The sequence below is a fragment of the Ixodes scapularis genome, unplaced genomic scaffold, assembly GCF_016920785.2.
Source record: "Ixodes scapularis isolate PalLabHiFi unplaced genomic scaffold, ASM1692078v2 PGA_scaffold8__174_contigs__length_109621045, whole genome shotgun sequence".
Lineage (NCBI taxonomy): Eukaryota > Metazoa > Arthropoda > Arachnida > Ixodida > Ixodidae > Ixodes > Ixodes scapularis.
This window is the reverse complement of record NW_024609883.1, coordinates 17,017,194-17,161,372: the sequence shown is the minus strand read 5'-3', so window position 1 is coordinate 17,161,372 and position 144,179 is coordinate 17,017,194. Positions and strand designations below refer to the sequence as shown.

Below are 144,179 nucleotides of genomic sequence, written 5' to 3'. Positions count from 1 at the left end.
CCTTTCGTGCTGAGTTCAGTTCTGTTCTCCGATGCCGAGTGCCAACCGACAATCGGCGCGGTTCTGTATTTCTGCGTGTCAGCAACATAGCAGCAACATCGTGATGGCAGTGGTGTGCGTTGTGAAAAGAAGACTTGAATTATCGCCGGTATGACTTTCTTCGCGCATCAGCGGTGTAGCAACACGATGAGATGACGTAAACTGTCGGGCATTGGTGCCGCTAGACGGGCCGTGATCGGAGGCGGGGTGTCGCAGTTTGACATTCCGCTTTACATCAGAGAGTTCAAGACCACTTGAGGGATTAGGTGCAATCGATCGACGAGCAGAGAGTCATGTTGGAACGCTGGTCTGAACCGTAAGCTCCTATCGTACCGGGGCCACTATGACTGTCGGTTGTCTCCTCCCCGAGAGAAATCTCGCTCTGGGGTAAGGACTGAACAGCATGAAAATATTACAAAAAGTCCGTATATTTATTGTTTAGAATTTTAGTATTAAGAAAAAATGGTAGTAAACCCCCAAAAATGTGTCCTTCATTTTGTTGTTTAAATATACTACGGTTCCTGGAGAAACTGCTCTCCAAGTGGCGCGCTCGGATGAACGCAAGAAGTTTTCGAGCTCGCCACGGCGTAGCTCCGTACACATAACACCTACCGCAAGTCGCGGCTTTCACTGCATTCAAGTATATCGAACGGCGATTTCTCTGCCCGTGAAGCAGCTCTTCCAGCTGAGTGAATATCCGCTCTACAGAGAATAATTGAAGACGACAATTGTAGCCGTGCGCGAACAGCACAGGTGGAAAATGAAACATTACAGTAGAAAATTGGCTACGACGTGCCGTGCGGGGAGGCAAACATATGACCGCTTGGAACCGCATTGAGTGGCTTGATTTATGGGTTTTAAAATAATTACGGCACGATCGAACGTTTCTTTTTTTTTTTTTTACTAAGAGATTCATTTCCTGAGCTATTCGAAATACTTTCAGATATACTGCCAGCCCAACTTTCAAGATACCACGATCGTGGGGAGGACTCGTGAAAAAGCTGCGAGGGAAATGCTTGAAGCGCATGATATAAAGAAGGAGGGCACTGAAGGCTGCGTTAGCCAGCCGTCAATTTTTCTGCACCAAAAAGTGAGTGATTTTATTGACACGTGGTGATGACTGACGCCACTGAGTGATTCAGTGTATTTTTTTTTTGTCGGAGGTTGTTTGCTTTAGCTGTTTTTAAGTAAATGTTTAGTTGAGAGCAAGCGCTCGTCCTGTTCGCCTTCCTTTTTGTCCTCGTCTTTGTTAGCGCTTTTAAATTTTATACTTTCAGAGGTATAACATTGTTGCAAAAATATCAACATGCTGGGAATAATTTTTATTGCTCAGGCAGTTACCGAGAAAATCCGTAGGGTCAAAATAACCTGTATAAAAGACGGAAATGTAGAGCTCGGGTGTAGTGATCGGGTTAGTGTGCAGTTGTATTGATGTCTGTATGTGCCACGTATGTGTATGCGCTTTATGGATGTTGAGCTGATTCTTGTGGTATGCGTAATGTGTCTACCTTTTTGTATAACAAAAGGTTCCCGAAAACCCCGAAGGAGGCGTTTGTATAACATGAATTGGGCGGCACCTAGCGCCACCTAGCGTAGCAACTTGCAAATGCTCTGCTTGATCTGGTGGCAAGCGATTTAACGTTTTTTCACGCTACGCGATAAACAGCAGCTTTGAGTTAGTTATTTTAAGAGCGGCTTTTTGTTTTGCCCTTGAAATTACACTACAACAAAGGAGTTTCTTGGCCAGTGGCGTTGCGTGCGAATATCCGTGAGTCCCATTAATGCCAGTAAGTATGTGTAAAGTGAAAAACATTCCAATTGAATATCGTTGCAGGGTCATTCCACGTGAAACGTCTCAGACGTTGCGCTCGACCACCTCCGATTTCTAAGAAAAAAACTTCATGGGATTCGGCCACAATGTCCGTAGCCATACGCTAAAATAGTTTTGACGAAAAAAAATTGTGATGACGTGAGCGCGATTTTAAATTTTAAAAACAGCGTGAAACTAGGCATCACTCAATAATTTACGAAAAATCAGCTTTTTTTTTGTGAAATATTCAACAATACGTTTTTCTTATATTTGCACGGTCGTCGGCTTCCAATGTGACTGAGTTTGTGAAATTTTGTTTACTTTAAATTTTGTTTTTAAATACATTATTTTATTAAAAAATAAACAAATTTGTCATTTTATTAAAAAAATATCTAATTTCTCCCGGGACATAATATAACTTTTTACTGTTTTTTCTCTAGGTATATAACCTATAAAAATATTTTAAACTGCTCAAATAAATATCTCGCAGTAAAAAAAAACATCCTGAATTTGCCAAAAAGTGCGTATTGATGCATAAACAGCCGTTTATTAGACCCTGAGCTGGTCCAAGTAAAAATACAAAATATAGTGGATTTGGAAGAACAATTGATCGTCTTTTGAGTCTGAAAGTTTGATCAGAGTGATTTTTGTTTAAACCAAGAAAACATTTTTTGAAGTTGAACTCTAGCACCACTACCCGGCGTCGCTCCTGAACGCCTCTTCGCCGCACAGCACGCCACCTGCGACAATAGCCGAAGCAATTAGGTCCAAAGAAACAACGGAGTTTTCTGCCCGCTTCCCCTCGACCCTCTTTTCTGGCTGTAAGAGCAGAAACGGCGGGTTTCGTGTACTAATCGGGGGTGCCGCCATTTCGTCGCAATAGCAGGCCCGTTGTGTCCTTTATGCCCGAGGGCTGCTCCTCACACTCCGAAACGCGATGCCTAATCGACGGGCGGCATCAGCTGACGTGGAGTTCTTCATGCCTTGCCAAAGGTCCCACGGTGACCTCCGATTAATAAAATAAAATTAATGGTTCTTCACCGTAATGTTTCTGGTGCTTCTCTAAAATATTTTTGAAGAGAAAATATTTCAGTGTGTGATGGCGGTTTGAACTCGTAAAAAAGGAGGGAAACTAGGAGTCATTTATTAATGAATGAAAATTAAGATATTTTTATAAAACAGTGGACTATTTTTCCTAAAAACCACATGGTATTTTGATTGTTGTGTAATAAGGATCATGGATATTCGCTTGAAGCAATTAAAAAAAAATAATTTATGAGAATTTTAGCCTTTTTGATAGCAGGTGATTAAAACTTCTTATTGGCAACCCTCTGAATATACTGAACAAAAAAAGTTCGGGCCGTACAACTTAATATCTTGCAGAAAAAGCAATTTAATTTGTGCAAAATTTCGTTCTGCCTTTTAAAGAGCCGTCAATTCTGCCTTGAGGTGGTCGAACGAAAATTGCGGAACATGGTGACTTTTACAGAAGAGTTTATTGACTTTTGCCCTTGAAAGTTTAATTAAAATAATTTTGTTCTAAATACAAAAAAAAAACAATTTGAAGTTGAGCTTTTACGTCGCAACCTAGCGTCGTTTCTTGTGCCTCTTTTCTGCACAGCACGGCACCGTCGAGCCCGGCGAACCTTGCGACGGAGTAGCGGTGTGCCCACGCAGGTAGGGAGCAGGACCTTGAGTTGTCGGGTACATCTTGGTTAAAAGGGGCTGTTTTTCACACTTGTTGCTTTATGGCTTTTCCCATTTCGACCTTTTTACGGGGCGATGTCCTCCTGTGATGTTCCAGTGTCTTGATGCCAGGAGATGCTTAGCGCTGCCCGTTCAGAGCATCCATTAGTAAGCTTGCTTTTTCCTACATATACAAGGCGATCACTCTCTCATGTTAACGTCAGGACAGATGTAAACAGCAGCAAAAGAGACCCGTGAACGGGCAATCTCAAACGACGAGACGATGTGGTGTTGACGAATGCGCGCCGTTAAGGGCTCACGTGTGGTTTGTGTTCAAATCGGCTTCGAAATGACAAATTCTTGCGTTGCTGAATAGGACGTAAGTCCAGCAAGTAGCGTAGATGGTGACGCAGGCTTAAAGTGAAGGTAACTTCTTGTCCCTTTGACAAGGACCGCTGAACCAAATCTTGGAGTGAGGCGAGCTCGTTTTTTTTCAACCATTTCTTTCGGCACCCAAAGTATTGTTATTCCCCGATGTTATTTTTGGCCCAGGTAAACAGCTGCTGGGGGGTCATGATTTGGTTCTCGAAGGGACTTCGAAGACTGGCCCATGCTGCCAGACGATTCACTGTACCCTTGACTCCGTCACAAGCACTCTTCCCGTGGGACGTTGCGAAAAAATTCCATTCAATGGAAATGCCGAAATCATTTTCGTGTTGGCAGATGTTTGCAAAGTTTTTTTTTTGTTCTTGTACTGAGAGGACGCACCATCTGAAAAGTAGTGAATTTTTCTAATTTGCGGAAGATCTTGCTTCAATATATTAATTACTTCACTCTGAAATACAGCAACTGCCAAGGTGTCGTATTCTAGGCAGTCAGAAATAAAACTGAATGATTTTATAGAATTTTATAGATTTTATAGTGGTGGCTTCTTGTTTGCGAAAGTAAATAACAACGGTGTGTACTGATGCCTGAGTATTCACCCAGTGATAGGATTGCGGGGCGTCCTGCACGATGAAACTATAATTTTCAGCGAAGTTCATGAGTACTATTGATCGTGTTTGCCTATGTTTGCTTCGCGCTCCCGCAAGTATCGTGCCTGTTGTTTGCTCACAAAGTGGTGAGACTTCAGCGCCTTAAGCATATCTAAGAATTTTTCGCGGAACTCGTCTGGTGTGAGAACAACGGTTTCCAGTTGGCAACGCACCCCGCTAACCCACCGTTGCACATGGACGTAATCTGTTTCTTCCGGGTCAAGAAGTGGAGTGCTGCGGAGAAAAGTATCAGCAAAATCGGTACTTGGGCGTTTGGCACACCTGTCAAGCATGCACTCTTCTTTGTGTAGATCACATACTGTAGTGGATAGAAGTTCTCCGGTGCTTTCGTCTAATCCTTTAGCATAAAGCATGAGCTTAAACTTTTGGTGTTGCATGCACACGCAAACTGTGTGAGTGCCGCTCCCCCCTGCTTGGACACAATGTGAAAGCCGCAGACTTGCGAATGTTGAAACGCTGCACCTGAAATCGCAACTTTTTTCCCACTCCTCCTACATTTATTTCAAGTTGAGCAACAGCAGACGCTTTTGGCGACCACGTAGCACGTCCTTTATTCCCGGTAGGCAGTACGAGACAGCGTCGTCCTGATAGAACTTCATGATGGAGGCCTTAACTTCTTCGCTGATCGGGCGGCCTCTTCTTTTTGGCTCGGTGCCCAATATTCCTGATTCTGACCTGACCTTTACGGCTTGACGCGCTTGCCGATCCGAGGCTCCAAAGAAGTTCATAATCTTTTCGCAAGACCAAAAGGGTGGGGCCAATGTTAGAAGTTGTAATTTTTCTCTCTATTTTTCCCCAGGTCGAACTTGTTTTTTGCATCTTGCATGAGCGACACGTAGTCACTCAAAAAGAAAATCTTCATCCTGGTTCGGCTGAGAAGTTGGTTTCTGCTGTACACCCAAAGATGTATATATTCTTCATTCGGGAGAGATTTTAAGTTGTCTAACCTTCTTTTGGGCATATGTCTCGCGGCTTGTTCGCCCTCGTTTTCGTTGGAGAGGGTTCTGTCCAACGGCTGCGAGGGCCTCGTTGGCGCTCTCAAGTATTACCTCGGGGCCATCATGCTCAGGAGGGGCATCACGAACCAGAGGTGGTGCTGGTGCTTGAAAAGTAGGCCTCTTCTTCTATTCGAAACAATTTCGCCGGCATGCTTGACAAAGTCGGTTCCCAGGAATAAGGTTTAAATTGGGGTACGCATCTGCCAAGACTATTGTAATTACAGCTGATCCACGGCGGTTGTTTACGTGTTCATAGAAAGGGTTAGAACACCACTTGGATGCTATCAGTGATGTGTACCTTTTAAGGTATACTTGAGAATGATGTGAACACACTGTACGGATGTCACCTTGTGGGCGCCCGGAACGGAGCGAAAGGAGCCGCCGATCCGTGTGCGTCAGGTCTTGAGCGTTGATGAGGGACCGCGTCTTGGTCTGTGTGGTCACATGGCAACCCCTTGCACCCAGGGAGCACGGAGGAAGTTCGGCTTCTGCAATGAAAAAGAAATTTAAATGCAACATGACTGCTCCTTCATTATTGTGAGCCATATATGCGTGCTGCGCATAAATGACATGGGCACATATGCGCCTTACGTGCAGAAGCGAGCTTTGTACGCAAAACGCCATTCGGCTTTGAATTTTTACAACGCTAATTGGTTTGCGACAGGTATAAGGCGAACCATGTGTACTTAGTATAAGCCAACGCATCCTTCCCTACAGCTTGGGCTTATACATGTCTAACGTAACACATACTACATGTACGACGAACGGCCAGCTTTAAAAAAAAAATGTAGCCAGTAAATTTGGTTTGAAAATGTTCTGATATTGAGCGGTCGCAACTATACAGATACCGTGACAGGGTAGGCACGAGTAAACACGACACAACTATCATTGTATTGAACAAAATAAAGCCGGCTTTCCTACGTACCCTGATCAGCATCCACAGGAACCGTAGATTGACTTCTTTCTCCAGAGGGACCAGCTTTATCCATCGTTACACCACCGTGCAACGTGCTTGACGAAAAATGAAGTCCTTTCTTCGAGAGATTTCCGATCTCAAATGGTCGTTCAAAAGCCAACTTCTCGCTTGTCAGCCCTTTCTTAGCTTACTACCGCAGAAGCGGGTTCCACAAAAGGCAAGGAATGAGTCTCGATGCCCAGTGTTAATAGTGCGGACGCCTTTGATTATTCATTATTTCCAATGGGTCATGTAAAGATTCCCGAACTGACAATATGGGCCGAAAATAATGCTAGAAGCGCAATCTTGGCTTGTGACGATGCTTCAAGCGTCCGAGTTAACACACTGAATGGGCGCGTTTCAGAGCTTTGATCCCGCGCCTGTAGCCTTCACTGCGCTCCAACTAAGCGCGAACCGGATCATAGTTCCGCTTTTCACCGCAGCATGCGTGACGGCTAGATTTCGCGGCGATATTATCGTGTTTCAGACGTCCACGTCAGCCGATGCCGCCCGTCGATTAGGCATCGCGTTTCGGAGTGTGAGGAGCCGCCCTCGGGTACAAAGGGCACAACGGGCCTGCTATGGCGACGCACTGGCGGCACCCCCGATTAGTACACGATACCCGCCGGTTCTTCTTTACAGCCAGAAAAGAGGGACGAGGGGAAGCGGGCAGCAAACTCCGTTGTTTCTTTGGACCTAATCACTTCGGCTATCGTCCCAGGTGGCGTGCTGTGCGGCGAAGAGGCGTTAAGAAGCGACGCCGGATAGTAGTGTGAGAGTTCAAATTCAAAAATTGTTGTCTCGCTTTAAACAAAAAATTACTCTAATTAAACTTCCAGACTCAAAAGACGATCAATCGTTCTTTCAAACCCACTATATTTTGTATTTTTACTTGGACCACTTCAGGGTGGAAAAAACGGCTGTTTATGCTTCAAAACGCACTTTTTGGCAACTTCAGGTTTTTGTTTTTTACTGGAAGATGTTTAATTGAGCGGTTTAAAATATTTCTTATAGCTTAATTACCTAGAGGGCAGCCAGTAAAAAGTTTATTAGGTTCCGGGAGCAATTATATATTTTTTATTAAAATGACAAAAAAATGTTTATTCTTGAATAAAATTATGTATATTTTTTTAGTATTTAAATTAAACAAAACTGCTCAAACTCAACTATATGTAAGTCGACAACCGTGCAAATTTAAGAAAAAAATATTGTTGGGTGTCTTATATAAAAGCTGATTTTTTTCGTAAATTACTGAGTGATGCCTAGTTTCCCGCTGTTTTCAAAAATTAAAATCGCGCTCACGTCATCACAATTGTTTTTTCGTCAAAACTATTTGAGGGTATGGCTACGGAAATTGTGGCCGAAGCCCATGAATTTTTTTTTAGAAATCGGAGGTGGTCGAGCGCAACGTCTGGGACGTTTCACATAAAATGACCCTGCACCGCTCCTTTAAGGACATGTCGCTCCAGAGTATTGCGGAATATTGTAAAATGCCAGGAGCGGAGTCGTTTAAGCTTTTTTGTTGTACGGTTACACTTGCGGATCCGGTAGCGAATCCGTCCAGCTTTCGCCGCTGGGGCGAAACGCTGGGCGTAAAACGCGGCGGCGAGCCGTATAGGCCCAATGGTACGTTCACACCTGAGAAGAAATCCGCTGCCGCGGGAGCGGATTCGCTCCCGGCGGCGACGGCGACGAGCGGATTGTGTTTACATCTTTTTTTCTTCGAGCGGCGGCGGTGGCGCCGGCTGCGGCAGCTATTCTCGTAACATCCAGTCAAATATTACGAGAAGGCGCGAAAGTTCCCACTTCGGCTGTCTCTCCCGGGCGCTGCTGCTCCCGGAAGTCGTGACGTAAGCAGCGTCGCGCAGCGCAAAAATGTCACTTCCGGTCTGCGAAACGCCTCGTTCGGCGGCAGAAATAGGTCCCGGACATATACGGCTCGCCGCCGCGTTTTCCGCCCAGCGTTTCGCCCCAGCGGCAAAAGCTGGGCGGATTCGCTACCGGATCCGCAAGTGTAAACGTACCATAAGGCTTGTTTCTGCCGCCGAACGAGGCGTTTCGTTGACCGGAAGTGACACTCTTGCGCAGCGTGACGCTGCCTACGTCACGAGTACGCGTTCTTCCGGGAGCAGTAACGCCTGAGAGAGCCAGCCTAGGTGGGAACTCTCGTGCCTTCGCTTCATATTTGACTGGATGTTTCGAGAACTGCTGCCCCAGCCGGCGCCGCCGCCGCCGCTCGAAGGGAATAGATGTAAGCACAACCCGCTCGTCGCCGCCGCCTCCGGGAGCGAATCCGCTCCCGCGGCAGCGGATTCTTTCTCACGTGTAAACGTATCATTAGCCGGAATAATCGTTTTTTCTGATCTTTGCGAGAGAGCGAGAGCTGGATATTATACTTAACGAAGGAAAAGTGGTTCGTCGGTGATTGAAAGGCATTCTTGAGCACAAAAGGCCGGTAGCACGGACGAAGGTCCTTGGGTGGGATTAATGCCACAGTCGCATTCGTGTTTGAACCGCATTGCGAGGAGGCGGCTGACGTAGCTTTGGTGAAAAAAGGCCAATTTTTCTGCGAAATGTAGCACCGAAAGTGAACTTGTTCATGTGTGACGTGACACCAAGACTTGTGCCGTCATATTTCCCGCTCGATTTAGCGCGGAAACTGAATTGGTGTTGAGGTCACGTGACATTGATGTTCCCGCTAAATTTAGGGGGAGTTGAATTGCTGCTGAGTTCACTTTACGTCAATATTCCCGCTGAATCTAGCGCAGAAAGTGCATTTGTTCACAGGTGACGTTACACCAAGACTTGTGACGTCATTTTCCCCGCTAAAGACAGCGGGAAAATTTAGTTAGTGTTGAGGTCATGTGATGTCAATTTTTCCGCTAAACCTAACGGAGAATCTAAGTTTGTTCATAGGTGAAGTGACACCAAGTCAAGTGACGTAATTTTTCCCGGAAACGTTTAGTGGAGAAACGGAATCGGTGTCGAGGTGACGTGACGACAATTTTCGCGCTAACTGTAGCATGGTGGCGCTCCCATAAAAAGGTACAAAACAAAAAAATATCAATAACAAGAAAGTTGTGAGTGAGAATAAGCATCGAAGCATCGAAAAGAAATGCAAGAGTAAAAAAGCAATACGCACTGAAAAATATATACATTGTAAACTCACTTCGCCTTGGGGTTAGCAGAAGAATAAAGCAGTGAACAGTGTTTATCGTGAGAGAAATTTGTTTATAAGATTCTGTAATATTGTGAATGCTATATCAATATATCTTTGCAAGAATGTGTTTGATAATGAACGCAAAGTTTTTTTGTTTTGTTTTTTTCAATTATTTGAGATTCATAATCTGTACGAACGTATTCACTCTCCAGAAGTCAGACTGACGCGTCGAATATCTTGATATGGTTTTGTTCTGAAACAAAACCACACTTGTTAGCGAAAAAACTATTTCTTTTGAGTATTCCGCGTTTAAATTTTACCTAAACTTGTATTCGTAATGCTCGCGTATTTTTATTTCTCCCAGTGTTTTAAAGATACATTCTGTGTGAAAATCATAGGGCACGTTGCACACTTCTTATTGCTCTTTTCGCGATAAAAAATATTGTCTTTATTTATCTTAGTTATCGTACCCCGTACAAGATGGCAATAATGCAGATGAGGAACAAACGAGTTTTATACAAAAGCATGCTTGATGAAAGTATGAGGCGATATCAGTGAAGTAAGCCAGTCATGCAGGCGAGTTTTGAAATGATATGATCTATCTGCTTTTTCCAAAACATATGATTTGTATAAAAACACACTTGAAATTTTGAACGTTTTAACAATTTCAGTAGGAGTTAAGTATTAAATTATATCGCCCGAAAGAGAAGGTTCTTATTTTGAGAACAAAAATATTATACATTTTATTTTGTTTTTATTTACCAATGTATTATTTGCAGTCGACCAATTTTCTAGATTTCGAAAGACGTAATTTTCTCTCTGTATAATATCGTTGGAATTCAAACCCGATAGAAAGATGCTGATGACATCTGCAAAAGTTACTAATCTTCCCGTATTGTGATATTAAAGATGTTGATGTATATGTTAAAAAGCAGTGGTCCGTGTATGCTGTCTTGGGGTACTCCCGGTTTTATTGATTTGATATAAGTGACGTGAATGCCAATATTAATACACAGACACCGGTTTTATAAATACGTTTTAGTAAGTCGCGCCGTGTGTCCTAAAGCCATAAGTACAATGTTAGTTTAATGTAAATAGTGGTTACTAAGATCAAAAGCCATTAGTAAAGTCTATGAAAATACCAAGCTCTATATTTTTATATGAGTTGAAAGCGGCGTGTTTTGAATTTCTGCTATTATAATTTAGTTGAAATGTGTTTTAATTGTGAAATGGCGTGGCAACGATATAACTGAAATAAAAGAAAATCTTTGCTTGGCTTCACCTTTTGAGTGAATTATACTCATAACATTTAGCCAGCATTGTGCTGAGGCTTGGACCACTTAAGACCGAAAGTAGCAGGGGAATCCATTGGTGGATTCTTAGGGAATGCGTTATAGTTTCGTCGCAGCAGAGCGACAAACACCGATCGGCGACACAACAAAATTTTGTGTCGCTAATGCTGTCTCACTGTAAAGGCAAACCGCTCCAACCAACGAGGACAAAGCGCCGACAAACGGTAGACGAGGAACCATTTGTTGTCGTCCTACTTGAAGCACCGCGAGCAGTCCCACCAGGAAAGATCTCTGGGAGATGAGCTTATCTTTCTAGCCCACCTTGCACCCTCCTATGCCTCTTTCCAACCTTCCTGCCATTCGTCCTCTGGTTTGTTCGACTGGTCCGCCTTGGCAGGAGGCCTCGGCGGCCACCTGGTCCTCCCTTTCGGTCCCTGCACAGCTCCTGGAGCACGTTGCTTGCTCGCTGGCGGTCGTGTTGCGAAATGGAATTTGCCATGGATAGTTTTGCTCTTGGATACCTGGTGCGCGAGGTGGTATTTCAAACACGCCGAGGTATACGCCCCTACGTCAAAATGGATACGCAGAGTAAAGGACCGCTCACCACAAAGTAGGACACGACGCTCTGGCAAACCATTCCAGCAGGCAGAAAGACTTGTCATTACATTCTTCGATAGTCAGGATGCCATATGTCACGCGCAAAACGCGTGTCGTGTCTTCAATCACTTGCGTATAAACATCCTCGAAATCGGGTGAAATTACGTTGCGCGTACCTCGGATGCCCCTAACGATCCAAACAAGGAACGATTCGGAAATTGTGGTTCGGAATAAGTTTGGTGTCGATAGTCACGACTTTTTTCGGAAAGTCGTCGAACGCTACTGAAGACTAAGCGGACGCTTTAATTAAGAAATAAAACTATCGTCACTACTTTCACCGTGTTTGTCGGCGAGTTTTCCGCCCAAAAATTGGAGCACGAGAACCGCGTCGGCAAATTACCTTTGTCTGAGCATTTTGAAGTGTTTCGTTGATAACTCCAGTCACTCTAGAAAGCAAGTTTCCTTGTCCCCGTATTCTGCATTCTGATCGCGAGGTGGGATGGCGGATTCCGACAAACAGGATTTGTGTGGGTATTGTTTGTCGCTTGTTCTCGTGTGTGGCTACGTCACACACGTTCCCCTTTGGGAAACGCTAACCGTGGCTTTTAGAGCGCAGCTCTTAGGGGCCCGTTTCCGGCTTGAGCGGCGTCGCCGTCGGCGTCGGCGTCGCCGTCGCCGTCGCCGTCGCCGTCGCCGTCGGCGTCGGCGTAACCGCGCGGTGCATCATGGGAAATGTCCCATAATGCACCGCGCTAGCCCCCCACCAAGGTCACGTGACCTCGTAGGGGGTCACGTGACCCCCCGAAGTCACGTGACTCCCCTGAGGTCACGTGGCCCCCTCCTCGAGGTCACGTGACCCCCGCCGATGTCGCGTGACCCCCCGATGACGTCATCGTCACTGATGACGTCACCGGCATCCACATCGTCATCGTCATCATCACTGATAACGTCACCGGCATCCACATCGTCATCGTCATCACTGATGACGTCACCGGCATCCACATCGTCATCGTCATCACTGATGACGTCACCGGCACCCGCATCGTCATCGTCATCATCACTGATGACGTCACCGGCATCCACATCGTCATCGTCATCATCACTGATGACGTCACCGGCATCCACATCGTCATCGTCATCATCACTGATGACGTCACCGGCATCCGCATCGTCATCGTCATCATCACTGATGACGTCACCGGCATCCACATCGTCATCGTCATCATCACTGATGACGTCACCGGCATCCACATCGTCATCGTCATCATCACTGATGACGTCACCGGCATCCACATCGTCATCGTCATCATCACTGATGACGTCACCGACATCCGCATTGTCATCGTCATCATCACTGATGACGTCATCAGTGACGTCACTGATGTCGTCACCGGCATCCGCATCGTCATCGTCATCATCACTGATGACGTCATCAGCGACGTCACTGATGACGTCACCGACATTCGCATCGTCATCGTCATCATCACTGGTGAAGTCATTAGTGACGTCACTAATGACGTCATCGGTACCCGCATCGTCATCGTCACTGATGACGTCATCAGTGACGTCAGTGATGACATCATCGGCATTGGGGGTCACGTGACCCCCAAGGTAACGTGACCCCCCCCCCCTGGTTAGTTTAACCCCCCCCCCCAGTGCCCTTCCCTCCTCCTCCTCAAGAGCTGCGCTCTAATTCGGCGTTACAGGGAGTTGTAAGCGGCTTTCATTTTTTCACAGTTTTGTTTTGGCTTTCTCTTTTGTTTCCTCTATTTTTACTGCCTATTTTGGCATCGTTACTGGCGCAGTGTTAGTTTTCCAAAAGGCGGACGTGTGTGGTCTTTTCCAAGGATCATGCTAACGCATCTCCTAAGTATCCACGACTGGATCTTCCTTTACCTATTTCAATCCTTTTCCTTACTCTGCCTTATAGACTATGTCGTCGCCCTTGGATATGGTCATTCATATTACCTGCGGAAAGAAACACACGCATAACACTCGTGGAAGTAACGGCATAAATATTACTCCTGAAGGCAACCGAATCTATTGTTTTAGCTACACACGCATCACAGCTCACGCACCGCTGCTACGGAAACCCAGAGCAAAGAACAGCCGGCGAAGAGGGAAGCGGCAACTGAGCCTGCAGGGATTCAACCGCGCCGTGGCGCCTCCTCCTCTCTGGCTTCGCGCCAACTATGCGAGGCTCTTCTGACGAAAACGAAATGCCTGTTTTTGCGAAAACCCGGCAGTGTCTTTCAGTTTGTCAGCGCCGGGGGAGAGGGAGAGTTTGACGCTCGCTAACGCCAGCGCTTCGGGACAATGAAAGCGTCGCACACGTCACACTCTCCCCTCCTTATTTCTCTCTCCCAGGTGTTGAAAAATTTAAGACGCCGCCAGGTTTTCTTCTAAACGACCTTTTCAATGCTTTAAAAAAATGGTAGGGCTAAAGTTAAAATCAGCCGAATGTTTCTAGGTATATAGTCGCTTTCAGGCAGCTGTGCAAAGACGCCGCCATAACCGACTTTAATTTTTTTTTTCACTTATTACGTTCGCTTCACTTCATCCATACCGCAGTAGGACAGGCCATGGCAACTTTAGGTGTGACTGCGTTCTTTTCCCTAGCATAGACCTTTGGGGGGGCTCGCAAACGCCCGCTTTAGTAGCTCAACATCTCGGTAAAACAAGAGAGGTCGGCCATGGTGGCTCAATCTGTGGAGTTTTTAATGCGCCTATAGAAGATAGCAAGGAAACGCTGGGAATTTGTTTCCTTGCCTGTACCGCAATTCATGTGCAAACGTTCAGCAGGTTCCATTACTATGCAATACCCAGCTAGCTTAACTCCAACCAGATTTAAGATGGGTATTTGGCTGATTCAAAAATTACGGGAACTACAGTGCTGGAACACTGGTTGAATGAACACCTAAGCTTCGGTTTGCTATCGGAGCGCATCTCAGAACCGGCGGCACCACGCCCCGTGGAGAGATGGTGCAACCAGCCTCTGGTCCGTCGCGCTATGACAGCGCAGCAGAAGTTGGTTGCACTATTTCTCCACGGGGCGCGCTGCCGCCGTTTCTGAGATGCGCTCCGATAGCAAACCGAAACTTAAAAACCCGTCGATTTTTATGCGGTTTTTCAGAAAGCCGTAAAATGCTTCCCGTGCCTTCTATCGTTCTGCAAATTGTTGATTCAGTGTTTTTCGATGAGGGTGAGCAATTTTCTAATTTGAACGATGCGCTTAAACACAATATTTAAAAAGTTAATTACGCAAAATTAATTAAAAACTAATTAAAAAAACTAATTAAAAATTTAATTAAAAATTTAAAAAAAAATTAAAAAAAACTTTAAAAACTTCCTAAATAGGCCCCTGGTCCAGGACCAAAACACCACAAGCCTTTTTTTTGCTGCGATGAGTAGTTTTCGCAGGAGCAATTTGGCCTGCGTTCTCTGAAACAGCCTGTATAATGTGTTAGATATTAAGAGATGTACATGAACTGGCAGGAAGAGACGAAAATAAGCACCGGAATTCGCTTATCTGCCAACTCAGATTCTCCACGCATATTGCCGTTCGGGAAACAATGTAGCTTCGTATATATCTGCATCTGTATTCCGGTATACGTTTTGCCTTTTTCGCAGAAGCACACACGGACATTTTGTTACCTAAATGGCAAATATTTCTCAGTACGTGTGCTGTGGACGTAAAAAAGAAAACATGTATTGCTGTACTTGTATACTAAAATACTTCTTAAGTATCCCTGCCTAGCCCTGGCCAGGGCACACCAAGGCAGCAGATAAGCGTCTGAATTTTCGCTCTAGTGTACACGTAAAAATACCAGACGCGGTTACGGAAAAAAAAAGGAAAACACTAGCACGCCACCAGTGTCTGAATTTTTACTCTCGTATAAAGTTATGAAAACAACTGTCCCGTTTAAGTCGATTTTTTATTCAGTCCGAAACTTGCAAAGAAGAAAAACTTGTGTTCACAGCGCCATATTCGACTAGAAAAAAAACAAAAACAAAAAGACATAAGCATTCCAAAATCCTCAAGAGTGAAGTCCAAGAAAACTACGCTAGTAATGGGCAGATTAGTTCATTGACTGAAGGGAAGTGAGAATAAAATAATACATTTCGAGAGATGGGTATTTAAAATTAACGAAGGTTAGATATTTACCGAAAGCTGATGTGCTATGAAGAAATAATCGATCATGATGAAGTTCTGAATTATGACATAGGGGATTAGAAGATTAAAAGTTTACACAAGCGATATTTGTTTTGAATATTTATACTTCAAGCCTCAAAGTGAAAGACTATCCAGTATAAATTGGCAAAGGCAACACCGGCCTCTGCAGCCGTTACTACGTGCGTACTGCCCTTCTATTCCCCCCTTCACTTTGAGTGCATAGCCTCCATAACCTCACACTTTTCTTTGCCTTTTATCTAATGATCTGAAATTAAAAAAAAAAAATACTGTTACGAATCTAATTTATTTTCCTGTTCCCTGGTTTGCTTCCAGTACGTGTGGCAGTGACGGAAGATCAAATTGCTTTTACGTAAGTCGACTCTTAAATCCGGCACACCCAAATATCTACAATGTTAGACCTAAACATGTCACTTACTCTCCCACGACACTTGTATAGTGGGGTCCTGCCTGGATCTTTTTGGGCATATATTTCCGAAATCATGATTCTGAAACAAAAAGCATCATGCAAGGTATTGTAGCCTTCCATAAAATTTTGTTTCTTATCCTGCACAAGACGAACATGAGAGAACAACTAGAGGCGAAGAACATTTACCTGAATCAAACGAAACACCTACAGGAGCAGATAAAATTCTTAGTCAGGCAGTAAGGGCGTATCAGGCTTCGGAAAAAGGGCTGTCGAGCCCATCTATTATGTTACGAAGTGGGTCGACGCCGGTATGTCTTCGGAAACCTAGCTTTTAAAAGTGTAAACTTACCACTAGCGCCGATTACAATTCCCACGTTTGGGTATTGGAATACTGTTGCAGATAATATTAAAACAAAAAAATTACTTTCGAGCCTTTTATTTATTGGAACAAAATTAGTTAATCAGCTACATTTAGGCAAAAAGTTTAACGCGCAAGAGCGACCAATACGCTTTACACATGCGACAAGGCAACATGAAGAATGCATAGCCCATAGAAAGTAGAGCATACTCTTCGAAAGCATATATAAGGCTTAGTCAGTTCTTATCTTTCACGCATAATCCTAACTAGCTTCAATAAAAAGATAATTATAACTAGGCATAAGGACTTCAGGAGGAATCGATCCCCGAACCATGCGATACGCAGTCTGGAGTCTAATCTCGGTGCCATAAGAAGTTTTTTCTTCTTTTTTTATAGTACATAAGTTTTATATCGAATATTAAACACAGCGTCCTCCGTTTAAAGCCATTTTGAACATTACATTTTTTTTTAAATTTCTGGTCGCTCTTTTAACATATTAACCCTAGTCGCACGGGCTTTCAAAATATTCGACAATGCTCTTTTCTTGCACGACGAATTCGCCAAAATGTAGGAGCGCAGACTTAGGACGCGTTTCTGCGTGGCGTACAGCCATACAAAACGTCCAAAGGCTACGAAGTCCTAACACCATAAACATGTCGTACGACACGTTTTTTCTGTTTTTTCTACCGGGAGGTAAAGCATTGAAAAAGGGTTCGCTTTATACTAATCGAAGTTCCTTGCAAAATGTTCCAGAAGTGCACTGGGTCCCAGCTAAACAAGAAAATCTCCTCAATTATCTTAGCCCTTAATTTCTCTATCTTTCACTTTTGCATTAAATTTGTTTTTAGTGATATATTGTGTAGTTTGAAGTCTTCCGAAAGCTGTTAAGGAACACTTTCTGTATTTTCGCTGGTTACTTCTGTGTTTCAGGTGTGTGCCTTGGAAATGACAGTGGTCACTTGAGGTCTTCCAAGTATTTATTAGCAATATGCCTATGACACATTGATACACCAGGCCAAAATTACATCCGTGCCTAAACTTATGATGTTTAAGCGCGAAACTTATAAAAAGAGTTTGCAGAGGCCATGAAACAGAGGTTCACATTACACTTCTTGAAAACAAGTTTTGTAATTATTTTGGAACATAGCAGTTTGCAACGCCTCTTCTTGCGTACGCGGGCCAATGGGATGTTTGGTCAGCCTGAACATTTTGTGTAGGAATCTGGGCCGCTGGTCCCCATTTGAACTTCTCTTTAGGAAAGTCCTCGATGTTTCGGTTCTGTGCCGATGGCCGTTCTCTGGAACTTTCGCCACGTCCTGCTTCATCATCCTTATACAAAAGAAATGAATAAGTTTCATTAGTAAGAGTAATCGCAGCCATTTAGAATCAACTCACATCTTGAGAGTGTATGCCACATTGGTCTTGAAGTCGGAGTTTCAGGACGTTCTTTTGCGGCACAGATGGCTTGCGGCGGTGCAGTTTCTAGAGAAACCATCCATTGATAACAATGAGGTCGATAAGGGGAAAAAATATTTGCAAGTACCACTTCCTCGACTTTCACTTAGTCCTTGTGCAGGCCGTCATATGGTCGACCAAATGCACTCCGCCCATGAATTTGTTATAGTCTGCAACACAGGCAGCTGTTGGCGCATCAATGTACTGCCTGAGTTTCCTGTCCCACTTGCGGTTATTGTCAACGGGACAAGAGGAAACGTAGGTGCTGAGAAACGAAGACCGAACGACTGTCATGCATTTGATGACTTAGAGGTCAACATTCTTGCTCACAGCCGTCTTGCCTTCGAAGGATTCCCGTCCTTGAATCCGAAGGGTTTTGTCGTCACACAAGCCATATCCAGGCAGGCGATTCTGGCGGACGGTTCCCAGTGGCCAGATCTGTCACTTGGCAAGTTCAACGAACAGAGGGATGCCCGTGATCCAGTTGTCGCAGTAGAGCTAGTAGTTTTTTACCAAAGGGAATAACTGCTGCCAATCTGAGAACACTATTTCCACTTCCTCCAATATCAGGATGTGCATCTGTTGGCCCGATTTTCTCAATGTACATCTCGAAGTTGTCATAAAGTCCTGTGGAATCACAAAGCAGGAATAACTTAAACCCATACTTTTTTGGCTTATTCGGAAAGTGATTCTTGCGGCGACTGCTCCTTTTGTAAGGTATAATCTGCTCATCCACACAGACCATTTCTTCAGACATTAGGATCAATATTAACTTTTGGCCTATGTGCTCAAAAATAGCACGGATCATGAACAGGCAGTCTTCGTCATCGTCTCCAGTTGGCGCTTGCTAGGTATTGTCATTGAAGTGCAGGTTCTGCTTGATTTTCTCGAACCAGGTCCTTGAAATTGTGTCTGCGACCTGTGAGACTCTTATCTCTGTCGACCAATACTTACTGGTGCCGGAAAGACGAAGCGTGGACATGTACTATCGTGGACAATATGAGCTGAAACAGCGCTCCGGCCGGCGCGCGGTACTACCTGCGCCGCCTGTCGCCGTGCTCCGCACACACGGCGCACCCTGAGGCCGAGACAAATTATCACTTGCGCTCGCTGCGCCACTGCGCTCTTCCGGCCGTCTGCTAAAGAAAGTATTGTTTGACGGAACGACTATAGGGATGCGTGTGCCCTGCAGCCCAATGCTCACGTTTTCAGTGCTACATTTCAGCACTACATCCGTCCGTCCTTCTCTTCCTCCCCTCCCCTCCTTCCCCCCCCCCCCCCTCTCTTACCACGCACACGCCCGCTGTCGCACAGGCTGTCTCGCTAGCAGACGGCCGGAAGGGCGTGGTGGCGCAGCGAGCGCAAGTGATAATTTATCTCGGCCTCAGGGTGCGCCGGCAAGCCGACAGGCGGCGCAAGTAGTACCGGGCGCCGGCCGGAGCGCTGCTTTAGCTGATATTGTCCACGATAGTACATGCAAATAGAAATGAAGTCCTGCAATTCCTTTCTTGTCAGCCGCAGTTGCTGGTACGGGTACTTTTGTACAGCGTATAGGCTGGACTACGATTTTTTCGAGAATGTCGTCATCGACAATATCTGTAAAATACTCGTATGGAGATTTAGTTTTGTCGACATCAATTTCTTGGGGTTTTATCCAAACAGGATAGTTACAAAGAGCAACGATACGGTGGCTCCACCATTTTATCGGCGGCTTAAGCGTTCGCAGCGAGCCCTCTCGTTCAGCCGACCCTGTGCTGGTTGAAGGAGTAGATGCATGAGGAACTTCTTCATCGGTGTCTTGTTCATTCTCCTCATCTTCGGATGCCGAATTTTCCGATAAACGTACCGTCTCCTCAGCCCATGTCTTAGCCCGCTTTCGTGGAGGAACCCACTCGTCGTCGGAGTCACTCGTCGCGGTCATCACTTCGTTGTGGAATGCAAGCGGTCCTATCTGTTGGAACATGTCGACGCAAACTGTGCAACATTCTGGGATCCATTCCTGAATAAGACCTGACAAAAGGAGAGTGAAAAGGGGCTGTGATTTATCACATCATTATTTGATACATCCATAAAAGTTTGCAAAAGTTGTGCTCAGTGTTGCGTAGGAATCACATACCTGATTTTGGCTCGTGTCTTGTAACGACTTGAAAGGACGACTCACATCTCGGTCACACATCCCAGGTGTGTAAAGATAACGCACACATTCTAGCAATGCGAACTGGAATGATGCTGCTACGAAAATAAGAAAAATGAGACCTCCGGACACTTTAGCCGCAGCAAAACACGAGGCGCGTCAGGATGGATGGATGGATGGATGAATCCGGCTGAGCCCTTTGGATCGGGTGGTAGCTTACGCCACGCAGCCATTTTGTTTTACCATTTAAGCTTAAAATATTTAAATGTCAAAACTATATTCACTCCGCGCTGAAAAGGAAGGGAGGCTACACTCTAAGAAAAGATGGAGGAAAAAAGTAGCAACGGCGCGTCTTCCTCTTTTCTACCGACGCGCCCCCAAGCGGACACGAAAAAAGGGGAGGAACGAAACGTTTTTCTCCTTCTCCAGGCAGACGGGAGAAAGCTTTCGCACTCCCGACTCATCGTCTTTCGGTTTCGTTTTACGAGCAGGTCGCGCACGTTGTTTAATAAATAGCTGTTGAGGTGATTGAGCTTCAGAGGCAGCGAAGGCCGCCTGTAATTCCGTCTTCTAGTCTAAACGTGCAGAACATTTCGGTTGCATTGACGTTTTTATCACTAATTTTATGAAACGAGCAAACGAAGCCGCTAGAAACAGCGAAGTTCCAGAGCAGTGCCAGCAGCGCGCCACGTACACTGGGCGATGGCCGTCTCCGGATTGCGGGACTCGCGCGGTACGGAACTACAGCACTGCAGTCACTACAGTAGCGAAACCACGCGGAACTGTGTCGACGTTTTCGACGTTATGGAAACCCCAGGAACTGCGTCCAAGACAGACAGGTTCTGCTGCCGGCTGCCTGGGTGCCTTCCCCCCTGAGTTCGGTTCTGTTTTCCGATGCCGAGTGCAACCGGCGTTCAACGTGGTTCTGTGTTCGTGCGTGTCAGCGACATAGCTGCAACATCGTGATGGCAGTGTTGTGGGTTGTGAACAGAAGACTGGAATTATCGCCGATGTGACCGTGTGTTCGCGTATCAGTGGTGTAACAAGAAGATGAGATCGTAAACTGTTGGGCATTGATGCCGCTGGTCGGGCCGTGATCGGAGGGGGCGGGGTGTCGCAGGTTGACATTCCGCTTTACACTAAAAAGTTTAATACCACTTCAGGGATTACGTGCAATCCATCAACGTGCGGATAGTCATGTTGGAACGCTGGTCTGAACAGTGGCCAATGTGACTGTCGGAATTGTCTCGTCCCCGAGAGCGATTACGCTCTGGGGCAAGGACTGAAGAGTACGAAATCGTGACAGAAAGTACGTATATTTGCAGTATGGAATTTCGGCATTAAAAAAAAAAAATAGTAGGTAAAATCGAAAAACAAAAAAGCTACCCTTTATTTTGCTGTTTAAATATACTACGGTTCCTGGGTAAATTGCCCTCCGTGGCGCGCTGGGATGAGCGCTAGAAGTTTTCGGGCTCGCCACGGCGTAGCTCCGTACACTTAACACCTGCCGCAAGTCGCGGCTTTGGCTGCATTCAATTTGATCGAAAAGCGATTTCTTAGCCCGTGAAGCATCACTTCCAGATGAGGGAATGTCCGCTCTACAGATATTAATTCAAGACGGCAATTGCAGCTTTGCGCGAACAGCACAAATAGAAAAACCAATAGAAATCAGGCTACGACGTGCCGTGAGGGGAAACAAACTCATGGCTTCGAACCGCATTGGAGCGGTTGGATTTATTAGCTGTCAAATAATTACGGCACGATCGAGCGTTTACTTTTTAATAAGAGATTCATCCCCTGGGCCATTCAAAATAGTCTCAGAGGTATGACATTGCTGGGAAAAGATTAACATGCTGGGTATATTTTTTATTGCTTAGGGAGTCACCGAAAAGTTCCGTACGTTCAAAACGACCACTATAAAAGACGGAAATGCAGAGCACGGTGTAGTGTTCGGGTTAGTGTGGTGTTCCGTTGTATTGATATTTGTGTGCGCTGTGTATGTGCTCAATGTATGTTCAACTGATGCTTCTATTAAGCGTAATGTGTGTAAAGTAGAGGATCCCCAAGCGCAGTATGCCCTAAGAGAAGCAAATTATTTTCTTGTAAAACATGAATTGGGCGGTACCTAGCGCCATCTAGCCTAGCTACTTGCAATTACTCTGCTTTACCCCGCCATCTGGTGGCTAGCGATTTAACCTTCTTTCACGCTACGCGATAAACAGCGGCTTCGAGTTTGTTCTTTCGAGGGCGGCTTTTGGTTTCGCGGATTGAGTTTGCCCTTCTCCGTGATGTGCGGTTGACGAAGGAATTGTGACTCGAGGAACACCAAAGGTAAGACGCAAAGTGCGCGAAGTAACTGGGTATCGGTTGTCTCCGTTTAACATCACAGTGCTGTCGACGAGAAGACTGAGTAAATGCTTTCGAAACGCAAGTTTCTGTACCTGTGGGGGGAATCTGGCTTCGGAAATAAACACAGTTCGCGGAAAGCCCGTGTTATGCTTTTATTAGCTGCTTCTCACGTCCCGTACAAGAGACGTAGCGTCCTCGTCAAGCCTTATTGGGCTCGATTTGCTCGATTCGGGGCCGCCATATTGAGATGCAAGCGACGGAGGAACTTTGCTCCCCTGCTTCGGGGACGAAAGTTTCTCCCTTTCTAAAGGAACATAGGTTACAAGACCGTTCCTCCCCTAAGGGAGGACTATCCATACCCTTTTTTCTAAGAGTGTATAAAACCCCCTTGCCATTAGTAAAGAAGAAAATCCCTAGTTTTCTCTCGCTTTGTGCCACCATTCACTTAATTTTTGCTTGGTAATCTCTACTGTCTTGACATCGACTCTTTCTTCGCCGTCTCTGAAACCCAATGACTTTATTAAATCTATACTGTCTTCGGTAGGCATAGGGTGAAGCCCTTTACAGTAGAGTATCAAGTGCTCAGCCGTTTCGTCCTCTTCCCAACAAGCAGCGCACACTGTATCTATCTCCAGGTACCTCGCTCTGTATGTTCTTGTTCACAAAACACCCGTCTCGCCTGAAACAACAATGAGCTTCCCCTAGAATTGTCATAAAAGCTTTCCTTGGCAATAACTGTTTTGTTTAATCTAGAGCTTTCTAGAGCACTCTTTATCTGCGTTTCCTCTAGGCTCCGATTTCTTTCTGTGGCCTTTCTTCTTGACTAAGACCGGCTCTTCCGTAACTCTACTATAGCCTAAAAACTTTCCTATTAATTTCCTAGTGCGCTGCCTCCACTTTGCGTCTATACTCCTCATGTGTAAATATCTGAAAAACTTTCGTGCCCATTGCTCCCGATCCATTTGCCTCAGCCGATCCTCAAATTATATATTGCTCACAGCTTCACTGCCCTCAAACGACGCCCATCCCATGTCTTCTTGTACTTCCTGGTTTGGCGTTTCGCAATGTGCCCCCAAAGCCAGCCTACCTAATCCGCGCTGTTTCAATTCTACTCTTGCATGCGCTTCGAATTTCATGCATAGCACTGCGTTTCTAAAAGTCAAACCAGGCACTATGACCCCTTTCCAAATCTCTCTCACCCCCTCATACCTGTTGTAATTTAAAAGTGCTTTATTTTTTTTTATTACGGCTTCATTTCTGTTGTCCTTACCTATTATGCAGGTGCTTTTTTTTAGCTGCATCAAATTTTCAAAAAAAGAGAACGTGAGATAGAGTAATTTGAACCCTAGGGAAGTGTTAGTGGCCATAGCGGCCTCTAGAAAAAAGGTGAAATTAGGTAATTTGTTAGCTAATTAACAAAATTGTTTTAATTAATTTTCTTTTTATTTTTCACTTGAGGGCACATAATGTATTTAGACGATTGAAGGTCGGCCACAGTATGGTCTAGCCATGTCGTCAAATATGGATAAAAAAATTCCTAGTAGGCGCTACGGGGCAGTGTTGCCAACCTTGTTTTCGAAAATACCCACCGCCAGCGTTCAGAAAACCCTACATTACCCAACGAATGTTTCTTATTACCCTACATTTTACCCTACAAGGCAAATCTTTGTTCAAATAATACTGTTGCATGAAGTATGATAATGCGGGGTAATATTATTACAGTACATAGCGACAGGGTACGTCTGCACGCGCATACCTCCGTTATTCTACACTACCATGCTTGCATGTGCATGCGCTGTGTAGCTTCAGCACAACAGTGATGTAGCGAGCGCACAGACATCTCCAACCAACATGTTTAGTCGATTTGTCGTGAAATTAGAAACTGGGCTACGTGGGACCGGCACTCGCCGCGTCAGACAAGGCGGCTTATTACAGAAGGAAGCTAAACCGAGCGGTATATTAGCTTCTTTGGGTGTACCGCTTAGGGATTCGTCAAACTAAGGTACTATTTGGACAAACTAGGCTTTTACACCAGGGGCGGATAGGAAACCGGCGGCTATTCCGTATTCGCTAAAGGGTCATTCAATGAAACGTCATGGTTTCAACTCCGATCGCTAAAACGTCGTTCGCTCAAGTGAACGCCTTCACTCCGAACTACATGTGCAGTCAGTAGGTGCTCTTCAAACTGTCTACCGACTGCACAACGTGCGGGAAGCTGCGCGGGATCTTTGAAATCGATCTCCGTACTCGTCGATCATCCGCGATCGACGCTCAATGGGCGTGGTAAGAAGAGTTAATTACAACGCGCCATAACAAAAGAGCGCCCAGGACGAGTGGTAGTTGCAGCCATGGTGATTTGTAGCATGGGCACCTTACTTCAGCGCGTAGAGAAGTCCAGTTGAACAGGTGGCTGCCGGTTCTGGTGGGCTCGAGGTGGCTCCGCCCGCGGTGCCACGTGTTTCGCATGTGTGACAAGGACCGCCGCATGGACCAGATTCATCAGAGAAAAATTGGCGGGACCATTTCCACGGGGAAGATACCGCTTCTGGCTCCAAACTTCCTAAGAGCAACTCCACCTCCTCCCACTTGCTCCAGTCCTCCAATACTCTTCAACTTGGTGTGTGGTGCTCTCTGTTAGCACGTCTTGCAGCTTGGATACTTTCGTTTTGCATGGTGTGGTGGTGTGGCAGCACACGGGTTGTAAAGCTATGCAAAGCTTGCACAGCAGCCTTTTTTTTTTTTTGCTGTGTTCTGTTGTTTTATGCTCGCCGTTGAAGAAGCAACGTCTGAAAATACCCTACTTTTGGCGGGGAAATGGCCGCACGGTCCTACAGCCCTACAGTGTACCAGAAATGCCTAAAATACCTTACAAGTGTCGTAATTACGCTAAGGTTGGCAACACTGCTACGGGGTAGAGAAATGTCACTTTGGTAAAAGGCGTCAAACCGAAACTAAACAGTAAAGAGCACCGGTAAAGTTTTCGCTCCGCCCTCCCGGCATGCGATTCGTCATTATCGCGGCCGGCTCGTCTAAGCAAGTGGAACCGGCCGTGATATAGACGAATCGAATCCCCGGAAAGGTGGAGAGATAGCTTTACCGGCGCTTTTTCCTCTTTAGCTTCGGTTTGACGCCATTTACCAAAGTGACATTTCTCGACACAAAAGCGCCTACTGGGAATTCTTCACCGAAATTGGACGACAGGGGCCAGGCCATACTGTGGGCGATCTTCAATCCTGTAAATGCATTAGGTGCCCTCAAGTGAAAAATGAAAAAAGTTACTTAAAACATTTTAGTTAATTAGCAAAATAAACCTAACTTCACCTTTTTTCTAGAGGCCGCCATGGCCACTAACACTTCCCCAGGGCTCAAATTACTCTACCTCACGTTCCCTTTTTTTTTGAAAATTTAATGCAGCGGAAAAAAAACACCCTGTAAACTTTTAATACTCACTGGGATATTCTGCGCCATCACATATCCACACTCCTAGATACTTGTATTTACTAGCTCTCCCAACTGTAATATTCTGTATCTTCAGCCTCTCAACTTTTTGATTGTTAAAAATCATGACTGCTGACTTGTCACTACTGAATTCTAGACCTAATTCCACCACTGAATTTTCACTACTGAATTTTAAATCCTCACCTTCCCTACCACAGATGCTCATTAATTCCTGCAACTCTGTCCTGTTGTTAGCCATTAGTAAGATATCGTCGGCGTACATCAGTCCCGGTAAGGATTGCTGAATATTTTGGCCTAGCTTACTGTATGAAAGGTCGAGTCCAAGCCCACTCTTCTCTTGTCTATCCTCCAATCCTCTCAGATACAACATAAGCAGCTAAGGCGACAACGGGCACCCCTGCCTATGGCCTCGTTTCACTCTAATTTCCCCGTTGGCTTTCCTTCCCATGTTATAATCACCTTATTATCTTTGTAAATCTTCCTTAATATTGCTGTTAGTCCTTCATCTAGGTTTAAGCTCTCCACTATGTTCCACAGGCTCCTTTGGTTCACATTGTCATAGGCACCCTAGATATCCAGAAATGCCAGCCAGAACTGTCTGTTTTCTTTTTGGGCTATTTCTATACACTGTGTTAGATAAAATGTATTGTCCTCCAGCCTTCTTTGTTTCCGAAACCCGTTCTGTAACTGGCACAGTATGCCCTCGCAATCTACCCATTCGTCCGGTCTGTTCTTTATAATCTGCATTACCAACTTGTAAATAGCTGGTGTCGCGGTTATGGGACAATACTTCCTAATATCAGACTTATCTCACTTTCCCTTATATATGACACTCATCCTACTGAGCCTCCATTCGTCTGGAATATTTCCTTTTGTTATCATAGTGCTCACTACCTCCCGTAGTTTTGCCTTAGATTTAGGACCAAATTTCTTCACCAGCTTCATTGGGATACCATCTGTGCCTATCGACGTGCCACTAGGGACTCTTCGTTTGGTCTTTTCCCATTCTCTTTGTCCAAAATCCGCGATGTCACAAGCTGGACTGCTACTTCCTTCGGTTCTCCTATCTTCCACATGTACCCGTTCCCGAAATTTCTCCTCCATCACTGCTCCTATATTTCGTATCGCACCATCTCCCTCTAATTGATCTCCCGGATGCGAGAGTATGAACCTCTGTCAGCTGGAGTCGTTTCACCGAGTGAGTTCAAGCGCTCCCAAAACTTCTCGGCTGCGTTTCTACCTTTCTTGCTTACATTACTCATCCATTCCTCACCCTTTCTCTGAATTTTCTCATTGATCAAACCGGATGCCTCTCGCCGACATGTTGTAAAAGTGTGCCATTTTCTTTTTACTTCCGTTTCTGACTCCCCACCACGCTTAGAATGCCTGTGTTCTCTTGAGGCTTCCTGACGTTTGTGTATCGCTTGCTTAACTTCTTTGTCCCGCCAGCTTTTTTATCTATGCCCTTGCTTCCCCTTTTTTTTACCCTGAACTTTGTCTAGTTCCAGAGCAATAAGCCTAGGTAGGCTCTCATAGGTCCAATCTGTATACCGTTGCCTTGAAACTGCTTCCTCTATTCTTTCAGCAACTATTTTCAACTCTTTGTCGCTGCAGAAAGTTCGCTTTGAACTATGTTGTCTAGTTTCAGCATTTACTTCTCTGGCAAAATTCAGCTTTGTACGTTTGTGATTATTACCAGCACTTTTGAACCTTGTTCATCTATTTTCATTACTTCTAACTTACCATATATTTTGTGTGACATGAGTATGTAATCCATAGTTGAGTGTAGATTGCCAGTTTCCCACGTCATGTGCCCGTCAAACTGCTGACTCGTATTACATAAAACTAAGTCATGCTTTTCTATCAGTTCTAGTAATATGCTTCCAGTTGAGTCCGTATACTCATCCAGACCCTCGATATGGGCATTCACGTCTCCCATAATATTTATTTCAGAGCCTCCCCCGGCTCACTAATGTCTCTTGATATGCAATCAATCATTTTTTTTTGTTTTCCTGTTTAGCACCTGTCCCTGTTCATAAGTAAACAGCTCCGAGGACTGTCGATTCCCCAGTGACTTTTTCTTTCAGCCACAAATGTTCGGAGAACCCCTCTTTGATACATTGGAAGTTCATGATCCTGATAAATGCTCCAATTCCACTCCCCTTCCTCGTTCCTTCCATTCTGTTGCATCTTTCCCACACATAGTCAGCGTTGCGACGTCGCGGCTGCATGTCTCTAAGATGTGTCTCCACAAACCCATACACCACTAAATCCTCCTTTCCTAGTTGCTCCTCTAACTCTTCCCTCTTTAACCTATTTCTACCTCCCTTCATGTTAATATATAAAATGTCTCATTGTGCTGTTTGTTTATACCTGTTCTTACTTTGTCTCCTCTTTTTAACCCTGGGTGCCTTTCCTGACTTTCTTGGGTTTTCAGTTACTTCAGTCCCCAAGGTCCTTGGTCCGTCCAAAAAAAAAACAGTCACCTTGCGGCCGATCCTATCCCCCACCCTGTAACCAGTGGCCTCACTCTAGTGAATGTCATCTGCAAAAGGGCGGGAGCCAGCCTCGTACACTTCCTTGTTTACTTCCATTACGTCGTACCGAAGCTGTTTACTCATACCCTTAATTACTCTGTTGGCTTCGGCAACACTCCTCTCCGTTACCCCGGACTGCCCCCGAATTTTTGGAATGGTGCGCACAACCACGTGCACATTCTCAGACACGTCCCTCAGCTTACGCATTCCGACGTTTAGCTGCTTTCCAAGGCTGTGGCTCTTACCCTTGAGTACATCAATAAAAGGGTGCTGAACCAAAATTTTGATTCCACAAAACACACGGTAAAAGTGTGCAATGTGATACTACGAACACCAAAACATCACTTATACAGCGATATCTCGAACGGGTGACCGTATTTTTCAAGAAAAGTGGGCGCATTTGACAGTGATGTTCACGTCATGTTTCTCCGAGAAGGAGGGGAAACGCCCTCGCGTCTTCTCCGCCTCGCGGCCTTGAGGGAGCGAAGCGAAGAGAGGAGCAAACTAGTTAACTTGACGTCACGCGCCTCGTCGGCCTGGTGCAACCTCGACCTATTTTTCCAAAAATACGGCCGTCCATTCGAGATATCGCCTGACGAGTAGTGTTGTAGGGATTGTAGGGTCCCGCCTACATCTCCTGCATTGTTTTTTTCTGCAATCCAAATTTCGGTTCACCATCCCTTTAAGCCCCGCAGGAACTATTACTAGGTTCCTTCCCTCCCGGTTATCCCACGCCTCCTCACATGTTGCGATCATAGCATCCACCATAGACGTCCGTGGCTGGACCTCTACGGTTACCCTCTGGTCTCTCTTCACCCTGTTCAGTACACCCCTCTTATCCCGTGCTACGTTAGAGCCCCCCACTACCAGTACCCTAGATCCCCCTGGTACCTGAGCGTCCTTCAGCCGCCTCGGTTGCTCCGAGGCGAGAGCGCTGGCCTACGGATATCCATGTGGCGAGTTCGAATCCCGGCCGAGGTGCCCGCAATCTGACAGAGGCTTATTGCGGAGAAGGCGCCGTGTTACCGAGCTTTCGGTTGCACGTCAAAAGATGCCCAGGTAGTCCAAATTAATCCTCAGTCCTCCGCTGGGGCGTGCCAGATGCCCGTCGTTGGTTTGGCACGTAAAACCCCCAAATTTGACTTTGCGCGTCCTTGTCCTGCGACTTATCTCCTGTCACCTGACTGCCGGACGCCTGCTACTCGAAGGCGCTATTGAGCTGAGTGTCACTCAGCTGTCCAGCGTTGTCAAGCCCGCCAGCCAACAGGCTGGACTCCACACCACCAGTGACCTTAGCCTGCAGACTGTTGGTTCGTCCCGCTAGAACTGACACTCCCTCTTTTCTTCCCCCGGTACTCTCACTCGCTCGAATTACCCCTTCCAGCGGTCCACCCTACCGTCACACTCCCTCTTATGCTCCTCTAAACCCGGCTTCCATACTTTCCCCTGCTCTTCCGCCTGCTTGTCGACACCGACCCACTGCTCCCTCTCATGATTAAGCTGCCTAGTCAGCTCCTCAACCTGGGCATCGAGAGCTACCCGCCTTTCTCCTTCTGCCTTAAGCTCGGCCTTAATCTCCCGAACTCTGCCCTCCCATTCCCCGGTTACCTGCTTAAGCTTCACACAAAAACAACACTCGCAATTAATCCCCGCCGCTTCCTCCAGACTCCTGAAACCTGTCTCCTCTGAGTAACACCACCTCCCACACCACTCGCACTGCACCAACCCGCCCCCACCCAGGTCATGCCGACCCATATCTAGACCTATGACTAGACCGGAAACAAACCGTCACTTCCCGCCAAAAATACATACAGAGCCTACTTTCCGGAACTAAATTCTGAGTAGCCTCAGCTAACCTCAACTGCTGCTGTTCAAACCTAACACTGCTACCGCATAGTAACTTTCAATCAACGCTCAAAAAAAAAAGAGAGAGAAAAAAAGAAAAACTGGCACTTAGCTTCGGATGCTCGAGGGGAACCAGGAAACAAGTCCGCTCACCGCAACCGCCCACTAAAGGTGTTCTACAGAGCCGTGTATTGGCCAATAGGCGGAGCAAAGGCAGCCGCCAGCGCCGACTATTCTTCCAGCGCTTAGAGCGTAAACTAAATTTGTGACACAGCGTCGACCAATCAGGAGACCGCGACGTCACAGTATCGCAAACGGCATTTAAAGCGTGAAAAAGAAGCGTTCAATATCGCCCTTTCTACTCCATCTCAGATATGTCTGCAGTAAAGAAAAAGGCACACGCGCGTGAGCCTAGCTCATTAAACTGCTTTTGTTTGTACGAGAACTCGTGCATAGGAGGCACTTTCCCAAGCCACGCGCTCGTGACCATGCCTTTGTCTGCAGTGTCGATGTTTGTGCAGATGAAGTATAGGTGACAGTTCACTCTGGGCCGGCTTGCTAAAATAGCGTCTAAGCTGAGACTGGCTGAAAAAAAAAACAAAAAAAAAACAACATTGGTGGGGCGCGCGAGCTTCTTCAGACGGGGAGTCCCGCACGGCTTGTGCGCTGGCTTTGGCAGTGCTTCCTTTCCCCGTCTCGGCTGAGGCGCTATTTCTAGCAAGTCGGCCCTCGTTTGGAGCGCACGTTCGTTTATTCTACACTTGAATATTGGCGTGGCTGAAACCTTACATGCACAAAGTTTCCAGTCACCGAGGGCTAAACTTTTTCACTCTACGATGCTAAAACGGCTCAAATTAGTCGTGTCACATGCTTAGAGCATACGACCACCGCTAGGGGCTGTTTCGCGGCCTTTGGTTGGCCCCGAGATGCTCGCCTCAACGAGGTAGAGGGGCTTAGAGTGATAAACCGGAAGTTCGGAAGTGGCACCCCCCCGGTTGCCGCCATATTTTACGCAAATGTGACCACTCGTCACGTGACCTCCCAAGAGCCGTGACGTCACAGGTAAGATGGCAGCGCCCAGAGCTGGCGGATGCGAGTTCGTTCGGTGCGCGGTAGCCGTGATGTGCAGCTGCTTTCCGACGACTTCGGGCTTCTTCGTGCTCGCTGACGCAGGTATATTGTGAAAATATGAAGGAATGAGACTTAATAGCGTTTTTGCCCAAGATCGCTCTGGATCATCTGGATATTAACGCCTGTGAGACAGCATCAGCTCTGCATCGCCGTACCGGTGCTCGGATTCCGGGACGTGTCCGAGGACCGATAGAACTTTGAGTGCTTTTAACATGAAATTTTCGCATTCTCTTAGCTTTGTTTGAACGTTGAAATATCTGAGAATCTACGCGAAATGTATACGTCGCGTTAGGGCCTAAGGGAAGTTGTTTCAGCCCTCCGTCACCGAACAACTATAGCAACTTTTAGCGAGGAAGCTCCTGCGATTCTTTTGTGCTAATCCACGATTCTACATTCGATCGCTTTTCTTCCTTTTTTTGTGTGTGTGTGTGTGTGAGTGCGAAGTGCACCCTTATTTTCAGCTATGAGGTTGGCGTTTTATTGAGTATGGGGAAGAATAAATCGTTGCAGGCACCTGCTTCAAAGCTATTCGACTTGCTATAAGAACAACTGTTTTGGTGCATGCATAGATTAACTTCGCATTTTTTCTGTTTTGTAGGATTTATTGCAGCTATACTCTTTTCCATCAAGAGTGCATTGTATTAGTCGGTCAATTATTTAATTGTTCTAATTACCTGGATAAGATGATTCATATTTGTGTTCATCCCTTGCCTGGAGAGCAGTCTTGTTGAAAAATGTTGACTACCATTCCTTTCGGTCTCTTCAATAGACTCTTTTTAAAAGTGGGGGATTCTAACTTGAAAAAGGGCAACTGCCACAGCCCCCTCGAGCCAATCAGAGAGACAGAGCGAAGGTGTGTGACTAATCTGTGCTGACGAGCACTCTGGTGATATGTTGTCATGTGCCTCTCTCCAATGTGTGTATTGACTCACCGAGACCGTAGCCTTTGCCGTCTGCCAAATTCTGATGAAACAAATTACAGTAGCTACTACTGTAATTACCCCAGGCTTTCAGACTTTGGGCATTTGTTCGACAAGAATGTTATGTCCGCCATCCCTGTGAATTCGGCTCAGCACCTATTGGACTCGAATGCTGCATTAGCGTTCGATGTGAACTGGGGCCCATTCGTGTGCTTTACGCCGAAAAAAAATGGTGACAGTTGTGTTGCTTGATAAGGTTCTGCAAAGGGTCTATTGTGTCATACATATAGGAAGTGTCATGCTATATAACAATGCATCAACACATACTATTAAACTATATGCTCAGAGGTGTGTTTGTTTTTCCAATTAACAAGTTACAGCAGTGTGCTTTAATGCTATTATCATGTGTGCAGTTTTAAGTATCCTCTCTGCAATGCCTACGAAGGCCCCTGGAAGAAATAAATTAATAAATAACATTTTCACATCACTGGAGTTGGTTTTCGGATGCACCACATGTTCAGGAAAGGTTGAACGAGTGCAGCCCCTTGCAAGAAGTCTGCCAGTCTGGTATGACCCCTTAATTAATATTGAAGGGTCAGAGATGCGAGTGTCCTCGTAAGGTCCAGAGCGTGCAGTGAACAGAATTTTAGGTGTATAGACTCTCAAGGCGTGAAGGCAAGCGGAAATATGTTTATCTGGTTAGTGTATCAAATATGTTTATTTCCACTTGATTACATAATTATTGATTCTTAGTAAATAGTTCCATAACGAGTTCTTTCTGTGACAGTCTCGCGTCTGGCGTTCAGTCGTAGTACCTGTGGACCTTGTCGGATGACGCTCCTGGCACTTCGGCGTTCAGTTTGGTTGAGTGGCAACTTTGACCGACTGATGCTGTCTTGTAATCATACGTCATGTGCGGCCACTGACATCTGATGCACTGAAGCTGCAGGGCTGTCTTCTAATCCGAAAATTTACCTGGTAGTTTTCGGCATCAATGCAGCAAGCTCGGGCATGTATTGCTTACGTGGCTGTGCCTTTTGCTGTACCGTTGACTTGATAGCTGGCAACAATTTTTGTTTGCTATCCAAGTCTGGTGATGCTTGCAGTTCACTTTTGAGAGCAACCAACCATTCTATTCCTTCAAGTCACTCAGGGACATTCTCCCTCAAAGTTGGAAATTGTGTGCTTCGTGGAGTGGACACAGAAAATTGGTGTCAGCATATTTTTAGGTATTGTCCTTGGACGACAACCGACACCAAATCCATCTATCACTGCATCGCCGCTCACCTGCTTTGTCGTGCTTACCTCTTGTTGAGGTGATGGACATGAGGAGCTTCGGGATAATCAGGGATTCAGAATCTTTGATTCAGCACCTTCGGCATCAGGGACAAAGGTCGCCGAAGGTAATCCTTAATCTCCCGTGGTCGCTCCTCGAGACGTAATCGAGGGTCGTCTGGCACGAACCCTCGCAGACCAATTCATTGGTACGGGCTGCTTTGGTAGACATGGTCGGCTTCATGCAGTGGTAGCAAAGTGGTTTTCGGTCGCACATTCGCATCACCTACGTTTTCCTTCGTGTACTTTGTTGAGCACAGGCCTACACACGATGTCGGGAATGCTTCGGCGTTAGAGTGTCTCATTGAATTGGCATTGAATACTAAGGGGCAGCCGGTGGCGGTCGTCGTGCCATTGTGGCGTAAGTTGCCCTTGGTTTGTCAGATGCCGCTTCGCTCGCAGAAGTCTCGGTTGAAATACCTGTCAAACTTGTTCCAAAACAATCTCGGCAATCAAAATAAAAGCCGGGCAACTGATGGCAGGAAGTAGCTTCCTGATCTCGTCCCAGACAATGTCGTGGATGATGTCGTGGATGCCTGGGAGGCTGGCGTCGAAGTAGTAGCTGGACAACTCGAATGTCGAGACGCGGGAAGTTGTTCATAGTGGCAGGCTCGGGCATGCAGTGCACATTCCACGTTGGAAGCCTCGGTGATATGAACACTTCGACTGTTGTTGGGGGTTGCGGACTAGGCTGCCGAAGGTGTTGTCCCTCACGTGAGGGGCATGGGATTCTTAGGTTCTTGTCTTCTGTAGCATCAAGGTCGGCGTGGGCATGGGCGTGGGCGCTCGATCAAGCGCAAAACATCCTCCACGAGTGCGGTGGCGCTCTCGTTGGGGCAGTGTCCTGGACAGAATCAAGAATGCGGCTCTCTCTCGTTGATGTTGGCTGACGAATGTGCGCTTCAGCTCGATCTTGCAAACTTCCCATGACGTTAAGGAGGATTCATGGTTCTCAGACCAGCACCGGCACTTTCTTCCACGAGAAGTATAGGTTCTGCAGGAGCTGGTTGTCTGTCCACCCATTGTGGCGGGCGACACTGTCATATTGTTCAATCCAGTCCTTGACGTCTTCATACAGCTTGCGTGAAAAAGCGTCGGAGTGTGATTTTCGACGGGCATGCAAACAATGGTGGGAGGGGACACGGTTTGCTGCTACAGGTTTATCATTGTTGGCTTAGTCAGCTTCGGAGTTTTTGACAGGAGACCGAATTCCGGTGGTTTTTCCTGGTAGCAGCAACTGGCTCGGATTTCAGGTGCTTCGTGGTGTATTTCCGAGGTTACTCCTTGTGGTATTCGGTCGTCTTGCGGTTGTTCTGCCAGGCTCGGGTCAGGACTTCGCTTACGGCTGGACGGGGGTATAAGACGCAGGATAGTCCGCCAGCCGTGTCCCATTCTCGAGTAACTCGGCTGAAGAGCCGCCGGGTTCACACAGAGTGAAGGGCTATGGGTGCCCAGCACCTCCACCAGGACATACGATTACAGCTGAGCATGACCTGCAGTGTCTCAGAATAGTGAATATTGATAGAAGATAGGACTGGAACAAGGATCCGTGACAGTATAACAAAACTCGCAGAAGAGAATCTATCCTGACCACTCAAGAAGCGGCATTGCTTTAGTGGCATTCTGTCCGAATAAATCCTCTCCTTCAAGGTTTGGCGACTGCCGTGGACGAACTGAACTGAAATGGATGTGGGACCACTTTTCTGGTTATGAGCCATTGCAGACTGTTGCCACAAAGCGGCGTGAGCTGGGTACGTAACACGCTCGATGAAATGTCCGGACAGCTTGCAATTCGCGTAACGAGTGTGGATGAAACGTTTGTGTTGACGAAACGTGCGACAGACCAGCGGGATCAATACCAACTGCAACACCTGTGCTCCGTGAAAGTGCACGTCTACGCCGGAACAATTTCGGAAGCAGCACAGCATCACCTAAAGCATGGCACAGGAACTACCAGCTTGAAGGCAGCTCTTCGGTGCGCCGCACACCTGTGCTCCGTGAAAGTGCACTTCTACGCCGGAACAATTTGTAAGCAGCACAGCATCATTCAGCATGGCACGGGAACTACCAGCTTCAAGGCAGCCTTCCGGTGCGCCGCACAACCGAAGTGAGCCCTCGGTCATTTGATCGAAGCTACACCACGATTGCACACCGCCAAGCACGACTCACGCAATTTCCGTCGCTAAACTGTGTATCCAAATATATTGCACACGCTTCACTGCAAACCTCGAAGATTCCGATGCTCAACGAGAGCACAGAAACGTCGCCTTAAATTTTATCCTAGCGGTATTCGAATCAATCCGAGGTCCGAGCAACGTAGGTCAGATTAGGGAGTTTTCGTAGACCGCGTTGCCCCCTCCGCTAAGCGTTCCGCAACAAGAAGTTGCTACTGCGCCTGCGCGCCGATAGCCTTGACTGTGGAGTTCCCGCTATCGTAGCGGATTGCGGAGGGCCTTGCGGGACGGCGAAAACGATCTACGAAAACTCCCTATTGTCTCTTCCGTGGCGCTATCCCGGTCGGTCACCAGCGAAATGCACACCGTTCCTCCGTATTTTCACGTTATACCTACGTCAAACACCACGCTGAACTCTGAAGTCGCTTTCGACCGGCCTCATATGACGGCTTCCGCGTCTGAAATCAACTCGCCGAGACGAACGACAACCAACAAAGCATCCGACAAGCTCCGGCCCAGCTGGGGCCAGCCGCTGCCAGCCGCTGCATGGGCGCTGCCATCTTTCCTGTGACGTCACGTATTTGGTTTGGTCATGTGACGTGTGGTCAAATTTGCGTACAATGGCAGCCGCCTTATGGGGGTCACTTTCGAGTGCAGACCGGAACCCCGGTTTATCGCTCTAAGCCCCTCTACCTCGTTGGCTCGCCTATTTAAACCAATGTATGGCCAAACTCTCTCAATAAACGGCTCTGGTAGATGGATGGATGGATGAATACGGCTGAGCCCTTTGAATCGAACGGTAGCTTACGCCACCTACCCATTTTGTTTTACCATTTAAACTTAGAATATTTAAATGTGAAATCTATATTCACTCCGCAGTGCAAAGAAAGTGAGGCTATGAAACCCCCTTGCCATCGGTGAATAAGAAAATACCTAGTTTTCTCTCGATTTCTGCCACCATTCACTTAATCTTTGCTTGGTAATCTCTACAGTCTTGAAATCTACTCTCCCTTCGCTGTCTCTAAAACCCAATGACTTTATTAAATCTATGTTGTCTTCGGTAGGCATAGGGTGAAGCCCTTTACAGTAGAGTATCAAGTGCTCAGCCGTCTCGTCCTCCTCTCCACAAGCAGTGCACACTGTTTCCATTTTCTGGTACATCACTCTGCATGTTCTGGTTCGCAGAACACCGGTCCTCGCCCATAGAGGTGTTATAGAGGTTAAAGCGCCCCCTTGTGTCGAAAGTGGGAACTACACACAACGGAAAATTATGGCGTAGTGTGTTTTCAGTGCGACAGCGTGCACTCGCGCATTATTAATGTTACGTAGAGATGTAAAAGCGCTTTAATGGTATCTGATTTTAAACACACACTGGGAAATTGTGGGTTAGGCTGTTTAGAAAAAAATACCATTTACGTTCTATGGGTCGTAAATGCCTTGCTTTGTACGCCAAACATTCACCGACAAAGGTTCGCTGTGAAGGCGACTGCGGTAAAAAAAGTTTTGACAGAAGACAGGACGGACGCACCATTTTTTTTAACACGAGCGAAGGCTAATTTTTTTTTTTGACACAAAACATTAAGAGTTTTATAGAACGGAACAGGAGAAGCATACCAAGGAGGTCGTGCGTTAGGCTTTTGAGCGTTTGTTTTTAAATGTTACCGTGAAAGATGACAAAAAAAATAAAACGTCAATAACATTCTTTATCAGTCCCAAATGCTTAGCGGGAGGCCGTGAAACGTGCCAGTCTGAAACATTACCCGAAAAAGGGGGCATCGCCGGTCACTTGGAACAAAAACATTGCCACACAGTTTGGCAAATTAAAAGATCCAACTGCCCAACCCCTACCCTGGCCACATGGCAAAACTAAGTCTCGACTTATTGACTCACTTGAACTCAACCAGATTAACAACGCGCTCACACTGTGCATCTATCCTTTACAAATTCGTGGATGCGCACATAACGTGAAGAACATACAAAATCTTCGTGGTACGAAAAATATTAGACATCATTTCTCGTGTAGAAATGGATAGATCATGATTACTTCAAGACTCTGTGCTCTTCTTTAAGTCCTCGGTGACATTTGAACGGTAGTACTTTTCTTTCTCTCGTGTGCCGTGATTAGAACAATAGGTACTTGTATGGGGGGGGGGGGGGCGCTCCCTTCTAATATCCTTGTACAATGTGCGTGATGTCGCCCAGGTACTGTTTCGTATGCCGGAACATTTATCAAGTTTGACCACATCAACCATGGCACCACAACATGTGCTGGTTAGTTTTGACATATCCAGTGTAATTATTTTTTTACTAGGAAGCTCAGAAATATTGTTAGCGTCAGACATGTCTTTTGTATCAAAAGAGACCGTACTAAAGTATTGTACTTTTTTAATGTGACAAACACCAAACAGGTAGTTTTCAAGTGCAGCGCGTATAGCAGCGGTGGCATGGGAAACACTTGTCTAACGAAGGAGGAAACACGTATTTTAGAAGTAAATAAGGTAGTAATTATTAATTGTGTAACACCGGGTGTACAACATGCGAGGTCCCTCCAAAAGACCTCTTCCCACAGTAGCTCGTTCAAGCACATTCCAAAGCGCCTCGCGTCCCGCACGGTCGAAGGCGCTCTTTAAGTCTCTCTGCAAAATCGCCACTTGGCGTCCTAATCGTTGCTAAAAGTTTCTAAACGTTTTCGCGTGACATGTATATTTGTTTAAAAACATCATCCCGCATTCCAAAAGCTTGGTACACCCCTATTGAATTACAAATAAGGTGTGTGAGTTTCTTTGTTAATACTCGCGCAAAACTTTTATAATCGACTCTACGCAAAGTAATCGGACAGTCTTCGCTCAAAGGACTTTCCCTATTCGAATCAGTGCCATTGGGTATAAGTACTCTATACGGTTTAGAAATGCATAGAGGTAGGCCTTGGATATCGTAAAATTGGGATTGGCTCAAGAGAAAAAGGTGTCCAGGTGCCAAAGGACGGATATGACACAAGGCGCAAGCAGCGGGACTAAATATGAACCGCCGGTGACAGTCACCTGTGAGAGAAAACGACTGACCATAGGGAGTGATACCTAGTCACGCATAGTGAAAACAAGGTCGAGCAAGGGCAGCCAGTCACTCGTAGCTGGTCATACTTAATCCGAAGGCGGCCTTCGGTGGCGAGATATATTTTGTTCATCATATTCAGCACTTTCTCGTTGCCACTGTTTTAGCCTCGAGGGAAAAGCACAGTGAAGCTTTCTCTTGGTGCGGATTTATTCTACTCAAGCAGCTAGAAGGGGAAGTGTGGTGGGCGCCGTACAATGCGCAATGACAAAGACGGCCGCGAGGCGCGATGGAACTTTTTAGAGAGCCTAGATTGTACAGAGAGTTCTTCTCAAACCATGCGGTGCATTCGCAATGTAATGGCCGACGCCACCGGTGAAAATTAGTCGCAAATGCGCATGCACTCCGTTTTCGCGTGGCCAGGAGGAAAGCAGGCGCAAAAGCGGAGACTCTCGCAGTCGACCAACGCTTTCGTCACCGCCTCCCACTTCCTATTGAAAACATGGCCAATACACCAGGTGACCCCATTCGAACAGATGGAAACTCTCTCTACTCTAGGATCTTTGAAATGTTTTGGGACCACTGACTCGCCTGCTGGCTGCCGCGCCCCTAGTGGACTCCAAAAAATCTTCGCGGAATTTTCATCGCGAAATTCAGGCGCACCACCCATTTAACGGGTGAAACATGCCGCATTCGTGTAATCGCAGAAACGCGAATAAAAAATGAGGGTCTGTTATTTTATCCCTATGACGTTCTGAAGGCGAAAGTCCAATCGCCGATGCATTAATCAAGGAGAGATGATTGACGGATGTAGTGGTACTCCTCCGCGGTGGCGAAAAGGTTCCGCGTCAATTATTAAACGAAAGGTCGCTGTTTTGACGCCAGACCAGGGGAAAAGGCGAAAAGTGTTTTGGAAGGAATCCTAAGATTCGCAGATGTCACCTAAAAGTTTTGGTACCCTTCGTGTCGCTGACGTTTTTTCCCTCAAGAACGTTGAAGGTCCACTGAACCAAGAGTCATAGAAGCCTTTCGCCTGAAAATATCTAGAGCCCTAGTGACCTTTCAACACACGCGCTGCGGGCAACGCCCCTGTTGTGATAAAAATCTCACTGTGAGTGATGCTGCGGTCTACCGGCGAGTTGTTTCCATTGCAAATATGTGCAGCCGTTCGCTCCCGCCCGTCACACCTCCCCTTCTAGGTACAGTGGCCGGCTAAATTTTTTTTAAAATATCAAGCGAGCGTCGACCGCCGGGACGGCCAGCGCTGTGCCGGAGAACAATGCGGCGTCACGGGAGAGATTAAGTGCGTGCGCACAGAGCTCTTTCTGGTGGTAGCGCCGACTGCTAGGCTATTCCGTTGACCGCACACAGCCCCTGCTCCGCAGCAAAGGAGGGCAGGGAGCTTGCATTGCCAAAGTTCATCGCCGATAAGCCGGTCCTCTTGAGATGCGTTCAAAATCCATTGACGTTAGGCTGTGTAACCCCGACTGTTGTTTCTATATCCCTCTGCATCATGCCACCCATCGACATTCTCACAACAAGTTCCCGTGTTTTTATCGGCCCTCAAGGAGGCATAAAAACTGAGCGCGCCCGCTGGTCAAAGAAAAATGTGACCACCCGGCTATACTTCGTTTCACCTTCGGTCAGAGCGTGGCCGATGTTATGAGCCGAACGGCCAGTCAAACACCGCAAAAAGCGCAGCGTCATGGCGTGCTCTCTGCTCTTGATAGGACTAGCCGGCGGAGAAGCACGCACAGAGCAACGTTGGCACAGAGACACGGCGAATACCGGCTGCTCGTATCAACTGCAGAGAGCAGGCCATGACGTTTCGCTTTTTGCGCTGTTTGATTGGCCCGTTTGCTCATAACATCGGCCCCGCTCGGACCGAAGCTGAAATGAAGTATACATAGGCTAGATGACGACAGCAACAACGCAGTTGATAATACAAAACACCAAGCCCAAGCGAAAACCCTGTCTGTACTCCGTTTCACTTGTGTTGTACCGCAAACGAGGCTACGAGTTATCTTGGCCAGCCCATCGCTAAAAGTGTGTCACGCGGCCTTCCCGTCGGATACAACTGCACGGGGAAGCACGACGTCACGTGGCAGGGTGAAAGCACTAGATTGGATTTGATGCCTCGCAGCATTGTCTGCGGTATATAGTTTAATGCATAGTTGCATTTAGGTTGTCACGTCACCGTATTTTTCATTTTTGTTGGTGTTCACAAAAGTAAACGCAAACACGAAATGAACAAAAAAAAGTAAATTAAACTCGAGGTGACGCGCAGTTTATGCCACGCCTGAGCAGTATCACGCAAGCAAGCGCTGTTCATATCTCTGCCTGAAGGCAGTTAGCTATGCCAGCAGATCATGGACAGGTGCTGTGTGCGGTCCACGGAATAGCCTAGCAGACGAGGCTCGCAACAGAAAGAGCTTTGTGCGCACGCGCTTAATCTCTCCCGTGACGCCTCATTTTTCCGCGCCATTTCCTGGCCGTCCCGGCGGTCGACGCTCGCTTGATATTTTTAAAAAAGTTGGGCAACTGTTCCTTAATAACTTATTTCGGTGCTTCCAAGAATACAATCCCGAAGGTATACTCGCGGCTGCTTCTTATACTGATAGCAGCCGCCGTATCAACAGGAAAGTGTGACGTCGCTGTCCACCAATACACATGGCTTTCGACTAGGGCACAATGCCACAACGGGGGCCATTGTCAGCGAATCATACTTTGTTTAGCATATTGAATCCGCAGGCTACTATTGTTGGCGACGGATCCTCAGTACAGCATAATCATTTCGAAGGCAACCTTTACCGGCGCGTGAAAATTGGTCCGAAATATTTAGTCTGAAAACGGCCGTCGGCGTTGAGTAAGACATCGTTAAACATACTCAGTTCACCGGCCGACCCTCAACGGCGAGTTGTACATAATCAGGTATACTTAGTCCGTAGGCGACCATTGGCAGCGGGATACGATTGGTCTAGTATGTTTATATTGTAGACGACCATTGTTGGCAAGTCGTAGTTAAGAATACTTAGTACGCTGGCTACCGTCGGCGTCGAGGATTTAAAGTAGAGTACTGAACAGGTTCAACAACACGTAGTCATTTATTAAATGATATCGCCCGTGCCGTTACTATCAAACCCTCGCGCATACGCTGCTACGGAGTTTTATCAACGGCGTAGCGACGCTCACTTGGCCAATGTGGAGCGGAAGTTCGTTCGCTTTGTTTGCAGGGATTTTTGTAACGGAGGATGCCGAGCTCTGATTGCCTCTGATGTAAGTGTGATGGATAGATTTCAAAGCTAGATGTCTTGAGGTCTACCCACTATCCGTCAATCAGAGCAAATCAGAGCTCGGCGTTCTGACGTCCCCAGAACCACTAGAAAAGAAGCAGACGAACTTGCACTCCGCATTGCCATTAGCTTCATCGCTGTGGTAAATGACCACGGACGATTTAGTATGTGGCCAACCTGGTCCGACGCTTTCAATGCCCAGGTTTGTCAAACATCTTCCCGCTTCGAGTGAAAAATACGGGACAGCTTAGGATGTCTCGGGTTGGCATTCCTTCTGGGTCATCAAGGATCGAAACTTCGCTGTTGGGCGAGCACAGGTCGAACGTCTGTACTTCCGGAAGGTACAAATGCGGCCGCAGTGGGTGTGATGAGTGAGGCCCTGGAGCGGCTGAAATAAGAGGCAGTAACCAGGAACGACGTCTTTCAACTGCAATATTGGAACATGGATACTTCCTCTTCTCCCCCCTCCCCCTCCCTCCCCCACCCCCTTAAAACAAAACTGAAGAGGACATGAATGTAATGCTGTAAGGGCTTGTGCTTCGTGCTCCATCTTTACCGCCGTCATAGTTTGTACCTTGGTAGATACGTTATGGAGTCTTCCGAGAGGGGGTGCGGAGCGTTGCCATGAGGAACCTGGGACATATCTACATCCTCCGTTTCGTGGAAAGATTACAGGTCGGCAGCATGAATTGACCCGCACAGTTCAAAAGATTCGAGAAGAAACCAGCTCTTAAGACAGGATGGAGGGTTTCTTTCTAACATGCTAGGGGCCCTCAAATATCTTTGATAAAAAAGCCGTGAAGCCTCTAGCAGCATCACTCATCGAATGAGGAAGCCTCGGCTCCAGAGCTACTACCTTCAACTGCAGATTTCCCCTCCCTGTGTACTGGTTGTCCTGCTACAGTCTCAAGACGCCGAGGCTTTCCCCAGCTTCCCCCAAGTTCTCCGCAAAGTGCTTCCGGATATCTTCTGCGAAGAGCGTAGTGTAGCACCACGTGATTGGCGGGTCTGTGCAAGGAAGGCCATTTCCCAGGACAAACGAAAGCCTTGCTCCAAATTTAACCTAAGAAGGAGTAAAATTCGTGGACCAGTTTATTGTTGTGAGGGTAACAAATGCCATTTCTCTTAGTTTTGCGTCCTAGTCTCTGTGTCGCTCTGTATGCGCTACCAACATCAGCTTCAATTTACGGTTAAACTTTTCATGATATTCCCATTTAATGGTGCCGCAGAGTCCGGCTGTGACGCATTTCTTGTAACTTACACGCATTTACAAACATCTTGCTATCACAATTAGAATCTTATTCTGCAATAATAGTTGAAGCAAGATAAAGCGCGCGAACGTCTAAAAATACAGCCTCAGATTTTTCTAGATTTCAGCGTCCGCAAGTGAAACATTTGGGTCCACTTCGTGAAGCGGTCGGTCACTACTAATAATTATTGATTGCCGCGTGGACTATGGAGAACGGACCAACAATGCCACAGGCAACACACTCCCAGAGGTACTTGCTTTCGACCGACTGCGTTAAGCCTGGTGGTTAGCCATCTCGTGTTTTCGCCTCCAGCCATACCGTGCAGCGACGTGTGTGCCTCCTTTCATCCTGCCTCATGTCTGGCCACGTAGCAATTTGGCATCGCGTTTCCTTTGCTGCCACTCCTCTGGCGGCCTACCAGGGCGAAATCAGTCTTATATCGTATAAAGGACTTAAGCAGTCCACGATGCACTACAGTCCGGAATGGCGGGCCGCCGAAACCATCGTCAGCCTGGGGGATGTCCCGCAGCAAGATATCGTTGGTGCTCTGCAAGTATGCGTTCAATTCTCTGGGGCTCCCGGTATCGGCTGCGCTTTATTTTGTCATTCGCTGTATCAAAGTTTTATAGCGTCTATCAGACAGCCCGGCCGCTCGGAGCTCCTCTCTTCGCCCAAATGTTACCCTCCGCAAACTCGGTGTAAAAAAATGATAATGTAGTGATTGCGCAGGCGAGCTGGTGGATGTTAACCATTTTGTTCTTAGCCCGAGACTGAGGCAGGAAAAGAGGAAAGTTTCAAAGCAGAAGAAAAATGAACAGTCGAGGACACGTCTCTAACACAGCTGTGTTAGAGACGTGTCCTCGATTGTTCATTTTTCTTCTACTTTGAAACTTTCCTCTTTTCCTGCCTCAGTCTCGGGCTAAGAACGAAATCGGTGTAATAGGCGCCGCATTGGCCAGTGCGACCAAGTCGTGATCCACCTGCATTTCCTGTCGGCGAATGGAGCAATGGACAACGCATCTGCAACGTTGTTAGTCGCTCCACGCTTGTACTCGACAGTGCAGTTGTAGCGCTGCAGCGAAAGAGCCCATTGAGCAAGCCGCTCTGAAGGGTTTTGAAGCTCTTTGAGCGACGGGTGAGCTATGTGTTACATTTGTGTGCAAAACGAAGACCTTTGAGGTACTTATCAACCTTCTTAAGCGTGGAAATGATTGCCATGCGCTCTTCTTAGTTTGTTGATTAATTTCGATTCGCTCATTGAGCGTTTGATTGGCGAAGGCTACGGGACGAACAACGCTGACCTGTTCCTAGCAAAAACCGCTCCTAGTCCGTAATCGCGTGCGTCAGTTTGCAGAATGAAAAGACAATTCAAGTTGTGCAGAATTAAACACGTGTTTTCAGTCACAGACCTTGAAAGACAAGCGAATGGGGTTTGCTGCTGTTGCCCCCAACACCATTTCGTTTTTTTTTTTTGTTTGTTTTTTTGTGTGTGAATCTATTGATTTAGAGGAATCGTTATTTCGACGTATTGCGAAAGAAAATCTCTATAAAATTCAATCATCCCCTGATAACATCTGTAGGAAATCGACGGGTTGAGGGCGTGAGCACTCTGTAATTGCTCGCCACTTATCATTCTTGATCAGCATGCACCCATCTAGAACCGAACCAAGAAGGTTGATTAGAGGCGAGGCCAACTGGACTTTACTGAGACGAATCCTAAGGTCGGCCTGATGCGTTCGCTCGAATAAAACACAACTACGTCATCTATAATCGCTATTGCAAACTTGTAATACGAGTCGCTGAGGACAACGTTCATTAGGTGCTTAATGCTGGTGGGAGGGCTGGACAAACCAAACTGAATTGGCGAGTCAGCGCTTCTTATTTCGACAACCGGAAAAAATATCGCAGAGCTTTTTAAGAATCACGTAGACCTAGAATTAGCTATAAAACTCAGTTATTGTAGGCCGTAAGTGTTGAATCCTGAAGGTTTCTGGCAAGGCTCTCTTCCCTCAAGTACCAGTAGGTTCGCTTCTTTGGAAAGAGATTTTTTCCAAGTAATTAAATTCAGCGCCTCATATCTCTACAACAGGGGCGAGTATCATAAATTTTGCTATGTATCAAATAGTGCAAGTGTTTGGGCAAATATTTCAGTGTACGCATTAAAACCTAAAAGTTCTTCGAACAAGCGCTCTTTCTCAAAAACACGCAGGTTCGCTACTTCGCAAAGAGATTCCTTCTCAGTATTCAACATCGGCGTCTCTTATCTTAACAACCAGGGCGAATACCGCACAACTTTAACGGGTTCAAGTTACAAATGTATTTTTGTACATATTTCAGTAATTTCAGGCCACATGCGTTGAATACTGTAAGTTCCTGGTAGAAGAGCTCCTCCCTCCAAATCACGTTAGTTTGTTCCCTCTTAAAGGAATTCCGTTCAAGTAGTCTACTTCAGTGCTTTTACCTCGGCAACCTGCAGAAAATTGCAAAGTTTCGAAGGAATCTTGTAGTACAATTCTTTGGGTACATAATTCAATCATCGGTCGCGGTATGCGTTTAATCCTCAATATACAGGGAAGAAGTGCCCTTACGTCAAAAGCTATTGGGTTTGATCGTTCGGAAAGGTATATAGCCCAAGTAGCCAACTTCAGTGCGTCTTATCTCGACAACCAAGGCGAATCTCGCAAAGCCTCCGGTAGATCATGTAGTTCAACTGTTGTTGAAACATATTTTAGTTCCCGTAGGCTGCGTGTGCTGGATACTCATGTTTTGTGAGAAGACGGAAGTCCACGAGAAGAACTCGCACGTTCCCTCCGTCCGAGAAGACTTTAATCGAAGTAGTACCCACAATTGTTTTTTTTATTTCGTAAACAAGGTAGCTTCTCGCAAAGTTAGAGGACGAGGCGTTTAAAATATTTGTATCCGCAATATCTACCATCTTGTGTCACTTCGTAAACTTCTATTTTAGACTTCAACTTTTCGAAGGTTGTCATTTTTTTTTCCTCAGGCTGATTTTGGTCAACGTGAGACCAAAAGCGCCATCGGCCTTCGATTGGACGTGGCGTCAGAGCTTGCGCGTAATCAACCAATGAGACATTTTCACCCGTCGCAAGCTGAAAATTAGCAAAGTGTTTCTAAAGCTGTATCACCATCTCAGCGAATAATGACAAAGTTCTCGCAGCCTCTGATGTGCTCTTGTATTTAATACTCCTTCATCTACTAATTGGTGCCAGCTTGTGCACGGTAGCAGAACAACTTGACGTTGGAAGAGAAGCCCAGTTTGTCTGCGGCTTCCAAAGTGCAATAGTATACAATCATAATTTCTGCTCTCGCTCGGCCTCAGTTTGAGGCAGCGCTCGGTTCGCAGCAGAAAATCAACTTTTTACCGCCTTAGATGGCACACGACGGAGGGTATTTTCTTGTTTTATTTCTGTCTACAGATCAAGCTTCGTGGACATACGAACTGCGTTTTCTCTTGCGCTAGCACATGGGCCTTTTGCGAAAACTATAATCGCTAGATCCGCGAAAGTGATATTAGGCTTCGATTTTACTCCCGCGGTGACCAAAATTGGACCCTTGGAATCCGGTTTTGATCACCATCAAAGGGAGAGCGCGATATAATTTGCATATTTGTACCAAACCATCAACTTTTAGTACAGAGACAATTTGTATAGGGACAATCAAAGCGTCCACTCAGACGTTTTAACTGGCAACAACATTTACTCCCGTTCGAATCGTGAGAGTTCTTGAGCTATGAACTCTTGCAAGGAAAAATGAAGTGTCCGCAGTTTGAAGAACCGTGGTCGCGATCCCTCGGGTGCGCAAACCTCGGCTACTACGTTTTGTCAGCAGCCGTAGGTCATCGGAGAACATTTATGGAAATTCGTTAACCAGGTCCTCAAGTAATGTGTTGTGGACGGTCATCATGCCAGCAATCGGTATTCCGAAGGCCTCTGTCCAGTTCCGTTCCAACAGTATTGGGGTATGCAAGGATCGACGAAGGATTCGTCGATAGGCCTTAACGCCACAGGTTTAGGCTGGTAGGAATAATTGGCGTAAACACGTCCCGTGGTGGGCGACATTGAAAGGCAGTCGTAGTTTACGACGCGACGTTCGGATCCGGATTTTTCTGCCGATAGATCGAAGACTTACGGTTTGGGCCTAGAGAACGCGGTCGCTCTGGCTGTCACTTTTTACATCGGTACAGTCTTTCTCGCCCGCGTGTTTGGGGGCACGATATAGTAGGTGATAGAGACATACATCAAATGCGAAAGTCAAAGTCAAAGTACCTTAAGGCAACCGTCATGGCAAGTGCCCCCCCCCCCCCCCCCCCCTTAAAGCTTCAAACTTGTGTCGCGCGATATGTTCCTTTTCGTCAAAAGAAGAGTAATGTAAAAAAATAACATCGATTACAACCTACAGCCCACCTCGAGCGAAAAATTGCCTGAGTAAAAGCAATATTAGACATCAGGCACAGTTGACCGGAGGGAAATTATAAAACCTTTGATAACCCAATTGAAGGGTGTGATCCTTTAATCAAAGGAATTTGTCTTTAGCGTGACGTTGCGCTCATAAATGTCAAGTGTGTTTTCTACAAAAGACAGAAGAAAAGAACTTCTCAGACGTTCTTTTCCCCTGTCTTTCTTCTTCGATACCGTTTTCCTGCTTTCACCACATTCTCGGGTTTTCTACATTAGGGCTGTTGGCGGTTAAATTGTCGTTTTTACGCTTTATTTTTTGTTTCATGGCATATGAATTTTTTTGAGGACATTGAGGAATTTAAGCATTGTGCCAGATATTAAAAAGCAAAAATATAATTAAATTAATTTTGTTGTGTACGGGCGCGATAGAACGAGTGCGACTGGAATGTCTGTCGCCGTTTTTTGTTACGATAAGTTTTTACTGCGCCGCCCGATTAGCCACGTGTCAAGCGTCATAGCGCTTAGCTGTAGAAAACGTGTACAACACAAGATAGCCGAAAGTCCTGCAATTTTCACGCTCACAATTACCGTGTTTACCGATGGACAGGACACAGACATAAAACTTAGCAAGTGTTAACAATGAAGCAACACATTGTACGTACCACACGATGCAGCATTATTTAAAAATAATTTATTTGTAAAAGATCTCAAATAACGAATTCGCAGTCGAGGACAGTCACACCTTGATGATCGGCCGAAATCCAGGGTGACTTCGTTTTAGGGCATGTCTTGGGGAGAGCTTCTGTTTGTCAAACCAGCACCAAGATAAAGGAACGGACGCGACTAACTCCAACCTGATCAAGTATTTGTGGCTATGAGTTAGAAGGACTCTACGCGGAGTATCTCTGGGTAGGGGGAGAACAGTTGCCACTGTCCGCAAAATCGCGTCGAGGGCCGTTCGACGTCCTTCCCCTCCTTCGTTTCCCGTGAATGTTGAGCAGAAACGCTTGAATGGCCAGGCACTTACCAGCCCTATTTCTCACAGAGGACGATAACGCAGAAAAGGTACACAGCATGCAACAAAAATATTAAGTGGAAATATACAAGAGAGGCCGAAAAACGTGGAATGCAAAACCGCAAAACATAGGCAGAGAATCTCGCCGAGCCGGTTTTCACAGTCCAAGAGAGTGGCAGAAAATTGCTAGCTTATAGAGGGCGCGAAAGTCACCCCAGCCGCTTCAGCATGAGCAAAATGGTGGCGGTCTAGGAGCGATTTTAGGAAAGGTGTATACAGGCCACAGAAATTTCGGAAGCTGGAATTTCAAATTTTCTCAGTAATGTCGACCTAAGGAAACCTTATGGACACGATTCCTTGCCTAACGAGTTCTTAACGTGGTATGCAGAATGAAAATCAAAATATTTATATATAACTATCATGTTTTCTTTTAATTTGCTGCTTTACCATTTACATTAGAAAACAAAAAATTTCCATCCGTTAATATGCCGATCGCAAACATCCGGTAAATTACAGACCGGTTTCATTACCCAGCTCTTGCTGTAAATTTCTTGATAATATAATATTTAAATAAACTATAGCATACCTCGGAATCAAAAGTATTCCCATTGCGTCTCAGCATGGCTTCAGAAAATCCCTTCCAACTGTTTCACAGCTCACAGAAGCAGTGCATTTGTGAGCTAGTACAATAAATGACATGGGACAAACTGATGCAATTTTCTTAGACTTCTCGAACACTTTTCAAAAGCTAGAAACCTACAAACAGTATCAAAGGATGGTGCCATTTTCAATGTTGTTTTTAATTAAACGTATCTTAATGTATGCTGTAAAACATTGCGTTCAATTATTTTTGATCGAGGAAATGTTATTAGTTTTCATTCATGGCACACACCTGCTGAAAGATAGCGCAAGTAGCTTTTGTTCCAAAATGTTGGGGATGTTCGCGAAAAAAAGTGTTGCGACTTTATATTTGGTTTACTCGTTGAGATATGTCTCGTACCATGTCGTTAATAATCGCACTTTAGCGGCATGCTGAAGCGCGTGCCGGGAACGACGGAAGTCAAAAACGAAGTGAGTGCAGAAGGCAGATCGACACAATTTGTTCTGGCCATGAACGTCAACTTTTAACCTCAATACCGCAACATTCGTGTCAATAGTGTGATTCCCCTTATTTCTTCGAATGGTCTAAAGAAATCATACTACAAGCAACGAAAGTTTCTGCACCACTGTCAGCGCCTCGTGGAGTAGCACAGTCATGACTAGATTACCACCGACCAAAACAGCCTCCTTCTCCAGGATCTGCCACTGAATCAACGCTAGCCGGTTGTCCTATAATTGTCCCGGCAGCCGAGGTCATAAAAGCGCGTACATGCGCGCTAGGCTTAAATGGCTTTTGAACATGTTGTGGAAGTTTTGCGGCATTAAACATTAAAAAAACTTATGTTCACTTCTGGGTTAGGCGATTCCGTTGGATTTTATTCTGGGTGTTAATTTCTCAAACTCCGGAAATGTGCTCTGAACATTGTAACCAGCACATTATCTGCCGGCATAAAATTTACTCCCGAGATGTCCCCAGAGGTGACAGTAAGGTAACCGCCTGAACTCCTGGTATCAGGACTCTGCGGATTATTCTCACGAAAGCTTAAAAGTGCTGGAATTCGGTGCTGCAAGGAAATTGTTATGTCGGCCTCAACTTTTGAGAGTGTGCAAGTGAGCATGAATTTCCACGTCAATTATCTACAAGCTAGAAAGTTTTATCCGTACCAAAAAAAGATACAATTTAACTCTTCGCTATCTGGATTACAGAACCGGAAATATATCTGAATACATCCGGATTTCAGGATTTCAAAAATATTTCTTTGTCTACGATTGGACTTCGGATTTCCAGAAACAAATCGTTAGATTTTCAGTTATGCAATCTAGATTGTGAAACGTTATACTGTTTTTTGTTAGGAATATGGCAACAAAACGTTGGGAAAAACAACCGCAAGCAAACTGTCTAGTTTCACTGGAAGCGGGGGAGTTTGTGTAGCGGGAAAACGCTTCTAAGAAAAGATGCAACTCCAAGAAAACAAGCCTGAGAAGAAATGGTGCAGCTGTGTGCCAAAAGAAGTGCCAGAAATAAAAAAATAAAAAAACGAAGACGAGGAACGTGCAGACGGCGCGTGAGGCACTTAGAATATTCTCTGATTTGACCATGGGCGTCATCTTGTCTATTAAAAATGTAACAGTACCCTCGCAATAAGATACCTCCTTCTGCGCTAGATTTAGCTGTAGAATTAACGCGATGTAACCTGAACACCAATGAAATTCCCTGCTAAATTTAGCGGGGTAATTGAATTTGTGTGGAGGACATGTGACGTCAGTTTTATTACTAAATTAAGCGGGGAAACTAAACGCAGAGCCTCATATTATGGGGCGTCACAGACTTACACACCAATACAGTTTCATCGTTAAAGTTAGCGGGGAATAGAATTGGCGTATAGGTCTGTGACATCCCATAATGCAACGCGGATGGTTTTGCCGACGGCAACGACGACGACGCGAAACAAGGGAACGAGTGCCTTAGGGCTTCAAGCTAAAAAAGCAGGGGGGGGGGGGGGGCTTTGCTCTGGTATACGATTGGCCGAGCATATGTATGACGTTTTCATGAGATTCAATCCCAGCGGCTGCACACTCGTCCTGAAGTCATGGATTATGTCTCTCAATGTGCAAAAATTAAAGTAGCGGAGGAGGAAAAGCGCGGTCAATGCGGATCGAGGGTTCGTCAATTGATTCATAACATTCTGGTACATGCCCCCACTCGATGAGCCTGATGAAATAGGAATGAGGTTCTCTTATTTTCACGCGACAAAGCCTGCAGCCCTATAAAATCTCTGACAGTGTACATGGGTGTTGAAAACTAACAGTATATGGAGATGATATAAGTACAAATTGATATCAGATAAATTTCAACCTCTTCATTTTGTCCTTCTTATTCTAAACAACAAATTGCCTAATTGGCTAGAACCAGGTGCCACTTACCACGTATTACTTGACAGTTAGCATCAGGGCCGTGATGCGGACTCCGTGCATGCGGTGTTTCTGACACAATGCGGATAACGAAAGACAACTCTTACAATTACTTCAAGGCCATTATGCCAAATGGGCATTGAGCAACCTCCCCTTCCGCACAACCCTAATGTTGCGTTGCTGGTGGTGAGCCTCAAATCGACCTTGCGCAAACCAGCGCGTCGTATTTCATTTATGCTCTCAGTGGCATACGTTGCAATATATGACTATTACTGTGCTGAAAGTATTTTGAGACAATTCAGACGCTACATCTTTAAATATGGGCATCTTCTGCTGACGACGAAACTCGTGTTCTGAAAGAGCATCGAGTTATTTATCAGGCAGCGTCAAACCTCCCGCTCGAACGTATCTCGTTCTCCAAGACAAACTATGCATGTAAAAAAACGAAACGGTCTTGGTCATTTTCATAAACCCGGGGTGCACTAAATATCTCGTGCGGACATGATGCGTGCGTTATGATTTGATACGCCTGATTACGGAAAGCTTTAGGTAGTTTTCGAGACACACGAGACACACTTTTGTGATATACGTGATTATCGTAATGCTCAAGCCAATTCTAATATATTCGAAAATAGTTCGCCACGAGCAGGTTTTCTTAAATGGTTTCCGTGGGTACTGATTCTTTTCTGAGTGCGCGTAGAGCCTCGAATTCTTAATCCTCCGAAATTGCGAAGATAGGATTGTTGCGACTAAAGTAATCAGAAAGGGAGGAGGTTTATTGCGCAATTCACGCTACTCATTGTCTGTTGTGTGATGTTATGACATGTTAGACCCGCTGATAATTTATGATTGGGGTTTTGTGCGTTTGAATAAATATTAAAAAAATCCAAAAAACACTGGACAAAAATTTCTAGTCAATAAATTTGATCTGAAAAACAAAACAAAATAATGTGGTCCTGACGACAAAAAGAAGCAAAGAACACGGTGCTTTTCATATTAACTTAATAATTGCACATAACCAGCAGTCCTGAGGAGGTGCCACTTCTGTTTTCTCTCAGATCCTGAGCTGCAGAACTTTGCCTTTTTTTTATCAATGCTCCCTCAAGACAATGGGTGAAATAACCCAGTGTCGCTTATTTTGTTTTTGAATTTTTAAAAATTAGCTGGAGAGTAAAATAAGCTCCGAATTTCTGAGAATATAACAATAATAAACTTCGATAAATCCCAACTTTTACGAAGAAAAAAATCAGAAAAAAAAACCCTCCAAATTCCACGAGAGATTGACTCCGATAACATGAAATTATAATTATGATCCATCCCGTGATGGCGTGACTACGTGCGGAGCGCAGTTGACTCCGTCCTTCAGGAGCCAGCTGCGTGTGCCCACGGCTGCCTTTGGACTCCGTATATACTAGACGTATTATAATTCGCAGCCAGCTATCACCTTTGAACTAAGTATGCTGGACTCGGTATGATTCACACCCATCGCTAACCCGCTGACTAAGTATGGTTCTCCGAGTATTACACACCACAGACGATCGCCTGCTAACTATGCTGAGCTAGGCCTCACTCGCTGCAGGCGGTCAGGTCACGTGTGGCTAGCCGGCTACAGTCGGCTACAGACTAAATATACTGGACAAAATATGACTCGCCGCTGAGGGTCGCCTTCGAATTCGGTGTGCTGAATTAAGCGTCTTTTGTCATCGGCAGTCACCTGTGTACTAAGTGTGCTAGGCAACGTCTGACTCGCCGCCGACCGTTGCCTCTGGAATGAGTAGGCTCACCGGCGACCGTAGACTAGGTATGTTTGACTAAGTATGACTCGCCGCTCATGGACGCCTGCGGATTATGTCCGGTGAAGTATGACTCGCGGTCAACGGTCGTTTGTGGACCAATAGCTTAGTTACACGGTCCCATTTGCCTGTGGTTACGCAAACGGCAAGTAGCGGCCGCTAACCGTGGTTTGACCAAACTGAAATGAGATGGTTTTTCGCGGCCATTTTACTTGCAGTCGAAAGGTTGAAGCTAAAGCGAAACCAACTGCAATACCCCGTGTGAAGATCAGGGACACGTTTAATATATCCTTCACAACTGTTTAAGACAAGTAATTAGATGGTGATTTTCATTGTGGTGAGTAACAGAGAATTATCAAGACCCCTAGAATAAATACAAAGATATGCGATATGACGGAAGCCGCATTGCGTTGTCAAATAAATACCAACATATGCGATATGAAGGCAGCCTCATTGCCATCGACCGGAATCAATGGCAGCGCTCGAGTAGTGCGTCCCCGCAGGGGGAACCTGTGAAAGCAGGAGTTTGGAGAGCGGCCTCTCCACAGACCCCGAGCACCACCGGGGGTGCTGCACCTTAGGTGCTGGGTGCTTGGTGAGTAGCATCACCAGGGACCCCAGCCACGTGGGCCACCCTACCCGCACGCGGGGGGCACCTGCTTTAGTGGTGCTTGGTGAGTGGCATCACTACAAACCCTCGAGCCATGTGGGTTCGCCCATCCACGTCTGGCTGTGCGTGGCTTAACCCGTGTCCGGATAAAAGAGGAGCCTGGTGGTTGAGGTGAGGCCACAATACGTTAGGACCTTTTGGGGCCCCCCGGGCGACTGAATACACCGCTTCGGCCCTACTTCCCGTAAACGGGTGTCCTGGCTTGGCCCGACCAGGAATATTGAGTCAGTCGTCTTTCTTCTCCTCTCCTAGATTTGCCTATACTTTCCTTCTGACTTTCTTACCCCTTTCACCTTCTTTGGCGGCGAGGCTAACCTTCAGTGGTGACGCAACTCTCTCTTGACCCAAAATCGTCAAAGATCCTGAACACCTTCCCATCTCTCTGGGTTCCAAGCAAAAACAACCTGATCGGCCGGAATTTGGCAGGTTTCCCATCGCGAATGGAAACAACCATTCGCGATGAGAAACCGGAATTTGGCAGGGTCATTTGGGATAGACACCAAGCTCCCTGTTGCTACAGTTGCAAGGACGATGGAGCCATGAGATTTTAACTTCGTGAGTAGTGATTTTTCACTATCGAAGTAATAAGAAGGATACCCTAACTGAGGTCATGCGACAAGAATATTGCGTACTCCGTAAGGAACATGAATTCCATTCCGACTACTACACAGACGGCACAATAACTGGATAATTTGTTGTCTCTTCCATGACTGGCCCTTCAGTATGAGGTGTTTGTAGGCTAAATTCGTCCGCTACTGTTTTCACAGCTGAACAACAAGGCCTTCTGCTTGCATTAGATCATAACATTCAAACAAGTAACTTCCGGTCAGTTATATATAAAGACTCGCTGAGTGCTTTATGGGCTCTGACGTAGCTTGAAACCCCAAAGAACGCCCTCATTGTTTTATTACGAAACAAATTAGTAGCAGCACCCAGGCAAGGATGTAATGTTCTATTGTGCAGGGTACCGAGCCTTGTCATAGTCCAAGGCAATGAAGAGGTAGATCGTGCTGCGGGTATTTGTGGCACTCGTGCTGTGGCCGTTAGTAGTTCCCATTCAGAGATTACTCTGCCCTTATCAAATCTCTTGTTAAAGCTCAGCTTCAAGCAGAAGGGAGCCTACAGGTGTCAAAAACTGCACATGACTAAGCCCTTTCTTAGTGAATGGGAGAGTGCTAGCCACAGGGGAGGTTTTATAAGGTCTACGCATTAGGCACGTCTACGCATTGGGCACACGCGGCTCACGCATAGACACCCTTTACGTGGGGGGGATCCTTCTGAATGTGAACATTGCCAGGAACCTTTCAGCCTCTTACATATCCTTCTGTAATGTCCCGCGTGCGATTATAAACACCGCCATTACTTCTCCCACCTCTAGAAAGAGCAAGTCCCTTTACACTTGTTCCTGTTACTTGGAAATGATCCACTACTCCCAGTCACCCCGGTGTTTAACATTTTAAAAAAAGCATCGATCGTTAAATGAAATTTTAGCATTATTAATAATGTAAGATCGTACTCATATGTTATGCATCCTTCAAATTACCAGCTACTAAAGCTCTTTGTTCTCTCAAATCTTCTTGTGCAATAGTATCATTTCTTGGCATATCATAGCCTTAGTTGCGTTTGCGCCATAAAACCTCAATCTACTACTACTACCAGTAATGCGGGCTTCTCCGCGTTCCGCGACATGGCGTAATTGCTTTTGCTGCATATCTGCCTTTGATACATCTTTCTTCCCGCGGCGTTTGTCTCCACGGTCCTTTCTAGATGCGTACCCTGGTATTTCGAAATAGTTAGCGCTTCGATAGCCGGCAAAGCAGCGGTTGTCGCAATCTTTAGCTTACATACCGAGCACAAACTGAGATCGTGGAGCTCAGTTCGCGCTAACCATGGTTTTGTGCTAACCGCAGTTTGGTCAGCCGTGTAACTTCGCAAAACTTCAGTTTAGAGTGACTACAGTTAGCTTAACTGTAGCTATGAATTCCTGTATAACAGGTTATAAGTATGCTGACCTAAGCCTGACTTACCGTCACCGGTCGCATGGGGACTAAGTAAGCTAGACTAAGAAGGACTCCCAGCCCACGGTCGCTTAAGGTCAAAGTATGCTAGAGTATGCATTTTTATAATTTTATTCATTCAGGGTCATATTCATTGTTTTGAAAAATGTTCTTTCCGCGAAAAGTATGAGTTCTGGAACAGTACTGTTGAATCTACACCTACGACGACTTCGTTTTAGAAATTATGAAATTTAAATTTTGTTTGTTGTGTTAGTGGCGAATCATTTTTTTTGTATAAGCTCTTCTTTATTGCTCGCAGTACTCATCTGTTTTTAACCTGCGTATTCTACTTTTGCAATGGCGTCTTTTGAGGCAGCAGTACGTTTAAATAAATATATAAATATTAAATTACCTTCAGGGCTAAGGGAGCGTCACAGAGGGGGTAAGTACAAGGTATTCAAAAAAGCATATGTAAAAGGCACATCAATAAAACATTCAAAAAATATTTAACATAATGCAGGATTAAGAAGGTATTCTGTTATAACGGTCGAAAAAGGAGACGTTTTCAACGGGATCGATCGAGTGGGGAAGGCGGTTACACTCTGAGACGGACTCAACCCTACTGAAAAACATTGTACGAATGTATTGCTCTTATGCTTATTCGACAGATTTTCATATCAGAACTTATTGGGTATTTCCTATCAGTTTCATATATCGCATATCATGTTTTGGATATTTCATTTGAGCCTCATCTGCTGAATATCCCCTTTAGCTAAGCTAGGTGGCGCTAGGTACCGCCCAAATCATTTGCTACGAAAAGTTTTAATTGCTCACGCCATCACTACACCTTGGGCCATTCAGGCACTTTATTCTAGACACATGTGCGCATTACGCATATCACTAGCATCAGCTGAATATATATATATATTGAGCGCATACACGTAGACGGCACAACAAATATGAATACAACAACACACCCGATAACTAGTTCTGAGCTCTGCCTTTCCGTCTTTTATACGGGTCCTTTCGAAGGTACAAATTTTTCGGTGACTACCTGAGCAGTAAATATTTCCCCAGCATGTTGATTTCTTTCAGTAATGTCATACCTCTGAGAGTATTTTGAACTGGTCAGGGGATGAATCTCAAGGTGCATCGCTACCGTGTCATTTTGTCGTCGCTGCACGCGCTCAGTACTACTACTACGTGTGAGTGATTGATAGGCTTGTTATCAGTCGACCAAAGGACTGGCAGTGGCATCAAGCGTCCAGTACAGCGCTCTACAAAAGCGCGGGAAGCGGAGCGATTCATCGCAGACCGGCGGAATGCTTTACCTCGGCAACTTAATCTGACACGCTGCTTCTGATTTTCTAGGTAAGCACTGTTTTCGCTGGCTCTTCACCGCGTTTTTGACTGCTCGCATTCCGCTGGTCTGCTGCCGTGTTGCTTTGTGTTGCTTCCTCGTTTAGTATCTTTTTTTCAAAATGAGTGACTGCATCTCAAGCCAGAAACCGGTGGCATCTGAAAGTTCTTCCATTAAATGCTCAGAGTGTGAGCACTGTTATCACGTTGGGAAGTGCTCTGGAGTTACAAAAACGTTACTTAAGTCAATGCCACAGGAGAGTCTCGATCACTGGGTATGCAACACTTGCAAATTGCACGCTCGAGGTTCGTCTACTTCTTCGCTAGAATCTCAGTCTGCACGGGAGGGTCCTCTGACCTCGTACGTCCAGACAGCTAAATCGTCGGTGTCTCCAGCTGCACTTGCGGTTAGCCAAAACCAAACACAAAACACCGAACTGAATGTAGCAAACATGCTGGTGGCTATGAATGCAAAGCTGGACACGCTCTTAAATTTGAAGGCAACGGTAGATGGTATGGAACACTCCCTTCAGCATAGGTCGGAGAATTATGACGATGTGTTGAAACGTGTGGGTGAGCAGCACGAGGAAATAAAAGACTTGAAGAAAAGGGTCACAAACTTGGAGAGATCAGGGGCCGGAGCAGAAATTGATCAACTAAAGCAGAAAGTTCACGACCTGGAACGGATGAACCGCAAACAAAACTTAGAAATACACGGGATCCCCACAAGTGCAAATGAAGACCTCATGGCCAAACTAAATGAGCTGGCAGGGCAACTTGATGCTCCCGAATTGACCTTAGATCAAGTTGTTGTAGCACACAGACTTGCTTCACGTCTAGATAAAACACCCGGAATCATTGTTCGATTTGCTAGCCAGGCAACGCGAGACCTGTGGCTAGATAAGCGGGCAAACCTGAAACGTGCTCGAAGCAATGTTTATATCTCGGAAAACCTGACACAGCAAGAAAAATCGCTTCTCTGGGAAACGAAAGAATAGGCAAAAGCGAAGAGGTATCAGTTTGTCTGGTATAGGAATGGAAAGGTGTTGGTATAGGAATGGAAAGGCTCGGTCGTATCTAATAGCACCGAAGGATGGCTTGTCAAAACTAGACTAATTTCGTTGCTCTTTCAGTTGGTTACTCTAAATTTGTTTTTTGTTTCTAAACATGAATGACAAGCCATATTTATCGTCACGTGAGGTTGGGCCTATTTTTAAACATAATCATAATGTACCGTTTAGTCTGTTTCACCTTAATGTACAATCGGTAAAAAATAAAATCGAGGAACTAGGCATCTTTTTGGGGAGTTTTGATTCTATGTATGATGTAATTATGTTGACCGAAACATGGTATAGGACAAGGGATGAAGTTGACGCGTTAGAAAATTATGAACATTTCAATTTATGTCGTGATGTTAAACAAGGTGGCGGTGTATGCATGTACGTAAAAAAGTTTTGAGTGTGTCATGATTGATGAGTTTACGATTATCACAAATGACTCCGAGATGCTGACGTTAAAATACCATAAATCTGTATTTTGTGTTGTTTATCGACCGCCAAGTGGAAATATTACTGCTTTTCTTGAATATATTGATTTAATTTGAGGTTTATTTGTGAAAATGAGTATACGTTTTTTTGTGTGGCGATTTCAACATAGATATGCTTACGTCTTCACCACGTCAACTAGAGTTCCGTTCTTTATTTCAGTCATACGGTTTGCTTAATGTTATTGTACAGCCTACTCGTATTACACCTAATCACGAAACATTGCTCGATCTGTTCTTAACAAATGTGTGCGAGTCCGATGTAATCTCGGGAGTAGTGGGAGAAACCATTAGTGACCATCTGCCAATTATTATGCTTGCTGACATAGGCTTTAAGAGAAAAGAAATTAGTTCACAAGATGTCTATTTTAGAAATGTAAGCGCAAAACCCTCGAAAAATTTGAACAACAAGTGAACTCTGAGGACTGGGGAGTGGTTCTATCTAGCCTGTCCGCAAATGAAGCCTTCAACTTTTTTTTAGAAAAATTTAGTATAATATATGATCGTTGCTTTCCATATCAATTGCATAAAGTTCACAAAAAAATCCCGTAAACCTTGGGTTACGTCTCGGGTATTAAACATGATAAAAAAGAAAAATTTTCTTTATCATAAATTTGTACTTAACAAAGATGTTGCCATTTTGTCTGCCTTCCGAAAACAACGGAACGCGGTAACTAAAGCCCTAAGACAAGCTAAACACGCATACTTCAACAATTTGTTTAATGGGGATATGCGGTCCGATGTGGTCTGGAAAAAGGTGAATAGTTTAATGAAAAATGGATTGCATATAGATAAGATAACAACACTTAAAATTGATGGTATTGATATGAGTGGTGTGGCTTTAGCAGAAAATTTTAATGAATATTTTGTTGAACTCTTTCATAGCACACATAGTGAGCGTGCTTCCAAATATATGATCAGGGTGCATGACAGTTTGTTTCTTCATCCAACTGATGAAGATGAAGTATACTCAGTTTTTCAAGACTTAAAAAATACCAGGAACAGTGATTTTTATCAGCTTCAAATTAAACATATTAAGCATGTACTGCGGTCTATTGTTCCGTGTTTGACACATATTTTTAACCTAGCGTTGCAAACAGGGGTTTTTCCTAAGAAGATGCAGGTGGAAAAAGTTTCAGTGTTACATAAAGCTGGAGATAAAAATAACTTAGGAAATTACAGGCCTATTTCCGTATTATCAATATTTTCGAAAGGTCTAGAAAAAATTTTACATAAACGATTATACTGTTTCTGTGACAAATTTTCAATCCTGACACCCTGTCAGTTCGGGTTCAGAAAAGGTCGCTCCACTGAACTCGCGTTGTTAAAGCAAAAACAATTAATTTTAAACAATATTGAAAATAAACTGGTTACACTCGGAGTGTTTATAGATTTTTCGAAAGCATTCGATCCCCTTAATCACGTAACGTTAATTGAAAAGTTCTACATGTTAGGTGTTCGCGGTGTCGCTCTTGAAATGATTAAAAGTTACTTTGAAAACCGCTATCAATGTGTAGAAATAAATAAAAATAGATCAGATCTCAGGAAATTAACAGCAGGCGTGCCTCAAGGCAGTATACTCGGGCCACTTCTTTTTGATTTATATATCAATGATATAGTACGTATTGATGATACAGTTAGTTACATCATATATGCAGATGACACCTCTCTCTTTTTCTCAGGGAACGACGCTGACGAAATTATTCAAAAGGCAAATCGATATCTTGAAAAGCTAAATGCTTGGACGATATTAAATTCCTTAGAAATAAATGTAAATAAAACTAAAGCCGTCCTATTCAGGTCACTTAATACAATATGTACCTACATGACTATCCCTTCACTTGGTGGAAATGAAATAGATATAGTAGAAAATGTAAAAGTACTAGGAATAATATTTAACGAATACCTGTGTTGGGACGAAACTGTGCAACAGACAAGTAATAAGCTATCGAAAGTTGTTGGGGTTATATATAAATACCGAAATATGATTCCCACCTCTGTTATGCTACTTATATGCAGGTCTCTTTTTTACACATGCTACAACTATTGCTTTCTAGTATGGGGTAATACGACTGCTACAAATCCTAAAATAATACATACTCTTCAAAAAAAAAGCAATTCGAGGTTTATGTCATGCAGCATACGATAGTCATACCGAGCCATTATTTCATAAATTTAATATAGTGCAAATTCCAAATCACTATAGTTATAAACTTGCACTTTCCCACAAAAGGTCTTTTAGACAGAGCGAAAATATGTATCTATCAATTTCCCAACTTGCACTTAGACAAGCAAATTATCCAACTCGTGATGCTGAGATATGGATAGTGCCACAATCAAGAACAAACTATGGGGATCTGATGTTAAGATGTACCCTCCCCCGTCTTCTAAATCGTTTTTATGAACTCGATATAGATATTTTCAGTATGTCCGACAAACAAATGTGTTCACTTTTTGTCTAATGGTTACTTTCATGTAAGAAAAAAAAAGTTTCAGTATAACACGATTGTATGCGTTTTGCGCGTGTTGTTATTTTTTTTTACATACTTTTTCGTTTTTTTTTCTCCCCCTTTTGTTTACATTCTCTGTTTCGCAATATAGATGATGTTGTCTTTTCCATGCTATAATGAATATGTCAAATGCTAATGTCTTTACGTTTATGTTTGTTCTTCCCTGGGCTGCTATGGGGGGCAGAGGCTAGTCAAGCAGCGTGTCAGTTGCTTTTTTTTCTGCCTCCTTTCTCTGTTTCAGGGATCAATAAAGAATTTGAATTTGAATTTGAATTAAAATCTAGACGTTCATGCCGTAAATATTTGAACGCCAATAAATCAAGACGCTAGACTATGCTTCCAAGCCACATCTTTCCTTGCCCTCGAGGACGTCATATACTAAAAATGAGCTCAAAATGAGCCTTTCCTTCCTCCTCCTCACCTCCTCATCCTCCTGCTACTCCTCTTCTTCTCTCTCCTCTTCCTCCTCCCCGTCCCCCTTCTCCCCTCCTTTTCCTCCCCTCATCAGGCTCATCTTCTCCTCCCCCCCTCCTCCCCTTCTCCTCCCCTCCCCTCGTCCTCCTCCCTCCTCCTCCTCCCCGCGTGTTGCAGCATAAGAAATGCCCCATAATGCACCGCGCGGAACCCTCGTGACGTCGCACTTGACGTCACGAGGTACGTAACGAGATTCATATATGTTTCATTTTCAGTAGGGAAGTAGAAAGGAATCAAGAAACATATTTCTGCAGCAATAGGGAATGGCAACTTTTAACTGGTAACAAATGAGGGATGAAAGATATGAAGGCAATGAAAGAATTTTCGTGCTGCAATGATGAGTTATAAAATAACATTTTATGTAAAAAAGAAAGACGCCATACTTTTCTCAGAAATCGCAATTCAGGGAGCCCAAGCTTACATTTCATTACTGAAACGCTGGCGATACGAAAATATTGAAAGGCGAGAAAGCGCGCTGCTCGATTTCAAAAGGATTTTATAGCATCGATAAGAGTACGTTGCGTCGGCTCCCATTTGGCGGACGTGTACTCGAGCTCCGGGATAATCAGTCTACAGTATAAAATAAACTTGAGAGACGAAGGGCTAAAAACAATTTGCGATGTAAGTAGCCAAGGGTGCGGTTAGCGTTGCTTATGAGCTAGGTGACGTGGATAGGCCATGCGAGGTTATTTACGTGAACTCAGATATTTTTACGAGGTGTCGTTTCCTAGCGGGAGTCCGTTAATTTTATTGGCACACGATTTTGGGGGCTGAAAAAAAGCGGCCAATTATTATGCTCTTACATTTGCTATTGTTAAAACTCACCATTTATTACACTATTTAGAAATATTGAGTATGTCAAATATAAAAAAAGTTATCATATTAGCTAGTTATTTTGGGGTAAAATGCATAGTCGTCAGCAAATAACTTTATGGTATGACTCCGCGCCGACATTCACCCGCAGGCTAAGTATGTTGCACTAAGTCTGACTCGCCACCAACGGTCGCCTGCGGACTAAGTATGACTTTCAGGCGACAGTTACATGGAGATTAAGTATACAGGACTAAGGCTGACTCGCCGACAGTGGGCGCTTGCGGACTAAATATCCAACACTAAGTGTGACTAGTCTCCGCCTGTCGTCGGCCCCTTAGTACATTACGGCCACTATAACTCGCCGCCGGCAGCGTTTTGAGGATTAAGGGTAAACAAAGTCTTAGTCGCCGCTGAGGTTCATATGAGGACAATGTATGCTGGACTAAGCATGACTCTGCCGGCGGTTGACTGCGGACAAAGTAAATTGGTCTATTTCTAGCCGCCGACGGTCGCCTGCGTTGTATGTATGCTGGACTAAGCGTCGGTCGTCGCAGACAGCCGCTTGCTACCGCAAGTGACCGCCCGTGACAGGCCATATTTATTCCAGGTGCTTGCGCGCCATTTCATATCATTGTGGTCCCGAGAAAAAACTTTCAACTGCGGACCGCATGACCAGAGGTTCGATTCCCGCTGACCTTCTTGGTACGCAGGGATGGGCAAAATACATGCAAATATGTATCGAAATACAAATACAAAATACTTCATCAAAAATGTATTTAATTACAAATCTAATTACATTTCCAGAAAAGTATTTAAATAAAAGATAAAAATACAACCAAACGTATTTGGTCTCTTCCAAATAATTTTCCAAATACATTCCTCAAAATTTCCGTCAGCGACTTCAGGGCAGCTGCAACGGGTTTCTGGGTATCTCATTTTAATTTTACATCGCAGACTCGGGAGTTAGTGTGCGAGGCTCTAGTAACGTAATAGAAATATAATCACAAAAAAAATAATCAGCTTGGACGTAATAAGTGAAAAAAGTACAGATCTTCAAGAAGCTTTTTTTGTCGATTACATTTTGGTATAGACCAACAAAGAACCGAGACGACCAAGACGCGCAGCACTAGCTAGAGAATTTTTTATTGTTGCAACTCGCACCAGTTACAAAAATCTGGACTACCCGCGCATTTAGAATGTTCCAGGCAAAAATATGGTTGAAAATCAGGCCGGAAAGCATCACAAGTTGTCGCAGGCACTTATTTAGGCAGTCTGCCTGTGAAGGTCGATTTCGTCACTACTGTTGCCCTGGACTAGCACCGTAATCACAAAGTCACTAAACGTTTGTGCTTGACTTAGACGAGAAACACTGCATTCGGTGCAGAACGTAGTTTTCTTTTTGCTCTGGACAGTGACAATAAATTTGAGAGTATTTTCGCCCACAAAATTGTATTTAATTACATTTGTTTTTGAAATACCCACGTTTTAGTATTTAAATACACACGTCAAATACATTACCCAATTTGTAATTAAATACAAATGCAAAATACACAAAGTATTTGAAATACGTATTTCAAATACTTGTATTTGAAATACTGCCCATCCCTGTAATGGTAGGTCTGGCTTGTTGCGATTCACTGTGCCTTGTTACTTATAAAATATTAGAACTAACCTTGCGCCATACATGCTTTCGACACCTATGCACATCCTGCTATGGGATATGCATTCTTTAGGTTGCATTGGCGTCCGTGTAACGAATGCTTATCACGCGCGAGCACTTGGCATAAAATTCGTCTCATAAACACAATATGCGTTAAAAAAACAACATTGAGAGAATGCGCAAAGTTCTCGAAGAAGTTAACGATTTGAAGTTGTGACTTGAAAAATACCACAAATTTTCTTGAGATAACAACTGAAGCCTACCCACATACCCGAATCTAGACGATTCCACCAATATTTGAGCATTTTGGGAAGTCGAACTCTACAGTTATCTTCAACTCAGGATGGCGTGGATATCTTACCCATGCAGAAGTAGGAGAGAGCAAATGATGAGGGCTTGCATCGTTGACAGGCTTCCGAAGAGCGTCTTCTCAGGTCTTCCTTAAAGAGCGATTGGCGGAGAAAACTTGATCATACCCCGTTTTATACTCTACCGCCAAGTGTGACACGTCGCCGTTAAAGTATGACGTGATCTTCTAGAATTGCTCAAGCATGATTGACACAAGAATGCGAGAGTTGACTGAGAAAAAAAAACAAAAAAAAACGAGAAGTTGAAAAGGCGCCGGGATGTCAGAGCTCAGATCTCTGAATCAAACAATAAGTTTGTAGATGCGAAGCTAGTTGCATTTGACTCTACTCACTATTCGAAAGCGCTCAATCGCCAAACATCAGAGTTAGGCGTTCAGCGTTCGCATCGAACGCGTTCCAACACTGAGTAGAGACAAAGGCAGCCCTAGTTTGGCTCCTACCAACCAATCATTCCAAACCAGAGCTAGGCCTTCTGGCGTCCCCACGCGCGTTCCTCTCCTCCTCTCCCTCAGTTTACACCATGTCATGTCACCGGCTTGCTTAACAAAAACGCCTCTTGGCGTAAACTTTCACCGAAGTTTCGCACTCACAGTAAAAGCTATAGGCAGATATCCGTTTGGCTTCACTGTCATTATGGGTGGTAGAAATAAGAAAAAAATGTGTCGTGTGGAGTCACGAAAGCACTTGTCAGATTTTGACCTATGGTAAACTTTTCCACACACCAATATTGAGGAGATATGTAATGACGATCCGCGGCAGTAGACAGATAAATTAGTCAATAATTGCGGTGTGGAAACAAGGTGGACATTTCCTGCGCAATATTATTTCTTAAGAACTGTAGTATTTATACGCAATTTTGAGCGTATTTCGGAGAGTTTCACATTGCTTAGTTAAGGCTCCATAATTTGTTACCGGGTGTTGGATCGTTTTCCCGAAGGACTAAACCACCCCAGGTGGCATGCCAGAGGAATGCCCAACTTGGGCAAAGGTCTCGCAAACATAAAGGCCCAACTTTGGCGCAGTTAGGTTTTGCGCCACGGCACTCATAAGTGCCAAAATACGGTGCCTAACTATAGCCTTAGTTGGGCGATCCTAGGGCATGCAAGGTTTGGCTCTTCTCTGGCACGCCAGACGAGCGCCATAGTTGGTGCCGTACTTGAGCCATAACTGCCAAAGCAAAACCTATTTTGGGTATTCCGGACATGCTAACTTTTCCTTTCTCTGGTCCGCCACAGTTCTGCCAAATAAGTGCCAGACTTGAACCCTAACTGGCTAAGCAACGCCTAACTTGGGTATTTCGGCCACGCCGAGTTTGGCTTTCCTCTGGTTCGACACAATTGTGCCAAAGTAAGTACAAGGCTTGAGCCATAACTTCCAAAGTAACGACTAATTTGGGTATTTCGGACATGCCAAGTTTGGCTTTTCTCTGGCGCGCCACAGTTCTGCCAAAGTAAGTGCGAGCTGTGAGCGATAACTGCGGCAGTAAATCTTAATCTGGTGATTCGGGGCATGCCGAAGTATGGGTCTTCTCTGGCTACCCACTGAAGTGCCAAATAAGTGCCAAAAGTGACAAAGAACGCCCAGAGGCCTGCCCAAGTTTGGAATATCTCTGGTGTGTCACAGAAGTGATCTTTCACGCGCCCTAGAAGAGAATTAAATTAAATAAACGCCGGAAACACGATGGTCCGATGTCATCACCTCCGTTCCTAAGCAGCACGGCAATACTTTGCAGTATCGTGCCAGTACCTGCCGAAAGTCGGTTCCAATATCGATCAGATGTCCCCTTTTGCACCACCCTTTGATATTCGGCAGGAATGGCCGTACACCCGTTTTACCCCGGCCTAGCGTTCGCGGAATATTGTGCGAATGCTCTACGATGCGTCTCCTCCGTATTGGCCGGACGTCGTGCAAGTATATACGCGTTGAATATCATTTGTTGCATATACAAACACATTTACGGACAAACAAACTTTTTTCGGTTGCCCCCAGAAGTTTATTAAACTACTATCATTACACGCAGTGTTTTCTTGGCATATTTACAAAGGTCACACTTCACTGAAAAATGAAAAGCAAATTATAAAATACAATTAACACTGTCCTTATGCCAAGCAAAACTAATCACAAGAAACCGCGGAGATTGAGAGGAAAGCAGGACTACTATCAGAATCATGCTTGCAGTGCACTTAATAATAAAAGAGCGATAAAATGTAATCCTTGATAGATGCATAATCCAACTCAGGCACCCCACAAACACACCCGAGAAAGGAGGTTGCGCACATTCAACTGGTGTCTCGACGTCGGCGAAGAACAGTTTTTGTCGAAGCGTGTCCAACAAACACATCAAAAGAATTCCGCGAACAACGGTGAATAAATTAGCTGTTACCGAAAAATTAGCATAAGCGTATTCCGGCCGTTTACGACGAAAAAACACGGCCGCGTCTGCAACGCACGAAAGAAACAGAACACTGAAGAGCGCATTTCGAAAATCGGACCTACGTGGCCCGCCTAATTTACATTAAGGAAAGAGGAACATTTAAGACAAACAGGCAAGACAGGCTTTATTTCTATAACTAGGCAAACGGCGAAAACAACAGCCCCATAGACCCCTTCAGCGTGACAGAGAGAGTCACGTGACGAATTTTCGTCCAAACGTTTTTGTCCTACGTGTCCTACGTGGAGAGGTCACACGTTTCGCTCCACACTTTTGATTTGCTGAAAACGGGTGTCGAGCTCGCTGACAGCCACACGAAGACACAAAATCAGGTGGGGAGGATTCGCAAGAGGCGAGGTTGAAGGGGCATCAACAACGCAGCTAAGCTCCGTCTGAATTTTTGACGCTTCAGTGTAAAAAAAAAAAACGAAAACAACTTATAAAAAAGAAGAAAAAAAAACCTGCAGTTCTGCCAAACCCTAGTGAAAGAAGTAATTTGTATAAGAAATTTGTTGTGTCCAATAAACACGTATGAATCATACAAGATATATAAGAACTTATAAGAACCATATGAAAAACTAGGTAAGGATTATATAAGATATATAAGAAGAATATAATAAACTTATAAGACACAGCTCACAAGTTTCTTATGTGGTGTTTGTATGTTCTTACATATCTTATATAGTTCTTCTATAGCTCTTTTATGGCTCTTCTATGGTTCTCATATGTTTTTATATATCTTGTATGATTCATATGTGTTTATTGGACACAAAAATTTCTCAAACAAATGCGAATTTTCAATAGGGAAGCTACAGGGGAGAAAGCGTATCCCACCTGTTCAACAGAAGGGAAATAAGGGACGGGGGAATTCCAGCCGTTCTCTCTCGTTCCCCCTTTCCCTCCTCTTGAAATAGTTGGCATACGCTCTCTCCCCTGTAGCTTTAGCTGTACTGCGTGGTTAGGCGATGCTCGGAGTGTTACCTTTCACCTTTGGTTGGGGGGGAGGGGGGGGCTGAAAGATTGCGAGAGAAAGGTGTGCCTGGGTTGTTGCTCTCAAAAGTTTGAAATTAACGTTTAAAAAATCGTCGCTTCCGGGATTTTCAAAGATTTAGAAAGCGGAGACACATAAGAGACGATAAAGACAGGACAATCTTTCAACTTCAACAACGGTTATTTTCGGCTTGAAGCTCAAAGCCCCCGCTTGCGTAGCTTGCGTAACTCTCCGACATACTTTTGTGCTAGGTCGAAAACATCTCCTACAGTTCTCTTGATATCTTGGGTTGACGCCCTGAATTTTACTTCATAACAATTTTTCTAATTTAATAATTTTGGTTATGGTTTCGCGATATGTATAAGATTAAGCCATTGATGCTTATTATTCGTTTGTACGCTTACCCACGGCAGCGTCCCCGACGCTGCCGTGGTTTTGCTCATCGGGGAGTATGGGAAAGTCGCTGGAAGCCACGGCCTAGAAGATGCGCGCCAAGGGGTTCGTGGGCATTTAATCCACGACGCGCATTGCGCGCAGCACGCTACAGAGCGGCGTCACGACTGACAAGACGCCACACATCCTCAGGCTTCAGTGAGGCAACATCCTCGTCATCATCCCAAGCCCTGCGCAAGTCTGCCTTTGTTGTAAGCGCACTGGGCACATTGGACGCGGCTGCGGCGTGCCGAAATACTCGGTGTGTTTGTGCTTTGCGCACGAGAAGGAGAACTGCGTGCATACCTACGCACGCGACACTGGCGGTGCAGCGGCGGACAACATGTCGCCGCTCACCCTGGAGGTCGAGGAAGCCGAGCTGGCTGTGCGAAGTCTGAACACAACTCCCCAGACAATACACAATAGTCCCAGGATATTCCCGAAACCTAACAAAGTAGTTTCTATAGAAAAATTGACATCCCTAGTATGTTGTTTGGAAATAACGGTAAGCATATTCCGCTTCATGTACTCGCAGCACATTTAGAGAGTTTGCAGAAAGAATATAAATTTTCAATATGTTTCATTTTGTGAAATCTTGAAGAGCAACCCAAATATCAACTATTTATTCAATTTCCGTACTTGAAATAAAAGGATAATATTTCAAATTACACAGCAGCTTTTAGAATTGTCGAAATTTTGTGATCGCAAATTTTTTATCTGCTACACGCAACGTTACTAGAACCACTCAGTTGGGAGACTGCCGCAGAGACTGCTCTGAAAAAGTGGCCCATTCTGTCCACCAGAACCGAGCTAATGGCGAACACAACGCCGCCATTTCTTCAGCAGCGGCCACTCGAGGAACCGCATTTTACTTCTATTTTGGCTTTCATCGGCCATTTTGGTGCCGAAACAGATACAGCGGAAGAGGTTACAGGGATGCCACCCCCATCTCCCCAGCGGACGCGCCGCGAATTTCTACCGAAGTTAAAATGCACCTAGGTCGGGACGCGCTACCTGAAAGGACCGCTGAGGCATGGTTTTATAAAAACAATACTAATTGTTGCGCAAAACCTTGCAAACTAAAGATTATATAAACATCACGCGCTCTTCTTTTTGCACTAAACTCCAACAAATTTCATACAAAACGAGTCTTTTCCGTTTGTTTTTACGCCAAAACATGCTTTCTAAAAGCTCAATGTGACCACAGTACAGGCAAATGATAAAGAGTGGTGCTGTTGTCGTATTTAGCTAAGTCTCAGTGGACGCCAGCGGCCCAGGTTTCGACGGCAAGTTTCCCAACTGAGTGTTCTAGTAACGTTGGCTACACGTGAAACTCGACGTAAATTAATCGAATTCATAAAAAGTACGAAATCGAACGTCAGATTTATTTTCCGGTACAGCAACCACCACTTAGGTAAAATGTTTTTGTTTATAGCAGAGAAATTGGTACTGTCAATGAACATGTGGGTCCTCAGCACGTCAGAGCAAGCAATCCAGAACAGGGGATTGTCGCTAGTCATCCCGAAACACGCTCGTCATAGCAGCGTAAAAACAATGAAGCACATCGTCTGCCTTTTTGAAAATATATGTGATGGTTTTTTTTAAGTATTAGTAACGTCATGAAAAAGCGAGACGCGATGAGTGCTATTATAGAATAATCATCAACCGATTATGTCATCCTTACTGAAATCTGGCTTTCTATTGGTATACATGACAGCGAACTTTTCGCACCTGGAAAGCGGTTCAGTGTTAGTCGCCAGGATAGAGAAGTTAGCTCTGGTGGAAGGGGGCTTAACACAGTCCTGCATTGCCTTTAAATCAGAGTGTGGAAAACAGTTACTATTCTTGAAACCACTTGAGTGTGTGATTCATTATCATAAATATTCTTTGGTTTCTGGTAGCTATAGACCGGCGAGTTGTGGTGGTGCGTTCCATAATTAGCTTGGTGACGTTTTTCATAAGATTATAACAAGGTTTCCAGCATCTTTCATAGATATCTTTGGTCATTTAACTATCCTAGCATGGCTTTGTCTGTTGCGTTCCCCTATGTTTCTATCCATTCTTCGGAATGCTGATTTGTTTTAAATATCTGCGACGACTTCAGCTTAATTTAAGAAGTCATAGTGCCAACACGTGCTACTGATGCAACAGCCAACATACTTGAGACTGTTTTAACATGGTCACCTACTCTTAAGTTAAAAAAAATCACCTTTTTAGGTTCAGTCACCATTGCACATTACATATCACATTAGATTTACCAGTTATCACTTACGTGATGAAGCTAACTTTATACGCGAAAACAGAGACGCAGATTTTTATGCCATAAACAGTGACCTCGTTGGTTTTATACGTGATGTCTTTTTCACAACAATCTTTTCAAGAAAATTTTAGTTTCAAAAAGGCTTGTCTAATTACTTGAAGACATTTACATACCGTTTGCATTTATAACTTGTTAAACCCATTCTGCTTGACTTAACCTACAACTTAAGAGGCTTTCCAATAGAAGATTAAACGTTTGTTCAGAGCAGTCAAACTCCTCTAACACTCCGGACCGCTGGGGAGCCTCTCAAGATGCTTTCGCAGCGTATAAAGTGGCTATTCAGGATGCCAGATTTTTTTTTATATCACCCTGTCGACGTTGTGAGCGTCAAACCCCCCACAGTTTAGAAATAAGGTTAATAGTAATGACATAATTTATTTATCTTCGTGCTTTGTGTAGTTGTGCAGTCTCCAGTGATGAATGTGCGGTTACGCTGAACGGTACGTTTCTTAAAATTTATTTTCTGTTCTTATCAACCTGGCATGTTGCTCGCTGCACGATTTTCAGTTTATCTCTTTTAACCAAATGAAATTTGCGCCACTGGTATTGTTGAATTAATGAATAACGCTAAACTTTCCTTCAGCTGGTTCTGATACTATTAACTCAGTTTCTTAAACGCGCAAAATATATTCTTTCATACTCTCCAAACTGCTTGTTCAGTCACTCGAGCATTGCATTCTACACAACTAATGGATGATTGCGAAGGTGGCCTATCTGTAGAAAGGAGGTGGTAAGCGCTCCTGCAATAATTATTTAACAATCTCGGCTACCAGTATACTATGTAAAGTATTAAAAATATAATGCTTTGTCGATTGGCCAAATTTCTGGAAAAATCTTCACGAATAATCTTTCTTTTGTTCTGATCATAGGTCCTAGGTGATTTTTTTAGGTTTCTCCGGAGAGTTCGGTTAGTTTCTTATCAACTCTTCGATTAAAACTTAAAAACACTTAGTTTTTCCCTAACGTGATAGTTAGATAGCACACTTCTTGACTAAAAAATTTCAGTTAGTTACGGCTAGGAGAATTTGCCACCTCACTTTTGGCTCACATCCGGAATACCTGAGTGCTCCCCGTATTATGTAATATAATATTTATAAATCACATCCCCGACTTCCCCAACTGCGTTTCATTTCTAAAAGCTTTTCGCCGACCACTGTAAATCATAATGCATCTACTGCATTATGAATTCGAGGCCTCAGATAAATATCGACAGGGTTGACCGATGGTGTCATTTAAATAATATATAACTTAACCCAACAAAATGTAAAATGTTGGTGGTGTCACGTAATCATAATTCTGAGCCCATCCTAGGATCTCAACAAACGATCTTTTATCCTGTGACTTTTCTTATGAATATTTTTGTGTCCACAACGCTCCTAATGTCTCCTGGAAAACATAATTTGAATATGTTGTCAATTTCGCTAATCACTTGCTGGGTTACCTAAGACGAAATGTTTTCTCGCACCGTCTGCCTTAATATTAGCATTGTATAATACTCTCTTTCAATTTAAGCTTTAATATGCCTATTTCATGCGAGACCTTAGTCACTCTTATTTACTCATTGGACTCGAAGCAGTACAAAACCAATCAGTTCATTTTACTCTCGGTAATTATCTTCGCACCGCAAGCGTAACATCTCCGGAAACCAATTTATCCTGCGTTGCTTTTCTTTCTGCCGTAAAAATGCCCGCTCGTATATTTCTCACAAGATATATAATACAAACCCGTACCTATATCAACGACATTTCACAACATCACCTTATATTTCAACACTCTGACTACCTGTACAAATAAAGTCCTTCCATGTCAAACATCCCAAACGTTGCGCTGGACCATTTCTCATTTTTAAAAGACAATTAAGGTTTTTCGGCTTAAGCTCCTTAACTGTTATCTAAAATAGTTTTTTTCAACTTTTTTTATATCGTGAGCGTGGTTTAAAATGTTAGTAGGGTCATAAATCTAGGCATTATACAACAACTTTGTAAAAATTATATATTATTAAACGCTTCATAATATATATTTTGTAACTTAAAGGGTTTGAGCTTACTATGATATGACGACTATGCAAATTTTGTTTTGTCATAAAAAAAAACATTTTAAAACTGGAGTAATATCAGGGGATGTCGCTTTTATACCCCGTCACTTGGCGACCCGAGTAAAATTGAGGTTTCTAGTTTATATACTCCCATGTGCGGGAATGAATGTTTTAGGCTTGAGAGTTTAATCGGAGTATTAGCCATTAAAATTCATATCCAGGTAACTTTTTGTTTACAGTGTAGTATGATGGGGGAAAACAGCCCAGAAATTGGGGACTACGAAAAATAACATACACCACAGCATTCTCCTGTCATGTCTAATCTTTCTCGTATTCCGCGCTTTCTGAGTGTTTTACCCATCATATATAACGTCTACCAATTGCTCAGTTTAGCACATTATTACCGCTGTTAAGTGAATGGTACACTCCAAGAAAAAACGGGTGTAGTCGGGTGGATCGGCAGCACATGCACCCCTTTCCTGAAAGATGCATCCTCAGTTGCCCAGCCAGTGTATTTGTGCACCGACAATGAGCATCTTCCCCTCCCTTAAAAACCTCTAGGTGTATCAGTGCACCGCCACGCTAGCCACGCGCCCCGACCAGCGTGTGCTTGGATGTCCTCTTGGAGGTCACTTTTGGGTTGGTCAGTTTCTTAGGAACTATGAAACTGTTTTGTTCACTCGGTATTGACAGCAAAGTAGACGCTATGCTTGTTTTAGGCCAATCGGGTCTCCGGGTAGGATCACGTGACTACGGTCTCCAAGCTAGAGATAAGGCAGAGCACGGTGCCTGACTGAAGGCCAAGGCCACGGGTAGCATCCACTGCACCATTAACTTTGATTGATTGACTGATTGATTGTGGGTTTATGGCGCATCAGCAACTAAGGCTATATTGAGCCAAGCTTAGACTATTGCAATTCGGGTTTAAGAAGAGGAAAGAGCTATAGTAGCGAAATATATGATGAAACCATGAACATGAATGTGTATAAGTGTAAACAATATGACAATGAATTTAGGAGTAAAATCACAGTCGGTGTGGAAGGCCGATATCTGTGAGGAAATTAAAAATACAACTGTATGGAATGAGCGGTTCATCACCTAGTAGTAGGGCGAGGTGTAGTGGAATGTGTTCTTTATAGAGCAGTGAGAAGTGTTTATACCGGCATTGGTCATACTTAGGGCATTCAATGAATATGTGCATAATACTTAGAGGTAGGTTACAGTGCACACATTCAGGGACATCCTCCCCGCTCAAGAGGTGTCCATGTGTGAGACGAGTATGACCGATTCGTAACCTACAGAGTATGACTTCATAAAAGCGCTCCCGATGTCGGGCACTCTCCCACTCGCCTAGAAAAGGTTTGATTGCGTGTAGTTTGTTGCTGGTTTCGCTGTTCCACTGCAGCTGCCACTTTGCTTTGATGCAACGTTTCAGAGAGTTGTGGTAATCTTTGTAGGGTATTTGGTGCGTGCCGATTTCTCGATCATTAGCAGAGCTAGCTGCACAATCAGCTGCTTCATTTCCAGGGATGCCAACATGGCTAGGAACCCAGCATAAGACTATGTCAAGATTTTTCTTAGCAGCCAGGATAATCTTGTGCTTTAACTCAGAAACCAGTGGGTTCTTTACACGGTTCATTGATGCGACAGCCTTCAGAGAGCTTAAAGAGTCTGTGTAGATTACAGCGTGAGAAAGTCGTTTTTTCATTATGTTATCAACAGCCAGCAGCAAACCATAAAGCTCTGCTGTTAGTATAGAGGCTTTTGAATTTATTCTCTTCACCTGATTTATTGATGGTCCCACCATAGCACAGCCTACTACCGAGTCTTTTTTTGTCCCGTCTGTATAAAAACTGGCATACTCGTGATATTTGGTCTGAAGCTCTAAGAAGTCCTGCCTTATGACTTCCTGAGGAACATTCTTTTTGTTATACTTGGTCAGTGTAAGGTCGCAATGTATGTGGCAGTTGTTCCATGGAGCTATATCTGGTGGGTACTGGACTAGCTGAGGCCTTGCATCAATCCCAACAGATTGTGCTGCAGTATTATTCCTTATAGAGAGAGGCGGAACTATGGAAGGTTTGTTTTCAAATGTACGTTGGAACTTGATAGTCTCAATATTATCTCGAACGGGGTGCTCCGCGACAGAGCGCACCCTGACACAGTACATAAAACCCAGGGAAAACCTCCTATACTCAAGGGACAGTTCGTTTGCTTCCGTGTAAAGGCTAAGCACTGGGGAGGTGCGAAATGCTCCTGTAGCCAATCGCAGTCCCTGATGATGAATAGGATCTAACATCTTTAGAACTGATGCCCGAGCAAAGTTATAGACAATACAACCATGATCAAGCTGAGAGCGAATGACTGAGCGATAGATATGCAACAGACATAGTCGGTCGGAGCCCCATGATACATGTGACAAGACCTTAAGGATGTTCACAGATTTAAGACACTTGAGTTTTAAGCTCTTAATGTGTGAAACGAAAGTCAACTTGGAATCGAACACAAGGCCCAAAAACTTGTGTTCATTTTTTACAACAATAGGAGAGCCATACATGTTCAAAGACGGTTCCTGAAGAGCACCACGTCGACGAGAAAAGCTGACACAAGCTGTTTTTTTCGGGAGAAAATTTAAAACCATTTGTATCGGCCCATCTGACCAAATTATTGACCGCAAGTTGGACGCGACGTTCACAAATTGAGGAATTACAGGATGAAACGGAGATCTGAAGATCATCAACATGTTAAAAATACTGTACCGAAGGAGGAATTGCACGGCCGATGGAATTAAGTTTGACAAGAGCGACACTCAGCACACCCCCCTGAGGGACTCCATTTTGCTGCAAAAATTCTTTGGAGAGAGTTTTTCCCAGCCTCACGCGGAAAGTACGCTGCTGCAGGTAGCTCTGTATAGCACTCAACATTCGGCCACGGAAACCAAGATCGAACAAATCCTGCAGTATGCCGTAACGCCAGACCGTGTCGTATGCCTTCTCCAAATCAAAGAAGACGGAGAGACACTGTTGCCTGTTGACAAACGCCTCACGTATGAAGGTCTCAAAGCGGACGAGATGATCGACAGTGGACCGTGCTGAACGAAAGCCACACTGGAACTTATCAAGGCAGTTGTTTCGTTCTAGGAAAAACATCAGTCTCTTGTTAATCATCCTTTCTAGTGTCGTGGAAAGACAGCTAGTTAGAGCTATTGGTCTGAAGCTAGATGCACAAGAGGGATATTTTCCGGGCTTCAGCACTGGTACAACGATAGCAATCTTCCAAGAGGATGGAAAGTGGCCCTCGAGCCAAACTCTATTAAAAGGGTACAAAATTAGCTCCATAGTGGATGGATGAAGATGTTCGAGCATTTTATAATGAATATTATCTGGTGCAGGGGCAGTTTGTTTGGGATAAAGAAAGGCCATTTGAAGTTCATATAATGTAAATAGAGTATTATAGGGTTCGTGCGTGCCACCTGATGTGTTAAGAGCTTTTTTTTCTGCATTTATCTTGTGTCGCTGAAACGTCTGAGTATAATGTTGGGAACTGGAGACATACTCGAAATGCTCGCCAAGGATGTTGGCCTGTTCCTCAAGACTTGCAGGACACACTCCATTTCGACTCAGGAGTGGGACTGTGAATGCCCGGTAAGAGCCGTCAATTTTATGTACGCGATCCCAGACTTCCTTCGCAGGTATAGTGCTGTTAATTGAGGAAGCGTACCCTCTAAAACTTTTTTTCTTTGCTTGTCTTCGAATCCACCTCGCCGGGGCCCTTTTTCTTTTAAATTCAATTAGATTGTTTGCTGTAGGGTAGCGCCTAAAAATACCCCAAGCTCGATTTTGTTCTTTTTTGGCCAAACGGCAATCTTTCTTCCACGAGGGCTTAGGTCTTTTGGGTACATGCGAGGACGTCATGGGGATGGAAAGAATGGCAGCCTGTAAAATGTAGTGAGTGATATGTTCAGTGGCTCTATCGATATCGAGATCGTCAAGTGATGTGTATGCCAAAAGAGGCGAGTCTTTGAAAGTTGACCAGTCGGCGTTTTCAAATTTCCATCGAGGAGAACGCGTAGGGACTGTCATGGGAAGATGGTTAAATTCTAAAATGATGGGAAAGTGGTCACTTCCGTGAGGATTCGGGATGACCTTCCATGAAAACAAGGGGAATAATAATGGGTGACAACTAGATAGGTCAATGGAAGTGAAAGTGTGAGTTGTTGAACTAAAATAGGTGGCTTCATTTGTGTTAACTAGGCAGAATCCCGAGGAAAGAAGAAAGCGTTCAATGAGAGCCCCTCTGGGATCTCGTCTGCCACTCCGCCACAAAGGATTGTGCGCATTAAAATCTCCCAAAAGCAGAAAAGGTGGTGGGAGCTGGCTAACAAGGTCCTCAAGCTCTTCAATCTTTAGCTGATAACTGGGTGGTATATATAAGGAACATACTGTAATTAAACGGTCTAACAAAATGCGGGCTGCCACAGCGTCCAACGAAGTCTGCAGAGTCACTTCGCTACATGGGGTTCAGCGTTGCACTACAACCGCAACGCCTCCAGATGTATGAACGGCTTGTAACCGGTCCTTGCGAAACACCTGGAAGTACCTTAATATATTAGTGTGGCTCGCTTTTAAATGTGTTTCCTGCAAGCAAAATGCAATGGGGCCGTGATCGTCAAGTAGCTCGCTCACATCATCATAGTTAGGAAGGAGGCCTCTACAGTTCCACTGAAGAAAAACGGACATTGATATTTTAATAGGAAGTCAGAATATATATACATATATATATATATATATATATATATATATATATATATATATATATACCAGAGAAAGCTAGAACATTCATTTACGGGGCTTTTGGTGCCTCAAAACCTGGGATTGTTTTTTTCTTGGAAGTGCCCTTTGGTCGTCCTACAACCTCAGAGGAGACCAGAGGAGGAAACTCTGTTTCAGGGAGAGACTGGTCTTCTTCAGAGAGCGGTAGGCTCTCGTCCATTTTTTGATCCGGCGAGAGCGTTGGGCCCTTGGGCGGAGGAGGAGGTTGTTCTGTCCACCTGGGCTTCAGGTGGCTGCAGGAAGCACGAGGAGAGAGCCCTTGACCCCTGCCAGAAGGGCCAGCAAGGGCCGCTGATGGCAGCTCTGGTACCTTGGAGGGAGTGGTACCCTCCTTGGAGGGTACAGCACCCTTAAAACATGAAGGTGACTGAGTGTGCGTCACCTTCAGAAGTTCGGAAGGGGACCCCTGTGGAGAGGAGAGGTCTTCCGAAGAAGTCTGTGTCTCCACAGATGCCGTAGACAGTGGGGGTCCCCTCAACACTGCCTGGGCATAAGAACCCCTTGCCTGAAAGGCAAGCTGTTCTTTGGCTGCTTGATAGCTAAGGTTATGGTTTACTTTAAAAGTCAGGACATCTTTTTCCTCTTTCCATTTTGGACAGGAGCGAGAAAAAGCAGGGTGAGCTCCGCTACAGTTCACAGATTCGACTTCATTTTCGCAGATGTCTGCTACACGGTCAGTACCACCGCACTTTCCACATGTTTTTCGGCCGCGGCAGTTTCGGGAACCATGCCCGAAATGTTGGAAGTGGAAACACCGCTGAGGATTTGGGATGAAAGGGCGGACTCTACAGTTCAAGTACCCTGCCTTCACGGTGGATGGAAGAGTATGGAGTTCAAATGTGAGTATCAGATGGCGGGTTGGTTTTTCTTGTCCGTCACGTTTTAATGTGATTCGTTGAACAGCAACGACAGCACTCTTGCGCAGACCTTCAAAGATCTCGTCTTTGCTGCATTCGAGAAGGTCATCTTCTGAGATGACACCGCGAACAGTATTCAGGGTACGGTGGGGGGTGACAGTAACCGGGTAGTCTCCCAGGCTTGTCATCTTCAAGAGTGCTGTGCTTTGTGGCTTATTTTCTACCTCAACAAGGAGGTCTCCAGCAAGCTTCTTTGCCTTATAACATTTTCTAACCACTTGTTCTAAATGCTTTGCAATGAAAAAGGGAGAAACCTTTGACAGATGCACAGCGTCACTTGTAGAGTGAAGTACAAGAAATCGAGGATATTTTTTGAGGTTCATTAGCTTTTTCAAAAGTAGGGGGAGCGGGGCGAACCCTTTTCGGGGTCGCTCTGCTCGGGGTTGAGAAGAGAGGGGCGCCATAAGAAGGAAAAAGGTTTTCGGAATCTGTGGCGCGCCGCCCACCACGGAGCCCATCGAGGGAATAGGTAACACCCCATAACAAATATGGCTTTGCTGGAAGCATTACTCTATTAGCGCTACCCAGAAACTATAACCAAGTGTGGATCTGGACGAGAGTACCTGTCACCACCCAAGGTTGGCCCTTGCCGCCAAAGGAGTTGAAAAGGAAAGAAGAGAAATGAGAAGAGTGAAAAGAAGGAGACGACAAAGATGAAAGAAAGTAGGGGATAGTAGAAGTGGCGACTAGACTGAATCATCATGGCCGGGCCTTACCAGGACTCCCGTCTATGAGAAGCGGGGGCCGAAGTGGTGTATTGCCTCGCCCGGGGGGCCCCGAAGGGTCCAAACCTGCCCCGGGCTCGGCTCAACCACCAGGATTCCCTTTTCCCCAGACACGGGAAAGCCACGCACAGCCAGACGTGGGCGGGCGAACCCGCATGGCTCGGGGTCCGTGGAGACGCCACTCTCCAAACACCTGCTTTCACAGGTGCCCCCTGCGGGGACCATTAACTTTGGGTAGAACTTTCAAAAGGATATAGGGAACAAATCCTCTAGCTGCGTTCATTGTTGGAATAACCCTGAAGACAAGCCTTCGCGAGGGCGACCACTTTTGGCCTTGAAGGAGCTGCTATTTTGGTATACTCCTCTCTTTTCTTTTTCTCCCTAAGCTGAGAGCGTGGAACAGGCTACGCAGTCGTCGGACTGATGAACTGGAGGCTTTTCTTATGCCTTGAGTCCGCTGTCTGGGCGCGGGTAATGGCAGGAGTGTGATCATGTGGCAAAGGTTTCACGGGTGACGTAGTAGCTCTTTCCGATCCGGGAATGTCTGATTCCCGGCCTAGTTTCTTGTGTGCTGTGCTGCGACCAGCGGGGCTGCCAGGGATTTCGTCCGCGACAACGTATTCGAGTGTACCAAGGCTTCCAGTGTTTAAAAAGTCCAACGTACATCGGCAACAAGCGATTTCTTCAGAAAAGCCCAAGGAATTCATGTGATACGTTTAGTGTTCGGTTTGGCAAATTACTTCTTCTGCCACATCGTGTTGAATCTTGACAGACCCCTTTCTTTCCGTGTTTGTGTTTGTGTGGTTCTGCAGTTCCCGAGTCAACACCTATCTCGGATCACATATTTCAAGTCCGATATTCTCATCGTAAGTGCGCTGCAACCTACTCCTTTGCAGCAATTGACCGTTCCGTTCCTGATTACGTCTAAAATTAGGCAGTATCTATTTCCTAGCAGCCGGGAGAATAATTTCCCCGAAATTCTATCGGCAGTCTCCTGCCATTAGCTGTCTACAATCATGTTATAACTGCAGGTGACTTTCTTATTCTCCTGGCGTTTTGTTAACACGCGTTTCATGGACACGTTTTCGTTGATACAAGTTTTCTAGACACGTTTCGTCGACACTAACGCACCGTTACTCGTTACGCAAAATACACGCTGTGGGGACATTTCGTCGTGCGTGTGCTTCTGAGGCGCGTGCTCACCGACCCAGCCCACCCGTTGACGTCGCTTCGTTGAGAGAGTATGCGTCTAATTAAAAAAAAAGTTCACCCTACCTGTGATATCCGTATATATCACCTCGCGCACATAGCCTGGGGCGACTCATTACAAAAAAAAGAGAAAAAAGAGATGTCGATGACACGTCGTTCGATGAAGTGATTATATCGCCAATGAGTGGCGACTGCCGGCACGATTTCGGGTAAATAATTCTGCCGGCTGCTGAGAGAATAGACACTCCCTAAGAATCACCCGGTTCTTGTTCGCTCAGTAATCTCCTCAGTTTTGTAACAGCTTCGTTGTATATATCACAGATCGCTTGCACGTTTGTACTTGTTTACGGAATAGGCTGTCTAATAAACTTATAGGAGATTTGAAAACAATCCGTTGTGTCTGCTTACCTGCCTTTTTGCGACCACCTGGGCGCGTACATTTTTTACAGGTTTCTTTGAGGTGGGTGCACAAAGAGGCGTAATGGTACATCATTGAATGAGGTGTACATATGATATATATGAGCGGGGTGGGTGTAAAAAACGGTGTAATAGTAAACGCTGTTGGTGGGTGTAGAGGAGGGAATACTTGTACACCTTAAATTGGGGTGTACCTGCACACCGAAACGACAGTGAGGGTGTAAGAAAGGAGTAGTGACACACCCCAGTATTGGGTGTATCTGTGCACCCCCGAATGCTGAAGGTGTATAAAAGGGTGCACATATGCACCCCTAAAGAGGGTGTGTATATATCCACCTTGTTTTGAGGTGTACTTGTACACCTTTATGGGTGTAGTATATGTTGCAGCACTTACACCCAGACTTGTACACGTTACTGAAAAATAGTAAGGAATTACATTTACAATTACTTGAGGCTGAATTGTAATTTATTACAATTACAATTACACACCCATAAAAGTAAGTGACAGTTACCCCAAAAAGTAATCAGTAACTTTTGTGGCGTTACTATTAGCGTTACTGTCTTCAATTAAGAAGCAAAGGGAAGAGGGTGACTGAGATACAGATAACCTGGCCCGAATTCACAAATAAAGTGGGCCAACCCTAGAAATCCGACTACAAAACAGTAAGTAGCTTTTAAAGCAGGGTCAAACAAGGCGAAAGCAAAAGAAAAAATACACCCGGCTTTCTAAGAGCAGATGATAAGCGTGCAGGAACGAACGAGGATGCTCGTGGCAATAACACCTTTACATATTATCACATCCCTTTTAGTGGAATGTTTGGGCAAATGGACCGTTCTCTGTTGTTTTGACATTATGAAAATAGTCGTAGTCATTATAACCGAGCAGGACATTGTTAATTCTTGTCTGTGCACCTACTGCCTCGAGCTTCTCGAAGAGGCACACACTCACTTGGTATCCTCCTCTCCCCGTTTTCGATCGCAAAGAAAAACAAAGGAACTTTTGCTGTAGAAATGTTTACTTTGATTTTTTAACATTGTTGTTAATGTCTAAAAAATTATTACAGGGGGTTGGTGCTGCAAAAAAGAAGGCTTTGCGGAACTGGTCTTGATTTTTAATGTTGTTTATGTTCAATGTTTATGTATTTTCTTTATTGACAGCCCAGGTGGTATATTCAAGTGTTCTGTTCTTATTTTATTCAGCGTATTAATCCATTCATATAATGCCGAAGTTTTTGGCGCTACAATTTTTTTTTTTGTAAATAAAAAAAAAACTAATGAGTGCTAAGCCTCCCTTTGCGCTGGTCAATTCGCGTGACAGTGTCAGTGCGCTCGACTTTACCAAAATAGAAAGAACCCTTTCTTGAGGGGGGGGGGGGGGGGGAGGGGCTGGCCCTGAAAAAAAATGTAACGAATTCCAAGGAATCCGTTACGTAAAAGATGTGAGGAAATTACTTTAAAATTACTCTAGAAAATATGTAATTATTCCGTTACAAAATTACTAATAAATGTAAGGGATTCCAAGTAATTTCGTTTCTTGTAACGGATTACGTACAAGTCTGCTTACACCCCCTGTGGGTGTGCCCACTACACCCTTTTTTTAGAGTGTAGCTTGAGTAACGTTGGGGCACTCGATAAGACATAATATAAAATACTGCATTTGTGTGCTTGGTATTTCAGGACTATTGGGATGGCGCGAGAAAACGGAACAAATGGTCGCGGAACAAATATATCCGGAATAAATGGTCTCGGAACAAATGGCCCTGGTACAAATTGTCCCAAGAAAAAGTTATGAAAAAATGGTCCGCGATAAATATCGCCAATCTGGCTTCGGCGTTTTCGGATAAATTCGATAAAATTCAATAACCCTCACCGATTGTCGAGGCTGCCGGTTCCACGAATGCCAAAAATGTTTTGCGCTAAAAAACCTAATGCACCTAAAAAGGCATCGAGCTCCGCTCGCTATGTTTGCTACCATCACGCGTCATGACAAGGTGGGAGTAATTCGAGTTCCATTGCCTATACAGTGTGGGTAGGATTACTCATTTTTCGTTTTAAAAGCCCACTAAAGCTATAAAAGCACAGAGGAGCGGCGACTATGTGGTCGCTTCAGAATCCCTTCTGCTTCATTCTGCAGATTTTGGCCTTCCCTGGGCAATGGCTGCATCCTCCTCGACAGCCAGCCACCATCTCTGCACCGTCATCATGCACTGTATTCCTTGCGGCCATCGGTGACGACATCGCGCCCGTGTTCGATGCCCCAGTTTCGTCTCTCACCTTCACCAAGCCAGCATCATCATCAACGACAGCAGGATCTCTGCGAATTGAAGCGCCTGGTCATTACAGGACGCTTTCAGTGGGCACAGAGGAGCGGCGACTATGCAATTGCTTCAAAATCCCCTCTGCTTCATTCTGCAGGCTCGTAAATACCCATCCTTTCACCTTAAACGATTCTGTAGTGGTTTTCTGCTGCTCCTCCAGTGCCCGCTGTTTTTTTTCTTTTTTTGAATTGCTTATATGTGTGTTTACGTTTTTAAGTTACTTTTGTTGTCTGGGGACGTTGAGTCAAACCCCGGCCCTATCACTAACGCTGATATTCTGGATGCCATTGCTGAACAGTCTTCTAAAAACAATGCGCGACATACCGCAATGGTTGACATGCTAAATCAGGTCAAAGATAACCAGCATCAGCTAGAACTAAAAGTGTTAGACATCAATTCAAGACTTGGAGCAGTCGATTCACTTGTAGAATTACTAGATGTGCCAAAGCATCCTACTGAACTGTATAATGTTGTTAGTGAGGCCGTCCGAGGCGAAACTACCGTTCTGAATTCAAGACTTAATGAGCTTAAAGATAGATAACGTCGTGACAACTTACTTTTCTACGGTATCGCTGACACCCTTTCCGAAGACTGGTCGCAGTCAGAGTCTCAAATCCACGACAATCTTTCCACAATATTAGGACTAGATTTACCTGGCGAGGCGATATCCCGTGCTCATAGGTTAGGCTCATACGCAACTAATAACTGCCGGCCATTAATTGTTAAGTTCTCTTCTTCTAAATTCTAGGCGAATGTGTTTTCTCAGCGTTTAAGTTGAAAGGAACAGGAATTTCAGTCAGTGAGGATTTCTGTCCGGCTACGCGGCAGTTACGTAAAAAGTTAATCGATTTCGGTAAAGGCACCGGTCAGAGGTTCTCGCTCAAACTAAACAGGCTGCACGTTAATCAAAAGGTGTATACTTACTGCCCTGTAACAGATTGTGTTTGTGAAGTGAATCCTAGTCACGCTCGTGAAACTAACAACGCCGCGTCTCTCCCTCCGGGTGCCAATAATACAGTTTCCGCGCCGCATCAGGACACCGATAACGCAGTTTCCGCACCTGGTCCAAGCAATTATAGTTCACACGCGCCATCGACATTACTATGTAAAGAACCGGCGACTAACACCATCTGAATATTCTATTCTAACGTGCGAAGCGTGTGCAACAAACGCGACACTTTGTCATCTCTTATCGACACGTGTACAGCTGATATTGTTATCCTGACCGAAAGGTGGCTTTCTAGTAAAATTGCTGACAGTGAAATTTTTGAGTGTGAAGGTATGTACAAATTTTATCGTTTCAATCGTGACTTGCGCTCTGGTGGCGGTGTTCTTATCGCTGTTCGTGATTCTATAATATCGAGCGTTATACCACTTAACCTATCTTTTGAGTTTGTGTGTGCCCGTGTACATGTCAGAAACAAGGATTTTATTTTTTGCGCCTGCTATCGACCCCCCGCTTCGTCTAGTACATTTTGCTCTGAGCTTCACGATGTTTTAAATAGATTGGTAGTACAGTTTACTTCTTCGTCTTTGCTTCTTCTGGGGGATGTTAATTTTCCCACAATTAACTGGAAAAGTGACACCACCACAATAAATTATCACTCATTACAGGTTCTTTCGTTTCTAAGCCTTTGTCTTGATTTTATTTTAAACCAACTTGTACAAGGGCCTACACCATGTTCATCTCATTCATCCAATGTATTAGACCTCATTCTCACTATAACCCCTGAGCTTGTGTCTTCCTTAACGTATTTACCAGGTTTAAGTGACCATTGTGTTATTTAGTTTGACCTGCAGGCATCTGCTTCCTCATATAAAGCATTTAAGATTATTCGTGACTACAAAAATGCCACTTTAGTTTCAGTTAATAATGAATTAAACACGTTTCTTACTGATTACATCTCACGTTTTCATACGCGAACGGTTGAAGAAAATTGGTCTCTCTTGTGAACTAAATGCCAGACAAGGCGGACGTTAGGAATATATGAGATATCAAATTATATACCTTAAGTTCGATCTTAATCAAATTTGAACTAGTAAAAATAAACATGCGGTTCTTAATATGAATTTTCTGAGTTGAATAAGAAAAAAACCTAATCAGTCATGTTTGATGAACTAGAAGCACGCGCGAAACACGAAGGTGAGCTAAAATAAATGTTCCGGTCGTGCAGCAGGTGCAAAGCCATGCGAAAACGCTAAGAAGACTGCAATCCGCGGTGTTGCAGCGCCTACCTCGTGCCTACTGCACAAAGGGTAAATTAAGCGCACGCCTCTAGTGCTCTGAAGTGCCATGAAATAATTCCGTCATCACACGTTAAGGAGCAATCAAATCTAAAAGATGTTACTTTTTTCCATCTTAATGTGGGCTCCCCAAGAAAAAAAGGAGGACCATATTTGCACACTTCTGGATGACTGCGATGTTGCTTTTGATGTTATAATGTTCTCACAGACGTGATACCAAGATGACCAGCCAGTGCTAAATTTGCCTGGGTACCAACGTTTTTTCCTTAAATCAAATCTGTCGGAGGGGTGGCGATGTCGCCAATTATGCGGAGCAACGCGAAACTTACCAAATACTGGGCTGCCTGACTGAGATGAACGAGGACTACGAAATTTTAACATTAACTAGTGGCAGTCAGCTTTTCTGTGTCGTGTATCGTCCGCCGCCGGTCAACGTTGCAGGGTCTCTATCCTTCCTGGATAGTTATGTGGAATTTGCATCAAAAAATTATTTTTCTATCGTTCTTGATGGCGACTTTAATATTGATATGATGGAACCTTCCCATGCTGGGACCAAATTTAGCAATGTTCTGAGCTCTTTCGGATGTGCGAATTTGATTTTGTACCCTACTAGAACTACTCTTGAAAGTGCAAGCGTACTGGATCTCTTCATTACAAATACGGGCCAAAGACATACTGTAGCTGGTACAATCAGTTGAAGCATCAGCGACCATATTCCTATTTTCTCTCCTTTCGTTGCTGTGATTTGAAGTCAAGAGAAAAATCAAACGTTTTTCTTATTTCCACCATTAACAGAACACGGTTTGGTGCATTTTAGAAACAAAATATGTGCTCTCGAATGAACAACTGTGACATTACAATCCAACGTAAATAATGCCTACGATTTATTTTATGAATTGTTGAAGAGTGATATGATGAATATTTTCCGTATAAACTAATATCTCGGTCAAGAAAATCACAAAAACCTTGGATCACGATTGATCACATAAAATGATTATAAGAAAGAGTGAATTGTTTAAAATTGTTTTTTCCTTAAGACACCCAGACAGTTCAGCGTCATTAAAAAATATCGAAATAAATTAAACTTTATACTAGAAGAAGCAAAAGCACAGTATCATGCAAACCTCTTCAGATATAAATAAAAAAATTCTCCTGCTGTGATTTGAAAATCTATAAATGAGGTTCTCGAGCGTCGCCCACGTAACGATAAAATGGGGGGAGCTTCTGATCAATGACCAAAAGCTATCCGGTGCCCCACCGGCAGAATGCTTCAATCCCTACTTGGTAAATTTTGTGCAAAGCACATTTATTTATTTATTTATTTATTTATTTCAGTACCCTCTAGGCCCCAGGGCATTACAGCGGGGAGTGGTACAAGACGAATTTGAGATAGAAACAATGTACAAACAGTAGAAGCAAAGCACTAAAAATGTTAAAAAGTTGGTAAACAAGTTAAGAAATTTATAAAACAAGGCAAACAAACAAAACGAAAATATTAACACAAGTAAGCAGTCACCGCACTTTTAAAGAAGTCAAAGGACGGTATGTTTACGAATTGCACGGGAAGGCGATTCCGTTCCGAAGATGTTCTTGGAAGAAAATAGTTATAATAGGCTGAGGTAATGCAATGAGGAATTCCGAGTTTAAATATGTGATCTACGAGCGGCGAAATAAAAACAGGATTTTACGATAGTTTGTTTTTTAGCGAAGTATTGGGATGATAAATTTTATAAAAAAAGACACAAACGAGATATTTGTTGGCATATTGAAAGAGGAGGAAGTTATAAATTAGTTTTCATAGTTGAGACACTAGATGTGCGGTTATAGTTAGTAAATATAAAACGGTCACCGCGATTCTGTAGAGCTTCACGATCAGTCACGAGAGTGGAAAGATCCGGAGCCCAGATTGCTGCGGCATAGTCTAGCTTGGAACGGACAACGGTTTTTTATACGTTAGCAGTTTTAGGGACACTGGGGCTAACCTAAAGTTTCTCATTAGGTAACCCAGCGTGGAGTTAGCGCTGGCGATAATGTGGTCAGTATGAGCTTTCCAAGACATGTTAGAAGTGATGTGCACCCCATGGTAATTGTGGCATGGTACAGTTACAAGAGGAATTTCAAAGATTGAGTAAATAGAAGATATAGTGATTCGACGGGAGATATTCATCGCTTTACATTTGTTAGTATTAAGGGACATTTGCCACAAATCACACCCATCAGCCACAGCTTGTAAGTCATTTTGAAAAAGGGGGATGTCAACAGTATTAGTGACTTCTCGATAAGTTACACAATCATTAGCGAAGAGGTATTGGTGATACACACAGTGGTAAGTCATTTACATAAATTAACAACAGGGGCCCCAAGACAGACCCTTGCGGTACACCAGAAGTAACAGGTTTCATAGAAGAATTTACATTGTTAGCATGAACGAACTGAGAACGATTAGTTAAAAAAACATGTTATCCAAGTCAGCACGTTAGGATCGAGATTGAGTTGTCTGAGTTTAAAGAGTAAAAGTTTATGAGGAACTTTGTCGAAAGCTTTGCAGAAATCTAAAAAACACAGTCAATCTAGGATCCACGGTCAAGTATGGAAAGCACATCATTAGTGAAGTTCAGTAGTTGAGTCTCATATAAAAGGGATTTACGAAAGACATGTTGGGATGAAGAAACGAAGGAATTAGAGTTCAAGTAGTTAACCAAATGAGTGAATATTATGTGCTCAAAAAGTTTACAAGGTGTGCTGATTAAGGAAATGGGGCGATATTTAAGAGGACTCTGTTTATCGCCATGTTTATGGAGTGGAATTACCTTCCCTATTTTTCGCTCCTCAGGCAATATACCAGATGCATGAGATTGCTCAAAAATTTTGAAAGGGTAAATTGCGATATAATATTTAGTATTCTTAAGGAGTGTGCAGGTGACATTGCCAACTCCAAAAGACGAAGATGTTTTAAGTTATCAATCAAATTTACAATTCCGTCAGAGTCAATTACAAGAGGATCTATTGGCAAAAAGTTATAATTAGGGTACACAAGGTGGGAGCAATCATCACCGACACAAAACGCTGTTAGAAAAATGTCATATCAAATGGAGGCACAATTTTCCTTTAGAATAACAATACCATTACTAGTGAGCGAGATATCATTCCTTTTGTTATGAAGATGCTGATAAATATATCACACAGAGCCCAAGCCCGCCCCTTTTTCTCAATCCAAAAAATGAATTTGAGGTCTACAAAATATTCATGCGACTCAACAATAGTAACAGTAGTGATATTAGTGATTTTCGAATGAAACCAGTCGAGCTTGTCATTTACATAATTGCACCGTACCTCACACATATATTTAACCTCAGCTTGGCTTCCGGTGAGTTCCCGCAAATTTGAAACCTGCCAAAGTTACTCTGATTCACAAAGGAGTTGATGTGAACCTAATGACCAACTATAGACCAATATCCATCCTGCCAATTTTTTCTAAGGGACTAGAAACACACGTCAAAACTAGCGTAGAAAGTTTCCTTCATCGACATGAAATAATAACGAACACCCTATTTGGTTTTAAAATAGGAAGGTCGACAGGGTCAGCGCTCTTACTCCAGAAAAAAAATAGATTTAATAACGTTCAAAACAAGCTTCTAACACTATAGGTATATTTATTGATCTTAGTAAGGCGTTTGACTGCCTCAACCATTAAATACTTCTTGATAAATTAAAGTGTTATGAAATACGTGGTCAAGCACTTGCACTCTTCGATTCTTATCTCTCCAATCGCCAGCAGTGTGTCAGCATCGACGGGCGATCTTCTGCCCTCGAAGCCGTAGCTTCCGGCATGCCTCAGGATAGCATAGTGGGCCCTCTGCTCTTTAACATTTTTATAAACCACGTGGTAAAGGTTAGTACTCTTGCGCAGTTTGTAACATATGCCAACGAAACCAGCCTTTTTGTGCCGGGCGTGGACGCGGAAAGCCTAGTTATTAAGGGGAACGATATTCTCGCGCAATTTGGCAGATGGTCTGAGGTAAATTGCTTTACAATTAAAGTAAACAAAACAAAGGCACTCGTATTTCGGTCATTGAATAAGCACGTCCCCTTCACTATATCCCTTACCTTAAGTGGTTCAGTAATTGATATAGTTAAGCACCACACAACGGTGGGCGTAATTTTCTCTGAGCATCTGTCATGGGATCGCCATATTGATAATTTGGTCCGCAGGTTGTGTAGAGTCATTGGCGTTATTAGAAGATGCCGCTCAATATTGCCTGTTAACACTAAACTCCGTTTTTTTCATGCCCTTTTTAGGTCGCATATAAATTATTCTCACCTCGTGTGGGGTAAAACAACAACTTCAAATTTAAACAAAATACTCTTATTTCAAGAGAAGATACTAGGCATCATCGCGGATGTACACTACCTATATCACACTAAACCGCTGTTCGAAAAAATTCAAGATTATTGCCGCAAATAGTCACGTTATCGTCTTTTGTATGCTTTCCATTTCGGAACAAATCAATTCATTGAATTTCTTTGGAGAACCTCGGACTTGAATAAAAAATAAATCTCGATCATTATGCGCTCCTGTGAGATATGGTATGTTCCTCATCTCCGCACGAATCATGCTTTACAATTCCTTCCCCATATGTTACCTCCTCTTCTCAACAGGTACCATCTAGGAAACATAGATATATACTCGCTGACCACCGCTGAATCGCATATGTGTTTTATTTATCACGGATGTCTCTTTATGGCATTTTTCTTTTTCTCGCTTTCGCATAATATACTTGCTGCCGAACGTTCCTTCGCTCTCACTCTTTTACTCTGTTTGTTGTTACTTAAGTATATGCCTAGTTGGTAAGAGAAACTCTATATGTTGTATAACGAGGTCTTTTAATGTGTAACACTTTTCAGCCAGATTGCTATGCTTGTTTTGCTTTAGGGCCCCAGACCCAGTCAAGTTACCATATGGTAGCTTTTTGTCTGGAGGCCGGCCAGATTAAATTTATGGAAACCAAGATTTTATTTCCTTTAATTTCAATCACAGACTTCTGCAATGTATTGGAGTCGTCAGTCTGCATCAAAGAGCTACTCAAGGCGACGGCTATCAAGAGTGTGACACATTTCCTGTCTTGGGAACAATATGAGCACAGCATAACGTAACATCAAAAAGAAACAATTTATATGAGCCAATATTTCAACGCTTACCACAGGGAACGAAACCTGCACAAGCAGTTGCGTAGAACGCGTTGAGAATATTATAAAAGAACGAATTCCTACCCTTGGTTAGGATCTCGGATTTGCATCCACCACGTTACATTATTTTCATCAGTGAGAGGAAATGAAACCTCTGTCTCAGGGTTATTGTTAAACATCGCAGGCATTTGAGCAAGAGCTCTGATAAATGGCACTGCGAACAGAGACGGACGAGGAGTGTCGTCCGTTTCTCAATGGACTCTGATCTGTCTCCGGAGCCGGTGCAAGATTTTCAGGAACTGGGTCTGAACTCGTCCAGAACTGGGATGAATCAAACGTGTTAGGGCAGCGGCCGCGCAACTTCCGGTTGAACGGAATGTGCCGCTGCTGAGCTAGTTCAGTCATTTCAGGCGAATCAAAGAAACATAATGTGTGCATGTGCATCCTGTCTTACTGTCTTTCTCTTTACAACAAATTAATTTTACATTAGGTAATTTTACGATCAGGGTTCACAATCTTGCAGTTGCTGCAATGCCGAGTATTTCAGTATCCATATTTTATAATACCTTATTGCTGATTTTGTGAAGACTGATGTATCTGTTACTGTATTTTATCCTTGCAGTACATGTATTTCAGTCTTTGCATCCCGGAATAGGTTTTCGAGTATATCTTCTCTGCCCCGGCTATCTTATTCCTGGATCGCAGCTTCTATATAGCATATATATGGTCTTCGTTCCACATTCCGAGCGCTAGAACGCGATTTCAAGTGGCAGACTACCTCAAAATACGAAGCAAGCTCCCACTCCGTATTTGCAGATAATCACAACAAATTGATAGGTGGATGCTTGTCCGGTCATCACAGTAACATGTATATGTGTAGTATGCACATTTGTTTTACATGTTACAAAATTTAGAGGAGGGCGCTTGAAAAGGGCGGATACTCTGTATTCTACGGAGCTCTAAGCACCAGAACAGCGAGCACTCTCCTCATTCTTGATCCCAAGTGCACATAGTTTTAACTTTCAATGTTTTTTTTTTGTTTTGTTTTTTTGCACTAGTAGGCATGGCGGTAGGTTGAGCTAGTTGATACATTTCCGCTATATGTGTCGGCTTGCAAAAAATACACAAATGCGTAAAGGAAGGAATGGGACGCTCCCACTGCTGACCATGAACTAAGGTTTACTGCTGCTTCCTCTTCAACCCTGTTTACTGTGACCACTAATAGTGTTCACTTTTTTATGGTTACCTCTCAAATTGGATTCCTATATCCGAACTCTTATCCCACCCACCCTACTCACTGGATTTGGCATGATTGGACTTTTATCCATTCCCTGCGCTCAAAAGATATCTCTAAAGACAGCTGCTCTAGGAAGAATGTCGTCATGGACCCTGCACGTGAGTGGTGCGAGGACCAAAAGAAATTAACTTTCTTTTTTTGTTGGTGGGCTCCAGTGGGGCACCACTAGAACTGCGTAACACTCAGGGGGATTTTGAAGTGAAATCCTAAAGGGCTATTTGCCTGAGACAGCTCTATCAAAGATAGGCTGACTACTTCTCAAGCTTCCCTTGCAGACGGGTTGTGTATACCATTCTTTAACATCTTTCTGCAGTACTGTCCAAACGTTTTTCGTTACGCTTTCTTCATATCTTCTGTTGGGTGTATTTGCGCGCCTTGTGTTTGACTGCCAGTGCTCCTGATGTAAACTTGCTTTTGTGTGTGCCTGATATATATGAATGGATTTATAAACTTGGGTACAAAAATGACGGACAGTCATGCTAGGGAAGAAACAGCGGCAAAAAAAACTTGGACAAGAGTAAAGGAACAAACACGACAGGACGGCGTTGTTTATTATGCTGTTGTTTATTATGCAAAAGGGGAAGGAAAAAAACAAGAAGCATCTTAGTCAGATAAAAATATATAGACACACACAAACGTGCCAACCTTCCCCTTTTGCGCATTAAAAAAGAGTTCGTAGTTCAGCGCCGTCCTGTCGTGCTTGTTCCTCTACTCTTGTCCAAGTTTATTTGCCGCTGTTCCTTCCCAAGATGTTCACCTCAAACCAACTACCCCAACACTTCACATTGTTGCCAGTCATACACCAACGAGTTTTATTGTCAGGTCTGCTGCATATAGTCGACCATGCCGATCATCTGAGAATGTCTTGACTGATATATTTTCGCTACTGGTTTCAGAAAAATTAGGCAATCCATATTTTGACTGCACGTGGCCCAGGGAAGGTCGTGCGGCCACAAGTGCCAGTCTTTTGTAATGGACATTTGGGTTGATGGAACCTCGCAAGTGGTTAACATCACCAAGTTTTGAAAAAGAGAACAAACTGAGATGAGAACGCTTATTTTTGTAGCTTCTGGAAAAATAAACCTCAGTGGCAATGTTTAAAGCCGTGCCCAACATGCAGTGTATCTTCCTGCAGCTGCATTTTGAAACCCTGTTGCTGAAGCAACTTTCATGCTAGCTCAGAATGGTCTCCCATTATGTCTAGGCTACTGATTCACCACTGCCTGGTGCCAGATGGGTAAGCTTTTCGTGGTCGCAAATAAAGGTGGAAATCAAGCAGGTAATGCCAGCCCTCGCACTATGTCTAGAACAGGCTCCAAAAGCACTCGGGCGAAGCTATTGGCGGCTTGCGGACATGTGTGCATACCATACTTTGCAGCTATTCTGAGGTGAGCATAGCCAGGACAAATGTAATCCTGCTGTCTGAAGCATGATTGCACATAACATAGTTTGCATGTGCGCGTATCACATTGCAGGGGCTAAGGTAAGCACAACAAGGACAACCCCTGACATCGGCTAATTCATTCGCATAGGTGCCCAGTCGTTGCTGCAGGTTAAGACGATGACTGTAAATGACCCGTCGGCTTGTGGAATATTTTCTCACTGCCAGCTTCCTTCGCTCGATTTGTCCAATAATCTCTACTACACTTGGCGTCACCTTTGTGCTCCACTGCGGGTGTACGAGTGCGTGCACGCTGCCCGCGGACATGCTGCAGCCCCTCGAGTGCTCGCACAACGAAAGCACTGGTTGAACCAGCTGCCGTTTACGCTTTAGTACCTTCTCCAGTAGAGCACAAAAAAAGCTGACAGCGGGTATAGATATCTCTCACCGAAGGCGTGACAATGCACTTCCACATCGCGACTAGCTGTGAGGAGCGCGACTGATCCTTGCAGAGGCGTGACAGTGCATATGCGAAGCAGTTCTCACGTGCACTAGCGGTTTAGATCACCGCTTGTGCTCTGTTGGCGGCTCACATGCGTACCTTACTGGCGCGATTCTCTGTTCAGGCCAGAAACGGGCGAACGATGTTACACCCGTGAATAATGCTGCCAAGTGGCGAGTTGGGCATCGTGGTAGGGCAGACTACACAACACAGAAGCGACGTCGTACGAAGGAGAAAATTAGTACCTACACTGGCGTTTTCGCGAAAGACAAACGAGCAGCGTTTCAGGCCGTCGGAACGCTGGCTGCGGTCGCGGTTCCTTAGGCCTAACCACACCCGTCCGTCCTGGCGTATGTGCACGCTACGGCATAAAGCATAAAGCGGCCGTAGCGTAGCTGCCCGGTCAGAATTGAGACCTGGGCGCGTATTTTATCCACTTTCACAACGATATGGTCCAATATCTTGCACAGCACCACTGCTCTTTTTCGACTGGGACGTGGAGTAATCCAAAGCGAGCAGGCGCTTGCTCAACGGCGGTAGCACGGGGGTGGAAGGCTGCACTCAGTAGAAGACGAAAAAAAAAATCGACGATTGATCTCTTTTGCGATAATGTGTATTCTTTGGAGTCCAAAAATTGGGCTCAGCTTTACATTTTCGGTTCAGTAGCAGAATCGTTGGGGCGCTTTTTTCGTGTCCCTCATCATGAAGATCGTGGTAACACTTGCCACCGAGGCTGAAAATGTAGCAGAGCAAGAATGGCCCTTGGAAATGACGTGCTATATTGAGACTTGCAGAGCCAGTGCGGTCCAGATGAGAGTTTATGGCCAAGCCCCTGGGACTGCCTTTGTATCCTTCAAAAGACATTTCATTGATTATATGGGAAAATCCCAACAGACAAGTATACAAACCGGCGTTGTTTCCAAGTACCTCGCTTAGAGTTCCGCTCATCTCTTTCCCCCTTGCTTTCGGCCTTCCCTGTTTTGAGCAGCGGAGCACTCGATGCCGCCGCAGGGCAAGCGGTGCGTTCCACGACCACTACGGCCGCCGTGTCGCCTCCGATAGATCGCGTGGCAATGGCACGCATCCAAAAGTGGAAAGACCTTCACGTTTCATGGAACAGATCACATTACACAGGGAGAGAGCAGGCAAGGGTGCCTATATGTTTCCGCCGCTCCGCTGTTTAGGGTGGCGACAACGTTTGTGATACCTGTTGCCGACAAACCAGTGTTGCCTAACTCGTTACCATGGCAGCCACCGCTGTTTCGTCGACCATTTTGTCACACTCGCCAGTCGTGCGCTCGCGCTACTCCGCTAATCCTCGTTAGGGCTAGGGAGCGCCCACCGCTCTCGTTCCAACGGCGAGGTTTCGGCGTGCGATGCCGGTCTGTTGAGTTCTATTTTGTCGAGGGGACTCACGTTTCGATAAACGCAACGCATACTTCTTCCTCGCAACTTCAAAGTATGAAACACCCGAATAAAGAGAGCGACAGTCACGACGACCGCCATGCCGCTGAGCCTCCGACTCGTCCGACTCCTCTTATGAACGGAAACGGAAGTGACCTCACAGTGTTGCCGTTGTGTCGAAACTACGAAAACTCAACGTTGCGTACGTTTAGCCAAATAAGAAGTGGGTCAAAATGGCGGTGGGAGAGGATCTGGGAAAGGGTAACAAGAAGTTGGCGCCACCCTAAAGCGGAGCGGAAACATGTAGGCACCCTAGAGCAGGCCAATCGAGGGCCCACTTCTACCAATACAATGCAGTCGAAGGAAGGAAATTACACTGGACGGTGGGTTCAGACGTCAAGGTCACACTCCTGGATCTCGCAGCCGTGCTTACGAGCGTCAGAGCCCAGGCATTAGTAGAATCCCTCCAGACGAACAGCAGAACCGGCATCGTCCACCAAGCAAGGTCCCTCTCACCTCTTTCCACCTTGCTGTCGGCTTTTTCGCTTGAGCAGTCCTGCATCTGCTGTCGCCGCGCTGTGGTCTAATCTGCGCACAACATCAGAGCCGTTCAGCTTCAGAAGGTCGAGCGGGTACGGCACGCACCCAAAAGAGGGAGACAAGTACAAGTTTGGGAAATCCTCGCACAAAAACCCGAAAGCTTATTCTCGAGGAACGGGTCCAACAAAGCAGGCCCCGCTTCCACCGAAACAAGCAAATCAAAGTAAGAAAAGTACGCTGGACGGTGCTTTTCAGTGGTATGTCTCTTCTAAAGCTGTATCTTTCTAACAACACCCCCCCCCTTCCGCCCCCCCCCCCCCCCCCCCCCACCGAGAGTTTTTTTTTGGGGAGAGAGACAGATAGTTAAGGGAGGTTGTCGCCCAGCCTGGCCCCCTGTAGAGCCGCCCCTGGTCTGAATTTGCGTCGTTGAAGCACTGCGCTGCACCTGTTCCGAAGTCACAAGTAAGGGGACTATTCGCGACTCCAACTAACTATAGGTGGCGCAACTCATTTTCCAAAATGGCGGTTATAGTGACGGTCGGAGATGCGTGCCGCTGCTGAGCCTGTCCAGTGTGTTGGCATCCCTGAGCGACACAAATTATTTCTGGTAATACGAGGAAGCTAGGGTGTTATGAGCGCAGGTCACCTCTTTACCCTGAAAACAAGAACGGTGTTTAGCATAATATTCACGCAAGGATGCGCGTTTTATTTCTGGAGCGAAACCGAAACTAACCTCAATTTTGGATTTAATTTCTCAATGTTGGGGTCTTAATTTCGAATTCTTTCATAAAGCAAGATGTGTCTCACATCGTAATTATTTAGTTAGAGAGGTTGTTCGTGGAAACTTTATTTTGTGACATACATGCTCGATCCAGGCTGATATTTGTAGTTGTATAGTCGAAAAAATCAGTGCTGATATTTGTGCGTTCTCGCTGCATTTTCTAGCTCAGATAATTGTCATGGAAAATAATCAACTGTGGGTATTTTCATGGGTATTGGGGTATTCAAATGATTAATTGGTTTAACATTATTCCCCGTGCAAGAATAAGAGAATAATCCCAATTTTTACAATATGTCCACAAAATGTATAAATCAATAAACGCTGTTCCCACTGTAACAACCCAAAGACGGAATCTGAGTCAGACAGCTGAAGTGTGTGTGTGTGCTTTATAGTAACGCGTGACGCATAGGACTTTATATTGCATCCAGTGTTTGACTGTTTGTCTATCTTCATAGTGATGTCAGAGTTTTTCATATGCAAACTAGAAAACAAACTGATATCATTCTGGAAATACTATTAAGGTTAAACTGTGTTTTTGCTGTGATCGTAGCGTTAATTGGGGGCATACATTGCCGCGATTTGTATTATTAATAATAATATTCAAATTCAAATATTTTAATACGTAATTTTTCGAGCTCTAATATATTTGTGGCTTATGATCTAATTTCAAACGCGCGAACAAATAGGACAATCAAAAGTGTGCTAATTATCACACTCGTACCAATAGCAGCATTTGTAATTACCAAGTAATCAAATATTATTAGTCTAAAATCAATGAAAACATTCTAGCTCATATGAGAAATCCATGTAAAGTTACATCAATTGTGGGTAAAGTATATTTGCTATCGTAGTCGCGACTTTTGACAATCGGCAAAACGTCCGGACTCGCCGCCAGTATCCTTCCAAACCAAATGCCCAAAAATAAAAAAAAATAATAAATTATTTTTTTTAATTATTAATGGTTTTATAACATTTAGTTACTTTAATTTTTATGCTCCGTCGTTTTGTCGATATCAGCCTTTCCAGTTCGAAGCAACACCTACCTGCTTGTACGTGTGCTCACTGCAGCACGTTTCGCTGGCGTTGGATGCCGGTGAAACAGAAGTGGGTATCGGTATACGAGCGAACGCAAGCGCTTGCGTGTTTGAGATAGCTTTGCGTGTTCCACACTGCGCGTGCGCGGAGCCCAAAATTGCGGTCTCAGATGGCGCACGGCAACGACGCGCACGCACAACGTGGGACACGCGACTCTAACGCAAACGCACACCGCTTGCATTTGCTTCATTACGCACTACTAAAACTCTTTAGTAAGCTACAATCCTATACCAACTGCAGCAGTACGCTTGGATAGTGAAGAGTGTAGTTTGCATGCGGAAATGACATCTAGCGAGCCATGATCGCGAGCAGTTCCCCCGCGCCCGCTGAGCAGGAGATTCAGGGGGACCCTCACTAGAGCGCTTCCCGTTTCCGCCGCGGGAGGGCGAGCGTCGAGCTGGAGACGCGAATATAAAGGTATGTCAAAGTACTTCTCTTTACTACTGTGTTCAGTCGCTGCGATTTTAGAAAGTGTTTTCAGTTTGAGTACGTTCTCAAGCTTGCAAAGTACACGCGATGCGCTAATTTGTTTTGGCACCAACCTATCGAAAACGCGTCCAAGGGGTCAAACAGAATTTTCGAAATGTTCTAACGTCCGTATAAAAAATGTTTGATGCGTTTCAAATATCCGTGAAGGTTTTTTAAGTGCGTGACGTAGCCTTTACAAGTTCCTAAAGCGTATAACAGACCCGTCATAGCTTTTTGAGAGGCCCGTGGGACTGTCCTAATACCATGCGGGAAACCAAACCACTCATCAAAATCGTTTAAACGGATTTATGGTAAAGATCGTGTGACCCTTCAGGACGTTTGCGTTGGGAAAGCCGCTTAGCTATTTCTTAATCGGGCAGCCGCGAGGAGTTTAGGAAATCGAGAGTATGTTCGCGTGTGTGTCTAGGCAATGTAGTTGGAAAAGGAAACAGGCAATCCTGGGTGTGGGCTCATAGGCCCGCCTGTCACTGCTGTGTGTTCGGTCGCAAAGGAGACGACCGGCGGTTACCGCCCCATGTGGAGAATCGACGAGGAGCCGGCTAAGCGGCGTTATGAGCCGAACGTAGGAGTCGTGATCGCGTTCGCTCCCTCTTATGTGAGGCGAGATCCGTCCGTGTAAAGAGCCCCCGCGCCCCCGCAGGGGGCTGGGGTTCCTTCGCTCCGCCCTGCGCTTGGGAGAGGGTGGTTGCGTGAGAGAGTTGTGCGAGGAAGCGGAAGAGGCCGGTAATAACCAAATACCATGTAAGCCAATACCCCCAATTCCCGCGGATATCGGGCGAAAAGTGATCACAGCGCCCCTGGCGAGCTCGGAGTCGCCGCTAGCAGAATTCTCCACAACATATTAGTTTGGCTATCTCCGTGCGAGGTGGCCAAAGAAAAAAACTTGTCACGGGTATTTACTACTTGAATTTTAAAAAAATAGGTGCCACCTCATGAGTCAAGGACATTTTCTACAAGTGGGAAAGATGTTACAGCTTGTGGGGTGCAATTTTCGGGCTCTCCTGAAGAAAATACTTTGTCAGAACTTACGTAAGTCATGCAAAACACGAATGTACCTTCACCCTGTTTCTTGAAAAGGGGCAATGTAAAAAAATCGCAGAAAGTAGCTACGTTTAAACTTTACTTTTCCTATCAATCAATTCGTTTTGTTGCTGCAATTCCGATTTCTCGTGAATGTATTGCTGAAAGGGATATTACAACGAAATTTCGGCGCTCATTTTTTGGTCTATATGTGTTCAAAGGAGCAGTATCACATCGAACATACCAATATCTTGTTAAAACAAGTCACGAAAAGGAATTTTAAAACAAATTAAACGACTAGCAAAGAGCACCTGGTGGATGTCGCTAACGCCTCGTTTGTAATGCTCGTCTACGAACCTTGACAGCTAGTGACGGAGGTTGTCTCGCCTCCGGCCACGACGAGAGAAGAGGGGAAGGAGGAACTACCCTCTTCCCGAGAATGCCTTTTGTGTGTCGCAGAAGTCACTATTGTCCCCCTACGAGATTACAGAAGATTATCCCGTCTCTCAAAATTCGTACAAAAGCAGCCGCTTCGGTGGCTGGAACGACTAGGCCATCCTCTCGACGTCAGCCTCGCCGTAGCTTTGCTCGTCTTGAGACGACCTACGTCACGATTGCGTTGGATGTCACATGGTCTCCGCTGGGCCTTCTCCGAGCGCTTGCCAGAGTGGGCCGTTTATAACAAAAAATACAGCCACCAGGCTCAAAATACAAACGTGCGATTGTCATTTACGGATATTGTGGATCATATTCAACCTATTTTTGAATACGACGGGAATATTTCAAATTTCGTTGAAGGAATAAGACCGTTTTGTCGAATAGGCGAGCTGGCTAATCCCGATCATCTCCGGATGAAGAAGCAAAAGGCAATTTCGAACCAAGTACGTTACTGCGACACCAGTATGCTCTGGAAGAAGTCCGATTGTGCACATAGAAATCTGACTCTATTACTGAAACCAATAAAAACGGAGCTAGAAAAAAAAAAAAAAAACACCCGTTGGGCGGTTGTGCACCTCCTTTCATTTTTCAAAGTCTACATTCTTTTTAAGTTTCAGGCGAAACTACGCCACCGCGGCCTTTCTTCCTCCTGCGTTTTTTTTTATTTTTTTTTTTGCTTATTTCTTTGTTGTGTTTACTTGACGTTCAAACCCTCGCGTATTTCACTTTGCCTTGTTTGTCTTTGTTTTTACTTTCTTTCCTTCGCTTCGTGGCTTACTAGCACCGGTTCGTTTGCAACGCTATGCCCGGACGTTTGGAGGGCCGCCTGCAACTTTGTTGTAAATGTTTTTTGTTTTGTTTTGTTCTGTTTTTCACTGTCCTCTGTGATAACCTCCTATGTTCGCCTTCGATTGAGTTTCTGATCTGAAATCTTCATACATACTTTTTGATACATAATAAATATATGAAAAAGTGTAAGCTCATCATAGATTTCTATTCGGATCTTATTTGTGTACCCGGTCACGTCTGCTATCGGTCATCGATGGTTGGTCAACCGGCCACCTGCGGGCATACAGCAGCGCATACTTGGAGATGGCCGGTATGCCTTGTGCCTGCCATCTCCACTGCAAAAACAAGTTTTTGTGATGCAATGAAAAAAAAAACTTATTCCGCTTTCCGAAGACCGAACGAACGTAAGTAATTAATTCACTTTATATTAAACTCGAAGAGCTATCCAAATCTGGCTTCAAAATCGCCACTGACGCCTCAACAGACGATTATTGCACCAAGCAAGAGTTCAGCTGAAAACACACTTGAGGGCACTGATCGACACGCAAAACAAAGGCACGGTGTGGAAGGATCGCCTGGATATGTACGTCAACAAGTACTGAAATGTACTTTTGAACTGCTGCGCCAAGCGAGCAAACAAACAACCTGTCAAAATCACTGGGAAGAGAAATGCGTCAACAAAAAAAGGTCACCCACTGCTAGCACGAAACATATTGCAGCGTGCCGCTCTTATTTGCGGGGCAGTGCAAGCTGGACTACGTTATTCCTTTCCCTCTGTTTTGTTCTTAGTTCCTACCAACGCCGCGAAAGCAAATAAACAAACGCCCCTATTGAAAAATCCACCAGCCCGGGTCTGGTGTGTTTCTGACGTTTACATCAGAGCGGAAATTCAGACACGGGTCTTGGCGTGTTCTGGTGCCCTGATGTGTTCTAGTGTGCTGACGTGTTCTAGTATCCTGACGTGTTCTAGTGTCTTGACGTGTTCTAGTGTCTTGGCGTGTTCTGATGTGATCCGGCCGACCTAGTGTCTTCTGGGGTGACCTGGTCATGCATGCACGATATAATTTAGATGCAGAAAGGACTGCTGATGACAACAGCTAGCAAATTGTGCAAAAAGACTGCTAATTTTTTGCAGGTTTAGGTGTTCATTCTGCCATGAAACAAAACTACAAAGAGAATGGAACTTACTATTTTATTTTTTTCCCAACATGCACCACTCGCAAACATTCTCATGCAGACTGGGCTGTCCATGGCTCTTTTCTTCCATGCCACTTTTACCAGCACATCTGGATGGCTAAGATGATGGCTTCGGCAAGTCGGTATTGCGTGATAAAACCTGCAGTGCATAAAAAGAAATACACGAGCAGTTATTCATAAAAAAAACCTTAAAATAATAAAATCACAACTACAACAGTGAACAAGAGGTTATGTCGTGTCGAGCCTGATAATCAGTCAATTTATCACTCGGCCCGGCCTCCCACGTTCTATCTGATTTCGCCTACCTGTGGGCAACATAATACAGTCAAACCTGACTATATCAAACTCTCAAAAAACCGTCTACCACTTTGATATAGCGGGCAATTCTCTATAGAAGTTTTAATGAGTTTGACAACGAACAAGCACGCCACATTTTGAAAAGTTGTCCACGCTCGAAGGGGCATCTGTACATCATGAGGGACGCCGACTGCAGTTATACAGTGGCCGCTTCTTCGTTTACCGGCTCACTCTCTCCCCTCACAAGACTTTTTTTTACTCCTGGGCGGCCGACACGGCTGCTCAAAAGAAAAAAAGCCAGCTTTCTCTGCAAGCTGGCTCTCCCCCAAGGACGATTCTCAAGCAGGGGGAAAGCCAGCTTGCAGAGCTAAACAGCGCTCTTGGCAGATCGGTCCATGGGGAGACGCTGCAATTTTCGTTCGATGTAATTGCATTTTTCGCTATGCATTTGTATTGCAGCTACCGGTCCATTTACAAATAGTTTAAGGGCACAAGGTAAGTCCTATACTCCCCATGCATTTGAGGCCATGTTGAGGAACAGTTTTCTCGGTGACTATTAGGAGTATTTCTGTCATGCATATATCATTTTGTTTGAAACATTGTGTTTTATCCACTGAACTAGAATTATTTGAACCAATCTAAAATAAGTTTTTTAAATATTTTTTTTATTCTAGTACTGAAATTTTAGTTTTTTCATCTATTAAAAACTTTATAACTCAAAAACTGCTAGGTGCACATTTTTAATTTTAGTTCAGTATTTTTGAACATCCATGTATGTGGTAGGAATAAAAAATCAACCCTCTATGTCAGCTAGTTAAGGAAAAAATGGTACCTATGTACTAAAAAACACTGTTTTGAGATAATTAAGTTTAAAGTAAAAAAACTGGTGAATAACGAATTTCTATTGGCACCAACAGCCTTACAGTCATTTTTTCAATAGCCGCCAGCTTGAAAGGCATTGCTAAAGTCATATCTTCGCCTTTAGGCTTATCGCATTGCTTGCCGGGCCTCTTTTGTGACCTGCCATGTCGCTTGGTCCGTAAAGTATATTAGAGTGATGTCAACTTCCCTCAGCCACTTGATGGCTTTCCAACAGGGTTCCATCCACAAAACTTCAAAACATTGGCTTGTGCAATGCTGCCACCATTGAATAAAGGAACAGCATTCAATGGCGCCATTTTGTCGTTATGAAAACACAAACACTTGAATGTACACACGTTACACACCTGGGAAAAACGTGCACAGCGTCTCGTGATTGTCTTGGTTGAAAAAAAGCTATGCAATAGTTTCAAAATAATTTTTTTAGATTATCTGTTACTGGACAAGCTTTTAGGTTTTGTGTTGATTTTGTTTTGTTGGAGAATTCATCGATAAACAGGGAGTGTATCCCAAAAGGAGGCGTAGTCATTTGCTACTTGCTTTCGGAAGAAGTGATTTTCAGTCTGAAATATAGCTTTCCAAAAACACTGGAACAATGGAAAATGTGCAGAAAGAGCTAAACTTTTCAAATTGCGAAAAAAACTAAATTTTTCAATTTTACCTCACCATGTGCCCTTAAATTAACCGGGTTCGATAATATCAGGTTTGACTGCAGATCGAACATCGTGGCCTCGCTCCCAGTGAGAAAAGAAAGCGCTGCACCCCAAGTGGCATTTCTCCTTCTCTGTCCACATTCACCTTGTCTGACCTCTTAGTGCCTCTCACTGTACATGTGTGCTGCACAAGGCAAAATCAACAATAGGTTCATAAAAATCTCAAATCATAGTAAATCGTAACTCACACTATACAAACATTATGTGTGCCATTAAAGTTACGACGAGTCACACGCTGCTCATCTACAGCGTATGACTCGTCGCAACTTTAATGGCAGACCAACTACACGCTGTATAAATATTCCCATAACCAATTTTTTTTTTTTTTTGTTCAGAGCTAAGCACAGCAGCCACAACAGGTGCTGTGCCCCTCCAGGTTGATCAGAAATACCCACCTGGTGTGGTAGGGGCTGTTTTCCCACCACACCCTCCTAGAGGAGACGCCTGCAGGCTTGCCCTGACACACCCTTGTCCAAGAGCTCCGCAGGCTCCCACAGTGATTGGCTGACCTTTCTGAGAGAGCGGCCAGGAGTGGCAGCCTTTTCCACGGCGTGTGTAAATGCTGCCTCTCGCATTTTGATGCCAGGTCCAAGATGAATCTGCAGTGAGTAACACTGTCAAGAAAATGCACAAAAACTGGAGAAATACAGGCAACACAAATGGACTCTCCACTTTCGTCTGCAATCATGTTCCTGCTTTGTTTCACTGAAATGCTGAACTGTAGATATCTATAAAAAAATGAAATAAATTAAAGGGGCACTCTCCAGTATTCCAGGATGGCCTATTTATGTTCCTAACTCAACCTATGTGCTCTAACATCCCACAAGTCCAAAACTTACAATCATGTGCGGCCTATTTCACTATTAAAAAATGTGAACAAAGATAGCGAATGCGGTTGAACCGAATCAAGGCGAATAGGGTGGAACGGCGAAAGACACTTGTCAGTCAATTGCAAGCGAGGGCCTCTTGTGCAGACGAGCAGGGCTGGTTGGCTGCTTGTCCGGACGTGAAGCTATCGCTCGTGATTGTCTGATGAGCCCCGTTCGTTCCTCACCTACATTCGGCTGGGTTCAGTGCCGCCATTTGTATGTCTGAGATTCACCATCTTTTATCACATTTTTATTAGTGAACTAAGCTGCACATGATTTAAACTTAAATATTTGGGATGCTTAGACCACATAGAATGTGTTACGGCCATAAATAGGCCGTCTTAGAAAGCTCTTGAGCGCCCCTTTAAGAGAAGTAATTTCAGCTTTGGAATATGCATTAAGAAAGGAGGTCCATTATTGCTGTACACATCAAATACTAATAATGATATAAAAAAATTGTTTCATGAAAGCTTGACTTTAATGAACCATTTGACAATTTTTAAATTCGACATCGCCAAGTATGAAGGAAATATACTGCTGTGCACTCCCATGTTTTGTACAAATATTTGCAAACTCGGGCAGCCGAGCCATGTGAAAAAAAAAACAAAAAACCTTTGGCTCCACTTTATGACAAGACATGAAAAAGAAAACACGAACGAGTGTGCTATTACCAAAGCTCACTACCTTCGCTTTCTGTGTTCCAAAATAGGTGTTCCGAAATAGGCATCAATATGTCTCACCAGTCAGCTGCTTATCAGCTGACAAAGAGGACGTGTTTTCCAGAGCTCCTGCGAAGCTAAGCAATATTTGGTGTATTTAGTTTAGTTGCGAGTGTGTTTATGGGTACTAGAAAGCACTTTTTAAAGTAGCGATAGGATAGGCTTGCTTGTTGGATCTGCTTCATTGGTGGTGTTGCGCGGGCACACCCCATTGGGGTTGATCCTCCAGGTTTACCACCCTGCTGTAAAGCATTTTTGCTCTAACTCTGGTGGTTTTATGAGGTAGCAGAAAGCAGTTTTTAAAGTAGCAATAGGATAGTTGGGTTACAGCAGGCTTTTTAGGTAGGGTCACAAGACCAAACCACCTGTACGTTTGAAACTTTTGGCGGGCTAGTTGGCTTTGTGGACAGAGACGTTACCCAGGCTTTTTTGGTTTTGGTGCGATATTTTTCGTGGGGTCGCGCTGTGTTTCCGTAGGCAATGGTGAATATGCGAAGGAAGAAAAATGCGCAGGCTAATGTAAAAGGGGGACCCGATGTAGAATCTGAAGAGTGTGGCCGTTGGTGCTGCATGATGGAGTTGGAGCTCAAAACTGTAACAGAAGCCGAAGAGAGCAACTTTACCTGTCGGAGTTGCGAGAAGGTAGAACTTGGTTTTGGGAGAATAGGAAGGGAATGGGCGGATACGGTTCAGGAGTCGAAGTGGGAGATACGGGTAGAGCGGGAGAAGCGGGTTCAGCTCGAGGCGCAGGTCGGAGATATGAATAAGAGGGCCGAAGCGGATGTGGTGGAGATGACCAGGGAATGGGAAAGTAAGGTAGGGAGCGTGGCGGGAGAGCTGAGACAATAACAGGAACAGAGAGCCGAGGTTGAGCGACAGGTAGGGGAGCTTAGGGGAAGAGTGGAAGGCGGAGTTGGAAGAGCATAAGAAGAAGTATGAGGAGATGGTGCAGCAACTGACAGGAGTAGTTAATAAGAAAAAGGGTGAGGTGGCAGAGAAGACGGCGAGGGGGGGGGCAGACAAAGGGGGCCAGTTAAATAGTGACGAGGTGATTGACTCTGTAGGAAAGGAGCCTGCACAGCTGTATAGTACTGCAGTACAGCAGGGCTTGAGAAAGGCAGCAGAACTTGAGGCACAAAAAGCACAGAGAGCTGGAGGGGGTGAAGACAGGCAGTCGGGGGTTAAGAGGGTGCTGGTGGTAAACGACTCAAACATAACAAGGGTTAAGGAGGGGCTGCTGGACAGAGTGAAAGGGGATGGGAGGGTAACCGTATGGCTCAGTCAGGAAAGTGCATGGTAGATGCTATGGCCAAAGCGAAGGTGGAGGTGTGGAAAAACAGGGAAGGAGAGAACCTAGTGTTTGTACACGCAGGACTAAATGATGTGTTAAAGGGACGGAGCCAGAACCTCGCCAGGCAGACAGAGTTGGGGTTACGTAAGCTGAGGGACGTCTCTGAGACTGTGCATGTGCAAATATGCACCGTCCCAGAGGTCTGGGGACAGTCATTGCAGATAGAGAAGCGGGTGGTGGAAGCTAACCGGGTGATAAGGGGGTTGAGCCGACGATTTGAGTATGGAGTAATGAAAGTAAACAGGGCGGTGCACGAAGCTCGCTCCGACCCTTTTACAATGGGCATCCACTACAGTGGAACCACTGGGAGCACGGTAGGCGATAGGATTGGATGCCACATCATACATTTTTTGCGGAGCCCCGGAGCCCTGAGGGCGCCGGTGTAAATGAGGGCCAAAATGTAGATACAGGGGGGAGGGTTTGGGAGGGTGAGAGGAAGCCTTGCAGGACTAGGAAAAAGAGACAGCGTTCATAAACACGCAGGAGGGCAGGAACAGAATAAAGTGGGAGGAGATTGAGGAGCGATTAGAAAGCGACAACTTTGCAGTGTATGGATTAGCAGAAACATAACTGAAGGATATGGAAGAACCACCATACATAGCGGGATATCAGTGGATGGGATGCAACCGGGCCAATGGGGAACACAAGGGAGGGGGATTAGGGGTGTTAGTTAAGGTTCAGGAATGGGAAAGGGAACGAGAGGGCTGCAGGGAACACATGTGGGTAAGGCAATATTGGGCGTTTGGACACAACCCTGGGTTTTGTTTATCTAAAAACAGGCGGTGATGCAGGGGAGGAAAATGCAGAACACTTGACATGTATATCAGGAGACGTTAGGGAAATTGGCACTAGCAAGGAAATATTTATCTTGGGGGACGTGAAGGCATATTTGGAAGACTTTGATGGACATACAGATACAACAGGGAGGATGTTAGAGGCGTTCTGCAAAGGTTAATGGGTTAAAGTTAATGGGTTAACGCTCAGGTGAAATGTGATGGAAAAATAGCACGGGAAAGAAAGAACTCGCACTCGACTATTGACTACTGTTTATGTCGCGTAAAATATACAACAGATTAGGAGGTATGTAGGTCTAAGGTCTGGGGAGCGATCATAAGAGAATCAAAATCAGATTTGGCACAATAAAACCAGAAATGCAAAATCAAAAACAAGAGGGTAGGAATAACTTAAATGTTTAACAGTTACAAGAGGCGTCTAAGCAGATCGAGAACATTGTATCCAAGCAACCGGAAAGAAAATGGACATATGAAGACTAAGTGTTTTCAAAAGAGAGTTAGAGAAATATTGAATCAAACAAGGATGAAGAAAACTAAAACGCAAGTCCAAAAGGTGGTGGGATAAAGAGGTTAAGGCAGCAATATCGAGACGCCAAGCGGCATCTAAAGAACACAGATGGGCAAAGAAAAAGGGGGCCACACTAGCCGAAGTAGCGACAAAATGGGAGGAATTTCAGGAAAGAAAGCAGGAGACATTAGCATTAATACAGGCCAAAATTGGGAGAGCAGTGGTCCAGTGGATGATAGAGATAAGCCAAAAGGATAGGAATGCGGCAAAAAGATTCTGGGAACACATCAGTGCACAGCGGGAAAATGACCGAGGCGTACCAGCAGGCACTAACAACACAGGAAGGGACAAAGGTAGAAGGGGATGAGGCAGGAGAATACATTAGACATACAATCGAAGCAGTATTTTCGGAGTTAGAATCAAATCAGGTCGTAGGGAATGGTAGCGTCTACACAACACACGCGGAGGATCATAGTGAGGAAGAGGAAAGGACCACAGAGGAATGGGAAAAAAGTAGAAGGAAAGGTTCTGGCTGGCACTGAAACAGGTCCAGACGGCATACCAATGAGATTGATAAAAGTTCTAGGCAAAACAAGCAAATTGAAACTAAGGCAGGTGATTGACCAGATACTTATGGGAGGGAGGTACCGAGTGGACTGGAAATTGAGCAGGATGAGATTATTATATAAGGGCAAGGGAGAAAAAGACAGTGTCAAATCATACCGACCAATCACAGTAACTTCAGAAATATACAGATTAGCTATGCAAATTGTAAAAAGAAGAATGGAAGAATGGGCAAAGAGAAAACAGATTCTGGGGGAGCTTAAATGGTTTCAGGAAAGGTAGACGACTGGATGAAAATGTATTCATAATCACTCAGTGCATAAAGATAGCAATGACAAGTCAAAGGCCATTATGGGTAGCATTTTTAAACATCAAAGGGGCATATGACAATGTGAATCAGGAAAAACCCTGGAACCAATTGAAGGGATATGGGCTAGAGGGAACCACGGTCCAGACGGCATACCAATGAGATTGATAAAAGTTCTAGGCAAAACAAGCAAATTGAAACTAAGGCAGGTGATTGACCAGATACTTATGGGAGGGAGGTACCCAGTGGACTGGAAATTGAGCAGGATGAGATTATTATATAAGGGCAAGGGAGAAAAAGACAGTGTCAAATCATACCGACCAATCACAGTAACTTCAGAAATATACAGATTAGCTATGCAAATTGTAAAAAGAAGAATGGAAGAATGGGCAAAGAGAAAACAGATTCTGGGGGAGCTTAAATGGTTTCAGGAAAGGTACACGACTGGATGAAAATGTATTCATAATCACTCAGTGCATGAAGATAGCAATGACAAGTCAAAGGCCATTATGGGTAGCATTTTTAAACATCAAAGGGGCATATGACAATGTGAATCAGGAAAAACCTTGGAACCAATTGAAGGGATATGGGCTAGAGGGAACCACGATTAAGTTTCTAGAATGGGTTTATACGGAGAATAGGGGTGATTATAACATGGGAAGCCGAAACTACAAGACCAGCAGCAATAAAAAGATATCTCAGACAGGTTTGGCCATTGTCTCCCCTGCTCTTTATGATATACCTCAGTGAGATGGGAAAAAGTTAGAACAGTGCAACCTAGGTTTTGATCTGACTAACATGAAGGAAGGACATAAAGTAAATCAAATATTGCCACGGTTGATGTATCAGCTAACCTCGGGATAGGTATTATTGGCACTGCTAAACTGTAATTTGTGGGACACAACTATCAGATAGCACTGATGTCACTGTCATCCGCATGTACACTTTTTCAAAGATAGTTCACCTGCTCGTCCTATGGCAAGACTTAAGTATGTTCTTTTATTTTTATTTTTAGAAGGAAAATAGGAATGGAACAAGCATAATTTTTTGGATATTTAGGATGCTTAGAGCCTGTCGAATGAGTTATCACCAAGAACAGACAATCTGAGAAACAACTTTAGTGCACCTTTAAGTCAGTACCTGTGTTTGCCTTTTTGTGTGCCTGCCTGTTTGTGTCCTTGTTTTTTCTGCCATTAGTCTGTTGTCCTGAACAAGTCAATGAAGTGAAAACAATAGACAAAATGTCTTGTAGGCCCAGATACGTACCTCACCATCTTGGACAGCAAAGAGAGGTGGCCAACAGGAGGCCACGGCCTCACCAAGTGGTGCAGCCACTGCAGCACCTAGGATAGCAAATTAAAGGTTAGAGCGACGAGTTAACATCAAAATCTTGATTTGTTTATACGCTAGGACATACTGTAGCTGTAATAAAGAAAAAGACAGCCGCACAACATATTCAAAATGATGTGCAATGCAGTATAAATAAAGCACAATACTCCTTCACAACGTCAATCTAGCCCTATGCTCAGGAGCTATGTTAGTCAAAACATTGAACCCCATTTCTTTGTTGTAGTAATAGCAGGAAGCATGCATATTCCCAAACAAAATGTATGCTACAGTTGCTAATAAGGTGAGATTTCAGCAATGCATGCCCTCAAAATGTTTCGTAATTTCACTCCACCAGTAAATCACTTTCACTTGTTTTAGGATTTTCAGACCATTAGCAAATCGCTTTAACTTGATTTATGACGATGCAAACCTGTAGAGGTAACGTCAGCTCTTTCTTGCGGTACTTTTAGTAAGGTGACACAAGGGCTGTGGTCACTACCATTAAGGTGGTATTGTTGCTTATGATGTTGCCACAGCCAGGCTGCTTTATGCACTAAATAAATGAACACTACCTTTTGAAATCACGCCTTTAAGATAGTATTTATTCATGTAAGATACTGGCAACCTTACCAACTCTCGTTATTACAACTACTCGCCTGTCAGGTAAGCAATGACTGTATCGTGCTACGCTGCATAAAAAAGTAATGAAATGATGTCTTCCTGTTCTGTCATCAACCTTTGTTGAGTTAAAAGTCTGGCTATAGTAGTATGACAGTGTTGTCCTGCCCCTAAAAAAGCGACTTTTGATCCCTCTCCTCCTGTGTGCAAAGAGGGTGAAACACTATTTTCTTAACGGTAGAAGGGCCTGAAGCATGTGAATAACAGTACTGGGCAGAGCCTCTCCTGAACAATCAAATGACTTGCTCCACTAAATTGAGATTGTCACTACCTGCAACTACATTATCAGCAGTTCAGATTGCAAATACATAATTAGATCTGGGCCCACCAGCACTGTCATCCTGTCAGTAAATTAATATCTGCTTTTATACAGATGAAAAACAAATTAAGATTTGCAACGTACAGTCAGAGGCGTCTTGGGCAACTACTCAGCAGAATCTCGATAATACAAATCTCTCCCCCCCATTCCACTCCCCTCACTTCAAGTGACCCAAATATTAACCGGCAATGCAATTTGTCACTACGTATTGCGCCATCTAGCGGCTGCAAAATAAAAGACTGGGTAGGCCAGGACAGCCCGGATCGCAAGGACTGCAGGCGGGTGCATTTAGAAACCAAGTGTGAATGTGGCATTTTGGATCGGCGTCAGCCTTTTTGGGAACCGTTCTTCTTAAAAGTAAGTCCCGGCTTCACGTCTCCATGAACCCAGCGGGTTTCTGTAGCATCTTGCCTACTCCTATAGGAGTAGGTGAGATGCCACAGGAACCCGCTGGGGTTCGATAGGGTTCCCCCAAAAAATAAATGTCGCTACTGCTGCGTGAAAGACTGTCACAGTCACGAAGGCGACTCAAGCGTCAAACTATACCGCTTCCCCTCGAGATCTTCGGAAGTGACACGGCAACAGAAGTGGATCACTGCAGTGTGATGCATCAGGTAAGTAAATTCTACAGTAATTGTTGCTGTTGAAGTGAACGAAAATAGATGTGCAGGCTTGGAAAGTGGTCTGACGAACTTGTTTTGCAGACTACTCAGCAAAATAATTTTATACAAGTTGTTCTACGAGTCACTATAGTCCGTTGCAACCTAAGAATGAAGGGCGAGGGTAAGACGGGTCGGGGAGGAGGAAGCAGACGGAACGCTGGAGAAGAGAGGGGAAAACCTCCTTCTTTCTTTAGCGTTCCGCCTGCTGCCTCCTCCCCCGCCCGTCTTACCCTCGTTCTTAGGTTGCAACAGACTATAGACACAACATAGGGAAATACAATAGGAACAATTGGGCCGATTGTTGCTTCGCTGTGACGTCCAGAATCAGGCGATCAGGCCTTCAAGAAGCGAAAGGCCCGTCCCGGCAGTCGTAGTTGTATGTGCGCATAGCCGTTCGACACAAGCGTGGTCGTAACCAAAACCTTCCAAACCTGCGAGTTCTCAAATAGTAAATTTTCGCAGCACATAAAGCTTTGTTTTGTTTCGGCAACAAAATTTAACGCTGAATCTGGTAACAAATGTGACGGCATGCAGAAAACAGAATGCGTAAGTTTTTCTTTAGAAAAAGCTCAAGTGAAGCGTAAATATCCTTCTCAAATGTGCACCTTGTTGCCTGTCACCTTTTCACAGCAGGCTTGCATATCACGGTACAGCCATTGCAACGTGCATACTGTTCTCTAGCACGCAGAGTATGTTTCTAATTACTCACATTTTCTAGCTGGGGGCGAGCGCGAGGAAACAGGAAGAGCGTGCCGCACCAGGCTGGGGCCGCGCAGGAACGATGGAGCCGTTCTGGCTGGTCTGGCTCATGGCGACTCCTGGAGCGTTCCGCCAGCGAGGTTCAGATCAGGACCGGCGGAAACGGCGAGCCCTGGCCACACCGACCTAGGCCATGACGATCCCGGAGTGGTTCCGCAGCGAGACTCGGGCTCCGATAGCCCGGAACAGCTTGCCTACGCAGCGCTGGCGTGGGGAGGACGATCCGCAGGCCTGGACACGGACAGCGACTGCGAGCTCTGAATGACGGGCGACAACCCGGCTCGGCGGGCCGCAGTGCCGGCTCTCGAAGACGGACAACTGGGAAGTATAGTAAACCGATTCGCAATCTTCTCGTTGTATTGTGTCACTCCCTGGGAGACGAGCGAAGCACATGCCGATCGCGCGGCGATTATTACAGAGAGACCCCACAAGTGGTGAAGACAACTCAAACTGGTGTCCAAATGACAACTCTAGAATATGCTTGCCGGCTAGCAATGCTGGGTAACAAAGACTTTCGAACTGATAGCCGCCCGGAAATTTTTCTTCTGTAAAGCTATACATTCAGGCTCGAATCGTTCACTGAAAATAAAGCTACAAGTGTCTCAGCAGACCTAATAATGCGAAATCCCCACATGGTAATGCAGCAAGCACAAAAAGAAACAAAGAAATATCCTTAATACTTACCTTTTCTCCCACGACCGTTTTTTCCTTCGCGCTCAGCAGCTCGCTTGGCTCGCTGGCGGGGCAAATTGCCCAGTGTGCACAGACGCCGCCGACGATTCCTAGCACTTCTAGCAACACTAAAGTTTTCCTTTCGTTTTTATTTTTATTAACCCTTTTAGGTACTTTAAAAAATGTTTGTGTATTTTTAGGACACATTCAATATAAAAATAGTGTTTTTGGGACCCAAAGCAATACTCATGCAAAATGTTTAACGTATCTTAGGAAATACATTTTCTGGTTTCGGTTTCGCGGTCTCGACTTTTCGCCGCGAGGCGTTTCCAGATACTCCGTCGCTCCGTCGGCTGCGATGTGCATGGCGGCGCCCAAGATGCGTATCGTCCACGCCGTGCTACGCACTTCGACCTGCTGTTACAAAGGTAAGCAGTACTTTGCTCTGAAATATGCTAATTTTGAATTTTTACAAGTTCTGGATTCCATAGCGCTGACGTATTTTACCCTGAAACGTATGAAGATCGGGGGAAAAAAAAGTACATAGTAGATATGCGAAGGCTCTTTCACATGCTCTGATTCTCGCCCGAAATCGGTGCGATTTCTAGTATATGTGCGATTAAAATCGCAGTCGCACTGTCGCAGCGGCTCTGCAACTGGTTTCCACCAAGTTGGTATTTTGCCGCAGAGCCGGTGCGATCGCTTTCTCGTCAATCAGCCGTTCATTAGCCAGCTTTCATCCGCGAAAATAAATGTAGGCACATAAAAGCTTCTGATTTAATGCTTCGTTATTATAAATTTCTGGTTACATATTGCATTCCTAAAACATGTATGCATATTAAGACGTTTTTGTTGTATTTTAGACAAAGTGAAACGCGCTGGTCCGTGTCCGAAGCGCCAGCCGCTCCGACAGAAATCGCGCGGTTGTTGGAGCATGTGAAACCAAACATTGCGATCGCACTCGCTGCGTCGGCTGTCGTACCGATTTTTTTTTATTTTTTTCCGCACAGTCGCTGCATGTGAAACTGTCTTAAGAGAGGAGTCGCATAGTAGCTCAGTGATTTCAATGGTGTTCCGTTCCGTGCTTAGATTTGGCAGTGTTTCAGTAGTTTCCTTTAGGGGCGGGCGTTCACTCTGAATTTTACATACCTGTGCACGAGGAATCGGCTTTAATTGTCGGGAGAAAGCTTCCTGTTTGGCGTGGTTTAGTACATCCCTGTTTTCTGGTAGAATTTGACGTGGTGCTCTTTTCTTTTAGGCTTCGTATTCTACTGCTACCTGAAGGAAATTCCATCGGGATCTTTCTACCAGACACGGTGTCGCGATCGTCCCTGTGTGGTTTTGATTCCAGAAAGTGGAACAGTGTCTGATGCGGGACCTAGTGATAGTGAAGTGAGTGACAGTGACGAGGAGAACTTGCCAACGAAGGGCCTAACAACAGAACTTCCAAGCGATAACGAAACTGAAGGCAGAACGCCCGCCTGTCCACTTCTGTCCACGTCAAAAAAGAAGCAAAAGTCACCGACGCAAGTTTTTGACTGGGGAAAAGAAGACCGGTGTTTTCTGGAGCCTGCGGAACCCATGTTTACGGCCTCTGATGATGTCAAATGCTTACTGAAATATTTTCAAGTTTTCATTGGTGACAAGCTGCTGACGATTGTTGACGAGGCAAACCTGTATTCTTTCCATCAGGCTATTGCATATACGTAAACGTTTGTTACACTGTGCCAACATGCTTATGCAAAGTACATATTATTTGAAGTGAATCGTTGCATCGCCCCTTCAATTAAGCACCTTATAAAATCAAATGTGGTGTTTGAGCTCTGTACATCTTATATAATTTTACAAGAAAACATGTTTTCATTCAACACCATACATATATCCGTAATGTGTGCTCACCAGAGGCACCCTGGTGTGCATGTCAGGCCAGTTTAGTGTGCCTTGGTGTGGACATTAGACCCGTCTGGTGTGGCATAGTGTGCACATCAAGCCATTCTGGTGTGCTGTGTTGTGCACATCAGATCAGCCTGGTGTGTTTTGATGTGCACATCAGACCACACTAGGATGATGTGATGGGCACACCAAACCAGCCTAACGTGTTCTAGTGGGGACAACAGAACACGTTAGGCTGGTCTGATGTGCGCACCAGAACACACCAGGCCGGTCTGATGTTTACGTCAGAAAACACTAGGACACACCAAACCGGTCTGGTGGATTTTTCAATAGGGGCGTAACGTGCAGCCAAAGAAAAAAAAAAGTGATGCTCCTTTTTTTATAGTTTCGTCGTCCTGCTTCCGATTTGGTTGTTGCGGACTCAACACCAACGACTAGCCCCACCTGCTAATTTTCAATGCTCCTGACGACGCCCCGTGCGATCGTCGTCGTTGAAGGAGGTCTTTGCTGGGTGATTTGTATTTTTTTTATCGTCTGCTAACTTCTTTGTTTCATTTCCCGTTGTTCGCGACTGTTCCGCATTTCTTTTTATTTTCATCTAGGGTGGGGGCCCCGTCCTTTCTGTAATGTTCGGAAAGCGTTTGCACGGCTATTTTTCTGGTTACTTTTTGTTTTTGTAATGCTGCAGAGGCTTGTGCTCGGGTAATTTTAACACATTGTTTGCGCACGTATTAATAATCTCCTATTCATATAATAAATATGGACAACGCAGTTTGTAACGCAAAAACAGTAACCTCTTACGACGTAGTTCGAGTGGCTAAACGCCTTTTTTCCGCTTCCCAGATGCGCTTCAAACGCGTGTGATCCACCTGAGCGGCGTTTTAGACCTCTAAATAAACGGCTCTCTCTTTCTTTCTGCACGCGTATTTATTTGATTGTCGTTGCAGTTACGATCAGTGGATTCCGCTTTGTTAGCGGACTGACCGTAATTAGGGAGTTTTAGTAGACCGTGTTTCCCGCTCCGCTAGCCCTCCGCTACGAAGAAACCGCCACTGCGCCTGCGCGCCGATGGCCTTGCCTGTAGAGTTCCGGGTAGCGGAGGGGCTTAGCGGAGCGGGTAACACGGTCTACTAAAACTCGCTATTATTTGTTTCTGCTGTTGGGGTGACGAAACGGGGCTCGTCAAGCTCGAGGATGTCGCAGAGCATATACTTTTCCATTGCGTCGTCTGCTACCGTAGACTCCAAGTCCCCTAGAGGCGCCACTGTCACGTTCGCCGCCCCTCCCATAGGTTTTCGGGGGAGTTTCCAGTATTGGCGGAGCTATATTGCGTTTGTTACCGCCGTGGTTGTCTGGAGCGGACCGGTTCCCTCCAGGCGGGTGAGCAGGGCTTTGAGGGCCCGCTTTTTGGTAAGTTTTGATCCGTGCAGTTTCTTCCTTGGTTTTACAGGTGAACCCCAGTCCGGAGTAGGCGGGCTTGAGCACCGCTCGAGCGTCATCACGTTCGGCGCATTCCAGGAGGGGGGGGGGGGGGCCGTTGTCGGCCTACTGGTCGCTAGCCAGACAGTCGGGATTAGTGTCCATCGCATGTAGTACCTGCGCAAGGGGGTCATGCTGCTGTGGGTACCATGACGGTGGATGACGGCCGCTGTCCGGTCCTGCTTCTTTTGCCTCTTCTCTCGTTCGACTTCAAAAGCATCCAGTGAGCGGAAAAGACGCCGGAGACGCCGCCGCGACGGCATCAGGAACGACACAGTGACTGCTCGGGATTTCTCAATGGCGGCGAACGTTGGTTGCGCGTTAGTGTTTTTCACTAAACGCACCTAATTACAATGTATATGTGTCTTTTTGGTGCACCTGCTCGGTTTCATGAGTTGAATTACTTTTTATCAAGAATTTCCTCATTGGCATTGCGAGTACTTTAACATATATTCCTCTGACAAAGAATTCATATGTCCTTATTTACCCGTGTCGCCTTCGTCTGCAAACAGCCCAAGCTTTTTGATTGCGTTACGACTGCGTCACAGTCGTAACGCAGTCAAACGCAACTCTGTGAAAGATCCTTAAAGGGAAAGTGCTTATGTTCCTGAAAAAATAACAAGTTACACGTGAGTTAAGAGTTTTTATGCCATAAGTCTGAACGTCCATTTTCCTCGAAGGCTTCCCTAAACTCGAGAAAACGCGAAAAACCTCCTAGCATTCGTTACGACATAAAAGGATTTTTCGGGAGCCAAGCGCGTGTCGCTCGTGTGGGCAGTGTTTGCAAATGCAAGCTTGCCCACCCGCACATAAACAACTATCGAAAGATCAGAAACGATATCACCGTGTTCTACAGACTAACACCTTCCTCCGTCCCACTAAATATCACTAAATATTCCCCGTTATGCCGCTTTTGCATTGAACCTGCGACTCTTTTTCATATGGTAAGAGGATGCAACCAAAACCCCACACAATCGTCTAATCCCTTCCAGTCTTCATACGAGCTTTGGGAGAGAGCACTGATCAGCTCCCACCGCGATAACCAGCTCATACTCGTGTCGAGGGCCATGGAAGCTGGGAAAGCTCAGGGCGTCATGGACTGAGGACTCCTCCCCATCGCTTTCTCATAATAAAGACGTTTATTCTCTCTCTCTGCCAGGTATATTTTCCCGCACTGAGACCAGCCGTGACGTCTCTTTTTGACACCTTTGAAAACAGCAAGAGTGCGCGTGCATAGCTTTGGTAGGCGCTGAAGATGAACGAGAGCCGAGATTCCGAAAAAGCCTTTTGTGACGTAATGGGCTTGGAAGGCAGGGTTTCAGCGGTGCGTTTGAAAGTAATTTCTGCAGCCTCCGTGCACTAGATTAAAAAAAAAAAAATTGATATTCGCGATACCAGAGGTTAAATAAAGACGATATGTCTGTTCTTACTCATAAATACAACCGCTCCAGCTTCCCTCTAAGAGTTACGCTGCGCCATTCGATTCCAACCGCTGCTCGCTCACCACTAGCTTGTTGTGAATGAGCTAGCCCCAAGCTATTTGTGCGTGACGTCAAGCAATCACATGATTGCCACGTCAAACGACGTCATTATGACACGTGCCGTCAGGGTGTGCCATGATTTCATTACGTTACGCGATGTCATTCTGTTATGATGTTTTGTAACGACATGCTGACATAGTGACGGCGTCATGCATGACGTAACGACGTCGTGATGACGTCATTATAAAGTTGTGTGCCATATTGACGCCTCAGCGACGTGATCATAATGTCATGAGATCTCATGACCAACGTTATTAGATGAGCCCAGCTACGGAACCGCTCATAGATGCTGCATGCACGAGCAGTGCCCCCCCCCCCCCCCCCCCCCCCCCACTCACCAAGACTCGCCTCCCGTCGTTCGACACGTCGGACGGCTGCCTTGGTAATAGCAGTGTAATCTATGGGATGCGTTTGTTTCGAAACGCAGCGTCTAGATGGCGTTCCACCTTACTCTATGGAACACACAGTTCGTAAATGAAAATCTAGATGGCGCTTTAAACAACGGGAGGCGGACTGAAGTGAGGGAGGGGGTACCCCTTTCCGCGGGACTTCCACAATAGAGGCAATGCAGTAACATTGCTCAGGACTCACGGCGACGTTCAGCGAACTTGTGTGACGTCATGACGGTGACATATTTGTCACGACGTGACGTCATCACGAGGTTTTAATGACGTCCCGATGACGTCATGACGACGCCATGGTGGTTCCTGGTGTCCCAGTCCTTCGTGATGTTTCTTCTATTACAGTGCTTGGTGACAGATCTTCATGGCGATTTTCACGAAAATTCGTTGGATAGAAGAACATTCCGTGTTAGTTAAGTATTTGCGGAAAAAAATAGGTCATCTTCCCCCTTCGCTAGGTCAGAAGGTAGGGCAGAGTACCAAGTTCATTTATTATCTCAACCTCATTTATTAATATGATAGATTGAATCCAGTGACGACTAATTCGGTCAAAGTGAAATTTAGGAAAATAGAATGGTTTTCAATGGGATTCATTTATCCCAGAAATTCGTTCCTGTTTCCGTCCTTTTTTATATTTACCCGCTAAATTTTGCTGGAAAAGTGAAGTGGACCACAAAGTTGACATCATAATGTTGTCTCACGTAACTAGGTGTCGTGATTCCGTCGCATAATGTCATGGTGTCTAGTGCTACCATATGTTAAAACTGTTGCATCGTTTTCTCTGATAAATATAGCTTGGAGACTAATGTCGAAATATATTTCATCTGACCTCCGGTCGTGTCATGTGACACGCATGGCAATCCTCCTAGGACGTTCCGTGGAATAGAAAGTTTTCAAGCAAATATCAATATGCTAATTGATTTGCGTTCCCTAGTATCAAGGCATTTACAGTCCTGGGGAGCATTACGATTTTGTTTTTGTCAAGGAAACCAGAAATTTAACATTTTGTGCATGTGGCCCATGTGCTTAAATGCAAACAAAATGTATACAGCCGAGGAATAAAAATATACCCCGTCAAAACGTATAATTACTGGTTATTCATCTTTTATGACCCTACTGAAAAAAAAAAAACAATTGAAATTCAAACTGGTCGACCCGTTTGAATCAAACATGTCGATCCGTTTGAATCAAACGTGATTATGGGATACGGGTACCCGTTTAAAGCGGAACCCGTTCGAAACGGTACCCGTTTGATACGGGTGCCCGTTCGACCTGGCACGTGACCACACGTTTGAACATGCCATTCGGATTCCCTAGGTCTAAATGGGTATGGTCTGGGAGGTTGGTTATTTTAAACTTATTTAAGACGTCCCGAAACTCATAAACGTATTTATAACATGGAGAAAACACGTAGAACAAATACGCTCGCGTAGGTGCTTGCAAATGGACAGGAAAACAGACACAAAGGATTGTTTTCAATTTTCCTCGAAGTTTATTAAATCTTCTGACGACAAGTACAAACGTGCAAGCGATCTGTGAAATGTGCGAGGCACTTTAAGCTTTTATACAACTGAGAAGATTGCAAAGCAAACAAGAACCGAGGTAATTCTAGACTATACAGCTAGACTTTCGGGGAAATTATTCTCCTGGCTGCCGCGTGAATATGCGCTGCATAATTCTACGGATAACCTGGAAGAGCACGTAGAAGAGCGGTGAATCGTTGCCAACACGTAATTTGCAGTGCACTTACCATAATAATAGCGGACTTGACAGATGTAATCCGTGATATTTGTCGTCATGGTCAAAGCAGGACAACCACCCAGACACAAAAACGAGAAGGAAGGCTCGTTGAAGTTTCAACACAATGCGGCGCACAAGCTGCCATTTGCCGAACCCAGCCAAACCGCAAGAATTTCTGACTCCTTTGAAGAATCGCTTGTCGCCAATATACGCGTAGGACTTTTCGAACATTTGGTGCACATCCCGTACGTTGTCCAGAGACATTCTTATAAGACCGCAGGGAAAGGCGGCAGATCGAAGCAGGCAGGACAAACGAAGTTGCAACGGAAAACAAGCAGACAAAGAAACAAGCGACTGTCAACGCGCGCGCAGCCCGATCTGGCTATGCCTATCAGCGTGGAGCGTGCCCTACCCTCTCTCTGGTCACGTGACAGAGCCGACCAGAGAGGAGGAAGGGGGCGACGGCGAGGTCAAGGAGCAAGCCACCCGGACACCCCACTCCCCTCCCTCGCCATCCGTCTCCTCATGCATTCTATATATAAAAAAAAAAAAGAAAACTTGCGGTTGGCTTTTTGTGGCAATGCAGTCAATGCTAGGGGAGAGGCTGCACGGACCGCTGTACACGCGCTTTTCTCCTCTCTTGGAGTTGCCACTGCACGTCGCGTTTGCAGCCTTGGAAAGCAGGCGAAACGCGCGCATCTCAGCACGCACGCTGGAAGTGGTGTCGGCCATGAGCTCGGCTTGCGCCCGAGCCAAAAAATAACCCAGCACGAGCTCGTAATTTGACTGCCGCAACGGCGGGCGTGCTCTCGCAATGCTCGATGTTCTTGCAGGCACGTGTTCGCGCGACCTTCGCCGCGTCTTGAAATGAAGTGAAACGGACTCTAGAAGTACATTCTTTCATGCGGTCGCGTCTTCTGCGAGAGATATTCGAGCTGAATAAGAAAATTGAGGCAAAAAAGATGAACAAAGTTTTAAAGTTCCGTCAAAAATATCGGCTCACCAACGTCGCGCGTTTACGTAAAAAAAGAAAAAAAAAATGTGTTCGTTTTAGTTGCAGTATAAGCGCACATCAGCGCACTTAAAATAAGAATACAATTACTTGCATTACGCGGACGATCTGAAATCAGCCAGCCTTCCGGAAACATTGGCTGCCACGGCTCAAACAGCTAGGCGTGCCCAGGCCGCCGATCTGTACGTTCAATATCAAACGGGCTCCCGAGAGCCGTTTGATTAAACCGGTACAGTTTGACGGTGCGGTCACCCGCTTGTGCAACATGTTCGCCGGTTAGAGCAAACGTGCGACAACTTTGCCCAAACGAGTCGCCCATTTGCCCCGACGAGTGACCCGTTTGCCAAAGAAGTGACCTGTTTGCCCAAATAGGTGACCGTTATGGCTCATACGGGGGACCCCTTTGAGCCATACGGGCGACCCCTTTGACAAACTGGTGACCGGTATGGCTAAACTGTTCCCGGTATGGACCCGTTTATTTTCATACAGGTGCCAAATGGTTTTTTTCAGTAGGGCGACTGTCACCTAAATACGTCTGGGGAAAATTGCAAGGTTTCTTATTCTTATTGTTTTCTTATTTTCGTGCATGAACCAAAGAGTTGATGTCCCAGACAGCTGGGGATAATGATGTCACGGTGTCGAGTACTGGTCCCCTGACATGACTTCACACAGCACTTATTGCCACGCTAAATTTAGGAAGAAAATTTGTAAACAATATGTTTCTCTTCGCTACCTATAAATACTGTTTAATTGTTCCGAACTTTTTATTTGATGCCTCTTTTAATTCCGCGCTCTTATATGATAAAACGTAAAGAAGAAGGTTGCAGGTAATTTTTTTTTCGTACCCGATGGCGACACTGTTAGTGAGATACCCTAACTTGCATATACTTCGCGCACTGTTTGAGCGAGGTCGTCACAGTGCATGCTTAAGACGAGCCTCCACGCGTCCCCTTAGAACCACAACGTAAGTAGTGTGAAATGCACATTGCAGAAGCGTCCTACAAGCTCAATGTATGCCCACGCGCGCTGACTAACACCAGATTTAACCACTCATTCACACTGGAAGCGGATCCGCGTCCGCAAAATGGTTGCGAACGCGGTTTTATAAAGATCCAGTACAATTACAAGCGCACTTGATGTCATCGAGTGCGCCTGCAATTGTACTTGATCTTTATACAACCGCGTTCGCAACCGCTTTGCGAACGCGGATCCGCTTCCAGTGTGAATGAGCGGTAACTGATGCCGATGGAAAATTACACCGATCTGCACACAATATGCTTTTGGCCTTGTTTTGGGCGTAAAAACCTTAACGTATTTCCTTACATATCCGGATAGGAATTTGTTATTCATTATCCGCCACTGGCTATGAATTAAACTCACTTTTGTTGGTAACAGAGGAGAAAGCTGAATGGACCACCCAATGCCAACTTCGGTGATTGCCGGACGCCGATTATGGGAACCCTCATAGGCATAGATACTCAGCCTGGTTTCTAAACCCTGCGATTCCTTGGGCAAATGCCTATTAAGGGCCACAAGAGACTCTGGTTGCAGACTATGCCCGAAGACATCCCTAAATGATGTAATTGATGGCCCATTAGAAGGAACTTCCCGGAGTCCCCATCATCTCGCACATGAACTGCAGGTACTTGAGAGCGTGCGACTCGCACTCATGGAGCTCACGTCTAATTTCCAACCACCCCAGTAGCCCTCGAGGCTCAGATAGAAGGTGCGGCGGCGTCCGTCGGTAAGGTTGCGATACAACGCGAGGGACGCTGGCAGCGGGAGTCCCTAGTTGAAGGGCAGGTCGACAAGAATGCCTTTTCGTGTCGTCCAGGGAGGACGACTGAGGCTCCGAAAAAAAACAGTGCTCGGTCTCGAAGAATGGTTGTCAGGCTTTCGATTTTGTCCACTCCGGACTCGCTCGCCCTAGTACAGCCGCAGATACAAACGCTGGTTTTATTACGGATTTCACACCAAAAACTTTTGAACAGAAGGTGCTCTCACTGCAATACCGCCAATACCCGGTGACATGTCAAGAACATGAGTAAAACAAGTCCAGCTGTTGCTGGAATTTTTCCAGTTTTCTCCATTAAGGAGGCGCGGTGACACGTAAACAGCACAACTCTCGATCGGACGGTAATGGGTTGTTCACTTTAATATAGAATTCAAGTCCGTGCTAACACTACATCACTTCCTTGTAAAAAACGCTGCAACATCGCGCCTCTAAATAATGTACATATTGTATATTTCGGTTTAACAAGCTTTACCCTTGCAATATTTTATAATAATTTTTAACCAATTCCCCAGTAGTCATTTCTGTTCATCTCACGACTCCTAAATTTAAAGCACTTTACTCAGGATTGTTGAGATCTCTGCTCACCCGCGGACGTATACACATGCCTAAATTGTTCAGCAAAATGCTTAACGGTGATTAAACCTGATGAAAGTATTCCTGAGTGATTTTGTTTTAGTCGTCACTGTTTACATCAAGGAGAATTGCGGCAGGAAACAGTAAATTCCAGGTCATTTCCTGCGGTATAGATGAAGACCAAAGTGCTCTCTTGGATTTGTTTCTGAGCTACACTTGGGAATCGAAGATAAGAATATATTTTCAAATTTAGCCTTGCCCTTTCCCACTCCCATCGCTACACGCAAGCTCGAAGAAGAGGTAGAGGATGAAAATGAACCATTAAAGACTTTGTTTGCCGGTTTCACTTGTTGAAAGTATATTAGCTTGTTGAAATATTTCCTATTGCAAATAGTCACGTGTATGGCATAGCTCTCATATTTGGGCATGGCTATTCAGCTTAGGATATAAGGTCACTACTAAGGTGCCCTTCTCTCGCTAGAAGTAACAGTAAGGTGTGTTGGAACAGTTGTTTTGACAAAGACGCCGAGATTCAGTCCTGGTTAAGTGATGATCGCAACTTCACTTCACTTTTAGGAATGCATTATATTCTTTGTACATTTAGTGGCTCATTTGCTACCGTGATTCTACTCACCCCAGGTGCTTACGGTGATGTTGCCGATGATATAAGGTTGTCGCTGCAAATCCAAGTTTCTTGCGTAGTGTCAGTGGTGCATTGGAGTGGCTCACGTTCCGTGGACCTTGAAGGGCGGAGACGGGTATCATCCAGTTCTGTGCACTAATGCAATATTTTCTGATAGATGAATTTTGCGGGAAGCTCAAAAGTGTCATGATCGCAACTTGCACGAGCAACAATCACCCTTCTGACTTTCCCGCAGAAGCCTTTACCCCAGTACTCACCCTAAACTTAAACGCTTAACTTGCTGATTTTGCGAAGTTGTAGGTTGAGTTAACCAAAGTCTAAACTTGATAGTATTTTTTGCAGTTCTTTGACCTCTGCTTTAAATGTCGCCCTAAGTTACAAATGTATTCCCTTGATAATGGTTCTCTTCTCGATCAAAAAAAACTTCGTTTTCTTTTAAAATTTTCGAAGGATTAATACTTCACGAGACACTTAAGAATAGAATCAGAGTACTGCAGCAGCACGCTCTATTTTCTGAGAGCAGCGTAAAACTTCTTTAGCAATTGGACTTCACCTCGTTGGAAAAACAGTGTGCATGCAGGGTCTCACGGCCTTCAGCGTTAACATGTCGTTGCTGGTCATTTTCCTCCATTCACCACAATCGATAGGGCGCTTCTTCGGTGTTCTTTATTGTTCCCATTTAAAATTAAAAAGTGGTAAAAAGAAGTCTCCAATTTTATTAAACCTTTAGCGTGTTCTACGTACCGCACCCCTGCTAACTTCGAAGCATGCCTTTAAGCGCGGGCCCTAGCGATACCATGAACGTGGGGCGCGCCCTTAAAGGAATGCTTCAAAGGTTCCGGTAGTGCGGTATGCGGGGCATGGTAACAGTTTGTTAAATGTCCCTATGAACAACTTCATCTGCGTCCTTTCTTTAATACAAACCGTGGATTGAACAGTAGAGGTCTAAAACACATCCTCTTTCCTGGTCATATATTGTCTGGCTCGACAAGACCGTTTCTCTCACATCGCACTTGAATTAAACCCAAGGGAAAACATCATTGTATGCTAAAACTGAGAGCGTCGCTAGAGCAGTTAAAGCTACGATTTTGGAAAATTGTATTTATGTGGCCGGCGGCGCCTATGAAGCAGTCATTGAATGAAAATTGTTGTGCATTAAAGTAGTATTATTTTCCGAAAGTTAAGAAAAGTGTTGGCGACATCACGCCCAAGAGGACGCGCGATGGCACACACTAGATGGAGTGATATTGAAGGATGTACGAGAAATCGGAAGACGAACAACGAGGTTTTGTTGACGGCACTAAAGATTTTAATCTATCTCACCACTTTCGGGAAATTTACTTCCTATGACGTATATTCGACCTTTCTTAATTTCGTATCGCCATTATGGCCACGACAAGTCACATGCCAAGGACTAGGCATGCCACAATGATCCCTTCTTGCTTCTGAGGTGGTGGTCGACCGAGCTCCTCATCAAAGTCACCTGTGCCGAAACGACCGACAACGTAGAATTCCTCGCTCAGACAGTGAGAAATTAGAAACGAGCAGCACGCTGCAATAACCACGTTGAGGTCAGATGCATTCATCGTCTGGCATCAGGAGTCATCCGCGAGAGGCTGGTTTCTCTAGAATTCGTGTACATTTGAAACGCAAAAAAAAAAAAAAAGATTTCTTTTTTTTTGTTTTGTGTGTGTCGTCACTCAAATAGCTACTCCTAAGCCTGGCTCACCTCCGGTACATTTGTGCAGCCCGGAAGACTTTCGGAACAAGTAAAAGGGCAACTCATGACAGAGAGAGTGAAAATAAATGTGCCGACCTCCATGCGTTCTGATTGTTCTCACTCACAACAATGTCTGAGGCGGACGACAAAAAAAAAAGTTATGGGTTTTGCGTTAACCTTTTCTCAAATGATTCCGTCGATATATTTCAAGATATTACTTTATGCAAATTTAAAGTGCAATTGTGCCACCCCATCATATTAAATGAAACCTTTGAGGTGGCGCTGGAGAAACAAAAATATATATTGCCGGGCGCACAGCTGGCCGAGTAGGCATCGCGCACATAGCCTAAAGGTTATTGTGCTTGCCTCCAATGCGAAAAGTAGAGGTTCGATGCTTTGCCGTGGATGCACCTTTTTGTTGTTTTTGTGATGTCGCACTCTGTTAAATTCAAGAAGCCTGTTGCTTATTCAAGATTGGAATGTTATACGCGCCGAAACTTCGACGCCGATTGTTCCAGAACCCCACGCGGATACAAAAAGGGGCTTAGCGAGGCAAGCCGCAGTCCGCCTCGCCCCAGCTTTCGATCCTGCTGTATTGCCGCCATCGACGTCTGCGACGCTAGCTCTTTTCCATTTTGTTTTGGGCCAAAGTTCCCCTCTTTAAACGCTTTGTTTGCCTCAGTTTTTCGCGCCCTATGAACTGTCTTTTTTGACCATATTTTGCGTGACAAGTATTAGAAGACCATCCAAAGAGATATGTTTGCTCACTCCGTCTGGCGCGGAAAAAATAAACGCCAGCAAAAAAAAAAAAAAAAAAAAAAACGAAGTGCGGACAAGCGGGATTTCCTCCGGTCGGTGAAAAGATCACTGAGCGATAGGTTATGACCCAGAGCGAGCCTCGATCGAGATAAAAAAGGAATGCAATTTTATAACTTTAGTACGAAACAATGCGTTACGGATGAGATCTAGCTTGTCGAAAAAGCTCGGATACGGTGGCAACATTTTCGGGCCTTAGGCGAAGGAGAGGAGACTTTTGATTACAAGGTTGGCATTAACCTCACGTGAGTAAAATGATGTCTGACGCAGAAGTGAATCGAAATTCTTGAGGGTTTCTATCACTCAGCGCAACATGATAATATTGGCGTAATAAATACCTTCTACAAGTCTCACATGAGCTGCCTCGGGCAAATAGACTGCTTCGTTGTAACTTCTATATCGAGCTGATCGAGTGACAGCCGCGTTGTATTGAATATGCAATCATCAAACCTGATTTATCGCACATGCTTTGATTATGACTGAAGAGCCTCTTAGCGTCGTTTTACATGTCAAATCGGGATGCCAATTTCTTCCCTGCAGTTGCATATGCACAAACTGCGACATCACAGAAGCAGGACACGTCGCAGATGAAAAAACGCCTTTTAAAAGAGTCTTGCCTTTCGTGGTAACAAAGAGAAACGAAGTGATGTCCTATTTCTTGGACCTCCTGCAATTTAAGAAGGTAAACGTAAAGGAAATCAGCGCAATATGTCTCGAACTGGTTGGCAAAAAAAAGGACACACATTCCCTTCTTAGACGGATCAGGTCGTAGCACCGGAACTCGTCATATTAGGCAATGCACGAAAACATTTGTTCCTGTTATTTGGACCACTTCTCAAGTTCTGGAGACGAACATTTGTCATATTTTGTGTCGGTACCTTTCTTTGAAGGGAGGTGTGGTCTTCTCTCCAACATGTATCACATCCTGTCGACAGTTTCTAAGAAACTAGTGGCCCTGTACCTCTGTCTAAAACACGTGACCAGCGCCTTAAATATCCCACATTCTCGCACTAAGGGCCATTCGCTGTGGGACGTCGTTAGAAAGGGAATCGGTCGGACCTATCAAAGCACGAGAGATGAACTTCTGCAAAGGTTTCGGGTGGCGCGACGCATAATGGAAAGCTGACCTCCATTTCTCACTCTGATTGCGTACGGGAGAAGAAAGCAAAGGTCGGAGACTTTCTATACACGTAGGTTGATGCGAGACATTTTTACATTGCTTGAACGATCCTGTTTATGCTCTACCGATTAATGTGATTTTTTCCCACTGCCGTCCACATCGTTCGCACTCGATAAATCTAAAGGTCTCGAGGTTTTCCTTCTCGCCGCAACAACGTCAATCTCGAGTTACATAATTTCACGTTCTCTACTTAAGTCCTGACTCTTATGATCTGCTATTAAGCTTCCTGTACATTCAAGAGAAAATCGAGGGAGCCAATGGCGATCCCGCAAGCACCGTCGCAACCGACGGGACGATCGCACAGGACAATGGCATACCCATTCAGTGTTTTGGAAGCTCACTTCTCAAATACCTGATGTTTTATCTCAACCAAACACTCCTAAACCAATACGAAAACTACGCCTACCCTTCTTATCTGGATATTTTGTTTAACGGAAATCGAACAAGCAGAAATTATGCCCTTCCGTGATGCTTTGCGAAACGGACCCTGTGAATACCTCGGAGAGGATAAACATTCCGGCAGAGGCCAAAGGTCTCGCAGCTTGTTTCAAGTATACCGTAGGTACGTCCCTGCACAATCTGTACGCCCCACGCTTTGCAAAGTTTTCTCTGCAAAAGAGACCTCTTCCAAATGGGGTAGCCATTCGCCTTGAGTGCGACAAAATACGTCAGATTTCGGACTCTTAGCAGAACCTACTGTTAATGAAAAGCAAGTTGTACAACTTTCTCGCCTCGTTCAGTATATTCAACTTGTACAGGTGGTGCTCGTGGGGATTGAGAGACGGGTGCAGTCTTCGTCCGTAACTTACCTACTTCAAGGCATCGATATAAAGACCAGGATCTTTCCCGTGGGCATGTAGCCCATTGTTCAGGATGATCTCTCATCCTCATCAGGTACCGTTCAAGCTCGTAGTCGCCTTCGTCAAGAGCGAAGCTTTTCAGGGAAGTGAGGAACACGAACTCTTGAAATTTGAACAGTTTAATTTGAAATTCGTTGTTCTGAAATTCCGCGGCTCACAACAGACATGACATCTTGATTTGAGTCAAAGTCTCTATATGAAGGCATATATCAAATTCCAGCATCGGCTAAATCAAAAAAGCGTCCCGTTTTCTGAAGGTGCATTCTCAAAAGGCGTTTTTTTTTCTACTACATTTTGACTCCCAACAGAGAAGCGCAGAGTTTGTGACTGATCCTTGCAGCAAACGCGAGAGTCAATCCGCCTTTCAAGCAAAAATAAAGTAAAGCAGTGATGATCCTCTTCATGTCCCAGATGCCTGACATTCTGTAAATTACCTCGGATAGAACACTCAAATCTCCATGTGAAAAGATGGACGGATGCAGACAACAAGTGTACACGTTCCTCGTTACGCAGCACATTTGTCTGCGTCGAGATTGCTCGAGAAACGCCGACGCAGGGCCTTTACGCAGTTAACTACTTCACCGAGGTCAGCATACGGCGAACACCGGGTTTTCTTTTTTGTCCCCAAATGACAACGGTGTTAATTTTTTGACAGTCTTGAGATGATACCAATAGATGGAAAAATTCTACTACTTTATTGGAAACGCATTCAGATAATTCTACAAAAAAATGCAGTTTTTTTGTCGCAGACCGGAGTCCTGTATTGTTTACGTCAGTGCGCTTCTCTGTTGTGGGATACCTCTCCGGGAACGCACCAAGAAGTTTTCGTCCAGCGGTTGCGAAGAAAACGACAAACTCATTTCTGTGCGGTTGCGGAAATAGATTTCTGCCTCAGAGTTATACGTGTTCAGATGCAGTACTTTCTAACCTTTATTTTGAAATACCGAGACAAAAACAAAATTGAAAAGATTTTAATTTTTTGTTGAATTGAATCTTCTATGTGCACAGCGGTAAGACTTTACAATAAAAAACGATAAAGGAGCGCAGGATGTCATAAACACAAACATTGAAAGAAAACATTACAGCGGGCAAAAAGCACAATTGTTCAAAGCAAACATTGCCAAAAAGGTTATACACGTCAGTTTGTCACTTCCATATGGTTCCGTTCTTATAAAATACTTGTCTTGCACTCTGTATATGTACCGAAGGAGATTCAATGCTCCACAGCACATCAGAGGTTTACTATGTTTTTCATCTTACCAACTAACACGTCAAGCGAAGTGTCTCAGTAGGGACAGCTGATGTTGTTTATTCTACGGGAGAGGCTAACGGGCCAGCTCTTGGTAGAAAGGTTAGATGTAGGTTAGACTGCTGCGCAATCTCTTTTAAAAGTTCATGGCAATGCTGCTTTTGTGCCATCTGTCGAAGGTATGGAACATTCCCGGACTTGGAAATTGGGGCTTCTTGATTGTTTTATTTCGATAGGTTATATTTGTATTTGCAACACTCCTCATAAAGGAACAATTCTACAAAGCAAACTTTTTCTTTTAATTGTTAAATACGTCAGTCTGACACGTTAATTTGATTATGTTCTGATAAAAAGAAATTTATTTCAAAACATACATCTCGAGAAAGAAATGCAAAACGGTGTGAGATCCAGATAGCAATTGATTTTTTTGGAAATGGCCCCTCTCATCCAGGGTGGTTGCCTGTTACAGAGCTCGTAACTTAGCAGGTCGATGCTGTTAGATTCTTAGCGTGTCTAAACACGAAGGAAAGGTTCTTCAAGGGAGCCTCGAGTTCCTTTCTTTGATTAGGAGAAAAAAAATATTTTCTCGCCGTCAAAGTAAACCTGCCGTTAAACCTTTCTCCTTTAACTTTTCGACCAGACATTTGGAAATTGAAGCATCATATGCAGGGAAGGTCGGCAGTGGTGTTGGCGACGGCGACGGCGGCGGCGGTGGCAATCCAGTTTTCTCCTTCGGTAAAGCCTTATGAAGACGCCTCGATGAAGCAGCAAAGAACATGTTCGCCGAATGCTGGATCGTGTTTTGACCATCATTGTTACGAAACGGTCGTAAATGACTTTGTTCACTTAGAAATTTCAGTTGATGGTCGTGACATAATCTAAATGAATAGGAACTGGCAAATGTCTTGCGGGCTGTGAAGTAGTAGTTTAGGACTTTGCTGTCGGCGATTGTCAAGCGTCCGTGTGCCCTTCGTCCCGCCTTAAGTTGTTGGATTGGTTGAGCCTGTATTCCATCGTAGTGACTGGACAGTACCCCGTGAATTTGATTGTTCCCCTGGATAGTCGACAAGGATGGCCTAGAAGACGTAGAAGGGATTGTTCATTTTCAGGGCCATTGCACCATACGGGTGTTCCAGTTCGTACACTAAATCATCAAGTAGATGGTACAGCTCCTGTCTCAAATTATTATTGTATTCATATTCGTTTAATTTAATCCCTTCCTTTAACTGCTCGAGCATCTGGGTTCCTTCTGGTGAGGTATTGACATTATCAGGCTCACGGAAGAGTACTTCAAGTCGTTCAAAGTGTCCCAAAGGGCGCAAGCTAGGTCTACCAGATGGATTCTGTGCTGCGTCGACGAGTCTCATCGGGCTTCGGTAGTAAGTTTTGTCAAGTCCTATTATGTAATAAGAATGGAAAAATTCATAAATATTGTTCAAGTGTTTTTTTTTATTTTTCTCACTGCTCGCTGATGATAGGCGCACTGAAAAAGAGGAGACGGTCACGTTTTTTTTTTTTTTTTTAGGGTGGGCTTATGCAAGTCCACGTAACTGTTGTTGTCACGACAAAATGTAACTTCCCTGTAAAGACTTACTTGTGCGTTGCGGAATGTGAGTTTGATGACAAAGAGATCTGAAGAGTGTTTCGGATATCCATACTTGTAGCAGAGAGATGGCGGTCTATACATTTATTCATTATTTCACTTGTTAATCGTAAATTAGTTTGGCAAGTGGGGCAAGCACAAAACGACCATCAATGGGCGTGTACCATATGCGCAGACTTCCAAAACGCAGATCCAACACACGCCAACATTTGCTTAACCTATGACTCAAGCTATATCCCGTTCCGGCAATAAAATGTACATAAAAACGGTAGAGGAGGCGCGTCGAACAGATCTTCTCGGAGGAGGAGGAGGAAACTTTATTGCACAAGGATGGCTCTATGGCCTAATGCTGGAGATGTGGAAGGGTAAAGGGTAGGGAACAAGGCATCATATCCTGCCGGCTATCCGGCTTCGCGGGCAAACTCCCAGTGCGAGAGTAAAGTCTGGCGGGCGTCGGTCTGTGGGGTAGTCCATGCCTCGAGGGAGTCAATAATGGGACCTCTGTGCTTCGCACTTATCGGTTCTAGACCGGATCAGTTCCACAGTAAATGCAGGATCGTAGGACGGGTCCAATGTCGCACGTGCTGCATGTCACAATACAAGGGCTGGGGTCCGCAGGGGGCTCTTCCAGTTCGTCGTTCACCGGTGACTGTTTTTGGTGCTTCTTAGTGTAAGCGCGCCATTTGGCCAAGACGTCCTCGGTTAGGGCGGCACCCGTCCTGGCCTTGTGGATGACCACCTCCGCGCCTCGAGGGAGCTCGTGGGGTAGGGGATGCTCATTCTGTGGTATCTGATATAGAGATCTCTCTGCGCCGTTCCAACTTGCGTCGGAGCTTTTCGGGGTCTGGTCGCAGTCTGGCGAGCCGAGGCGAGGTGAACGTAAAAGTTAACATAAAATTTCATCTCCCTATACGTTTACCGCTATTGTAAGAGGTTGTTCGTAAAGTAGCTTGAAAGCCGGTTTGAGGCTGGCCGAAGTTGACAGACACGCGAAGCAGATCCTTTTGTACACAAATGTGTAGAGAAAAGATTGTGCGCTAAGCCATTCTCATTTACACAAGGATATTTTGCATCGCCACAAAGTTCGCTCAGGATAAATTTTAAATAAAAATGGCATCAGCTAACACATTATTTTATTATTTGAAAATTTGTATAAGAGCAGCTCACAATTACAACGCGTCCGTCATTTTCATCACCCAAACACGTTTCTTCATTTTTCCTACATTCGAACGATAAACGTAAGCTCCATGGCTCTAATTATACTCCGGTCCGTCAAAATTGCCGACCAAATCCACGTGCTATCATGGCAACTCTCTGGGAAAGATGAGGAGGCGTTCTTCCCCGTACATATTTCGACGCACGTAAAACACCGTCCAGCTATATTGTATTCGACCTATCACTAACGAGTTCCTATATTTTCCGTATAAAAACAAAAACCCTGCTTGACAAGGGACCAGAAGTGGACTACGACAGGTCGTTTTGAATCAGAAAAAGAAGCCTGCACTGTTTTTAAACATTTTGGCTAAAGCAAAATCATCTATGCAAAGAGAAATTATACTTCTTTAGGCCCCCTCCAGAGAGGAACAGCTTAAATTCTTTCGCGAAATTTGTTTAAACCTGTGCGCGGAAAACGAGCCTGTTACCACTGATGTAAAAGAAATATAACAAAATTGCACCCATCATAAAACAACAGGATGACCGAAAGATGACTGACCTGAATATAAATAAAACATTTTTACTTAAGGAAGGTTTCTTGCCTTCAGTTGTTTGGGTTCTGCTAGGTCTAATTTCAACCTGGTTGGGCGAGCTAGGGGCCCATATACAGGGCGGAGGTAATATTGAACAATCAAAATCATCTAGCCAAAATCTATTATCTATTAATTGTTGAAACAATTCGTGCTGCAGACCCATGCCGACAGAAAGAGAGTCTCATCTTTGTTAGGCCGCTTTGTCTTGCAGTGTGGTCCAAGGGCAGCAGCAGCATTTCCTCGGGACGATGAGAGGTCATCATCCGAACTCGTCGTTCCGTCGCTCAGAGAAATGACATCACATACAACACATAAACACGGAAGCCATCCACCGAACGTGAAAACAAACTTGACTATCCTTGTGCCTATGCGTAGTGAAAATATGGAGGCTTGTCTCTAAGAAGTTTGTAATGTTTCGTGCCACGAAAAGATTGATCTAATAACGAATTCTATCGGATGCCACCTCGACATGCAAAGCAGAAAGAAAAACGGACTTCATCGAGTCCGTGTGCGACCATCGAGACGGGCGTCTCGATGGAGGGAAATTTCGTAAAGTGAGGGAAACTTCGACTAAATAGGTACATTTAAGGTGTCCACTGCAAGAGCAAGGAGCGTGAAGTGCCCGTCACGTCTCCGCTACAGGCGGTCACCATCTATCAGGAGGTGCTATTCCAGAAAGTCCATCATCTCCTCAAGGTCCTTTCGACCAGACTTGTGCTCGTTACTTGAAAAGTGTTATGGATTACAATTACAAATTACCGAGCCTCAAATGTAATGAAATAGCGCTTCAAATAACCTTCGCTGAAAATAACGCATAACATTACCCGTTACGTTACAAATTACTTTCACACTACTGTTTCCTTACACTTATTCAGAAAAAATACAAACAATTTTGACATTTTTCAACAATGTTCTGCAACACTACTGTTTATTCCTCATACGCCCGTATTATGGTAGCCCTTGTAAAAATAAAATATTGTATTTGAGATGAAAGGTGTAGGTGAATCCCGTTTACCTGTAGGCTGATAAAGCACCAATAGCCACCACACCCGCCATCTCGCTAGCTTACGGACCGTGGAAATGATCCCTGGAATTGTACAGACAAAGCTAGGGGTGCGCATGCTCAGTAGCTGCGTCTACCTCCGCTGTGAGATTCGGAGCTAAACAAGCGATCTACGAAAGCTGCCTTTCGAATCAGGTGTTTCGCCTGTTATTCACAAGCAGGGATAGGAAAAATACATGCAAATATGTGTCGAAATACAAATACAAAATACTTCGTCAAAAATGTATTTAATTACAAATCTAATTACATTTCCAAAAGAGTATTTAAGTACAAGATACAAATACAACCAAATGTATTTGGCCTCCTTCCAAATGCCTTTTTAAATACATTCCTCAAAATTTGCGTCAGCGATTTCAGGGCACCCGCAACGGGTTTCTGTGTATCTCATTTTAATTTTCCATCGCACACTCGGGAGTTAAGGCCGGTTCACACATGCAGCGGAGCGCTAAGTTAGTGCTACGTGAGCGCTCGAAGGAGCGCTCATGTGGCGCTTCCTGGCGCGTGATGTAGCGCTCTGTTAGCGCTTCAGAAGCGCTTTGTTAGCACTCTGTTAGCGCTGCAGAAGCGCTCTGTTAGCGCTCTCACGCCCCTTGTGCCGTGCTTGCTGCTGCGGATTAACGCGTGCACAGCGATTCCTTGGTTGTTGTTTTTCCTTTGGCATCGAAATAAGAGGAAGCAAAAGAGCCGCTCTCTAAGCAGAGGGTCGGGCAGGCGACCCAGAGTCATGGACTCTGAGCGACTAATCGATTGGGTACGACCTCATAGCTTTCAATTCGACACGTGTGACGCTGGTTTCAAGGACACGCAGGTAAAAATAATCGCCTTCGAAAAAGCTCTGTGTCTCGGTCCCTCAGCAGCTAGGAACAAGGTTCGCCGGGTACCCGTCGGTATCTCGGTGGCGAAAGATTTCGCGCACCCAGAAGGCTCTTCTGGGAGTTAAGCCGTCCACACAGGCATGCACTAATCGCGTATGTAAGATCATTTGTCGCATTTATATTTCAGCATCTTACATGTCCGCCATGGTGCTGCTGATGCACATCCAACCACAGGAACCGAAACCGCAATGCACCTGCTAATCTGCATCATCGCGCTGCCAGAAGCGCTAATGACGCGCTTACAAGGCGCTACTGGAGCGCTAACAAGGCGCTACTGGAGCGCTAACAAGGCGCTACTAAAGTGCTAACCACGCGCTATATTAGAACGAAGTCACGCGCTGGATGCGCCACATGAGCGCTCCTTGGAGCGCTCACGCAGCGCTAACTTAGCGCTCCGCTGTATGTGTGAACAGGCCTTTAGTGTGCGAGGCTCTAGTAACGTAGTAGAAATATAATAAAAAAAAAATATATAATCAGCTTGGATGTAATAGGTGAAAAAAGTACAGAGCTTAAAGCAGCTTTTTTTTGTCGATTACATTTTGGTATAGACCAGGGGTGGCCAGGCTCTGGCTCGCGAGCCGCATGCGATCCTTCGCGTGTTAAAGTGCGGCTCGCGGCTGCCTCCCCGACCCCCTCCCCCCCACCCTCACACACACACACACACACAAACTCCCCGCCTCCCTCCCGGTCACACGAGCACTTCCCCAAAAAAAGAAATGGAGCTCGTTTTAAATCAAGACAGTTGCGGTTTGGCAGTATTGTGCTACTGCTACCTTACATACTGTTGGACTGCTTATAACTCAGATAGATTGAAAGTAGTTCGAGTTTCGTTTATTGGGCCGGAGATCGAACTATAGGGGGAGGTTTATCGAGCTTTTTGTCCCCACAGTCCGGTGTTTACTAACACTGAATAACAAAGAAATTAAGCCTGTGTAGCTTTGCTAGCCAGTTGCAATAAAGCGGACAATTGTCTTTGTTAGTGCCCTGGCGCTAACACTTTGATTTCTGTCGTGGCCTCAAACACGGCATCGTTATTGCATCCTCGGACTTTGGAGCATTACGTTGCTCCGCCGCAGCAGCTGCGCTTTCGTACTATTTGCGGGCCCCTGGATGACGCTTCGGGTGTTTCAACAAAGGCGTCGCAGTGTTTGTTGGCGTTTTAAGGATGGCACCACACACGAGGATCTTCAACGAAGAAGCACAGGAGCAGCTGAAAAACTTCCACACTCCGCTGCACTTTCTCTTGCAACAACTTCCCCCTTTTAGCGCTTCTACTTTGCTCGCATTGAGCGGCGGCACCGTTGCAACCAGTACTGAAACGTCTCCACGACACTCTCTACTAACTCTTGCACGAGGTTTTTCTGTGCAAAACGATTCCTAATAAAGTCAACAGCAACGTATGAATAGAAAGAAACTGTTGCCGCTGATGATGATGATCATTGTATAGGAGAAGAGAATACGTATTGCCGTCTTGCGGCTCGTATGGCTGGTGGGCAGGCGCGTTGACGGACGTCTGCGAAAGGAATCTCCCAGCGCGAGACCGTAGCGACTTTTCAGAAATTGCTCGAAACATATTCGAAACTTTTAAATATTGTTGTTCGATTTGGTTAACGAATCGAAAGGGCAATATTCGATTCGTAATTAAAAATTCCTCATATTCGCACACAGTAACTCCGAAAGTTAGCAAACGTGTTGGCGACATCACGCCGGAGAGAAGGCGCGGAGGCACACACCAGATGGAGGAATATTGAAGAATGTACGAGATATCGGAAAATGAACAACAAGGTTTTGGCGACGGTACTAAATATTTTAATCTAACTCATCGTATTTAGAAGAAGTTCTTCCTACGACGCAGATGTAACCGTTCTTAATTTCGTCTCGCGTTTATGGCAACGACAAGTCAAGGGCCAAGGACTGGGGTGCCACAATGACCTTTTCTGGCTTTTGGGATAGTGGTCGACCGACGTTCTCACCAACATCACGTGCGCCGAAACGACGGACCTCATGGAATTTCTCGCTCAGGCAGTGATAAAGCGGTACGCTGCAGTTACCACGTTGAGGCCTCATACATTCATCATCTGGCATCGGACAGGCTGGTTACTCTAGACTCCAGGCATATCTGAAAAAAAAAAACGATTTGTCCATTTTTTCGGTCTTGTGTGTATCGTCACTCAAATAGCGCCTCCTAAGCCCTGGCTCATCTCCGGTTGAGGTTGTTTCACATGTTGTGATTCCTGTGCGAAATCGGTGCGATTTCCAGTAAATGTGCGATTAAAATTGCAGTCGCACTGTCGCAGCGGCTCTGCGACTGGTTTCCACCAAGTTCGTATTTAGTCGCAGAGTCAGTTCGATCACTTCATCGCAACGTTACTAGAACCCTCAGTTGGGAAACTCACCATTGAAACTTGGGCCGCTTGCGTCCACCGAGACCGAGCTAAATTCGACAACAGCGCCACTCTTTATCAGTTGTCTGTACTGTGATCAACTTGAGATTTTAGAAAGCATGTTTTTGCGTAAAAACCAACGGAAGAATCTCTTTTTGTAGTAACTTATATTGGAGTTTACAACAAAAGAAAACCAGTGTGGTGTTTTCTAAAATCTTTAGTTCGCAAGATTTTGCAGCACAATTAATAATGTGTTTATACAACCATGCCTCAGCGGTGATTTCAGGTAGCGCGTCCCGACCTAGGTGCATCTTAACTTCGGCAGTGATTCGCGGCGTGTCCGCTTGCGAGACGGGAGTGGCATCCCCGTTTCCCTTTCCACCGTATCTGTTTCGGCGCCGAAATGGGCGAATAGAGCCAAAATAGAAGTCACGTGCAGTTGCTCGAGTGGCCGCTGCGGGAAAAATGGTGGTGGCGTTGTGATCGTCATTAGCTCAGTTCTTGAGTACGGATCAGTGCCACTTTTTCAGAGCAGTCTCCATGGCAGTTTCCCAACTGAGTGGTTGTAGTAACGTTGTTTCCTCGTCAACCAGCCGTTCGTTAGCCAGCTTTTATCCGCGAAAGTTGCGTATTCGGAAATAAATTTAGACACCTTAAAGCTTTTGGTTTGATGCATAATTATTACGAATTTTATGTTACATGTCATATTTTTAGAATATTTGTGTTTATGAACACGTCTTTGTTATATTTTAGGCAAAGTCAAATGCGTCGCGTCCGTGTCCAACAGCCGGCCGCGCTGGCAGAAGTCGTGCGGTCGTTGGAGCATTTAAAACCGAACTTTGCGATCGCATTTGCTGCGTCGGCTGTCGCACCGATTTGTTTGGCAACCCTCGCCGGATGTGAAACCGGCTTAACGGTTATCGTGTTTGCCTCCAACGCGGAAAGCCGAGGTTCGGTGCTTTGCCGCGGATACACCTTTTCGTACTCGTGGAAATGGAGCGTGCTAGTTAAGCTTCGGTGTTTGAGGAGACTTTGTCGTACTCTATGTTATTCTCCACAAACACCTTTTTGTGGTTTTTGTAATGTAGCGTCCTGGTGCATTCGAGAACCCTGATTCCCATTCAAGATAGGAATGTTATACGCGACGAACCTTCGACGCCGATGGTTCCAGAAGCCCAGGCGGATACAAAGGGGGCTCCGCGAGTCAAGGCGCAGCCAGTCTCCATTCAGCATTCGATCCTGCTCTTTTGCACCATCGACACCTGCGGCGTCAGCCTTTTTGTATTATTTCGGGCACAAGTTCGCCTCATTAAACGTTTACTTGGCTTCAGTTTTTCCCGCCTCTTCAATTGCCATTCTGGACAATATTTTTTATGATGAATGTAACGAGGCCATCCAAGGAAATATATTTGCTCCATCCGGCCAACAAAAAAAAAAAGATCGCAGTAAAAAGAAAAAAAAACGATTTTCGGATAAGCAGGATTTTCTCCCGTTGGTGAAAATAGCACTTTTCCAGATGTTATGACCCAAAGCAAGTCTCAATCGAGATTTAAAAAAAAAAAAATAATTATAGAACGTTACTGCGAATCGATCCTTTACGGATGAGGTCCAGCTAGTTGAGAAAACTCGGATTTGTTGAAAACGTTTTCGGAACAGGTCAGCCTATGAAAGTCCGGCCCGTAGGCGAAGGAGAAGGGACTTTCGATTACCAGGTTGGCATCGACCTCACGTGAGTTAAATGCTGCATGACGCAAAATCAAATCAAAATTCTTAAGGGTTTCTATCTGTCAGCGCAATATGATAATTTTGGCGTAATAAATACCTCCTACCAGTCTCACATGAAGTTGCCTCGTGCAAGTAGACTGCTTCATTATAATTTCTATATCGAGCTCATTGCGTTACAGCTGCGTTATAAAGAATATTCAATCATCAAACATGATTTATTGCACATGCTTTGATCATGACTGAAAAGCATCTTCACGTCATTTCCCTTCTCAAATCCTGATGCCCAATTATTCCCCAGCAGTTGCATATGCACGAACTCGACATATTAGGTAATGCGCGCAAACACTTCTTCCTGTTATCTGGACCACTTATCCGTTTTGGGAGACCCCCAATCACCATATTTTGTGTCGGTACCTTTGTTTGAAGGGGTAGTGGTCTACTCTCCAACATGTATCATATGCTGTCGCCGGTTTTCTTGAACATCTAGTTGCCCCATGCCTCTGTCGAAAACACGGGACCACCGCCATAGACATGGCACATCCTCTCACGAAGTGCTCTTCGCTGCGGGGCGCCGTTACAAAGGAAATCGATGGGACCTATCGATGGACGCGAGACAAACTTCTGCAAAGCTTTTGAGTGGTGTGACAGATATTAGAAAGCTGACCTCCCTTTCTCGCTCAGATTGCGAACGGCAGAAACGTGCGAAAGATCGGAGACTTTCTAAACGAGTACGATGATGCCAGACATGTTTGCATTGCTTGAACGATCCTTTTTATGCACCTTTGACGAATGTGATTTTTTCTAAATAGCGTCTACATCTTTTGCACTCAATAAATCTGAAGATCTCGTGAGGTTTTCTTGTTCCCACACCAATAAAGCAACGTCGAACTCCAGTTACAGAATTTCACATTCCTCGCTTGGGTTCCGACTTTTACGATCTGCTATTAAGCTTCCTGTACATCCAAGCGAAAATCCAACGAGCCAAAGGCAAGCACCGCCGCAACCGACGGGACTATCACACGCTTCAATGGCATATTCGTTACGTCTCTTGGAAGCTCACTCTTTAAATTCATGCAGCTTCATCTGAAACAAAGGCTGGTAAGACAATACGAAAACTACGCCTATCGCTCTTTTCTGGATATTTTGTTTAACGCAAATCGAACAAGCAGATATCATGCTCTTTATGTGATGCTTTACGACAAGGACACAGTGAATACCCAGGAGAGGTTAGATATTTCGGCAGAGGCCAAAGGTCTCGCAGCTTGTTTCAAGCGTACCGTGGGCACGACATTGCACGATCCGTACGCTCCATACTTTGCAAAGTTTTCTGTGCAAAAGAGAGCTCTTCTAGATAGGGTTGCCATTCGCCTAGAAGTGCGACAAAATACGGCAGATATCTGACTCTTGGCAGCATCGACTGTTAAAGAGAAGCAAGTTGTGGAACTCTTTCGCCTCGTTCACTGCATTCGACGTGTGCATGTGGTGATCGTGGGAATTGAGAGACGGGTGCAGTCCTCGTTCGCAACTTACCTTCTTCAAGGCATCAATATAAAGACCAAGATGTTTTTCGTGGGCATGTAGCACATCGTTCTGGACGATCTCTCATCCTCATCGGGTACCATTCAAGCTCGTAGTTGCCTTTGTCAAGAGCGAAGCTTTTCAGGGAAGTCAGGAAAACTGTCCCTTTAAATTTGAACACTTCAATCTGAAATTCGGCTTTCTGAAAGTCCGCAGCTCACAACAGGCACAACATTTTTGATTGGAGTCAAGATATTCCAGTATCGTCTAAATCTAAAAGATGTCCTGTTTTCTAAAAGTGCATTCTCAAAAGGCGTTTTGTTTCTACTACATATTGACTCCCAACAGAGAAGCACAGAGCTTGTGACTGATTCTTACAGCAAACATGAAAGTCAATCCGACTTTCAAGCAAAAATAAACCAAACCAGTGATGATTCTCTTCATGTCCGAGATTCCCGACATTCTGAAGATTAACTCGGATAGAACCGTCAAGTTTGCCTAGTGAAACGATGGACGGATACAATTTCTAACCGATGCATGCAGACAAAGAGTGTACGCGTTCCTCATTACGCAGCACATTTCTCTGCGTCGAGATTGCTTGAGAGACGCCGATGCAGGGCCTTTACGCAGCTAACACTTCACCGAGGCCAGCATACGGCGAACACCGGGTTTTCTTTTTTGTCCCCAAATGACAGCGCTGTTGATTATTTCGACAATTTTGGAATTATACCGATACAGGGAAAATTCTACGACATTATTAAAAACGAATTCATCTAATTCTACAAAAAAAAAATTCAGTTTTTTGTCGCAGAGCGGCGGCGTGTATTGTTTACATGTCAGTGCGCGTCTCTTTTGTGGTATGCTTCTCTGGAAACGCACCATGAAGTTTTCGTCCAGCGATTACGAACAAACCGTTAAACTCATTTCTGTGCTATTGCGGAAATAGATTTCTGCCTCAGAGTTAGACATGTTTAGTTGCAGTGCTTTGTAACATTTATTTTGTAATACCGAGACAAAAAAGGAAACTGAAAATGTTTTGATTTTTTTTATTAAATTCAATCTTCTACGTACGCAGCGGTAAGACTTTAGAATAAAAGAATAGAGGAGCACGGGATGCCGTAAACAGAAACGTTTTAAGGAAGCATTTCAGAGGGAAGAAAGCACAATTCTGCAAAACAAGCATTGCCAAGAAGGTTACAGACGTCAGCTTGTCACTTCCATATGGTTCCGTTCTTACAATATACATGTCGTGCACTCCGTGTATGTCCCGAAGGAGATTCAACGCTTCACAGAACATCAGAAGTTGGCTATATTTTTGATCTTCGAAAATACCACGTCAAGCGAAGTGTCTCAGTAGGGACAGCTGATGTTGTGTTTATTCTACAGGAGAGTCTAACGGGCCAGCTCTTGGTAGAAAGGTCTGATATAGGTTACACTGCTGCGCAATATGTTCTAAAAGTTCATGGCAATGCTGTTTTTGCGCCGTCTGTCGAAGGTACGGAACACCCCGGACTCGGAAATCGGGCGTCTTGATTGTTTTTATTCCGATAGGGTATATTTGTATTTGGAACCCTCCTCATAAAATTACAGTTGTACAAAGCAAAATTGCTCAGAAAATGTTAGATACGTCAGTTTGACACGTTCATTTGATAATTTTCTTATAAAACGAAATTTCTTTCAAAGTATACATGTCGAGAGGGAAATGCAAAACGGTGTCAGATCCAGATGGCAATTGATTCTGGTGAATAGGGTCCCTCTCATCCAGGGAGGTTGTTTGTTTTAGAGCTCGTAAAATAGCAGGTCGATGATGTTGAATTTTTCCGTGTTTAAACAACAACCGAAGGTTCTTCAAGGCAGTCTTGAGCTGCTTTGTTTGATTGGGAGAACATGCATAAAATATTTGTCATCGTCAAAGTAAACTTGTCGTCCAAATTTACTTCCATGCCTTTTTGACCAGACGTTTGGAAATTGAAGCAGCATGAGCAGGGACGTTTGGCAGTGGTGGTGGCAGCGGTGGCGGCAGCGGCGGTGGCGATTCAGTCTTCTCCTCTGGTAAAACCTTATGAAGACGCCTCGGTGAAGCAGGCGATAAAGGAGATGTTCGCCGAATGCTCGATCGTTTTTTACCATCATTGTTACAAAACGGTCGTAAATGAATAAATTCCCTGACAGACTTCGATTGATCGTCGTGACATAATCGAAACGAGTAGGAACTGGCAAATACTTTGCGGGCTCTGAAGTAGTAGTTTACGACTTCGTTTTTGGTGATGGTCGAGAGTCCGTGTGCCCTTCGTCCCGCCTTAATTTGCTGAAGTGGTTGAGCCTGTTTTTCACCATAGCAACCGGACATTACCTAGTGAAAAAAAACTTAATTGTTGCTCTTCATATTCGGCAAGCACGTCCAGGTAGACATATATTTTTTGTCCATTCTCAGTCCCATTACACCATACTGGTACTCCAGTTCATACACTAAACATGAAGTAGATTGTCAAATTATCGTGTAGTCATATTACGGTAATTTGATTAATTTCATTGACTGCTTAAGCTTTTGGATTCATTCTGGTTAGGCAGTGAGACTATCAGGCTCACCGAAGAGTACCCATCTCGTTCAAAGTGGCCCGAAAGGCGGGAGCTAGTTCTACCAGATCCATCCTGGATAGACTGGACGAGTCCCATTTGGCTTCGGTAAGAAGTTTTTGTCAAGTTTCATTATGCATTAAGAAAGGCAATAGTAATCAGCATTTTCAAGTGTTTTTCTTATAAAATTTTCTTACTGTGCGCCGTTGATAGGTGCACTCAAAAGAAGGAAACGGGCACTGTTTTTTTTAATCGCC

The 144,179-nt window shown here is 44.8% G+C and overlaps 1 pseudogene; it reads left to right on the top strand.

Annotated features, from left to right (window-relative positions):
• Nucleotides 1-90,116: 90,116 nt before the first annotated feature.
• Nucleotides 90,117-90,839, top strand: LOC115310113 (annotated as a pseudogene).
• Nucleotides 90,840-144,179: the final 53,340 nt, after the last annotated feature.